General features: G+C 44.1%; 1 protein-coding gene across 5 annotated transcripts; it reads right to left on the reverse strand.

Moving 5' to 3' along the window:
• Nucleotides 1-213: 213 nt before the first annotated feature.
• Nucleotides 214-63,419, reverse strand: LOC141106381 (uncharacterized). 5 transcript variants are annotated; one of them, XM_073597118.1, is made up of 7 exons: nt 63,266-63,419; nt 57,195-57,393; nt 40,003-40,107; nt 21,846-21,902; nt 16,533-16,619; nt 3,387-3,506; nt 214-497 (listed from the first exon to the last, which is right to left on the reverse strand). In XM_073597118.1, coding segments are annotated over exons 1-7 (633 nt in total). In that variant the 5' UTR covers nt 63,268-63,419; the 3' UTR covers nt 214-434. The 5 variants fall into 5 exon arrangements, with proteins under 5 accessions (XP_073453219.1, XP_073453215.1, XP_073453217.1 ...); XM_073597114.1 differs by having other exon boundaries at nt 16,371-16,619; XM_073597116.1 differs by having other exon boundaries at nt 16,371-16,619; nt 57,195-57,400.
• Nucleotides 63,420-144,179: the final 80,760 nt, after the last annotated feature.

Consider the following 144,179-nt stretch of genomic DNA (forward strand, 5'->3'; position numbering starts at 1 on the left):
CAGGGACAGTAACCAGTTATGGTATATACATTGTCACATCTGTCCAAGCTTGACCAATGTACATTCTGCATGTATAAATATACTATGCCTAGAATGCATCTTAAAATATTACTTAAAAGGTCCTAACTGAATTAATTTGTATAGAATTACATAAACTGAATTTTAAAGTGGGACTATTCCGGTGTCACATTGATAACTAAAAAGCATAACATATCTAAACAATCTTTTCTTTTTATTGCATTTATTATCACATTAAAAAATGTATAAATGGTCCATAACAGAATACATATTAGATGTTTATACATTTTGCATATACATATGATTTATGGATTATTTGAAAGTGTTTGATTAATTTTATTAACTATTTAAATACTAAATAATATATGACAAAATCGGCAAAAGATACATGGATATTCAATTTTTGGTTATTTCCTTTACACAGTGATGGTATAAAGAGGAGTCTTCTCAAGAGGTTCCATGTCCTCTTCAGCAGGTCCCTAATAAACGAGGAAAGAAAACTGATTTATCAAGTTGTCATATAAAAAAAAAACAGCAAAAAAATAAATAAATAGACAGTAACAAATAGTGTGTGTTTATTGTTTAATGGGCAGTATGGCTGCCATCGGAAACCCGAGGACAAACCTCCATGTCACACATGTCATGTAGCTATAGCAAAAAAGAAAGAAAGAAAATAAACTCTTTGGTGAATGCCAGATTAACTGCTTTATAAATATGCCCCTAACATTCACTTCAGGTGAATCTTTCTGATGTATGTGCTTTAAATGACAATGATTGGTTTATCACCAGTGAATGTTTGGTGAACATGACCTTCACTACATTATAAATGTGCCCCTTGAAGAATATCTAAACACAAAACTATATATATATATATATATATATATATATATATATATATATATATATATATATATAATTTTTTTTCATTTCGCAAGTTTTTATTTTATTTGTACTGTGTAGCCTGTCTCAACCTTTTTACCACGGAGGAATCCTTGGCACAGTTTTTTTTTATTTCAGGAAACCCCTAATAAATATTTTAACTACAGCTCATGACTCATTAGCATGATCAATTAGTTATGTAAATTTTTAAATAAAAAAAATCAGGAATGGTGAATAGCAAAAGTATTTGACACACACAGTGGGACATTTTACAACTCCCCCTGCTCTATACCACAATATAAATCGTAATATAAAACAAATAATAAGAAGAACAATGGCCAAAAATAAAATGTAGACCTTCAAAAGTGTAGTGTCCTCTTACACTAGTTGTAAGTGGATAGGTGGATACAATGGTGGTGAGTAGAAAAGCCACTTTATGTTGGCGGTCAGCGTAGAGGCATTCCAACACATTGGATGTAATTGGGAAATTGCCCTCTTAAACCGATGGACATTGTAGAAAGGAGATGAATTTGCCACTACGTGACAAAACCCTAGCAACCTCTGGAGGAACTCTACGGTTTCCGCTGTACCCTGCTGAGAAAGCCTAACATAGGGAATAGTTAAAACCCTTTAGCTTTTTTGCCATCTATGTCATTTGGAAGATTTAATTTCACATCCTGTGGAAACCAAAGAAAATTAGAGGAAACCTCTCCAATGTGAGGGAAGTATTTATTCCAGGAACAAGTGTTCCTGTTGGAAAATCCTGTTCTGGTTGCAAGTTTTGAATTTTCTCTGTAAGTGGGACTGAAAGTAAGAGTGAAACTGCCTAAACACAAAACACAGACAGCAATTAAAAAGTTTCTAACACCTTTACCACTCTATCCAAAACTAGTATAAAAAGTTTGGCTTTAGATATATTTTAAAGTGACCTTGCCATCCTGTTAGTAATAGAAGAGCAAATAGAAGAGTATGTATCATTGTTCCCTACTGATCCATATTTGGAAGAACTGACCTCCTTAGCAACTAAATTGCTATACCCAATTGGTGTGTATTAGTGTGTGCACCCCAGAGCACAAACACACGTGTGTATTTCAGCAAAGCAGTGGACAGTGTCAGTAGTATTTTATTTGTATTATTTTTTACAATATTATTTTTTATTATTTTTTACAATATTATTTTTAATTATTTTTTTACAATTTTTTTAGGAGCCCCTTTGGGGGGCTTTGAGAGACATCAGGGGTCTGTTTAGACCCTTGATATTTCACCAAACATATTTCTCCTATGCTTCATAAAAGAAGGAACACAGGAGCGACCGGTACAGATCACTTACTGTGTTCATTCAGAAAAGGAAGGGGTAAATGAAATATTTACTGGCCGCTTGCGCTGCTCTCCATCCTAAAAACATCCCCCGCAGCTGCCAGCAGGAGAGGAGGGAAGCTGCCAGCACTGTAGGGGAGGACGGGGGGGGCAAGGAAGCAGGGGGATTGGGTAGCACACGGGGTGATTAGGGTGTACCCAGACATCCGGCACACACGTATGCTCTGCTCTTCCCTCTTTCATTATCATTTGTCCTCTTTTTGGTCTGATATGTGGACCTGTGAAAATGTACTCTTTAACTACTAAACGTGTACTACACTACTGTAAACATTTAATCTAAAATCTTAATAATTGCATTTTGAAAAGCGAGCATAAAGAAAAAGTGTGGTGAAAAAAGCACTTGTTGGATGCAACCAATCTTTTTATCACCTTAACCCTTTGTGGTCCTCATAACTAGAAGTGTGTCCTTTACCCACATACTTTGTACCAAAAGGTGTCCAGTTTTCTCATCTTTAGAGTGAGTATGGATGAAAACTTACTACAAAAATTCATATCACGTAACTTAGGTCTTCTATTGCAAACCATCATGATTCTAGTAACATCCATTGCTCCAGCCTTGAGGAAGGGGGAGGCATTTCCCTGAAACGGGTTGGTTGCATTTAATGCTTTTAATTAATAAAAATTTTAAAAAGAGCACTAATTTATATAAACTTTTGTACTATGTGCTCCTCAATACCCACCCCAGAGTTTATCATCTGCTAAGTCCTCTTTTTGTCATCATCAGGGAGGTAGCAGCCTAGGACCATAACATGGTCCAACCACACGATTCCTTCATTACTGATCAGCCCCTTTAAAGGAGGATGTACTCCACTGTATATCCATCAGGATGAAGCCTCCCTTCCAACAGCCCAGCACTATCATGCACACATCAGACTTTTTCTCATCTTAGAAAGTTCTGAAATATCTGCATACTTACCTTTCCGGTGTCCTATGTCTTAAACCTCTGCAGCTTTTCTGCTCCCCAAGCTGCTGCAGGTATTCAGCACTTAAAGGTGTGTCCAATACCATGGTTTCTACTGTTGGATCTCACATTCTGTAATGTTCTACAAGCCTGTGTGATTGCAGTATAAGGAGTGTTAACATTTTCCTGTATATAATGTTACAGCACCAACCTTTTCTGTATTGCAGAATTCACACTCTGTTTGTAGTCTGTAGATGATAGTAATGGTGGATGAGATCACTCCCCAGGAACCGATGATCAGCAGCATAATCAGGAGCCCATTTGAGAGACCCTGCCAACAAATATATTAGGAAGTAAAACTTAATGAAGTAAATAACGAGAGATGTCTTTTGTGTTAACCGGTGAGTTCACCCACTAACTGGATTTATAGAATGCCTAATGCCGCGTACACACGAGCGGACTTTACGGCAGACTTTGCCCGGCGGACTTTTCGACGTACTTTACGACTGACTTTCTGAATGAACGGACTTGCCTACACACAATCCACCAAAGTCCGTCGAATTCGTACATGATGACGTACGACTGGACTAAAACAAGGAAGTTCATAGCCAGTAGCCAATAGCTGCCTTAGCGTGGCTTTTTGTCCGTCGAACCAGCATACAGAGGGCGGACTGTTCGACCGGACTCGATTTCAACGGATTCATTTAAAACATGTTTCAAATCTAAGTCCGTCCAACTTTTGAGAAAACCAAGTCCGCTGGAGCCCACACACGATCGAATTGTCCAACCAAATCCCGTCCGCCTGGCAAAGTCTGCCATAAAGTCCGCTCGTGTGTACACGGCATAAGAACCTAACAGAGATTTTTCTCACCCAATTATGTCCTTCACTGTACCCACATAATTAAAATGAATTACTAAAAATCCAAATTTCTCATATTTACCCTATTAATCCTAATTTCCTGTTTCTCCTTGATACAGACTTTTCTTGCTGCATATCTAGTTCTGATTCATGGATTACTTCTGTGTATGGACCAATGTAAGGCTTGATTGCCTGCACAATTTAGTGCAGCACCTTAACTCCCATCCCTCTAGAAATTATATGAATACGTTTGCCAGTATCTACAGAAATCTTGAGCCCTCTGTTATCTGAGGATATGCCCAATGCCAGATTCATATACAGTATGTAACTGAGATCTTCATTCTCGGTATTTGCTCTACCATTATTCTTGCCAAAGATAATTCCAGAGTCAATAATGGTATTCTAATTGGTCAGATAAATGGAGAGAAGGGAAAGAGTGCAGCTCCTAGTTGAGATAGCTGGGGGCTTAACTACATGCTTGCCAGCCCATTAAAGTCAGTAGCCCGCTTTAATAAAAAAGCTAAATGCTTTCCTCTCTGGCAAGTGGTATATGAAATCTTTACACTACTGAAGAGCTAGGAGTTTCCCAAATTGTGTTTGGAAGATGCTGCAAAGTTAAACCTCCTGTTTTCTAGAAGTTTCTTCTATCTCTTGGAGACTCTACCATATTGGTGAGATCTCTGGGAACACCTGCTGTGCCCATTCTAAGAAACTCACAGGTTATAGAAACACCAAAAAACTCCCATATTGGAGAGGAGCTGGGTCAGCAATTATGGCAAGAAGATCTCACTATTGGAGTAACCAATGCAAATAGCATACCAATAGCTGAGTGAGGTCACCAGGCTCCGAACATAACTAAAATAACAGTAAATTGACCTGATTCCTCCATCCACTCATTCGATGTGGATTTGGGAATCCTCCCCACTGTGTCATTGTATTCTGAAAGCGGAACTTCCCCGCCATCAGAAAACACTGATCAGTGCTGTAGACGATTGGCTTCATGCACGGATCAAGTGAAAATTTACCAATAAGCTGATTCATGAGAAGTTGATGGATAGGATGACTTCCCATGAAGAGGAATGGCTATAGATATATCTAAATTTGTCAGGTTCCTGCTTTGATCCATGTATGGAAAGTTTAGCACTCTCTGTAGAAACTTGTAGTAGAATAGGGGTCAATTTACTAATCCCGCGTACACACGGTTGGAATTTCCGGCAACAAATGTTCGATGTGAGCTTGTTGTTGGAAATTCTGACCATGTGTAGGCTCCATCAGACATTTGTTGTCAGAATTTCCGACAACAAAAATTTGAGAGCTGGTTCTCAAATTTTCCCACAACAAAATCCATTGTCAGAAATTCAGATCGCGTGTATGCAATTCCGATGAACAAAATTCCACGCATGCTTGGAATCAAGCAGAAGAGCCGCACTGGCTATTGGACTTCATTTTTGTCGGCTCGTCGTACGTCTTGTACATCACCGCGTTCTTGACGTTCGGAATTTCCCACAACATTTGTGCGACCGTGTGTATGCAAGACAAGTTTGTGCCAACATCTGTCGGAAATAAATCCAGGATTTTGTTGTTGGAATGTCCGATCGTGTGTACGCGGAGTTAAAAAAAAAGCTGATATTATGCAGTAATGATTGTGCAAGTGTTCAATTCACTAAGAATTTGGAGTTAAACCCTGAATGCGGTATTTGTTTGGATTAGCGGTAATTACCGCATTAGTTAATGCGTAAATTTATTGCATTGAGCTGGCTGCTGAAGAGTGGGCCGGGAAGCCGGCCGTCATGTCCTTAACAACCGATTACTCATCAGCTGTCAGCGGGTTTCCCCATTGACAGTTGATTTAAATAAAAAGCCGACAATTAAAAAGTATGGGGTGCCCCCCAGTCCATACCAGGCCCTTATCCGGGCATGCTGCCCAGCAGGTCAGGAAAAGGGGGAGTGAGCGAGCGCCCCCCTCCAGAACCATACCAGGCCACATGCCCTCAACATGGGGGGATGTCTGGTTTCAGAAATGACTCATGCAGAAGGAGGTGGCTTACAGAAATCACATCAGGTGCTTTGAATCAAGGCTAGCACATACTATAGATAAATAAGCTTTGTTTCGTTTTTTATTACAGAGGTTTACAACTACTTTAAATTATTACACAGACCCAACTATAGATATATACTTTTGAACAAGCTGTCACCATTTTTTGCAGAGACGAGACCAACAGGGAAATAAGCGCATAATCAACTGAGGTTTTCATATATTGCAGCTTCAGACCAGAGGCTATGCTAATTTTGGAGGACTATGAAATCGTTTATCGCATAGTTTACTTTATGGTCCAATGATCCACAGAATGACTGATTGCAGAAGTTATACATTTACTGCCGCATGAAAGAGTAGACAGCTAAAAGGTTGTATTTGCAAAAAGGAAACCCTTAGATGATAATGGTGAATGTGAAGTCAGCAGTTGTTGTTGGAAGTATTTAACCACTTCAGCCCCGGAAGGATTTACCCCCTTCCTGACCAGAGCACTTTTTACAATTCGGCACTGCGTCGCTTTAACTGCTAATTGCGCGGTCATGCAATGCTGTACCCAAACAAAATTTGCGTCCTTTTCTTCCCACAAATAGAGCTTTCTTTTGATGGTATTTGATCACCTCTGCCGTTTTTATTTTTTGCGCTATAAACCGAAAAAGACTGAAAATTTTGAAAAAAAATGATATTTTCTACTTTTTGTTATAAAAAAAATCCAATAAACTAAATTTTAGTCATACATTTAGGCCAAAATGTAAAAAAAATGTCAATAAGCGTATATTTATTGGTTTGCGCAAAAGTTATAGCGTCTACAAACTAGGGTACATTTTCTGGAATTTACACAGCTTTTAGTTTATGACTGCCTATGTCATTTCTTGAGGTGCTAAAATGGCAGGGCAGTACAAACCCCCCCCCCCCCAAATGACCCCATTTTGGAAAGTAGACACCCCAAGGAAATTGCTGAGAGGCATGTTGAGCCCATTGAATATCTATTTTTTTTGTCCCAAGTGATTGAATAATGACAAAAAAAAAAAAAAAATTTACAAAAAGTTGTCACTAAATGATATATTGCTCACACAGGCCATGGGCATATGTGGAATTGCACCCCAAAATACATTCAGCTGCTTCTCCTGAGTACGGGGATACCACATGTGTGGCACTTTTTGGGAGCCTAGCCGCGTACGGGGCCCCGAAAACCAATCACTGCCTTCAGGATTTCTAAGGGCATACATTTTTTATTTCACTCCTCACTACCTATCACAGATTTGAAGGCCATAAAATGCCAAGATGGCACAAACCCCCCCCCAAATGACCCCATTTTGGAAAGTAGACACCCCAAGCTATTTGCTGAGAGGCATGGTGAGTATTTTGCAGCTCTCATTTGTTTTTGAAAATGAAGAAAGACCAGAAAAAAAAATTTTTTTTTTCTTTTTTCAATTTTCAAAACTTTGTGACAAAAAGTGAGGTCTGCAAAATACTCACCATACCTCTCAGCAAATAGCTTGGGGTGTCTACTTTCCAAAATTGGGTAATTTGGGGGGGTTTTGTGCCACCTGGGCATTCCATGGCCTCCGAAACTGTGATAGGCAGTGAAGAGTGAAATCAAAAATTTACGGCCTTAGAAAGCCTGAAGGCGGTGCTTGGTTTTCGGGGTCCCGTGCGCGGCTAGGCTCCCAAAAAGTCTCACACATGTGGTATCCCCATACTCAGGAGAAGCAACAGAATTTATTTTGGGGTGTAATTTCACAAATCCCCATGGCATGTTTGAGCAATATAACATTTAGTGACAACTTTGTGCAAAAAAAAAAAAAATGTGTCTCTTTCCCGCAACTTGTGTCACAATATAAAATATTCCATGGACTCGACATGACTCTCAGCAAATAGCTTGGGGTGTCTACTTTCCAAAATGGGGTCATTTGGGGGGGTTTGAACTGTCCTGGCATTTTATGCACAACATTTAGAATCTTATGTCACGCATCACCCACTCTTCTAACCACTTGAAGACAAAGCCCTTTCTGACACTTTTTGATTACATGAAAAAATTATTTTTTTTTGCAAGAAAATTACTTTGAACCCCCAAACATTATATATTATTTTAAAGCAAATGCCCTACAGATTAAAATGGTGGGTGTTTCATTTTTTTTTTTCACACAGTAATTGCGCAGCGATTTTTCAAACGCATTTTTTGTGGAAAAAACACACTTTTTTAAATTTTAATGCACTAAAACACACTATATTGCCCAAATGTTTGATGAAATAAAAAAGATGATCTTAGGCCGAGTACATGGATACCAAACATGACATGCTTTAAAATTGCGCACAGACGTGCAGTGGCAACAAAATTAATACATTTTTAAAAGCCTTTAAAAGCCTTTACAGGTTACCACTTTAGATTTACAGAGGAGGTCTACTGCAAAAATTACTGCCCTCAATCTGACCTTCGCGGTGATACCTCACATGCATGGTGCAATTGCTGTTTACATTTGACGCCAGACCGACGCTTGCGTTCGCCTTAGCGCGAGAGCAGGGGGGACAGGGGTGCTTTTTTTTTTTTTTTTAAATCATTTTTATTGTTATCTCAGGGAATGTAAATATCCCCTATGATAGCAATAGGTAGTGACAGGTACTCTTTTTTGAAAAAATTGGGGTCTATTAGACCCTAGATCTCTCCTCTGCCCTCAAAGCATCTGACCACACCAAGATCGGTGTGATAAAATGCTTCCCTAATTTCCCAATGGCGCTGTTTACATCCGGCGAAATCTAAGTCATAAAATGCTCGTAGCTTCCGGTTTCTTAGGCCATAGAGATGTTTGGAGCCACTCTGGTCTCTGATCAGCTCTATGGTCAGCTGGCTGAATCACCGGCTGCATTCTCAGGTTCCCTGTTGAGACAGGAGAGCCAGAGAAAAACACGGAAGACGGGGGGGGGCATTCCCTCCCACTGCTTGTAAAAGCAGTCTAGAGGCTAATTAGCCGCTAGGATTGCTTTTACATGAAAGCCGACCGCTGGCTAAAAAGAATGATACCAAGATGATACCTAAACCTGCAGGCATCATTCTGGTATAACCACTCAAAGTCGTGAAAGGCGTACCTGAAGACAAAAAAATGGTTAACAATAAAGCACAGTAAACGGTAAAGTATAAAAAAATTGCATACCTGAAAAGCAAACATGATAAAACATAACAACAATAAAACATTGCAGAATAGAATACAGTAAAAAAGAGCAGAACAATAGAGAGAGAGAATAGAGAGAGAGAACAATGAAACGACAACTATTTTTTTTTATTTTTGTTTGTGTTTTTTTTTTTTTTTACACTTTTTTTTGTAACTGTAACTTTTATAACGGTAACCGGTTCCAGGTTTGGGTCTCTCAAAATGCGATGGCATCTTGGGAGACCCTGTGAAAGTGTGCCTAGTCTGTGCAATGCTGTACCCTACACTAATACTCAACTAGTGAATGGTAGCGTTCAAAACATTCACCAATGCAAAAACCAGGATTGTCAGGACAGGAGGGACAATAATAGCGGGTGTCATGCCTATATCCGCGCTTGCTGCAGACACAACATCTTTTTTGGGGGGGGTTCGTTGGGTAGGGGTACTCGGGAAGACATAAAGAAAATGCCTCTCATGCAGCCGACTGCATTTGGTTGGGGATGGGAATGGGGGAAGTACGGGCGCTGCAGAAGTGGTGGGTTCCCAATTAGGATTGGCGAATGCAGCAGGAAGGGCACTATGGGCACGACGGGCCTGTGTTTGTCTTTTTGGTGGCAGCGGGACACTACTTGTGCTTGCCACCTCACCAGCTTGAACTGCACTTATGGGACTCGCCACGTCACCAAATGTTACTGCAGTGCTGGTTTGACTACGACCGGGGTGTACTAGGCCGCTGGTGCTTGCCAGTTCACCAAAACGCTACAAAAAAAAGTGACAGTGATCGATCGATACTGCACTTGGGTGGGCTGGGCTGGGCCGGGCGGAGGGGCAAAACGCAGGTGCTAGCAGGTATCTGGGCTGATCCCACTAACACTGCGTTTTTGGGAACCCTAAACTGCTGGGGACGCTAGTATAGATCTGATCGGATCAGATATTGATCCGATCAGATACTATACCACTAAGGGAGGTGTATGCTGCGTGCGTGGGTGTTAGCGGTACTGGCGCTAACCTGACGCTGCCTGGGGCTGGTGCTTGCCAGTTCACCAAAATGCTACCAAAAAAACTGTTAGCGATCGCAGGGATCAGGCCTGACTCTGCGAACGCTGCAGTTATGTGTTTAGTGTTTTGTAAGTGACAGTGATCGATCGATACTGCACTTGGGTGGGCCGGGCCGGGCGGAGGGGAAAAAACGCAGGTGCTAGCAGGTATCTGGGCTGATCCCGCTAACACTGCGTTTTTGGGAACCCTAAACTGCTGGGGACGCTAGTATAGATCTGATCGGATCAGATATTGATGCGTTCAGATACTATACCACTAAGGGAGGTGTACGGTGCGTGCGTGGGTGTTCGCGGTACTGGCGCTAATCTGACGCTGCCTGGGGCGACGCATATCACCGCCGGGCGATCAGGGGGCTAAACCTTTATTCGGTAATAAACGGCGGGTGCCCTGACACTATAAAAAATAAACGAACTAACGAGCGTCACCTGTAACACTTATACGGTGATCAGTGGTGAAAGGGTTAACTAGGGGGCCATCAAGGGGTTAAAACATTTATTAGGTAGTATATGGGGGTCCCTGTCGCTATAAAATGCTGACAGCGAACCTAAATATTTACGTTCCTAACTAGCGTCACCAGTGACACTAATACAGCGATCAGAAAAATGATCTCTTAGCGACAATGGTGACAGGGGGTGATCAAGGGGTTAAAACTTTATTAGGGGGGGTTAGGGGGGTACCCTAGACCTACAGGGGGCTAATACTCACTGTCCTACCACTGCTAACTGTCACAAACTGACACTATGCAGTAATCAGGAAAAAAAAAAAAAAAAAAAAACCTGCTTGGTGTCAGTTTGTGACAGGGGGGGGTGATTGGGGGGGGATCGGGGGGCAATCGGGGGGGGGGATCGGGGGTGTTTAGTGTGCCTGGCATGTTCTACTGTGTTGTGTGTGAGTGTTGGTGCACTTACATGTCTTCTCTTCTCGGCGTCGGAACGGAAACTGCCGAGCCGAGGAGAGATGACATCACATCCTCTGCCTCTGTGTACTATACAGAGGCAGGGGATGTTTCTCATTGGCTGGGAGCGATCGCGAGGGGGGGGCACGATCGGATGGTCTCCCCCTAGTCTCTCATCGCTCCCAACCAAATGCCGACCGCCGATGGCACTGGGGGGGGGTCCGATCGGACCCCCCGCCCGCGGGAAGGCAATCACGTACCAGGTACGTGATTTTGCCTGCCCGTGCCGCTCTGCTCACGTATATAGACGTGAGGCGGTCGGCAAGTGGTTAATGACTTCTTTGATGCTATAGATCGGGGTCCCCAACCCCCGGGCCGCGGATGGACCGGTGCTGGTCCACAACTTGTTGATGACCAGCCTGCACAACAGGAGATGAGCAGTGACCGTGGTCTGCATGGGGCTATCACAGACCGCAGTTGCCTCTCACCTTCTGTGTGGCCATGCATGTGTGTCCACTCCCAGGTCCTCCACCCACCCTGCCAGTTATGTCATCCTATCAGCAAGGCAGGGGGCGGTAGGAGCTGCAGATCTGATTGGAGAGCTCCTCCCATCCCCTGCCCTGCTGATAGGATGACATTGTCGGGTGGGCAGGGGGAGTCAGGAGAGGACACATGGACTGATCACAGATTCTGCACTGCCAAAGATAGGAGCCTTGTGCAGGGGAGGCAGAAATTAGAATAGAAAAGTGTGATGTTAGAGAGGAAAGGGGGGTGGTGGGCAGACTGGAAGGGCACTGTGATGGAGGAGGCTGTGATTTCTAGGGGCACTGTAATATAAAAGGGACTGCACTGTAAAGGGGCACTGTAATCAGTACAGTGCAGTCCCCTTTATATCAGGTATAGAAGGAAACATCCAACCACACCAATGGAAAATTGCCAACATCCCTTGTACTGTTAATTAGGAAAGGAACTAACTCCCCAAAAAAGCTGGGACTTTAACGGCAACGAAAATACAAAAGTATAAAACATCAAACCACTAGACATTAATAACAATGATGATGGAATTCCCATAGAGGTCTAGACAGCCCTTTATATCACAGTACCCCCTTTAGGCCCCTTTCACATCAGCGGACCGATTGGGTCTGCCTGTCCATTTTTTCAGGCAGATCCAATCAGACCACCCGCTGGCATCTGATCTGATCCAGTCCGCTAAAAACAGACAGCTGAGGATGCGTTCGCCATCTGTCCAGTGGATCGGATAACAATGGGATGGGAATGGACATGCAGTCTGTTTTCTTCTGATCGCCCCATAGAGGAGAGCAGGCTGTGTCCATGTCCACTCTGCATAGCGGAGCAGACATGGACCTGTCATCCACTTGCTCAGCAGGGATCAGCAGAGAGATCCCCGCTGAGCAGATGGATCCACTTGGACGGAACCACTCTGTCTGCAAGGGGCCTTACACTGCAGTCCCCTTTATATCTCAGCCCCCCTTTACATTACCATGCCCCATTTACAGAGCCATCCCTGTTACTTGTTATGAAGGGGAGCTGAGGACACTGGTATAAAGGGGGGATTGTGGGCTGGAGACAGACTCCATAAATATTACCCCCCCACCACACACACACACACACACACACACACACACACTAGTCCCTGAGAAAATTGGCTGCTGTGAAGCCCATCCCTGGTGCCTAAAAGGTTGAAGGTATAATTTGATCAGTATCTTCCTTACTAAAAGGATGAATAAGATACACCTTACCACTTACCAGTGGTCACTATTGATTTTTTTTGGACATAAACTGGACATAAGTTTAGATGAAGCTTGTTATGGTTTTGGATATGGGTACTCAAGCTTTTCAATACTATATTTAATCTTTTAAATATCTTATCTGAGGTTGGGTATACTATTTAACCACTTGCTACTTTCACCTCCTTCCTGCCCAGATCAATTTTCAGCTTTCAGCGGTGTTGCACTTTGAATGACAATTGCGCGGTCATGCAATGCTGTACGCAAACATTTTTATAATTTTTTTTTCACATAAACAAAGCTTTCATTTGATGATATTTATTCACCACTGTTTTTTTTTTTTTTTTTTTTTTTTTGCTAAAAACAAAAAAAGATGGAAAATTTTGAAAAAAAAAAAAAGGGTATCATAGTTTGTTATAAAATTTTGCAAACAGGTAATTTTTCTTCTTCACTGATGTGTGCTGATGGGGTGGCACTGATGAGGCAGCACTGGTGGGCTCTGATGAGACTTCACTGATAGACAGAACTGATCAGCGGTGCTGATGGGCACTGGTAGGCGACACTGATTGGCAGCACTGGTAGGCACCGATTTGCAGAACTGGTGGGCACAGATTGGCAGCACTGTAAATCAGGACACTGATAATCAGTGCCCTGATTATCAGTGTACATGTCCCTTTTTAGAAATGCAGGCAATCAGCTCTCTCTGATAGCATGAGGAAAGGAGTGCCGATCACCGGCATCTGTTTACTTCCATGATCAGCTGTGATTGAACACAGCTGATCAGGTGGTAAAGAGCTGCTAATTGGCTCTTTACCTCAATCTGTGATCAGCAGTGTCTGGAGGACACTGCCATCACAGAGAGCGCTGCCCGCAACCAGCTTCGGGTGATTTCACGGGACGGCATCACGGGACGGCATCACGTGACGGCATCCCAGAACTAGACGACCGCGCTGTAGCCATCATTCGGCTATAGCGTGGTCAACAAGCGGTTAACCCTTTCACTGGCAGAGCACTTTTTTTTTTATTTTTTTGCACACGTGTTTAAAGAATAATTTTTAGGCCTAAAGTTTAGGTAAATACAAGAATAAAATAGTGGTAGCTACTTTTTTTTACTAATTTTTATTTTTTTATTTTTTGTGAAATGACAACTTCAGTACCCTATATTTTATGTATGCAACACTTTAAAAACCCTGTTTTTGTGCGTAGGCTCCCCAATGTATGCATTTACATTACATTGTAACTTACATTTTGAAATCTTATTTTACGTTTTTGTTTACATTTTTTTTTCTACTAAATTCTCTTTTCTTTACATAGGAGATAGAAGGATAGATAGATTTTTTGGTGACAGGTTCTCTTGATGTAGTCTACAGGAGTGTGTATAACCCCCCCACTGCCAATGACGTATGGCATATGTCAGTGGCAGTAAAAAGGGTTAAACCATTTGATTCTATTCTCTTTTATATTTATAATTAAGGGCAATAGCTTCCACTAATTCATTCATTCATACACATACCGGTGTGTGTGTGTGTGTATATATGTATATGTGTATATATATATATATATATATATATATATATATATATATACAGTATCTCACAAAAGTGAGTACACCCCTCACATTTTTGTAAATATTTTATTCTATCTTTTCATGTTACAACACTGAAGAAATGACACTTTGCTACAGTGTAAAGTAGTGAGTGTACAGCTTGTATAACAGTGTAAATTTGCTGTCCCCTCAAAATAATTCAACACACAGCCATTAATGTCTAAACCGCTGGCAACGAAAGTGAGTACACCCCTAAGTGAAAATGTACAAATTGGGCTCAATTAGCCATTTTCCCTCCCCGGTGTCATGTGACTTGTTAGTGTTACAAGGCCTCAGGTGTGAATGGGGAGCAGGTGTGTTAAATTCGGTGTTATCGCTCTCACTTTCTCATACTGGTCACTGGAAGTTCAACATGGCACCTCATGGCAAAGAACTCTCTGAGGATCTGAAAAAAGAATTGTTGCTCTACATAAAGATGGCCTAGGCTTTAAGAAGTTTGCCAAAACCCTGAAACTGAGCTGCAGCATGGTGGCCAAGACCATACAGCGGTGTAACAGGACAGGATCCACTCAGAACAGGCCTCGCCATGGTTGACCAAAGAAGTTGAGTGCACGTGCTCAGCGTCATATCCAGAGGTTTTCTTAGGGAAATAGACGCATGAGTGCTGCCAGCATTACTGCAGAGGTTGAAGGGGTGGGGGGTCAGCCTGTCAGTGCTAAGACCATACACCGTACACTGAATCAAGTTGGTCTGCATGGCTGTCGCCCCAGAAGGAAGCCTCTTCTAAAGATGATGCACAAGGCAGCTGCAAACTGTTTGCTGAAGACAAGCAGACTAAGGACATTACTGGAACCATGTCCTGTGGTCCGATAACACCAAGATAAACATATTTTGTTCAGATGGTGTGTGTGGCGGCAACCAGGTGAGGAGTACAAAGACAAGTGTGACTTGCCTACAGTCAAGCATGGTGGTTGGAGTGTCATGGTCTGGGGCTGCATGAGTGCTGCAGGCACTGGGGAGCTACAGTTCATTGAGGGAACCGTGAATGCCAACATGTACTGTGACATAATGAAGCAGAGCATGGTCCCCTCCCTTCGGAGACTGGGCCGCAAGGCAGTATTCCAACACGATAACGACCCCAAACACACCTCCAAGACGACCACTGTCTTGCTAAAGAAGCTGAGGGTAAAGGTGATGGACTGGCCAAGCATGTCTCCAGACCTAAACCCTATTGAGCATCTGTGGGGCATCCTCAAACGGAAGGTAGAGGAGAGCAAAGCCTCTAACATCTACCAGCTCTGTGATGTCGTCATGCAGGAATGGAAGAGGACTCTGGTGGCAACCTGTGAAGCTCTGGTTAACTCCATGCCCAAGGGGGTTAAGGCAGTGCTGGAAAATAATGGTGGCCAAGCAAAATATTGACACTTGGAGCCCAATTTGGACATTTTCATTTAGGGGTGTACTCACTTTTGTTGCCAGTGGTTTAGACATTAATGGCTGTGTGTTGAGTTATTTTGAGGGGACAGCAAATTTACACTGTTATACAAACTGTACACTCACTACTTTACATTGTAGCAAAGTGTCATTTCTTCAGTGTTGTCACATGAAAAGATAGAATAAAATATTTACAAAAATGTGAGGGGTGTACTCACTTTTGTGAGATACTGTGTGTGTAGATAGATAGATAGATAGATAGATAGATAGATAGATAGATAGATAGATAGATAGATAGATAGATAGATAGATAGATAGATAGATAGATAGATAGATAGATAGATAGATAGATAGATAGATAGATAGATCTATTAACTCTTTCCCACAATACCCAAAAGTGAAAAGAAAATGTTTGCTGGAGTTTGAGTTTAAAAAGAATGTAAAGATGAAAGCCATTCATAAAATGTTGTCACCTTAGCCATATTGACAGCTTGTTGGCATTCCGTCAGAGCGTTGCTTTGGTAATAGCTTATATGCTGGTTGTAACTGTTTGATAAATCATATGATTGATAGCTGCTAGGCTGAGCATTATTTAGGAATCTTTCACATGTGTCATCCTTTAAATAGTACTTTACCCTATAATGCCCTGCATCCCAAGTAAATACAAGACCAACGACTGAGACAGAAAAAATCAGTGATTGGCTGATAACAGAGAGGACCACCTAAGGAAAAAATAATACAATTAAAATAATATAAGGCAAATAACATACAATAGCCTGCAGACATACACCGTACCAACCCTACTATGATGAAGAAAAGTTAAAATCCTTTTTCTAAACCCAAGAATTACAAATTCATTGTAGCACAGGCAGATTGTAAAGGAAATTAGGAATTTGCTAGATTTTTGGCAGGATCAAAAAATATTTTGCAATTATCAAACAGATATAACAAAGTGTTTTCTGTAGAATATTTAACAGACCAAGGGAAGCAAAGAAGACAAATTCATCCATTGTTAGCATTTATATAAAGTATCACACTCTATTTTCTGTTACCAAGGGCACCACTGCTGGTGAAATATGGTACTAAGACTCATCCCTTTAAATAAAATGGTGGTCTAGGTCAGGCAAGCTAGCCTGCAGAACAACATAGATGGGCACTGTGTGATTTTTTAATCATTACTTTGTTATGTTTTAAATTGTATTGTAACAAGTAATTATGTACAGCATTTCCTGTTCTGCTTTGTTTTTACCAAAAGGTATTTGTGGGACACCATAGAGTGGCGTTTATCCAATTATGCGTAATGGCATGGTATAAATATGGTGGAGAGCACCGGGCCACGCCTCCTGATGATGTCCTGGATGTGACGAAATGCGTAGGGGCAGGTGACTCCCGGTTGCCGCGCCACTTCCCCCTTGTGGAACGCACACCGCCTCCTATGCTGGTTGGAGTGGTGGCTATCAACTATGTTTTGGCAGATGATTCTGGGGTGCCAGGTTGGGCACCTATAATTGGGAGTTTGATTTTTTTTTTTCTTTTAATAAAGATTTGAATAAACAGTATTGTGCTATGAAGTTTTTTCCTGTTTGATTCCTCTCCTGTATGGGCGTGAGGTGTCTTGAATAGATTGACCTTGGGAAATTGCCACACACCGGGGGGTTTTGATTCAGTGCTTTTTTACCTACCTCAGTGTAAGCTCAGGTGGTCAACACCATCTGGTGAGTTCAGTCCTAGAAGGGCATGGAGCACCAATCACAGAGTGAAACAAGATTTGTGTTGGAGTGGCACGGATTTATAGATATAGATTTATAGCACTTTTACAGCGTTTGCACTTTGAGACTGTACAGCACTGTGTATGATTGTGATCTTTAGGTTACATGCCATAGGTGATTAAGACTGGATCAGTGCAGCTCTCATTTACCAACACTTGTGGGTCAGTGCCGAAGGCAAGATAAAGGGGGCAGTGCCAAGCTTTAAAATTTACACAATAGGATAATGCATTTTTGCTTATTTTTCTTCCTCCTTCTAAAACCATCTCTTTTTTTTCTTGGCAGTGGCCGACAAAGTCAGCAAGGGACTAAATCAACATTATTTATCTACCACTACCTCCTCTAATGTGGGACCACATCATATTTAGTCACCACCAACCTTGTTATATTCCACCATCAGTTCCCCAAAGGGAAGCTCCTTCTCCCTAAATTCATCCATCAAATTTAGATCCCTCCCCAAATAAGGTGCCCCCAAGCACTGGAATTCAGCAAAACCTTCCCTATCATAGAGGGTATTTACACATTACAGCAATGTAAAAACACTTTTACAGTGACCACCTATGTAAAAGGGCAATACATTAACCACCAATGTAACAGGGACATTTACAATGTTCACCAATGCCTCCAATATAACAATGGATACTTATAATAGTGGATTGAATGGTGTTGGGACCCTAGGTGGATTCTACTCAGTACCCGAGATTAGTATTGTCTCAAAACTCTACTACTATTAACCTAATGGAACATCTGAGTGCTTTGTAGGCTGCTTTTATGCACCGATGGACCTCCAAGGAAAACCTTGGGAAATCAGTATTATGTTTGAATTAAAGAATTGGAGCACCACACCGAATGTTGAAATCCAAATGGTAGGTTTTTTTCCAAAACATTTTGTGAACGCAATAGCAAATGCATTTTTGGGGTCTCACTTGGTTCCCTTTATCAGAGCTTAAGAAAATTGCTGTTGGAGGACTGGAGCAGGAGATAAAATTTAGAAGAATTGTATGGCAAAAATCTCATTTCCTTCAGCAGCTGGTGCATCCAATGTAATAGTGTAAATACCTCAGTTACAAAGCTGGCCATTGTAAATGAACCTGTTGTATTAGTGGTCAGTATACCCCCAAACACTGGTGACCAGTGTACATATCCCTGATACTTTTGTGGTCACTGTAAATGCATCTGATACTTTAGTCAGATTACTATGTCAACAAAAAGCCAATGAGTTTTGGGGGTTCAGAAGGTCCCCCTTAATTAGGGCTCAGTACTGTTGAAGAAAGAGTTGTGGACTGATAAAATTTGAGGGATCCTGAAGGGTAATTAGTGTGACTACTCCACATGGGGTTAACCTCTTACATTGATGGTCTATGTGGATTCCCCTGTTACGTTGATCCTCTGTGTAAATACATCTGCTGCATTTATACTCAGTGTACATTAGTGGTCAGTAGTGTTGGACGAACAGTTCGGCCTGAGAATGAGTTTGGGCCGAACATTGGCTGTTCGCCCCATTTTTGGAGGGTGGTCTGCGGGTGTTCGCTTTTAAATTTTGGCGTGACCCAAAGGGTCGGGAATGGACTGGGGGGGGGGACCCCACGCCTTTTCTTGCTTTCTTTTTTTAAATAGACAGGTGACAGCAATTGCAACCATGAGTCAATTTAAATGTGATTTTTTTTTCTTTAGAAAGGTCATTTTTGCTGCAGCATGTTCTATAAGTTACAGATGTGCTATTTAACAGGCAGCCTAAGAATTTTTCATTTTTATTGTTGTACTTTAAGCATCATAAAAACCACAGCTCCTGAAAAAACAATTGTTTTTTACAATTTTTTTTTTTTTGCATTGATACATGTCCCCCAGGGTAGTACCTGGACCCTCATACTACTTTTATGGCCAATTACTTGCATATAAGCCTTGGGGACTTTTGATTTCTCATGTTTGGCTCCCATAGACTTTAAAGGAGTCTGCTGTTCAGGGCAGAATCTTACCTCTGTTTGGAAGTTCTGCTGTGAAATCTAACAGGGGGGGTGTTCGGCCCATCTCTAGTGCTTAGTGTGAATACCCCTGTTACATTTGTGGTTAGAATCAATTTGCTTGCTACATTGGCAGTTAGGGCTATTGTCTTCATTGTACAGGTGGACAGCCACAGTAGGGCCCTGTTACATGGTGGTCAGTGAAGGCCCCGTTACATTGGTGTCCCCCCCAGAAAATATCAAAACAATATTTTTGCTAAAAATATACTAAAATAATTATTAGCTGACATAAACACGACATAACAGCATGAATCAGTGGTTTGTTTATGTGGTTAGAGCTGCCTGATGTTGTGTGCAGGAAGCCTAAGTTATGCAATGAGGATGTACCAGCCATACTAACATAGTCGCAGGTCCTAATCTGAACACACACCCCCGCATAGGTTGAACTGGATGGACTAGTGTTTGTCTTCAACCTTTCCAACTATGAAAGGAGTGTGAGAGCGCATGTGTACAGCCCCAAACACAGACAGTGTGTGTTCAGGGCCACTCACCCACACCTTAAATACCAGGCTGCTCCAGCTACATGACCAAACCACCCATTCACACGGCCAGAGTACCTGTGTCCATAAGCCATTAGGTGAGGTGGGGAGGCAGTTAAACCCAATTGTTGGACTGTACTGTTACCCCCCCCCCCCAATCAATACCCCCTTCGCTGCAAGCAGGGTCTGTTGAACTAATGTGGCCCAGTATGGGAAGGCTAGCTGTACTGCCTTTTTAGCAGCTATGTATGTATATATACACACTATATTGCCAAAAGTATTGGGAAGCCTGACTTTACATGCACATGAACTTTAATGGCATCCCAGTCTTGGTCCGTAGGGTTCAATATTGAGTTGGCCTACCATTTGCAGCTATAACAGCTTCATCTCTTCTGTGAAGGCTGTTCACAAGGTTTAGTGAGTGTGTCTATGGGAATGTTTGACTATTCTTCCAGAAGCGCATTTGTGAGGTCAGGCACTGATCTTGGATGAGAAGGCCTGGCTCGCAGTCTCCACTCTAATTCATCCCCAAGGTGTTCTATCATGTTGAGGTCAGGACTCTGCATGTTAGTCAAGTTCCTCCATCCCAAACTTGCCCATCAATGTCTTTATGGACCTTGCTTTGTGCACTGGTGCTCAGTCATGTTGGAACAAGAAGGGGCCATCCCCAAACTGTTCCCACAAAGTTGGGAGAATGAAATTGTCTTGGTATTCTGACGCCTTAAGAGTTCCCATCACTGGATCTAAGGGGCCAAGCCGAACCCCTGAAAAACAACCACACATCATAACACCCCCTCCACCAATTGATTTGGACCAGTGCACAAAGCAAGGCCCATAAAGCCATGGATGAGCGATTTTGGGGTGGAGGAACTTAACTGGCCTGACCTCATTTTTGTTGCAGAGGATGCTAAACATCTGACTTGTATCTTAATGCCGATTTCTGGGAAAATCAGTAAACAAATCACATATATAAAATGACATTTGTGGGAGGGAGGGGAAGGGCGTTCTGTACACCATCTGTGTACAGAACGCCTCCAGGTTTCCATATTGTATAGAATTTTGTGGAAAGGTACAGTGGCTGCAGATTGAATGTTAATTTAATAAATTACCTTTAATTTTCAATTACAATATGACTTGTGTTGAAAATGTATACACTATATTTTTTTTGTTTTATGCTATTTTTTTCTCATGAAAGTGGAGTTACACTTTAAGAACCTCCCACTGTTAGTGCAATTAGATCACATCCAGGATTCTCGTGAAATAATTACTTTCCTTGAGTGCCCCAGGTCCTTCACAATCCTAGTTACATACCTGCTGGCAACCAATGTCACTTGAATCAAAAGTGATGGAAAATGCTAAATTTTACTGCTGTCCTGGAACAGAAACTGAGAGAAAATGTCCCAATGGGAACCTCTGTTCTAACCATATCTGTCCGAGAGAGGATTTCCCTCCATTTTGTATAGATTTTCTCTCACTTCCTACTATGTCTCTCAGACAGGAAGTGAGGAGAAATCTCCCCCTGGAGAAACCGCAAAAAAACCTGGCAGAGGTTCTAACTGTTCCTTACTCTAGCCAAAACTGAAAAAAGTCCTGCCTTTAGAGATACACTTTAAGGTTTGCTGGCAATAGAACTGGTAAATTGCAAACACCGAACAGTTAATGGCAATATGAGGTCTACTTACCCAGAAGCCCTGCTTTTTTATGTAAGCCACAACTTCAAATGGTCCAGAGAGAATGAACTAGAAAATGAAAAAATAATTGGGTGTGATTTATTTTTTTTTCTTTTTACGTAAAATTCAGTATTAAAGGCAGCGATGTTCCTCCTTTGAAGCAACATTGTCTCTGCCTTCATTGGCTTCCACTAAACCAGCAAATAAAATTCAAAATACTAACAATAACTTACAAAGCCATTGACAACTCAGCCCCCAGCTACATCACTAACATAGTCTCAAAATACCAACCAAATCATTCTCTTTGTTCCTCCCTAGACCTCCTGCTGTCTAGCTCCCTTGTCATCGCCTCCCATACTTGCCTCCAGTACTTCTCCTGAGCCTCTACCATCCTCTGGAACCCCTTACCCCAATCTATCATACTATCTTTTTCTTTGTCCACTTTTAGAAGCCTGTGATATTGATAAAACTTAACTGTGGCAAAAATGAACTAGAACTAGATGGGGGGGGGGGGGGGGGGGGGCGCTTCCCTATACACCAAATGGCCACTTATGTAAAACGTAACCTTTATTATAAATCATCAAAGGTATGGAAATTACCATAGCAGGTATCCCTATAGGGTGAGGTCAATGCCATTATATATGGACCAAAGTATATGGTATAAAGAGATGGGGGTATATCTGTCTCTCCTCCCATCTATTAGCGACATATAAAAATGGGATGAACAAGAAAAAGAGAAAGTATACTAGTAAATTCTGTCTTACTGAAGACTGCTATGGGCTGTCTTCTGCACTATGAAAATATCTATCTCTCAAATATGTAATACAGGTACACTCATCCATGTGGACACAAACCACCACTAATGGATGAACCCCATATGTCACCATATCCACAAAAAAAAAAGCTTCTCTAATAATCAAGACTACATTGACACAAGGCATATCTCACCCCACAAAAATAAAAAGGGGGGGGAGACGTGTTGAGATAAAAATTAAATCATGTAAACCTAAACGAAAAAAAAATATTTCTTGTCTAATAGCCTTGTTAATTATGAATAGTTCTATGGATCATATTGGTATTTGGGAACGAAAAAGAATCTATACTCACTTTGATCCCTTTTTGCTCAATAGGAATTGTGTATATATACTATATTACTGAAATTATTGGGATGCCTGCCTTTACACGCACATGAACTTTAATGGCATCCCAGTCTTATGCACACGGTACACACGGTCGGATTTTCCAACTGGAAATGTTCTATGGGAGCTTGTTGTCGGAAATTCCGACCGTGTGTAGGCTCCATCAGAAATTTTCCATCGGAATTTCCGACCAAACAAAATTTGAGATCTGGATCTCAAATTTTCCGACAACAAAATCTGTTGTCGTAAATTCTGATCGTGTGTACACAATTCCGACGCACAAAGTTCTACGCATGCTCGGAATCAAGCAGAAGAGCCACACTCATTTTTCTCGGCTCGTCGTACGTGTTGTACATCATCGCGTTATTGTCGTTCGGAATTTCCGACAAGATTTGTGTTACCGTGTGTATGCAAGACAAGTTTGAGCCAACATCCATGGGAAAAAAAAACATGGATCTTGCTGTCGGCAAATCCGATCGTGTGTACGCGGCATAAGAGTTCCCTTACAATCAAGTTCCTTCACCCCAAACTCGGAGTCCTAACCTCAACCCGGTAGAACATCATTGGGATGAATTAGAGCGGAGACTGTGAGCCAGGCCTTCTCGTCAAACATCAGTGCCTAACCCCACAAATGCTCTTCTGGAAGATTGGTCAAACATTCCCATAGACACACCCCTAAACCTTGTGGACAGCCTTCCCAGAAGAGTTGAAGCTGTAATAGCTGCAAAGGGTGGGCCAACTCAATATTGAACCCTACGGACTAAAGCACATGACCAGTTTTTCGGATGACCGAACGTCTGTTTTTTGTTGCATGCTGGTTAGGGATGGGCCGAACACCCCCCTGGTTCGGTTTGCACCAGAACATACCGGACAGGCAAAAAATTTGGCAGAACACACGAACACCGTTAAAGTCTATGAGACATGAACATGAATAATCAAATGTGTTCATTTTAAAGGCTTATATGCAAGTTATTGTCATAAAAAGTGTTTGGGGACCTGGGTCCTGCCCCAGGGGACATGTATCAATGCAAAATTTTTTTTCTAAAAACGGCCGTTTTTTGGGGAACAGTGATTTTTTTTAATGCTTTTTAAATATTGTGCCTGGGTGTTGTCTATAGTATGCCTGTAAAGTGGCTCATTTTTCCCGTGTTTAGAACAGAAACACAGCAAAATGACATTTCTAAAGGAAAAATTGTCATTTAAAACTGATTGCGGCTGTAATGAATTGTCGGGTCTCGGCAATATAGATAAAACACATTGAGAAAAAGAGCATGGGATTCCCCCCAGTCCATTGCCAGGCCCTTTGGGTCTGGTATGAATATTAAGAGGAACCCCGAACCAAAGTGTAAAAAAAAAAAAAATTGCGTGGGGGTCCCCCTAAAATCCATACCAGGCCCTTCGGGTCTGATATGGAAATTACACAAAACGAGAAAAAGATTCGCCCATGGGACTTTAAATGAGGTGTCCATGATGATCACAGGTAAATGAATAGAATAGTGTAAAACAAAAAAAATATCAAATTTATTAGAATCATTGTCATACAATACAGGTCATGCATATAGATGGCTGTCACGGGCATGGCCAGAGCGGAGGCTGTTGGAGAGGACTGTGTGCAAGCCTGTTGCCCACCGATTATGGGCCCTAGCATTTGAGGTGAATGAGAAATCCAGTCTGAACTGTATTAATCGGACTCAGTCATGTATATATTGTATGGGGACTCCTTACTGTATATTTGTGTCCCTGAAGAGGGAGGGGGGATTCCTCCAGCAGCCCCCTGCTGATAAGACTGATTCATTCTGCTGGGACACATCCTGTGAGGAGATGCTGGTGTTATCAACATGTGTTTATGTTAATTGAGAGAGCTGATCACATTAGCCACCAGCCCTGGCTAATAGACGAATGGTCTAGGCTGAGGAGGGGGGAGATTGTTGTTTGTATTGTTAATTGTATTAATGTGTGAAGCTCGGTGCCCACAAGACTGTCATCTGGTCTGGGTACATTTTGTAGTAAATTAGGTCATGTTAATTAGGTTAGCTTTGAGTCATCCCTGCTGTATAAAGGTCTGTGAGATCTCAAAATAAAAGAAGTTCTGATGTACTCCAAGACTGGTGTTGTCTAGTTCTTGGGGTTCCTATAGCCAGATCCATTGGACTCGTGTTCCAGAACTTAGGAAGCGGTATATGACGGAAGCACTCAAGCGGAGTGTGGGGCGTTCCGTGACAATGGCAATTCATAAGAACAGCAACATAACATAATGGGCCTAAAAACATAGCCAAAATAACATTGATCAAAGTATAATGAGTACAGATACACATGATACATCATTAACACAACGCTTTTCGAGAGCTCTCCTCGCATCATCAGGGGCCGATGTGTATATCTGATGTCTGTAACAACAGATAAAAAAGTAGATTCAAGTATAGGTTATGATTGGACAAAAATGCGAAGCCAGAACTAATGATTCCATACTCACTTGTCAGGCAATTGGCTCCAGAGGCCGACCCCTGGCAGGGGCGGTCGGAAAGCATCTCCCACGGGAGCTGGAGGGACGAAGGTCAAAGCATGGAGGACCGAGGTCAGGCGTAGGGCAGGCACGGAAAAGAGAAAGGAAAAAGAGAGGGCTGGACCCAGATGTTACCCAGAATCATTGAAGAGCTTGCTCACTGGAATAAATTGAATGAGTATAAATATATATATATATATATATATATATATATATATATATATATATATATATGTGTAAATCTACAAAAATGAATATAGCAAAGAGTATCAAGTGGTATGCTCTGGTGTAAGGGGTGCAGAGGTGTCCAACAATGCTAAAAAAGAAAAACAGGAAAGAAGAGGAGAAGAAAGGAAAAAAAACAAAAGAAAAAGGGAAGAGGAAAAAGGAAAGAAGAGGAAAGAGGGCCAAAAATGTTGCTCCCAAGTCATGCAGGGTGTATTCATAATAAAAAGATGTATGAATGTGTGTATATAGGTAGTGGGTGTAACAATGGTTATCTTTATATAGTATATGAGATTGTAAAAGTAGCTATATATATAACTCAAGTAATTATAAAAGTATAGAGGTGTTGTACTGGAGTATATAGGATATAAGAATGTCCTGCAAGACATGAGGGAAAAACAGTGTGAGGTGAATTGGGAGAGTGTGATAGAGAGAGAGGGGTAAGGGGTGATGTGGAAAAGGACAGAGAAGGGGAGAGAAATGAATGTGAATAATCACAGAAGAAAAAATAGGACAGAAAGAAATGTGAGAGAAGTGAATTAGGTAAGGGAGTGAAAGTATATACAGATGACACTCCACATGTTAGGTGGCTGGTAAATGCGTTGAAAGAATGATATGTAATAAAAATGTAGTGGTGAACATAATGCTTACGAATGTGTTCTCTAGTGAATGTGTAGAAAGAACCCAGCTGAAGAGGAAGTATGCCATGCCAAAACCCCCGCCTAAATACCCGGACATCCGCCGTATCCCTCCGCCCCTAACATCATGCGACTGGCAAATAGGGGAGGGGACCCTCTGTGCGCTCGCCGGAATTACGGCAGAGCGCAACGGAGATCCCTGCCCATCGCCTAGAGTGACACACTGTGCGCCAGGAATAAGGACACCGCTGTGTGCGGAAGTCTATCACTGTGCACGGGGCATGGCGCCGATGCACGTGGTGGCTCCGCCCCTCCTGTTGTGGAGAAGCGGAGACAGCAGGGGAGTGATATCCCCATTTGGTGCATCGCAGCTCCCGGGGACATGAACCGCCACCCTCAACCGAGGGGCGGACCCCCGGAGACCAGGTCCGTAAGCAAAAAAGGGAGTCATCTAAGAATGACCAATATCCTGATGTATTGGGGAAAAAAAAAGTATATAACAGCAGGATCTGGGAGCAGCAACAGACTCGGGGTATTTGTGGGTGTCTTCCAGCCGAATTCAATAGAAAAAAGAAAAAGGCTGAAAACTGCTCCCTAACATGAGGCACCTCCATCCCTATAGTACTATATTCATTTTTGTAGATATATATATATATATATATATATATATATATATATATATATATATATATATATATATATATATTTATACCCATTCAATTTATTCCAGTGAGCAAGCTCTGCAATGATTCTGGGTGACATCTGGGTCCAGCCCTCTCTTTTTCCTTTCCATCTCTTTTCCGTGTCTGCCCTACGCCTGACCTCGGTCCTCAATGCTTTGACCTTCATCCCTCCAGCTCCCGTGGGAGATGCTTTCTGACCGCCCCTGCCGGGGGTCGGCCCCTGGAGCCAATTGCCTGACAAGTGAGTATGAAATCATTAGTTCTGGCTTCGCATTTTTGTCCAATCGTAACCTATACTTGAATCTACTTTTTTATCTGTTGTTACAGACATCAGATATACACATCAGCCCCTGATGATGCGAGGAGAGCTCGCGAAACGCGTCGGGTTAGAGATGTGTCATGTATATCTGTACTCATTATACTTTGATCAATGTTATTTTGGCTATGTTTTTAGGACCATTATGTTATGTTGCTGTTCTTATGAATTGCCATCTATATGCATGACCTATATTGTATGACAATGATTCTAATAAATTTGATATATATTTTTTTTACACTATTCTATTCATTTACCTGTGATCATCATGGACACCTCATTTAAAGTCCCATGAGCGAATCTTTTTCTCGTTTTGATATGGAAATTAAGGGGAATCCTGGGCCAAATAAAAAAAAAAAAATGGCGTAGGGGTCCTCCCCAAAATCCATACCAGACCCTTATCCGAGCACGCAACCTGGCAGGCCCGAGGAAAAGAGGGGGGGATGAGAGAGCGCCCCCCTCCTGAACTGCCCCCAAAGCACCTTCTCCATGTTGATTGGGAGAAGGGCCTCATCCCCACAACCCTTGCCTGGTTTATTGTGGGGGTCTGCGGGCAGGGCGCTTATCGGAATCTGGAAGCCCCCTTTAACAAGGGAACCCCCCAATCCTGGCCTCCCCCCATGTGAAATGGTAACGGGGTACAAGTGTCCCCAAGCTGTGTCTTGTTTTTTTTTAACATTTTGACACTTTTTTTGTGAAATGGTAGGGGTCCTTTATTAAAAAATAAATTAATAAAAATGTCCCACGATGTTCTGCCGACGGACCGATAAAGCAAAAAAAAAAAAAAAATCCGCCAATGATCTGCCGCCCATGGGAGGTTCCCACCGTGTGACGCTTCATCGCCTTTGACAGTTCTTATATAACTGAGGGCGGGGCCACCCGGTGACGTACCAAGGTGACCCTGGTACATCAACGGTGACCCTGCCCCCCTTTGAGGCCATGGGAAAATCCCCATGCATCAGAGGGGGGCATGGTCACCCGGGTACGTCACCGTGGTAGGGGTACATTTGTACCCTGTTACCATTTCACATAGGGGGGGAGGCCGGGATCTGGGGGTCCCCTTGTTAAACAGGGCTTCCAGATTCCGATAAGCCCCCTGCCCACAGACCCCCACAACCACCGGGCAAGGGTTGTGGGGATGAGGCCCTTGTCAACAAGGTGCTTTGGGGGGGCTACCCCAAAGCACCCTCCCCATGTTAAGGGCATGTGGCCTGGTACAGATCAGGAGGGGGCCCTCTCATCCCCCCCTCTTTTCCTGCAGCCTGCCAGGTTGTGTGCTCGGATAAGAGTCTGGTATGGATTTTGAGGGGGACCCCTACGCCATTTTTTAAAAATTTTGGCGCAGGGTTCCCCTTAATTCCTATATCAGACCCGAAGGGCCTGCATATAAGCATATAACTTGCATATAAGCCTTTAAAATGAGCACTTAATTTTTCATGTTCTTGTCCCATAGACTAACGGTGTTCTGGCGGCTTTTGAATTTTCCCCGAACACCGCATATTGTTCGGTGGTGTTCGGTGGTGGCCAGAACATCCGAACAACCAAAGTTCGGGCAGAACTTATGCTGAACTGTTCGCACATCCCTAATGCTGGTCTCATGTCGAAAGTGAAGAGTAGGGATGAGCCGAACACCCCCCTGTTCGGTTCGCACCAGAACATGCGAACAGGAAAAAAGTTTGTTCGAACATGCGAACACCGTTAAAGTCTATGGGACACGAACATGAATAATCAAAAGTGCTAATTTTAAAGGCTTATATGAAAGTTATTGTCATAAAAAGTGTTTGGGGACCTGGGTCCTGCCCCAGGGGACATGGATCAATGCAAAAAAAAGTTTTAAAAACGGCCGTTTTTTCAGGAGCAGTGATTTTAATAATGCTTAAAGTCAAACAATAAAAGTGTAATATCCCTTTAAATTTCGTAGCTGGGGGGTGTCTATAGTATGCCTGTAAAGGGGCGCATGTTTCCTGTGTTTAGAACAGTCTGACAGCAAAATGACATTTTGAAGGAAAAAACTCATTTAAAACTACTCGCGGCTATTGCATTGCCGACAATACACATAGAAGTTCATTGATAAAAACGGCATGGGAATTCCCCAAAGGGGAACCCCGAACCAAAATTAAAAAAAAAAAATGACGTGGGAGTCCTCCTAAATTCCATACCAGGCCCTTCAGGTCTGGTATGGATATTAAGGGGAACCCCGGCCAAAATTAAAAAAAAAAAATGACGTGGGGTTCCCCCTAAATTCCATACCAGACCCTTCAGGTCTGGTATGGATTTTAAGGGGAACCCCGCGCCAAAAAAAAAAAAAAAAAACGGCGTGGGGTCCCCCCAAAAATCCATACCAGACCCTTATCCGAGCACGCAACCTGGCAGGCCGCAGGAAAAGAGGGGGGGACGAGAGTGCGGCCCCCCTCCCTCCTGAACCGTACCAGGCCACATGCCCTCAACATTGGGAGGGTGCTTTGGGGTAGCCCCCCAAAACACCTTGTCCCCATGTTGATGAGGACAAGGGCCTCATCCCCACAACCCTGGCCGGTGGTTGTGGGGGTCTGCGGGCGGAGGGCTTATCGGAATCTGGAAGCCCCCTTTAACAAGGTGACCCCAGATCCCGGTCCCCCCCCCTGTGTGAAATGGTAAGGGGGTACATAAGTACCCCTACCATTTCACGAAAAAAGTGTCAAAAATGTTAAAAATGACAAGAGACAGTTTTTGACAATTCCTTTATTTAAATGCTTCTTCTTTCTTCTATCTTCCTTCATCTTCTGGTTCTTCTGGTTCTTCTGGCTCTTCTGGTTCTTCCTCCGGCGTTCTCGTCCAGCATCTCCTCCGCGGCATCTTCTGTCTTCTTCTCCTCGGGCCGCTCCGCACCCATGGCATGGGGGGGAGGCTCCCGCTCTTCTCTTCTTCTTTTCTTCTCTTCTTCTCTTCTTCATTTTCTTCTCCGGGCCGCTCCGCAATCCATGCTGGCATGGAGGGAGGCTCCCGCTGTGTGACGGCGCTCCTCGTCTGACAGTTCTTAAATAACGGGGGGGGCGGGGCCAAGGTTGTGGGGATGAGGCCCTTGTCCTCATCAACATGGGGACAAGGTGTTTTGGGGGGCTACCCCAAAGCACCCTCCCAATGTTGAGGGCATGTGGCCTGGTACGGTTCAGGAGGGAGGGGGGGCCGCACTCTCGTCCCCCCCTCTTTTCCTGCGGCCTGCCAGGTTGCGTGCTCGGATAAGGGTCTGGTATGGATTTTTGGGGGGACCCCACGCTGTTTTTTTTTTTTTTTTTGGCGCGGGGTTCCCCTTAAAATCCATACCAGACCTGAAGGGTCTGGTATGGAATTTAGGGGGAACCCCACGTCATTTTTTTTTTTAAATTTTGGCCGGGGTTCCCCTTAATATCCATACCAGACCTGAAGGGCCTGGTATGGAATTTAGGGGGACTCCCACGTCATTTTTTTTTTTAATTTTGGTTCGGGGTTCCCCTTTGGGGAATTCCCATGCCGTTTTTATCAATGAACTTCTATGTGTATTGTCGGCAATGCAATAGCCGCGAGTAGTTTTAAATGAGTTTTTTCCTTCAAAATGTCATTTTGCTGTCAGACTGTTCTAAACACAGGAAACATGCGCCCCTTTACAGGCACACTATAGACACCCCCCAGGTACGAAATTTAAAGGGATATTACACTTTTATTGATTGACTTTAAGCATTATTAAAATCACTGCTCCTGAAAAAACGGCCGTTTTTAAAACTTTTTTTTTGCATTGATCCATGTCCCCTGGGGCAGGACCCAGGTCCCCAAACACTTTTTATGACAATAACTTGCATATTAGCCTTTAAAATTAGCACTTTTGATTTCTCCCATAGACTTTTAAAGGGTGTTCCGCGGCATTCGAATTTGCCGCGAACACCCCAAATTGTTCGCTGTTCGGTGAACTTGCGAACAGCCAATGTTCGAGTCGAACATGAGTTCGACTCGAACTCGAAGCTCATCCCTAGTGAAGAGGTTACTCACCATACCAAAATTCTCATACGACAGAATACAACTTCAGAAGTAACGTCATGTGTTAACTAGTTTTGTATGTATTCTTTCGTTTCTGAACATGCGTAGTCTTTAGCTTACATTTTTTTTGTACGAAAACCGTACTAATTAAACGAAAATCGGACGTTGAGTTCACGTACGACAAACATTTTATAGTCTGCACATCCAGCTTTTGTCGGACGAAAAACAGGAATCGGCTGTCGAAAGCACCATACTAACTATCCAAAAATCGACAGATCGATCATTCGAACTAAATTTTTCGTCCAATTTTCGTATCATGTGTATGGGCCTTTAGACTGTCATTAAAGATTATGTGCGTGTAAAGGCAGGCGTCCCAATACTTTTTGTAATATAGAGTATGTACAGGGCAATGATATATGGGATAGGAGCAATCAATATTAAGTTATTGCCTTGTAGTTCTGTTTTTCATCCACAAGATGGTGATAGAATTCCCCTCAGTAATGAGCATGTGAGGCAGCCATCTTAGATGGTCAGGTTATAAATGGAGGGACTACAAACAAAAGATGCCATTTTCTTTTCACCATGTGAAAGTCATCTACTTTTATGTGCTTATTTTCTTCACTTTCTTTGACTTTCTTACCTCTAAAGAAGCTCTATTTGAAGAGTGAAACGTTAGGTTTGAGTGATTTGATCTTGGGAGCACTTTCTGACTTTACTTTCATTTAGGTTCACATGATTTAATTTTTGTCCTGACACATTCCCCCCCCTTTTACTTTTTGTGGGGTGGGACAAGCCTTGTGTCAATGCAGTCTTGATTACGAGAGAAGCTTTTTTTATAATTATGGTGATATATAAGGCTCGTCAATAAGTGTTAGTTTTTATCCACATGGATGAGTGTACCCGTATTACATATCTGAGAGAGAGATATTTTCATAGGGCAGAAGACAGATATCATATCTTCAGTAAGACAGTATTTACTAGTATACTTTCTCTTTTTCTTGTTCATCCTATTTTTATATGTGGCTAAAAGATATGAGGAGAAACAGATGTACCCCCATCTCTTTATATGGTTTGGTATTTGTGAGTAGACTTGGACTTTATATTCTCATCCCTCAGTTATTACATTTTTGTATTGCTTGAGATTGTAAGCTCTCAGGAGCAGGGGCCTCTGATTCCTCTTTTATTGACTTGTATTGTAACTGTACTGTGTGGCCCCACATTGTATAGTGCTGTGCAAACTGTTGGCGCTATATAATTCCTGTCAATAAAAAAAAATTGTCCCATTTTGCTATCACCGGTCGCAGTTTAGACTATCTGACCTCCTCTCTTGGCCTTCGGCTGTCCCCTGCCCTTTAGATATTTCAGAAGCAGTGTGGCAAGGTAGACTACTTTCCTCAGAACAGACAGAAATTCACAAAGTTTTGGTGATCCATGTCAAAATATTTCCCCTAAACGTCTTTCAGGACAGCCACCTGAGAGACCTTGGCTCCTCCCCTCTGTAGGAAACACCACGCTAGCCTTTTTTTAATTTCCTCCTCCCCTGCTGGCTCCTCAGTTAAAACGGGCCAGGTAAAACGTACCTGGTGAAGATCGCCACCCCCGCATCCCTGAGAGCAGATAGAGGTCAGGGGGGCTCTGGTTTTCACTACCGAGTGCGGTAGATGGAAGTGCAGGCCCAGTCATCGGTTCCCAACCTGCTGCAGCACACAGCAGTGCAGAGACTACGCCGGGCTCTGGGACCGCACGGAAGCTAGGTGGCGGGTGACGTCACGTCCGGCGGAAGGGGCGGGCACTTCCGATTGACCTGAGGCTTCTGGTTCCGGCTGCAGGATATTGAAAAGGAGCCAGGCATGGGCTGGAGAGGGGCTGCGATTGCTATTGAGACAGCACAAGCTCCGGTGGCGGCACCAGTATGTCGGAAGTGGAAGGAAGGGACCAGACTGCTCCAGCCAAGGCCAGCTCCAGCCACGCTAAGGTAAGGGGAACCTAGGGTGAAGCTCCCCTTGCCAGAACCCACCCCCCCTCCATGGGACTGGGGGGGGTAGGGAACGAGTCCCTCCGGTGTAAGAGGGAAGTTCATGGGGCACCTGGTGAGGCAAGCCCAGTTTGGGGCAAAACACAGGCATTAATGTCTTTCAGAACAAAACAGACAAACCCAGTGCCCCTCATAGTTCTAATAGGAGGTGCCCCTCCTGTAAGGCTACAATTAGGGACTCCTGGGGAAAACCACTCTGTAGAGAATGTATTAACAAATTAGTACAGGAACATACCACTGAGCAGGGCAGTGAACTAGCGGCATCAGTAAAATAACTTTCTAGTATCGTTTAAAACCTTTTTTGTGGGGTTTCAGATCCCACAGCTTCAGACTGCTCCTCCTTCAACACAGCAGGTAGCGTTACCAAAAATGGAAGTATTACCATCCACTAGTGCAGGTACCATCCACCTCCAGTCATCTCCAGGGAAGAGGCTGAGGAGGAGCCAGACAGTGCAGCCTCCGGCTCCCAAGAATCAGGAGGAGAAGCTCTGCAAGGGGATTCCAGAAAGCCATCCTGGTACAAACTGTCACTGGAAGAGGTGGATAATCTCTACATGACCAAATGTACAGTGGGGACGGAAAGTATTCAGACCCCCTTAAATTTTTCACTCTTTGTTATATTGCAGCCATTTGCTAAAATCATTCAAGTTCATTTTTTTCCTCATTAATGTACACACAGCACCCCCTATTGACAGAAATAACAGAATTGTTGACATTTTTGCAGATTTATTAAAAAAAAAAAAAAAAAAAACTGAAATATCACATGGTCCTAAGTATTCAGACCCTTTGCTCAGTATTTAGTAGAAGCACCCTTTTAATCTAATTTAGCCATGAGTCTTTTTGGGAAAGATGCAACAAGTTTTTCACACCGGGATTTGGGGATCCTCTGCCTTTCCTCCTTGCAGATCCTCTCCAGTTCTGTCAGGTTGGATGGTAAACGTTGGTGGACAGCCATTTTTAGGTCTCTCTAGAGATGCTCAATTGGGTTTAAGTCAGGGCTCTGGCTGGGCCATTTAAGAACAGTCACGGAGTTGTTGTGAAGCCACACCTTCGTTATTTTAGCTGTGTGTCTAGGGTCATTGTCTTGTTGGAAGGTAAACCTTACGCCCAGTCTGAGGTCCTGAGCACTCTGGAGAAGGTTTTCGTCCAGGATATCCCTGTACTTGGCTGCATTCATTTTTCCCTCGATTGCAACCAGTCGTCTTGTCCCTGCAGCTGAAAAACACCCCACAGCATGATGCTTCCACCACCATGCTTCCCTGTTGGGACTGTATTGGACAGGTGATGAGCAGTGCCTGGTTTTCTCCACACATACCACTTAGAATTAAGGCCAAAAAGTTCTATCTTGGTCTCATCAGACCAGAGAATCTTATTTCTCACCATCTTGAAGCCCTTCAGGTGTTTTTTAGCAGACTCCATGCAGGCTTTCATGTGTCTTGCACCGAGGAGAGGCTTCCGTCTGGCCACTCTGCCATAAAGCCCCGACTGGTGGAGGGCTGCAGTGATAGTTGACTTTCTACAACTTTCTCCCATCTCCCGACTGCATCTCTGGAGCTCAGCCACAGTGATCTTTGGGTTCTTCTTTACCTCTCTCACCAAGGCTCTTCTCCTCCAATAGCTCAGTTTGGGATGACCAGAACCCTTCCTAGAGCTGGCCGTCCAGCCAAACATCTTCCATTTAAGGATTATAGAGGCCACTGTGCTCTTAGGAACCTTAAGTACAGCAGAAATTTTTTTGTAACCTTGGCCAGATCTGTGCCTTGCCACAATTCTGTCTCTGAGCTCTTCAGGCAGTTCCTTTGACCTCATGATTCTCATTTGCTCTGACATGCACTGTGAGCTGTAAGGTCTTATATAGACGGGTGTGTGGCTTTCCTAATGAAGTCCAATCAGTATAATGAAACACAGCTGGACTCAAATGAAGGTGTAGAACCATCTCAAGGATGATCAGAAGAAATGGACAGCACCTGAGTTAAATATATGAGTGTCACAGCAAAGGGTCTGAATACTTAGGACCATGTGATATTTCAGTTTTTCTTTTTTAATAAATCTGCAAAAATGTCAACAATTCTGTGTTTTTCTGTCAATATGGGATGCTGTGTGCACATTAATGAGGAAAAAAATTAACTTAAATGATTTTAGCAAATGGCTGCAATATAACAAAGAGTGGAAAATTTAAGGGGGTCTGAATACTTTCCATCCCCACTGTATGAGGGCCTAGGGGGAACAGGAAAAGAAGAATTTTCCAGTACATGAGGTTTTAGTAGAGGCAATAAAGGAGGAATGGCAGGATCCAGAAAGGAAACTATTTTTTTCAAAAGCATTAAAAAGGTTGTTACCATTTACAGATGATCCGACGTCAGTTTGGAATAAGACCCAAAAACTAAACGCAGCTTTCTCCCAAGTCTAGAGGCACACAGACTTGGCCTTCGAGGACATGGAGGTGCTGTCCGACTCAATGGACAAAAGGATGTACTCCCTCTTAAAGAAGTCGTGGGACTCCACGGTGGGAAGCCTAAAACCAGCTATGGCAGTAACTGTAGTAGCTTGAAACGTAGAGTTTTGTCTGACTCAGATACAGGCCCACATTGAGGAAGGAACTGCAAAAGAGCAGATTCTATCCTCTTTCCCCAAGAAAGAAGAGCCCTGTGGTTAAAGACATGGCAGGGGGACTGCGCATCTAAAGCCAAACTTTGTGGGATCCCATTCACAGGGGACTTGCTGTTTGGACCAGGGTTGGAGAAAGTGCTGGATCGCACAGCAGACAAGAAAAAAACATTTCCGCTGAAGCATAAACCAGCCTGGGGACAGCCACAGCAAAATAAAAAGAGGCAAAAAGGGGACACAAGGTCCCGCTTCAAAGCACCCAAGGCCGAAAAGAATAAAGACCTTGGGTACAGAGAGGAAAGGGCAAAGGAGGGGCAATTTTGCATCCTCCTGAACAAGCCCGCAACCAACAATGACAAACCAGTCATGGTGGGGGGGGGGGGGGGGGGACTGGGGGCCTTCCTCTCACAATGGAAAAAGATATCCTCCAATCAGTTCATATTGAGAATGATAGGAAATGGGTATCACTTGGTGTTCTCAAGATCACCCCCAACGAGTAATGTCAACATTAGGCTTACTAACCTCAGCAATCTCGGCAGTACAATGGGCAGGTTTACATTTTCGGCCCCTACAGATGTTTATATTAAAAGTATGGGACCGCAAACAAGAGTCCTTAGACACACAGGTTCTGATACCAACACAGGTAAAAAGATCCCTGTGGTGGTGGAGAAGATCAGAAAATGTAAGCAGAGAGAGGATGTGGGCCCTACCAATCACCCGAATAATAACTACTGACACAAGCGGCGTAGGGTGGGGAGCACATTTAGGCTCCAGGTAACACAAGGCACTTGGAAAGAGATGACGAGATCATTCAGTTGGAAGGAATTGAAGGCGGTACTTCTAGCACTTCAATCCTTCCAGAAAGAACTAAGCGGTCATCACGTACAGGTCAGATCCGACAATTCATCAGTAATCGCTTACATCAACAAGCGGGGAGGAAAAAGGAGCGGAACCCTGTGGACCTTAGCAGAGTAAATCCTAAATTGGGGAGAGATAAACGTACTCTCCTTGTCAGCAGTGCATTTAAAAGGGTAATTAAACAAAGTGGCAGATTTCCTCAGCAGAAAGAAATTGAGAGAAGGCGACTAGGTATTAAATCAGAAAGTGTACAAACGGATCACGCAAAAGTGGGGAACACCTGGACTTATTTGCCTTAAAAGAAAGCAGAAAGGTTCAGGTTTTCTTCTCCCTGAAAAGGGAAGATGGTGCACTCGGAGTAGACTCACTAGCACAGAAGTGGGCATTCAACAAATGCTATGCCTTTCCCCCACCAGTGCTCCTACCAGCAGTACTAAGAATATTTTCTACAGAGAACACGTCACTGATTCTCATTGCACCACACTGGCCAAGGAGACCATGGTTCTCTATGCTCAAAGAACTTGCTGTAGAACCCCCTTGGTTACTATCAATCCAGAGGGATCTCCTCTCCCAGGGCCCAGTGTGTTGCCCCCAAGTGGAAAGGTGAAACCTGGCCACTTGGTTTCTGAGGAGCAGCTGCTGAAATCAAAAGGATTCTCAAACCGCTTAATTGATACACTGCTGAAAAGCAGGAAAATGGAGACTCGCACCATTTACCAGAGGGTATGAAAATGTTTTAACAAATGGCGTACAGAGAACTCCTTTAAAACACAAAGTTCAGTGGTGGTTTTAGAGTTCCTGCAGAGTGGAGCAGATAAAGGTCTAAGCCTCAGCACATTGAAAAGTCAGGTTTCAGCACTGTCCGTATATCAGGAAAGAAAATTATCTTCCAATCCATGGATAATTAGACTCTTTAAATCCTTGAGTAGGCAGAGACAGATACAAAGTCCGGCCTTCGCAAAATGGGACCTGTCATTAGTGCTACAAACTATGACAGCAGATCCTTTTGAGCCACAGGTCTGTGAGATAGAGGCCCTATCAATCAGACCCCCCTTTTTTCATATTTTCTCGGATTGCATAGTTTTCAAGATGGATCCAGCTGTTTTGCCTAAAGTAGCTTCAAAATTTCAGAGGCCTTCATTTTGTACAAATTCTTCCAAGGAACAAGAAATTAAGTTCCATATGTTAGACGTCAGGAGATGCGTCCTACATTATTTGAATGAAACAAAAACCCTTAGAAAGACAGATTCCTTATTTATTCTAATTTCAGGGGCCAGGAAAGGGCACAAGGCCTCAAAACGCACCATAGCCAGGTGGCTAAGAGATGCTATTGGCCAGGTTTATACTTTAGGAGGCATGCAGACCCCAAAGGGTATCAGGGCACACTCCACAAGATTAGTGACAGAGTCACAAGCAGAGAGAGCTAGAGCATCGCCGGAACAGATTTGTAAAGCGGCAACATGGTCCAGCTTCGCCGCTTTTGTAAGACACTATAGGGTGGATCTTTGGTCTGCAAAGGATCAAACATTTGGACTTAAGGTCTTACAAGCCGTAGTCCCACCCTAAGGGTAAGTGCTCGATTATCCTCTCAGGTGGCTGTCCTGAAAGACGATTAGGGGAAAAACAAAATTACTTACTGGTAACATTCTTTCCCGGAGTCTTTCAGGACAGCACAGTTACCCACCCAAATGTATAAAATACTTGAGACTTCCTTACAGAAAATGTGATATACTCGTTTTAGCGGCGCATTTTCGTTGTTTAGGTGTCACTTTTCAGTCCGTAGCGGGGCGATTTTAACCCCAAACGAGGGGTTCAAAACTCCCATGTTGTGGAGCTTCTGAAGTGCTTTTAAGGCGCTTTGGAAGCGCTACCCATTCTATCCAATGGGTAGGGCGTTTTGGGAGCCCTAAATACAGCACTCCCAAACCGCCCAAAGATGCTGCTTGCAGGACTTTTCAGAACTTCCGGCAAGCGCACCGCCCCAGTGTGAAAAGTCACGAATGAATGGGAGGCGGTTTTCAGGAGATTAGCAGAGGCTATTTCCAGTGTAAAAGTGCCTGAAAACCGCCCCAGTGTTAAAAGGGTCTAATAGAATGGGAGAAGAGTTAAACAAATAATACAGTCTTCCATCTTTTCTGAAAAAAAAAAGATCAAGGCATTGTATATGTTTTTATTCTCCTTTTTAAAAGAATCTATCAGAGCAACATGACAGGTTCTCTTGGTAAGCCACTCCTCACCCACTGATACTTTTGCCAGGCCTCTACTGCCATTAAAGTGATTGTAAAGTCTCGTTTAAAAAACAAAACAAAATGTTATACTTACCTCCTCTGTGCAGTTGGTTTTGCACAGAGCAGCCCGGATCCTCCTCTTCTCAGGTCCCTCTTCTATGCTCAGTGCCCCCACAGTCAGAAGGTTCCTATGGGGGCACTGTAGCAGAGTCACAGCTTTGTATGGCCATTAGGACACAGAGCCCCGACCCAACCCCCACCCCCTCTCTTCCCTGACTGACTGACTTTGACAGCCGTGGGAGCCAATGGCGCCATTGCTGTGTCTCAGCCAATCAGGAGGGGTGTCCCGGACAGCTTGGACATTTGTGGACATCGCTGAAGAGAGACTGGGCTCCGGTAAGTAATTAGGGGGTGCTGGGGGGGCTGCTACACACAAGTTTTTTTTATCTTAATGCATAGAATGCATTAAAATAAAAAAAATGTCTGCCTTTACAACTCCTTTAATCAATGAAAAACAGTGTGTTGGGGGTTAACTAGAAAAATAATTTGTCATTTTGTCCTGATCCTGAATGATCAAAAACCTGTCACTTAGTTTCTTTGTTCTGATCTTCAGTGGTCAAAGTGATTGTCCTGATTCTGAGTGGTCAAAGTACCTGTCACTTTGTCCTGATCAAGAAAGGTCAAAGAACATTTTACTTTGTCTGGATCCTAAATGGTCAAAGAACATGTCACTTTGTCTGGAAATTAAATAGTCAAACTACCTGTCACTTTGTCTAAATCCTAATTGGTCAAAGTACCTGTCCCTTTGTCTGGATCCTAAATGGTCAAAGAACATGTTCTTTGACCATTTAGGATCCAGACAAAGTGACATGTCAATTTGTCCTGATCCTGAATGGCTAAAGTGACAGTCACTTTTACATAGCGAAACTCACACAGGTTTTACTCACCGGAATTCCCATCCAGAGAGGAGCACCACGAAATATTTCTAAATCTGTAACCAAGACAATGGCATAGAATGCAACACTGATGATACCCATGGGGAACTGCGAGACCTGCAGGAATAAAGAAGACAGTGTTATGGTAAGACATTTTAAGCAGTTGTAATAGCCACTGACTGGAGTATTTTCTCTTTTGGTGTAGCAAATCATTGCCTATATCAATTACCCCCATCTAGAGTTTGACCACATTTTCTCTATTGAAAGAATTTTTTTTCTTTAACATTCTGCCATTTGCCTGGATAATTTCTGTACTTACTACCTCTTCCAAGCAGTATACCGACAGGCTCATTCCTCTACTCCTTCCTTGTTGTTTGTCAGCACATGTACATATGGCTCACCTGATTGGCCCCTTGCTAACCTTCCTTCTCACAGTCTGATACTGCATAGATAATTTAAAGGATGATACCAAGCATTATAGAAGAAATATAAAATTGTCCAATGTGGTGCTTTGTGGCATGTGAAATGCTCAGCAGATTCTATGGAGCGGAGTGGTGCAGGAGACTAGTGTACAGAGTGGTGAGGTATGAAGTTTGTGAGACTTAGGGGTTGATTTACTAAAGGCAAATAGACTGTGTGCTTTGCAAAGTGCAGTTGCATTCTGCAAGAGCAGTTGCTCCAGAACTTAGTAAATGGGCAGAAGCTCTGCTGACTTCTATAACCCAATCATGTGCAAGCAAAAATGCTGTTTTTTTTTTTTTTTTTTTTTCTTGCATGCAACGTTTTTTTTTTTTTTTTTTTGCAAACTGAATCTTTACATCATTTACTAAGCTCTGGAGCAACTACACTTTGAAAAGTGCACAGCCTATTTGGCTTTAGTAAATCAATCCCAGAGTGTGCAGAGAGAACAGGGTCAGCGCTACCACTAGACAAACTAGACAGCCACCTAGGGCACAGCCATGACCTCTGGTTTTCCTACCCACAGCCTGGGAGCTTGCCAGTGCCTCGTTCTCCCTAGTCTGGGGTGAGGAGGGCGTTCATAACACACGACCACTGCCGGCCGCCTCAGCTACGCTCACACACACACAGAGCGATGTGTTTGTGGGCGCTCCGCTCTGCCTCCTGTCTGCCTTGATTTCCCATGCTGTTTTTCAGTGTTTATTGAAGGGGAGGAATGAGGGAAGCTTGGGAATCCCTTCCTAATAATGGGGGAGGCCACTCTGCTCACTCCCCCCAGCCCTGGGGTGGGGAACACTTGACAGGTGACCACACTCCTTATACACAAACACAGGTATGCCGTCGTCCTGCTACCTTTACTCGGCACTCGCTGAGCCCCAGGACAGCACAACACACAGGCAGCCATTGGCCACCCCCTACCTGTCACACTCCCCCCCACCTGTCACACTCCCCCCACCACCTGTCACACTGGCCCCCACTTGTCACACTTCCCCACCACCTGTCACCCCCCCACCTATCACACTTTGCTATATAGGGATGTCCCTTTGCTGGATTGGGCTTTCTCTTTGCTGGATTTGGCTGCCCCTTTGCTATATGGGGATGTCGCTTTGCTGGATTGGGCTGTCTCTTTGCTGGATTGGGCTGTCTCTTTGCTGGATTGGTCTGTCTCTTTGGCATCTCATGGCACATATTTTTTGCAATTTAAAAGAAATTTAGTAGTTTTCATGTTTAGATGTTTTAATAGTTTCTACACATGTACAGACTACAGCACAGTGGCATCTGGGACATTTTACACAAAGTAGAATGGAGTGATGTGTGTGGAGTGATGCAAGAAACATGGGAAAAGAAAGCCCTGATCCTTCTTTAAAAAAGTGCCACAAGGAACCACCATGCGTCTGCTAAAGAGCAGCGCATTTTGCTTGCAGGTCGGAAATGCGTGTGAATATGTACGCATTTTTGACCTACACATATGTCAACCCAGCCTTCGTGTTCTACTTTGCAAATAAATAAGACCTTTGCTTTTTTGAGCATTGTGTGTATTATTATAACTATTACTAATCATATTATTACAATTATTATTAGAATTATACATACAGTATATACTTACCAGGAATGGCGGCGGCTGCTGACATCGCAGGCTCCCTGGACAGGGTAAGTGTCCATATATTAACAAAATCTACAAAGCTACAAAATCCTGCAGCTGCTAACTTTTAATTTCTAATGGGGGGGGGGGGGGGCTGGACCTCTTCTTTAAGAATGCACACCATTTATACTGGATTGTAGAAGAGATACAGATTAATAATAGTGATGCAGGATATAGATCTAGACAGAATTGGAATGGTGCAGTGGTCTAGAGGAGGCTCACTGATCAAGGTTCTGAGGGTACAATACTGCTATGGAGCCTCAACAGAGAGTCAGGTATGCACTGCTATGTCCAAACATGTCTCCATTCCTTGAATTCCTCCCTCGCACTGTAAAGTTGGCAACACTGCGAGATCACAGTGCATTGACGGCTGCTGATTAGCCAAAGCATGCACCTGATCTGCATGCTTTGGCCAATCACAGCGCGCTTCATAGTGTAATGAATGAGAGCAGAAAAATTACATTTCTAAAGGAAAAAATGTCATTAAAAACTGCTTGCGGCTATAATGTATTTCCAGATCTCTGCAATATGCATACAAATAATTGAAAAAAATGGTGCGAGTTCCCCTCCCCCCAGTCCATTACCAGGCCCTTTGGGTCTGGTATGAATATTAAAGGGAACCCTGCACCAAATTTTTTTTTAAAAATGGCACGGGGGTCCCCCCCAAAATCCATACCAAGCCCTTACCTGAGCACAAAACCTGGCAGGCCGCAGGAAAAGGAGTGGGGACGAGAGAGTGCCCCCCCTCTTGAACTGTACCAGGCCACATGCCCTCAACATGGGGAGGGTGCTTTGGGGTCCCTCCCAAAACACCTTGTCCTCATATTGATGGGGACAAGGGCCTCCTCCTATCAACCCTTGCATGGTGGTTGTGGGGGTCTGCGGGTGGAGGGTTTAGTGGAATCTGGAAGCCCCCTTTAACAAGGAGGCCCTCAGATCCAGGCATCACCCTATGTGAATGGGTATCGGGTATATTGTACCCCTACACATTCACCAAAAAAAGTGTCAAAGTACAAATTACAGGAGACGGTTTTAGACAATTCCTTTATTACCAAAAAAGTGTACCGCGATGTTCATTCATCTTCATTCACAGGCCTGATAACCCGAGAGAAAAAAAAAGAAAAACTCTGCCTCCATGCGTCCTGTCAACTACAGCTTTTTCACTATGACAGCTGTTGTATAGCAGGCCACCCAGTGACGTAAACGTGTGACTCCCCCCTCTGACATCATGTGACGTCACATAAAGGGGGTGGGGGTCACCCAGTTGGCCCTGCCCTCAGCTATATAACAGCTGTCATCGTGAAGAGGCACAGTCGGCGGGACGCCTCCCATGGCACAGTTTTTCCGTTACCCGATACCCATTCACATAGTGGGGGTGGGATCTGGGGGCCCTCTTCTGCCTGCCAGGTTGCGTGCTCGTATAAGGGTATGGTGTGGATTTTGTGGGGGACCCCCATGCCATTTTTTTTATTTTGGCAAGGGGTTCCTCTTAAAATCCATAACAGACCTGAAGGCCCTGGTATGGATTTTGGGGGAACCCCCACACCATTTTTTTTTAAATTTTGGTGCAGGGTTCCCCATAATAATCATACCAGACCCAAAGGACCTGGTAATGGACTGAGGGTAAACCCATGCCGTTTTTTCAATGATTTTTATCTATATTGCCGGGATCCGACAATATATTACAGCTGCGAGCAGTTTTAAATGATGTTTTTTCCTTTAGAAATGTCATTTTGTTGTGGTACTGTTATAAATATGGGAAAGATGCACTACTTTACAGGCAGACTAAGGAGACCCCACAGGCACAATATTTAAAAGAATATGTAATTTAATTTAATTTTTATTGTTTATTGTTTTTATTGTTTCACTTTAAGCATTATTAAAATCACTGCTCCTGGAAAAACGTCAGTTTTTAAAACTTTTTGTTTGCATTGATACATGTCCCCTGGGGCATGACCTGGGTCCCCAAACACTTTTTATGGCAATAACTTGCATATAAGCCTTTAAAATTAGCACTTTTGATTTTTCACGTTCGTGTCCCATAGACTTTAATGGTGATCACACAAATGTTTGGCCTGTTCGCATGTTCTGCTGCGAACCGAACCGGGGGGTGTTTGGCTCATCCCTAGTTGCCAGTTTTCCCTGAAGACAGCGGTGTGCCAAGTTTTCATCCTTTCCCTGAGAGATCTCCTGCAGAGTCAGCCGGGTGGGCTGGTGTGAGTCAGTCTGGAGGACTGTGGAGGAAAGTTAGCCTTGAGGGCTAGAGAAAGGGGCAGCTGCAGTCAGGTGGGTTGGCAGTGCCTGAAGAGGTGGTACTGGGATCGGTAGCCACAGAAGAGCTACTGATCCTGCCTGCTAAGGGCCATTGCTAAATCTGACTGTGCCTGTCCGATCCATTTAGAGTGACTCAGCTGGAGTCTGCAAACAAGTAAAGTGCAGGAGGCATATCAAGGAGACTGTATACAGACTAAGGAATATGTCCCTGAAGTTGTTGCCAAAGTTGTTGCTGATGTCACAGGGGACTCCCAGAACCTCCCATCCCTATCCAAGTTATTAACCCTCAATAAACCACAAAAACAAAGTCACGGACTGTTCTCTGTCTCTGGAGTGCCTGTGAAAATTTGGTGTCCCTGGCTGTGCAGGGTGGGGGATCCCAGTTCATCGGTGAACCTTAAGGGGGTACGCTAAACTTTAATAAAGGGCTTCTATGGCCATTAAACTCCAATTTGGGGTTTTGGGGTTACTTAGGTAAAAGTAAGTAGTGGAGTGGTGGTCGAGCAGTATTGGAGACATATAATCTTTAATACCATAGTCATGACAACATGTAACCAGTCTAACCAAGAAAATCACCAGCAGTCCAAGAATATTTTTTTTACTTATTTATTATAATAAATTACAATCATGTGATGTTTCTGCCTCACAGGTTCACTTTTCTCAAGGCAACATAGTGGCACATTTTTTCTTAATATATCACTGAAAAAGAATACTCTTGGAGTGCTGATGACTTTATATGTTCAGTGGCAGAGGACTACATGGAGAAGACCACACCTGAGCTTAGAGGGGGTGAACCATGAGGTTTAAGTGAAGGAATGATGAGTCAAGTCCAAAAGGCAGTACTGAGATTTAATTTGAAGAGACAATTTGTATTGTCATTGATCAGCGATGAGGTCAGTGTGTGCATTATCAAATGTAGAAATAGGGACTGAATACTGAACCTTGTGCCAGCACTGCATTTACCATAATGGGCTTTAAATCGAAATCTGCAAGTCTGTATGTATTTTACTAGCAGAAGAAAGGTAGCTGCATCCCCCTCAATCTGCTGTTGCTACTCTGTGTGTTTGCACACTGAACCTATATACTGATTCAACTAGTGTTGTTCCACTTCCATGCACCAGAGAGAGCCTATGAATCATGGAATACAGGCTCTCCTCACTTAACGACCAGGTTCCGTTCCAGCGACCAGGTTGTTAAACGAATTGGTCGTTAAACGAGGAGCCACAAGTAATCAATATTTTAAGCATTCTTAACTACTGTACTGTACTGTATTATGCAAATTAAAACAATGTTATTCAGTTGGAGTTTTGTGTTTAGACCTTTTTTTCAGAAGTACAGAACACAAAAATATAATCAACAAAAATTCTGTACTATACTGTACAATACAATGACGTTACAGTGCATCGCTTGGTTTGGGAGAGCTGGTCGTAAGTCCGAGTGTTCGTTAAACAGGTAAGTCGTTAAAGGAGGAGTATCTGTACTGGAAGGACCCTGATGCAAGATTGTTATGGATTGTGGGAAGTTTAGTTCACTGGATGGACTCACCTATTACTGGAGGTAGGCAGAAAAACTGATTCCCGATAGAGGGACATAAAAGGGGAGGAGCAAATGTAATGTAGCACCCTCCTATATATAAGTGCTAGGATTAGTTTTATTTAGTGCTGGCTCACTGTGTTCAGTGGAGTTGTATTTTTGTTGTTGGGAAAATGTAGCTTGTCTTACTGAAATCAGTGTGGCTTAGTGGCAGTCCGTGCATTAAGGCTGCATGGGCGCCCCCTCTCTCCTGCCACCCCCTCTCTCCTGCCACCCCCTCTAGCACCAATAGATAGATTCATGCATTGCATGAATCTATCTATGGCCAACTTCGTTTATATGGGGCTCTTCTAAACCACGTATACCTATACACACACTACATCTTCCCAAAAATAAAGGAGGCCTGGGATACCCTAATTTTACTAACTACTACAGAGCAGCACATTTGGCCAGTCTGTCCAAATACCATGCAAAACAGGAAATCCCATTATGGGTATTTATAGAGGCTTCAGAAAATGACCCTCTATTAATATCAAATTTATTATGGCTTGATCCTAAAGACCGCTTTAAAATTCATAATCCCATAACTAAACACTTCTTATCTCTCTGGGATAAACTAAAAACCAAATATCAGTTACAATCTCCACACAATCCTCTCCTTTCTTTTATCAGAAATCCGGCCTTTTATCCGGCATGGATCTACCCAAATTCTTTTAAAGCTTGGACAACATCAGGCATTCAGACACTAAATGACTTCATAGCATCTAAATCATTCCTTTCATTCCCATCGCTTAGAGAAAAATATGATCTACCAAACTCTGAGATATTTAGATATCTCCAAATCAAAAATTTCTATACACCATTCCTAAAGGGGGATACACCATTATCCCAATTATCCATTTTTGAATCAATCTGTACAAAAGATCCATTTGCTAAAGGTACAATTTCATCACTTTATAATCAATTATATGGAGTAGCAAATCTTAATAGACCCTCTTACGTTCAGAGGTGGGAGGAGGACCTGGGACGAACTTTAGAAGACACGGACTGGTCTAACATATGGCTCACATCTAAGTCATCTTCACCCAACATCTTAGCACTGGAGACAAATTATAAAGTCCTAACTCGCTGGTACCTTGTACCTGCTAGAGTGGCAAAATATTCACCTAATACCTCAGCTCTTTGTTTTCGAGGATGCCCAGAAATAGGCACATATTTACACATATGGTGGACGTGCCCAGTAATCCAAACCTTCTGGAAGGAAGTCTTCGTGATTGCATCTAAAATATTTAAAAAAATAATACAACCAGATCCATATTTAACTTTACTTAATCTAAAACCGGAATGGTTAACACTCTCTCAATTCAAACTTATGATCCAACTAATAACGGCTGCAAAACAAACAGTGGCCAAGGCATGGAAATCTCCTACATTGGTACTAGCAGAAACAATTCACAGAATGAATAATACAATGTCCCATGCTAAGATGGTAGCCATCGATCAAAATCAAATTCCAAAATTTGAAAAACTTTGGCATCCTTGGATAAAACAACAGTTCCTGTCAAACTTCAATGACTCTGTCCTGTTGCCATGGTAACAGATTAAATGACTTACAGAGACACCCATTCTAAGGCTTCAAAGAGAACTAAAAAGAATAATAAACTGACGAGTGGGACAACCTTGTGGACCATACCTCTACCTTTCAACCCTTTTTCTTCTTTCTCTTTCCTTTTCTCCACCTTACGATTAAAGCTCATTATCAGAATTTATTTGACCTATATACACTCTACTTGTAAACAATATGTATAGTAGGTATAAATCATTTAAATACCTACAAAAGTAACTAAGGAAATGATATATATATCTTTAATTTAGGTTTACGTGAACCCAATGTTTAATATTTGAAATTTCATGATATTTACCTATATAAACCCTACTGTAAAACAATGAGCTTACTTTATAGATCCTTGTAAACTTACTTTATGTATCTTTATAACATTGTATACTCAATAAACTTCTTTTGACAAGGAATCTATCTATGGCCGCCGCTGCCACCCCCTATTCAGGCGCCCGGCCCCTTTTCGGGCGCAGGGCGCCTGAATTACAGTGGCGGGGGGTGGTTTTGAAGCACCTGATTAGAGCCATAGGCTCTAATAGGCATCAAAAAAGGTGACCTGCAAGCGTCATGCTTGAATATTCGCTTTCTTAACACTAAACCGCCTCTCCTCCAATCAGGTGCTCGGATCTGTTACCCGTCACCTGATTGGCTGAAAAGACAGGCGCTGTGATTGGATGCCAGGCGTCCAATCATAGCAGAGGATGGGAAGAGAAGATGTTGAGGAGCTGTCCCACCGAGACAGGTAAGTGCAGACGGCAGGTTTGCGGGGGGCACACTGGCAGCATTTGATATGGCACAGTGGGAGCAATTGATGGGCATAGTGGTGGCAATTGATGGGCACAGTGGCTGCGTTTAGCACAGTGGCGGCAATTGATGGGCACAGTGGCTACATTTTATGGGGCACAGTGGCTACATTTTATGGGGCACAGTGGCTGCATTTGATGGCACAGTGGCAGCCATTGATGGGCACAGTGGCTGCATTTTATGGGGCACAGTGGCTGCATTTTATGGGGCACAGTGGCTGCATTTTATGGGGCACAGTGGCGGCAATTGATGGGCACAGTTGCTGCATTTGGTGGCACAGTGGCGGCATTTCATGGCACAGTGGCGGCGTTTCATGGCACAGTGGCGGCGTTTGATGGCACAGTGGCGGCAATTGATGGCACAGTGGCAGTGTTTGATAAGCACAGAGGCTGCAATTGATGGCACAGAGGCTGCGATTGATGGCACAGTGGCTGTGATTGATGGGCACAGTGGCTGCGATTGATAGGCACAGTGGCTGCGATTGATGGTACAGTGAGGCTGCAAATGATGGGGTTTTTTTCAGAATTTTCAGTTTGTTTGCGCCCCCCCAAAAAATTTTGAGCACCAGCCGCCACTGGTGTGGCTGTAATTGTTGTGTTAGGTAAATTTAGTTGTGCTCACTGTTATCAGTGCAGCTGCATGTGTTTCGTAAGGTCTGCTCAGTGTTTCCGCTGCTTCTGGTTTTGACTTTCCTCTGTTTTCCAGAGAATTTAGATATAGAAGTACAAGAATGGCAGGATCAAAATGGCAATGTGACCTCGTATGAGGGATATAATGATAGTGAGAAAAAACTGAAAGAACACTTAACAAAATATGCCACAAACTTATTTATTTAATGAAACAAAATTCTCTAGAGACAAGAAAGCATACGATAATGGCAAAGCCTATAAATGGCTACAACAAGGACCACAGCGTAAAAAAACTTTTCCAAATAGTGACTTCCCATTAATCAATCTCGATCGATTAGAATCCGATTCTTCCTCTGTCTTTTCAGCATTGCATGTTCCCATAGGCCTTCGACAGGAGGAAATGATGGATACATCCAAAAGAAGGAAAAATGAAGGTGACAGCAGCCTACAAGGACTATCAAGGTCACATTTTCCACTAAAAGACAAAAGATTGCGTTCCCAGCGTTCACAGCAGCGTTCAACACTGGCTGTGAATGCGGGGAAACGTTCTCAACAATACCACAGTGTCATTACTGTCACTGGTCGCAGATGTAAGCTCTGTCTCTACACCAGCAGGCCCACTAAATCATCAAGAGGCCGACCCCGTAAATCCAAGTCAAAGTAATACACTGGACATACGCACTGCACTCATTTTTAATACAGAAACTATACAGGATTCTAGGAAAGCATCAGGAGTCACAACAGCTATACACACTACAAGTCAAGTGCCAAAGTAGTAGGTCCCGACCCCTGTGACAGTGGAGGCTGGGATATCTATGATATCATCAATTTATCATCTCATTCTCTGTCTGAGGACCAATAGACAGTATTACATCTAGGTCTCACCTTCTGTCCTGACGGTGAGGCAGACAAATTTGAACTAGTAAAAGATTTGCATTTGTTCGCAAGGCGACTAATGTACAATGTCCTATATGATAAAGAACAGAATACAAACAAACATCCAGAATTTGACAACTCTGTTTTAAAAGACGTGACCATTGAGGAATCAAAAGCACTTCAAGATCTAATGGAACTTTGGGATGAAAGCAACCCAGAGGAGGAAGGTTGGAGTTAATCCAGGCAAGTCAGTTCACTCCAGACTTTGTAAACCTATCTTTGTACCACCAAAAACATATAAACCCAAATCTAGATAACTTCCCGTCCTGCAGGGCAACCCAAACATTTGGGCATTTGTCCTGCAGGTTACAAAAGAAATCGAAGCTACTAACTGGAAGTCCGGTCCCCTCCCTAATTTGCCCCCAAATTTAAAATGAGCGCTTAACTCTCTCCGTAATAATGACAACATAGTGGTAAAACCCTCTGTTCATAATGATGGTATTCCGCCCTTTGTCAGAGAGGGTTATGAAAAAATGTGTTATGACATAATAAACAACAAAGAGTAGTACAAACCTGTACCATTAGCATTTGTGTCAACCAGCATTAAGCAATATATGAACATTCTCAACCGAGGCTATACGACAGGAACCATAGATGATAACGCCTTTAAATTTTTGAATGTTTCGAACCAGTGTACACCCACCTTTTATGCACTGCCCAAGGTGCATAAGGGAATATTACCACCCCCAGTACGCTCAATCATATCAAGCTGTGGTTCTCTAACTGAGAATGCCAGCAGAATCATTGATGAATACCTATACCCACATGTTTAGAGTTTGTCGTCACATGTGAAAGATACCATTGATTTATTGAAAATAATAGATGAAGTACAGATACAGAAAGGGGCGTGGCTAGTTGCGATAGATATCGAAGCACTATATAACTCTATTCCACATACTGTATTCTAGGAACACAAGTAGTACGTAGCTTTCTTGAGGAAAGGGACACTGATTCACGTAAATACAATTTCATTATTGAAATGTTGGATTTTATCCTCTCAAATAATGTTTTTGTCTTCAAGTGGTCCCACTACCTTCGGATACAGGGAGTGGCTATGGGGGTGGGATGCGCCCCCTCATATGCCAACTTGTATCTGGGGGTGTGGGAGCATAATCTGTTGTCACAGGAAAAAATCAATGTTGATTTAAATAATGTAATGACCCGGCATCGCTATATAGACGATGTTCTGATGGTTTGGGCAGGATCAAAAGATGAACTAAAACAATATTTGGAAAATTTGCAGCACAATAGCTATAATCTCAAATTCACATATAACTACAGCCAGGAAAGGATCACTTTCCTGGACATAGAGATCTATGTGAATGAAGTTGGCAATTTGTGCTCAACTATATATAGAAAACCAACCGCTGGAAATACTTTGTTACATGCTACTGGTTCACACCCCAAGCCCCTGGTTAATAGCATTCCATATAGCCAGTACCATAGATTAAAGCGCAATTGCACTCAAGAGGAAGATTTAAGAGAGAGGCATATCAACTATATCAACGTTTACTGGTAAGGGGATATTCCAAAACTTGTTTAAAAAGGGCATTATTGGATAGGAACAAACTGATTTACAAATTAGGAAGGAAAATAAAGACAACTCAACTAGGATTGTAACTAGATATAATAGACAACATGGAAAGATTTAAAAGATCTATAAAACATTTTGGTACCTCCTTACAGCAGATGAAAAAATCAACAAATATGTCAAAACCTTCCCCGAGATCACCTTTAAGAGATCACGGTCTATCAAGGACACCATGGTTTCAAGTCATTACACAGTTACTGGGTCAAAGCAGAAAGACAGATCAGGCACAATACCCTTGTGGTGGTTGCAACTATTGTCGCTATATCCTGCAAGGTGAAAATATTGATCTCCCAAACTGTGCTATTTTTTGCACCAAAACGGAGAGTTACATGTCAATCTATTGGAGTCATTTACCTCATGAAATGTCGCTGTCGCGCATTCTATGTAGGGAAAACTAAACATAATTTCTTTTGCAGGATTAGAGACCATGTGTCAGCAATATCAAAACTCAAAATGGAAACCCCACACATGGGTCTATACCACAATCACAATCTTAAGATGATTGGATTTTATGCCCTGGAACACATTCCCCACACATGATAGAGGTGGAGATGTTGATAAACAACTCCTTCAGTTAGAAGCCAAATGGATCTATCTTTTGCAGGTCACAAGGTATCCAGGTCTAAATGAAGGTATAAGTTACAAGCCATTTTTGTGACTACTTTGCTCAGTGTATAGCGATTAGCAAGTTGCATTGCCAGGTTTCATTTGCACCCTTCTTGCCGACTCTATTTAGGACCCTGTTCCTCATGAATCCCCTGTGCCGGTGTGGCTGCTAGAGCGCCACTAATTTTAAGTGGGATGCAACATTGTTTTCTGTTGCCATACATCCCTCTTTTCTGCTCTCCAAATTTACAGGTACAGGATTAATCACTACCCCATTTGTACTATGCGTTTTCTCCTTTTTTCATATGACTGTACTGAAAATGAATTGCGTGCAGTCCCTATATATTGACAAAACCTTGTAGCATGCGATTATAATCACATACAGCAACATTTTTATCATTACTCCCAGGTTTCTTCCCCTTTTTATTTTTATTTATATACTTCATTGTAAATTTTCATTTTTTCTCTTGCTGAGGATGAGTGTGTTCATTCCCCGACGCTGCGTGCATCCATCAGTCCCAGGTCAATGTGTGGAGGAGACCTCCACCCCTTCACATGAGACTCCACCCACACACGTCTGGTGCAGCGTCAGCAGCTGCGTGACGTCATGCGTCGCGCCCCCAATGACGCACATATAGGGAATATAAATAGACCTACGCGGCAACACACAGTCCGCAGGGCCTTCCAGGAGCCACATCACCTTCTGAAACTGCAGCCAGGTAAATAAACAACCAAGAGGGAGCATTAGTAAATTTTACAAATATACAGTATTGAGGGATGTTCTATATAGTACTTCTTATCCTAAACTCCTTTATTTTCCAACTAAACTGGAAAATATGAATGCCAATTTCTACAAATATAGATCAAAACTGTGCAGCATCCACCATCTTGGAATGTGGCTCCTAGGTAGATGATGTCATTCAAACACTTTAAGTAAGCATATCTTTCCTTTCTCTTTGCTCTATAATAAATGTTTTGATATAAAGCAGCAAACTTTTGATGATCAAAAAAGTATATGATGTTGTTATTATCTACAGGTAATTAGATTTTAGGCAAGAAAATACAATAGCGAGACCAATATTCCCCACATTGGAGACCATAGCTATTTTGGATGTGATTTTTTTCGCCTTTTTTCTCTCTTTTGGGGTTCAGCGTTTCTGTGCCCGACAAACTGCTCTGACGTCAATTTTCTTCCAGAACATACTCTGATCATTCCACAAGTGAACTTTATTTCCAAAGGTTTTTTTCAAATATTCAAGTATTGTCAATTTGTGCTCAACTATATATAGAAAACCAACCGCTGGAAATACTTTGTTACATGCTACTGGTTCACACCCCAAGCCCCTGGTTAATAGCATTCCATATAGCCAGTACCATAGATTAAAGCGCAATTGCACTCAAGAGGAAGATTTAAGAGAGAGGCATATCAACTATATCAACGTTTACTGGTAAGGGGATATTCCAAAACTTGTTTAAAAAGGGCATTATTGGATAGGAACAAACTGATTTACAAATTAGGAAGGAAAATAAAGACAACTCAACTAGGATTGTAACTAGATATAATAGACAACATGGAAAGATTTAAAAGATCTATAAAACATTTTGGTACCTCCTTACAGCAGATGAAAAAATCAACAAATATGTCAAAACCTTCCCCGAGATCACCTTTAAGAGATCACGGTCTATCAAGGACACCATGGTTTCAAGTCATTACACAGTTACTGGGTCAAAGCAGAAAGACAGATCAGGCACAATACCCTTGTGGTGGTTGCAACTATTGTCGCTATATCCTGCAAGGTGAAAATATTGATCTCCCAAACTGTGCTATTTTTTGCACCAAAACGGAGAGTTACATGTCAATCTATTGGAGTCATTTACCTCATGAAATGTCGCTGTCGCGCATTCTATGTAGGGAAAACTAAACATAACTAAACATAATTTCTTTTGCAGGATTAGAGACCATGTGTCAGCAATATCAAAACTCAAAATGGAAACCCCACACATGGGTCTATACCACAATCACAATCTTAAGATGATTGGATTTTATGCCCTGGAACACATTCCCCACACATGATAGAGGTGGAGATGTTGATAAACAACTCCTTCAGTTAGAAGCCAAATGGATCTATCTTTTGCAGGTCACAAGGTATCCAGGTCTAAATGAAGGTATAAGTTACAAGCCATTTTTGTGACTACTTTGCTCAGTGTATAGCGATTAGCAAGTTGCATTGCCAGGTTTCATTTGCACCCTTCTTGCCGACTCTATTTAGGACCCTGTTCCTCATGAATCCCCTGTGCCGGTGTGGCTGCTAGAGCGCCACTAATTTTAAGTGGGATGCAACATTGTTTTCTGTTGCCATACATCCCTCTTTTCTGCTCTCCAAATTTACAGGTACAGGATTAATCACTACCCCATTTGTACTATGCGTTTTCTCCTTTTTTCATATGACTGTACTGAAAATGAATTGCGTGCAGTCCCTATATATTGACAAAACCTTGTAGCATGCGATTATAATCACATACAGCAACATTTTTATCATTACTCCCAGGTTTCTTCCCCTTTTTATTTTTATTTATATACTTCATTGTAAATTTTCATTTTTTCTCTTGCTGAGGATGAGTGTGTTCATTCCCCGACGCTGCGTGCATCCATCAGTCCCAGGTCAATGTGTGGAGGAGACCTCCACCCCTTCACATGAGACTCCACCCACACACGTCTGGTGCAGCGTCAGCAGCTGCGTGACGTCATGCGTCGCGCCCCCAATGACGCACATATAGGGAATATAAATAGACCTACGCGGCAACACACAGTCCGCAGGGCCTTCCAGGAGCCACATCACCTTCTGAAACTGCAGCCAGGTAAATAAACAACCAAGAGGGAGCATTAGTAAATTTTACAAATATACAGTATTGAGGGATGTTCTATTTAGTACTTCTTATCCTAAACTCCTTTATTTTCCAACTAAACTGGAAAATATGAATGCCAATTTCTACAAATATAGATCAAAACTGTGCAGCATCCACCATCTTGGAATGTGGCTCCTAGGTAGATGATGTCATTCAAACACTTTAAGTAAGCATATCTTTCCTTTCTCTTTGCTCTATAATAAATGTTTTGATATAAAGCAGCAAACTTTTGATGATCAAAAAAGTATATGATGTTGTTATTATCTACAGGTAATTAGATTTTAGGCAAGAAAATACAATAGCGAGACCAATATTCCCCACATTGGAGACCATAGCTATTTTGGATGTGATTTTTTTCGCCTTTTTTCTCTCTTTTGGGGTTCAGCGTTTCTGTGCCCGACAAACTGCTCTGACCTCAATTTTCTTCCAGAACATACTCTGATCATTCCACAAGTGAACTTTATTTCCAAAGGTTTTTTTCAAATATTCAAGTATTGTCATATGATTAATTAAATTTGTAAAAAAATCTTGTTGAAAATGTCTTGCTGTGAAAGCATTAAAATTTGTAAAACTTGTATTTATAACTTTTTATTCTTACTTATGAAACATGAATATCCACGCATGTTCCTGAAGAAGCCATAAGGCGAAACATGTAGAACTAAAAGTGTGTATGGAAGAAATGTATTAATATATACCTTTTTTTCTTTCATGTATTTGTGTCCAAATAAAATATTCTTTTTAATTATAAATTGTTGTTGATGATTATATGAATAGAACCCAGAAAGTCCCAGCCATTCCCTGTCAAGGGGCTCTCCTTTTTTCAATGCAAAGGGACGTTGGTGTTAATTGAACAATTTTGGGAATCGATCACTTCAAATACTCTATTCTCTGGAACATAGGTGTGAAGCAATGCAAATAGCAACATGAATATTTATACAGCCCTGGCCAATCCCACAAAGGATGGCCCTGAAGGCCGCTTAGGGGTCTATATAAATACTCTGAGACACAGAGCAGTTTGGTCTTTGCCTGCAGAGGGAAGGTCCAGCCTCCCTCAGGGCAGTGCTGCCATGTGCTTGCTGTTCTTGAGGCCTCATGTGTGTGACCTGAAAGCCTGGATGCTGAAGCTGAAGAGAGAAGACTGAGGTGCTGTCTTCTGAAGATCTACTGTGGTATCATAGGAAAAAGGTGTTGCATGAATGTTGGAAGTTGGCAACGAACTTTTCCTGGACATTTGTGAATACAGACTGCTGAGACATCCTAGAGACTTAGGCTGCTACCACCCCTCTTGTGCTAGCAAGTCAGATGTGTGTTTGACCAAAGGAGACATTGACTGGTGTCCTGCAGAGCTTAGTCCATCTAATTCCTTGTGAAAGGGCTCTGCTCCTATTGCTCTAATGGAAGAAGCTTGTGCGCTTTAACTGCTTCTTCTACAGAAGAGCTAAGTCTATCTAGAGCAACAAGAGCAGAGTCCCTTCACATGGAACTAAAGAAAAAAAACTTGCTTTTAAATGCTTCTACAAGTCCACAGTTTGCTTTTATAAGGACTTTTGCTTTAGTTTTTTAGAAAGGCATTTTTGAAGTATCCCACTCAATTCCCTCAACCCTATTCCAGTTACTCCAAAAATAAAAACAACAAAAAGTACACCCCTAGACTGGTTATTGAGGAAAAGAGTGCCTGTGGTCCTGTGCCTGGCTGAGGGACAATCTACAAGGAAAGGAACCTAGGCAATTTCCAGCAGCTCCTTTGAGGGTAGCACTACGATAGTTTTGATATAAGAAGAACTCTCTCTTTCTGCGGAGAGACCAGGACAGTGCACAGCATAACCCACCTGTATGCAGTGTGAGCAGACAGCGGGACATCTTTACCTGGGGGCACAAGGATGCTACCTTGTGCCTTGTGCCTTGGACTGCAACTCATTTGGTGGGGAGCCTTCTGTGCAGCAAGGCACATGCTGAGGATACCACCAATGAAGCCCCTTTTGCCAAGCACATGGACTGAAAAGCAGCTGTGTACACAGGACTGGTGAGCGGCCCTTGGCCAACCATACTGTCTATTTAAATCTTTGAAGTCAGGAAATTAAGCTCATCTAGTAATTAGCCAGTAACACAAACAAAAAGCTGGCATTGCTGGCCAAAATTCAGAAAGTTCCTAGGGATGCTCATTATTTGTGATTTTCCGGTATTTACTTCCATTGGTTGTCTTACCCCAAGTGTTAAAGGTAGTGCAGCAATCTTCTCATTGAATGTAGGTGGTGCATCACTCCAAATCTTCCTCAAGCCATTGACACCATCATTCAGATAGTCCCAGTAGGATGGTTGTGATATGTTAATATTGATCACTGATCCCTCTGCAGTTTTGTAACAAACTTTTCCATCCTCTGTTGTGACTGCACCGACTGACATCCTAGAAACTTAGAAATAAATGTTGTGAGTAAAGTGAGCTTGCAAGCTAAGAGTTCATACATACCACTGATATATAGTGTTTACATTTTTCACTTTGTCACCAGGCAGCCAGTGAATTTAAATTTTTAATCTCTGCTATAGAGATTGGCAAGGTTGAGAGTTTTTTGGAAATTTCAGGAAGAATCTTGAGAGTTTGGCAAAACATGTTGTGAGGCAACATGAAGGTGGTTGTTTTAGAGTGCAATGTGCTTTGAATGGCCTCTGAGGATTACAGAAGCTCTTTTAACTGCCCTGGACCTGTTCTTCAGTCAAAAACACCCTCTAATTAGCCTCATTATTTGACTTCTTTAGGGTAATTTTTAAAAAGTCAGTGGAAAACAGTGAACTAAAAATAAGTAAGCTACAGTACACAAACAATAATCAGATGCATAACGATTGAAAAAACACAAACATAAAGATCACTAAATGAAATAAAATAAACACACCCCCACCAACATCACCACCACCAGAAAAAAATTTTGTTTTTTAAAGCAAACTTCATCTAATCGGTTTAGTTAATATAATTTTAGAGTTTCAGTAAAATTTTTGCCACAAAATCAATTTCACACAAAACACTCCACTCATTCCTAATCTTTTGCTTATCAATTAGGCCTGGTTTACACCTATGCATTTTTTAGTGCGTTTTCAGTTTTGCCGAAACACACTACAGTCCATTAATCATGGTTTCCTATGGGTGCAGTTCACATCTATGCATTTTATGGAAAGGGCCAGGGACTTTTTTCTGGTTTTTGGTTCTATAGAAAAGCGTGTATAGAAAAATGCACCTGCAATATGCAAACTGCAACCTGCATAGGTGTGAATCAGGCCTTAGAATCCATTCACACTAGTGCGTTTTTTTATGCATTTTGCATTTTGTAGAAATGTAGGGAATTTTTTTTAACACAGGTTCCTATGGAACACATTCAATTCAATGCATTTTTGTGCCTCTGCATTTTTGCAAAGGTTCAGGGACTTCTTTGCCAGCAAAATGCAGCGTTTTGCATGTAATAGACTTCAATGGACCCGCATCCAAAATGCATCCAAGTACTGCGTTTTACCGCGATTTGCGTTTGGGGTTTTTATTTTTTACATGGTATATAGCTGATTGCTAAGGAGAGGGCCAGGAAGCCAGCTGCTGTGTCCTTAACAATCGATAAGTCATCAGCTGTCAGTGGGCTTCCCCGCTGACAGCTGAATGTAAAAAAAAAAATTGCCGGCTAAAAAAATAATTGTGAAAAAAAGAAGAGCGTGGGGTCTCCCCCCAGGTCCATACCAGGCCCTCGGGTCTAATATGGATTCGGAGGGAACCCCCCCATGCCAAAATTGAAAAAAAAATTGCGTGGGGTCCCCCCAAAATCCATACCAGACCCTTATCTGAGCATGCAGGTCAGGAAATGGAGGGGATGAGCGAGTGCCCCCCCCGCTCCTGACCCATACCAGGCCACATGCCCTCAACATGGGGGGGTGGGTGCTTTGGGGCAGGGGGGCTTATCAGAATCTGGAGGCCCCCTTTAACAAGGGGGCCCCTGGATCCCGGCCCCCCATATGTGAATGGGTATTGGTTACATCGTACCCCTACCCATTCACAAAAAAAAAAAGTAGTGTAGTGTGACAAAAGACAATAGACAGCTTTTGAAAGGCCCTTTATTAAAAATGTCTTCTTCTTCTCCCGTTCTTCCTCCTCCTCCGGGTTTCTCCTGCTTCTTCCTCCAGTCTTCTCCTTCTTTCTCCGATCTTCTTCTTCTCCCGCTTCTTCTTCTGGTCTTCTTCTTCTTTCTCCTGTCTTCTTTGTCCAGTGTTCTTCTTACTCCGCCGCCGCTCCCGCCAATGACCCTCCTCCAATGCTGCGTCCCGCTGATCTGTCTATGCCGATGTCAAGCATTTCTTAGATAACTATGGGGCGTGGCCATTGGATAACGACACCCGGAGGCCCCTCCCCCTCATGGTGCCACAAGGGGACGGGCCTTAGGATGATGTCATCTGATGGCCACGCCCCATAGTTATCTAAGAAATGCTTGACAAATGATGCGGACAGATCAGCGGGATGCAGCATCGGAGGAGGGTCAGCGGCGGAATCGGCGGCTGAGGAAGAAGAACACCGGACGAAGAAGATCACAGGAAGAAGCAGGAGAAGCCCGGAGGAGGAAGAAGAGGGGAAGAAGACAATTTTAATAAAGGACTTGTCAAAAACTGTCTATTGTCTTTTGTCACACTACACTACTTTTTTTGGTGAATGGGCAGGGGATTACGATGTACCCGATATCCATTCACATATGGGGGGGCCTGGGACAACCACTGGGCAAGGGTTTTCGGGAAGAGGCCCTTGTCCCCATCAACATGGGGGCAATGTGCTTTGGGGTGGAGGGGTGCAGAGTCCCCCTGCCCCAAAGCACCCACCCCCTCATGTTGAGGGCATGTGGCCTGGTATGGTTCAGGAGGGGGGGCGCTCGCTCGTCTCCACCCTATCCTGACCTGCTGGGCTGCATGCTCTAATAAGGGTGTGGTATGGAATCTGGGGTGGACCCCACGCCATTTTTTTCCTAACTTTTTTATAGCCTGCGTTTTTTTTTTTACATTCAGCTGTCAGCGGGGAAGCCTGCTGACAGCTGATGACTAATAGGTTGTTAAGGATGCAGCAGCCGGCTTCCTGGCTCCTTCCTTAGCAACCAGCTATATACAGTAAAAAAACAAAATGAAAATTGCTGTAAAATCTCTGTAAAAACACATGTGCCAAAACGCGGCAAGCATCGCAAAAAGAAGTACAGAAATGCTCAAAAGCAACATGCATAGATGTGAATCGAGCCTTAGGCCCGTTGTATACCCACTGTATGCATTTTTTTGTGCGTTTTCAGTTTTGCAGAGACACACTACAGTCCATTAAACATGGTTTCCTATGGAGGTAGTTCACATCTCTGTGCATTTTATAGAAAGGGCCAGGGATTTTTTTCTGGTTTTTAGTTCCATAGACTTCAATGAATCGAAAACGTGTATTGAAAAAAGCAAAATGCACCTTCAATATGCAAACTGCAATTTGCGTAGGTGTGAATCAGGCCTTAGTGTTCAATCATTGCTAGTTTTCAGCTCTGCAAAGTCAGCAATTTTCTTCTAATTAGAAAATGTACAAAAAAATACCTTACTACTACATGGCAGCTTCGAGGTACCAGTACAGGATAAAAGTCACCAAATAAATGAAGGAAATCACTAAATACATGAAAACTCTTATCTTTAGGGAGCTGCACCATATGAATCTCTTGGCACAGAAATACCAGAATCTTGAAAGATGGAGGGAGGGGAATGCCTTGAAGAGTGCATGCTAAAGAAGAGTATTATAATTTACTTTACTTTTTTTAGCTACTCCTAGATGTGTTCCCGTTCTGATATCTTTTAGAGCATTTTTTTTCTATCACATGGGAGTGTTAGATTAACCTCTAATTACAGACGCCTTAGGCATCTGAATCCTCTGTTTTGACATCTATTTCCAATGAAGGATTAAGGCTGGGGTTGAGGATTTGGAAGGGTTAGTATGTGATAGGCCTCTCTGGCCCTAGGTTTCCATTGTCAGTAGTTACCAGAAGGTACTGTATATAACCTACATGACCACCTTCAATTTATCTCAAGGGCTGTGATACACCATACAATAAAAGTTTAAATCATCTTTACTAAGACCTATAAACTTACAATGAAGTGCTTTTTAAACCTTTATGTTAGGTACTTAATGCTCCAAATACTTGCATTTTCTAGGCATTTTTCCAAGCATTTGGTAACCAGCTAAGTAGCATTCAGAGAATGTCTAAAAACATTTTGAAAAACATCCTAATATGAACCCTTCCTGCAACGTTCCCACTAACCCTCCCTGTAATCCTAACACTAACCCTTCCCTGTAACGTTCCCACGAATCCTCCTTGTAAAACCTCAAACTGGCCATACAGTACATGGTTAGATTTCTGTTCCAATATTCTTATGAAAATTATGAAAAATAATTTTTTAGAGCATTCTTTGTTGCCATTGTTGAGTCAACTGATTTTGTTTGAAAATCCTTAAAGTAAATACGCAAACTTACTGTTTGAATGGAATCCCAGAGGCAAAAAACTGGCTTCATTACAATATATACAATTTTCTCTAAATGCAGATTTTACCCCACTAACCTAACCTAACCATTAGAAAGTCAAACGAACTTTCTGAAAACCAAGATTTTAACAGATATTCTACTGGTGTATGGCCAGCTTAATATTAATCCTCGCTATACCTCTCCATCTAATCCTTCTTATATTCATATTACTAACTCTCTAATCCAAATACTAAAGCTTGGCCATACATGAGTCAATTTCTTTTCATTCATTGGGTTGAACAAACGAAAATGACTTGATTCCCTCCTCCACACACACTCGATGTAGATAAGGGAATCCCTTCCACTGAGCTATTGTATTCTGACATCAGGGAGATATCCCCGCTGTCAGAATACACTGATCAGCACCGCCAGTTATAGCAAGGAAAACATTTTCCAACAGGCTGGTTGTACACGTCCCCGCGGAACTGGCTGAATTTCTTAAGATGTATGGTCAGCTTACACCTCTGGGTCAAAGATGAAGAAGAAGGCATTTAGAGGGAATTTGATCACCTTTTATAAATACATAAATGTTCTATATAGTAAATTTGGTACAAAGTTGTTTACTTGAAGGTCATTGTTAATGCATTCTATGCAACTGGAGGAAAAGTGGTTGAACCTTCTTCTTGACAGTTGTGTAGAGGGTTTGAAAAAGAAACACACTGGACATGTATCTAAATGTAAAGAATATAACTAAACTAAAGTATTCTAAAGTTTTGAAAGAATGGGAGCACCACACCATCTTGTATAGTACTTTAAAAGATTTTAATTTGCAACAGCCAATGTGTTTCAGGGGATCAGCAGTCCCCTTTTATTAGGGTAAAAACTAGACAATAGAGAAAATACAAAAATCGTTAAAATGTGTTAAAATATATATATTAAAAAATGTGTTCTTAAAGCAAAATAATATATATATACTGTATATTTATATAAAAAGAGATAAACAAGGAAAAAATGATATATAAAACTAAATGTGTTCTTATTAAGGCAACAAAAACTAAAAACAAAATAAAATAAAAAAAATGTTTTTGTGCCCGTTTCTTGCCTTAAAAGGAGTTTAGTTTTTTCTTGTTTTTTAAACAAATATACAAGCTGGCGTGGTGCTCCCATTTTTTAAACCTTTAGCAAACTCCTTTGGGGTCAAGCAAGACCACAGCTGCTGGCGAGCTGCTAGGACACCAAACCACCCATTATGTTTTAACGCACCTCCATAAGGTTCAGTATTCCTACATCACAAAGATCAATATTCCCAAATAATATCACTGCAGATTGTTGACTTAGGTAGTATTTAATTGCTTTCGGGGATTAGAATTTTTTTTTCTTTGCCTAAGCAAAAATGCTCTATAAGGGTTTTGCCTCCCCTTTAATCAGTTGCAGGTTTAGGGTTTTGTGGATGCAGGCTTTCATTTAATTTTGTCTATTGGTTGAACTCAGTGGACATACGTATTAGGAAAGGCTGAAAAAAGTCATAATGTAACTATAAAGCTCAACCCTTTCTGCACCAAAATATACCACCACCATCATTTTTGTTTTGTTATGTAAAAAGCATGCAGTTACAGGGAAAAACATAGCATTTAATAAATGCTTAAGTGAATGAGACAATTTAGGTTTAAGTCCTATAACTCACATCAATTAAATCACTTGTTGTCTCTCAAAATTGTAATACGCTCCCTAAAACATGTTCTGTATATCTGGTGACACCCTTAAATTCTATAATAAATATACTCACATTTGAAAGAGTCTTGGTTGTCGCTATGTTCTTTCAGGAAACATATGGTGGCTTAGATGAACTTGTGTTGGTGCCTTGTCTGTCTTGAATAAAATATACAGAGATTGCCGCGGAAGTAAGAAAACCACCAATATTTTCTCAGGTGTCAAAAATCTGAACTATTTATCCAAAATCTTTTAGTTCCTCTTTTGTGGGGATTTCCCACCTAGTATAATTTTGATAGATTTTTGAATAATATTTAAAAGGCACTGTACTTTCTGCAATAAAAGGGTGCAAATGTCAAACACCACACCAAATGTCATATGAAAAAATTCTGATTACATTAACTGCATGCCATCTGGAGCAATTTTGACATTTTTTTTTCATATACAACATACATGTTAAAATCTGCTATTGTTTACTTTCATGTATAATGTTTTGGGGTTCTAAGTAATTTTCTAGCATGGGCCCTGTAGAATAAAATGGTGGATTTTGCATTTTTTTATGTCACGCATACATGATATTACATGGTCAGACCACACTGCTATGACAGTGGAGGAAAAGGGCTCCTGCGTATCTGTGGCGATGTAACAACCCTGTCTTGCAAAGGCCCTGCTCTCAGGTGTCACTCCCCCAGCATATCCGAGAATTTTTCTAAAATTACCACCTTCCTGATTTAATGTATGGAACACTCATACATAACAGGCATGCTGATCCAACTTGGTTCTAGAGCTAAGAAACAACATTTTGCTAGGCTCATTGCTCTTTTTTCAGAAATCCATGCTCTGGACCTTCAAAACAAGACCTTGTCTTTTAATTTGGCTGCCATATTACTAGCAAAATTGAAAAATGAGCTTAGAGGGTTGTTGTGCGAACAGCAGGAAAAATATTTACTCCATCCCTCATAAACTCAACTTCCACGTGAACAACAATAAAGTGGGCAAATTCTTAGTAAATAGAAGTAAAGCTCAGAAAGCAAAAGCTAGAATCCCGTATATTTTCCACTGTTTTACAAAATAGAAACTTATGAACCCACAAGCTGTGGCAGACGCTATGGCTCGCTTTACAATTTCAAGGATTATGCTTCCATGCCTCAATCGTCTGAGAGCGACATCCAGTAAGTTCTGGCTTAATTAAAATTCCCCTCCCTAACTGACTCACCACTTATGGATTTGAATTATCCATTCACTATAACTGAAATAAGCAAACTCATTGACTCCCTACCTAACAGTAAATCACTTGGCCCTAATGGGCTTACCAATGAATACTTTAAAACTTTGAAACAAATCCTAAAGCCCCATCTAAAACCGTGTTCCAAGCAGGTGCATCATCAGCTTCCTTTCCTTCAGTGATGCTGAAAGCACACATTGTCACCCAAAACCTGGCAAGGTACCCGAATACTCCGGCTAATTTTCGCACCATATCCTTACTCAACTCCGATGTTAAAATCTATGCCAGACTTAAAAGGTGCAAATAATCAATAGACAGTGCTGAGCTATAAAAAAAAAACATTAATAATAATAAAAGTGTAAAAATGGTAATCAATAAACATATATTGCTGAAAGTTCATATATAGTATCTGTGACTGACCGACCCTAGGGGACAGAGCCTGCGTATTGATGTTACATCGCGGCCATCTTGAGGCCCATTGTGTCTAAAATGTGTTATTTAGCTTGCACGTCTTAGGCCCTGTACACATGAGCAGAATGTCCGAAAGAAAAGTCAGACGGAAGCTTTTCATTGTCTTTTCCGATCGTGTGTAGGCCTCATCGAACTCCTTTTTTCGAAAAACCTGACGGACCTAGAAATAGAACATGCTCTAAATATTTCAGACGGAACCAATTCCTATCGGGAAAACCGCTCGTCTGTATGCTGTTCCAACGGACCAAAAACGACACATGCTCTGAAGCAAGTACGAGACGGAAGCTATTGGCTACTGGCTATACTGGAACTTCCTTTTTCTAGTCCCGTCGTATGTGCTGTACATCACCGCGTTCTGGACGGTCGGACTTTGGTCGGTCTTTGGATTGACCGTGTGTAGCCAAGACCGCTTGAATGGAATTCAGTCAGAGAAACCTTCAGAGTTTATTCCGACGGTTAACCGGCCGTGTGTACGCGGCATTACAGTGCCATCTTTGTGAGTTTTATACCTTACCTTTTTTATATATTATTAAACATTTTAAACGGAGAGCACTAGATTCTGCCTTCCTCCTTTTGCATATCCATCAAATTTGATGAGATGATCAGGGATTTTATCCCATGTGAATAAGCGATTTAGAGGAGGAAAGTGATTACCAGCACCATGCCAGCCCTCTCTATTATCCCCAGAGAGGAACACTGCTGATTTGACTCAGATGTGAGGTGAGCAGCCTGTGATAATGGTGGAGGAAAGCACAAGCATTTTGGATTTGTGCACCGTTGATGTATTGATTTTTTGAATTCACTACGATCAGTCTCAGATGCTATATATGAACTTTCAGCAATATGTTTATTGATTACCATTTTTACACTTTTATTATTATTGATTTTTTTTTAGCACAGCACTGTCTATTTATTATTGGCACCTTTTAAGTGAAGTGAGAACACTTGTTAGTGATAGCAGCTTTTATTAATTCTTCAAAATTTGTTTACACCACTTTATTTCACGCAGATTGATATTCAATTTATGCCAGACTTCTGACCAGACGCTTACTGAATATCATCCCCACTCTGATCAAACCTGACCAATTGGGTTTTACCCAAGGTCGACAAGCATCTGACACTACCAGATGTATCGCTAATGTCTTCTGCAGAGTTTTCTTCTCTGCTTCTTTCCATCGATGCAAAGCGCTCGACAGGATATATTGGGATACATGACTGGTTCTATCAAAATTTTGTTTCCAAGGTATGTTTTTTTTCTGCTTTTTTTTGACACTGTACTCTGAACCATACGCTCATGTCTACACATAAGGCCTCCTGTCCAAACCCTTAAGGTTTTCCATTGGTACTGGCCAAGGCTGCCTCCTCTATATTTAATTTAGTGATCGAACCCCTTGCATAAGCCATTCATTCCCATCCTCCTATATCCGCTTTAGCTCAATATCGTATTATAAAGTTAATTTTACTAAATCACTAATCCTAGACCTGGGTGTGCACAAGGACACATGAAAACACAGACACAGCTACCTAACATGTGGGCAGATCACGGCATACCATACTTGGGTATAAGGGTGACCCCCACCACAGCTGCTTTGGCAAAAGCTAACTATAAACCCCTTATTGCAGACATCTTGCAGAAATTACAAAGTCTTTCACAGTTTGAGTTGTCATAGGCGGTGAGGCTTGCAGCCTTCAAAATTATGATGCTGCTTAAGGTCCTTTACTTATTTTGCATCTTACCTATTCCAATAAACTCCTCCTATCTTTTTGCCCAAACAACCAATCTTAAACATTTTTTTTGGTGAGGAAAGAGGGCATGTTGCTCCTATAAGCATCTCATAAGACACAGGAAAGCTGGAGGCGTGGACATGCCAGATTTTAAAGACTACTATGTAGCCACTCAACTAGCCCCGCGTAAAAACTGGTTTCTTACTCCAGCAGAGGGTCAACATACTCACGCATACTCCCAGTTTGCATTTAATCTTGCTGGCTGATGTTTGGAAACCACTTGAATTGAACTATGTACCTCTGATGACGCGCTCTTCCATGCTAGCTTGGAGGTCACTTATCTATCAGTCAGACAAGGGTCCCCAGATTCACTCTATTTGCTTTCCTATTGAGACACTGGAGATTCTTCTACTATATATGTCTGTTAGGGACTGGGTTGACTTAGGGTTATTTTGGTTGGGGACCTTTTTACTAGTGAGGTCCCTAAGACTATGGATGCCCTGGAGAGACTGCAAGCTAGGCCTTCTCGTCCACATGACATACTTAAAGCCTCTTACTTTACCTGTACCTGCATTCAGAGACTCCTATTCAAACACCCTCTCCCTAGAATCTCTATCTCTTCGAAGGCCTGGCGATTTTTGATCCCCCCCCATGACTTTCAGCAGGGTTTATCCCTTTTGTACATTGTACTCCAACAAAAACACAGTTCCCTAAAACTACCCCATGTTGAAATGGAAATCAGACCTCCGACGTCCCTTTACTCCTTCACAATTTTTTCTTTGGTCTTCCCCTATAACTACACTGTATATCACTATGTTAATTATTGGGAAGTGACTGAAAAACTGGTGAGATGCGGGTGCCTGACTCCATACCAATTCTCTAAATTCTCCGCCTCCATTTCCCACCTTTTGCTGGAGAGGTTGTGCGCAAGTATCATGTAGCACATATTTTGAGCTTGCAAAAACCTCACAAACTTCTGGAAGATGTTCAGTATAATTTTTGAGATCTCTGGTAATTTACCACAGCTGGACCCTGTTCCTGTGATTTTGCATTTAGGAAAAATGACATTCCTCTAGCATATAGAGTGGTTATAGTACATGTAGCAGGTGCCAGCTGTGTACCACAGGTAGACCTGCAGCAGCTGCAGGCTCTCTCTCCCCCCCCCCCCTCCTCACGCCACTGTACTGGAGAGCAGCGCTTGTCAGCACAGCCACCTGCTCTTTGTCCGGTCTCATTGGTCACAGGAGGGACCAGTCAGGAGAGACCAGAGGAGGATCTTGGGACTTGTTCCAACATGACTATGCACCAGTGCACAAACAAGGTCCATAAAGACGTGGATGAGAGATTTTGGAGAGGAGGAACTTGGCTGGCCTGCACAGAGTTCTGACATCAACCCGATTGAACACCTTTGGGATCAATTAGAGCAGAGACTGCAAGCTAGGCCTTCTCGTCCACATCAGTGCCTAACCTCACCAATGTGCTTCTGGAAGAATGGTCAAACATTCCCAAAGACACACTCCTAAACATTGTGGACAGCCTTCCCAGAAGAGTTGAAGCTGTTATAGCTGCAAAGGGTGGGCCAGCTCAATATTGAGCCCTACGGACTGAGACTGGGATGCCATTAAAGTTTATGCGTGTAAAGGCAGGTGTTCCAATACTTTTGGTATTATAGTGTATTCGTAAAGGGTCAGTGAGTAACATAGGACTGAAGCCAGGTCTGTGGTCAGGCAAGCAATTTAAATCAGTTATGACAATTTAGACCACATACTTTTGACTAGGTTAATTTATTAGCACGAGATAAAGTGGATATTTGTTATGCTTATTTGAAGTTTATGGAACCAATGGGAGATGAGTACAGCGCTGCACCAATAATAATAGAAAATGGTTACACAGTAAGCAGCTGACACTCCTCTTAGACAAAGGAAAAATAGAATTAGGAAGTGTATAAAGTGTAGCGCTATATGTGTATAAATGAAAAAACGTAGTGATCTAAGCCCAAACCATTCCTGGAGGGCCCACGAAAGAAAAAAATAATATGATTCAAAGTTACATATAAATGACTAAACACACTCAGAAATGTACTGAGTGCCACACACTGTCATATAAATTGATACTAATAGACCAGTGAAAAAACAACGTGAAAAATAATATAAAAGTGAAGAAATAACAAAATGTCCATAAATGTTAAAAATTATGAAATGAAATTCAACACCCGCCACCAAAAGTCTCTGAGGGTTGGATAATGAAAACAAGGATGGAAAGCTTCTGCCAAGTGGATAGATAAAACACCAGATAAATAAGACGTCTCAATGAGTGTCGGGACCACCACCAGAGCATCAGAGGAGGCTTACCGGAACCAGGTGACTTGAGAAGACATACGTCTTACAAGTCTCAGAAAGCTTATTTAGCCACCAAGGCTGGCAAGATGGATCCTCAGGTGTCCTCAACTTCAAATGGGGGGGAGGAGAGATAGAGATCCCGTCCCCAGATGAAGGCTCGTTAGTCGAAACATGTTGGGTGGACTCCCTACGATCACCGCGATTGATATACAGTTTTGAGCTTATTCTGATCTTCTAACATGTGAGTGTTCCTTTTTATTGTTTTAATAAATTCATGTTTTTAAACGATATCATGCCACGTGAGCTTTATTTCTCCCATGGCATGTAAATATATCCGGTTGGCCTGTTGATAAGTCTGGACGGCTGAAGCTGTGACGGGATCTCTATCTCTCCCCCCCCATTTGAAGTTGAGGACACCTGAGGATCCATCTTGCCAGCCTTGGTGGCTAAATAAGCTTTCTGAGACTTGTAAGACGTATGTCTTCTCAAGTCACCTGGTTCCGGTAAGCCTCCTCTGATGCTCTGGTGGTGGTCCCGACACTCATTGAGACGTCTTATTTATCTGATGTTTTATCTATCCACTTGGCAGAAGCTTTCCATCGTTGTTTTCATTATCCAACCCTCAGAGACTTTTGGTGGCGGGTGTTGAATTTCATTTCATAATTTTTAACATTTATGGACATTTTGTTATTTCTTCACTTTTATATTATTTTTCATGTTGTTTTTTCACTGGTCTATTAGTATCAATTTATATGACAGTGTGTGGCACTCAGTACATTTCTGACTGTGTTTAGTCATTTATATGTAACTTTGAATCATTATTTTTTTCTTTCGTGGGCCCTCCAGGAATGGTTTGGGCTTAGATCACTACGTTTTTTCATTTATACACATATAGCGCTACACTTTATACATTTCCTTATTTGTAATTTATAACAGGTACTCTTGCAGGCCAAGAACCCTAAAAAATGAAGTACTACAGCTTATATGAATGAAACCGGATGAATGGAGCATAGTCAAATGAGCGAAAGGTCTGCCTCCTCCATTCATAGATCGTGTTTCATCCATAGAAGCTTTAGTTTGACTTCTGTGAATGGGGTAGCTGAACGGAAAAGGATGGGCAGCATAATCGGGCACTCTTGATGAGAGCCTGTGGCAGCTCCTCATTTCTTTTAACCCCCGCTGCACCGAAAGATTACTGCAGCAGGGATGGGGGTGAGCATCAGAGCAACAAAATTACTACTGAACTAAAAGACAGAAGTTCAAAAGACATATCACCATACCTCCCAACTTTTTGAGAAGGGAACGAGGGACACCCATCAGCAAAAGTATACAGGCATAGGACACACCCATTGCCACGCCCCCTCAAAGGAGACTTGTACAGACAAACAAGTTCAGTTAAACCCACAAGTGCTCATTTTACCACTACTATTCCTTTACAGTATATTGGCTTTTGGAATTTACATTTGCAGCAATTTAGAAATCAGATGAAAGGTTTAGCGCTGGAAAACACCTTTGATAGATACAAAGTGCATTTTCTATACATCTATATAGATCAGACCAAACTGATGGACAAATGAGAAGAAATGAGGGACAGAGGGACATTGCTCCAAATTCGGGACAGTCCCTCCAAATCAGGGACAGTTGGGAGCTATGCATCACACTGAAGGTAAGTAAAGCCCCATTTGCTTATTTTATCATTTCATTTTTGATAACCTTAGGCTTTACGTTCAATAGTTTTTAGAGCACTGAAATGCCAAGAATGTTTTGTGGTACTAAATTAAAAGAATGAAGTCACTAGCCCTCAAAGTAAATGTGTATCCCATATTTATTGTGAAGACATCACATATGGCAAGGAATACCAATGCGGGGGCCCTGCAGGATCCCTCCCTCTACTCATGTAACAAACACGCATATACACCTGGATAAAACCTTAAGCAAACTGAGTGACCCTCACCCATGATGTCATAATCTCATCAAAAAACAGTGGTTAACACAGTAAAATACATACTAGAATAAACCATGCTAGTGAGCAAGTAGAAATAAATACCTCCCATAAAAAATGTGCTAAAGCATACTCTACAGAATGCAGATATAAAAAAATAAGCATGAGTAGAAGATGAGGCCTATAGAGAAATGAACATTTGAATAAATAAACCAGTAAATACATGGGTCTTCCCCACGTGCACAGAGAAGATAACAATCTCAGAAGCTAAAATTCAATTCCCACAGGGTGTTGGTCTTCTGAAAAACATATATATGTAAAGGATGTATTTACATCTCTGGGGATTACTGTATCAAGGTTGTATATCCTGATTACCGAATATAACCAGAATGTCTCCCTCCGCAATAAATTATCCCAGTTACCACCCATGTATGGTTTTGGGACCTGTTCAATGAATATGGCAAGCAACTCATGAACTTGATGGTTAAATGTGGCAAAGTATATCATAGCTGGTTTATTGGGATCCAGTTCTTAACCTGTTTCTTGTGCTCTATGGCTAGTTTTACGCTGTTAAAATGTTTTTTAAACCTTTTTTAAGGCTTTATCATTTTACCTGTGTACATACTGTATGTGAACAGGAAAATGTAAGCATATAGAAACAGTAATCAGTGATGTAGTTGTAATATCCTTAGATGTGGTATTACTTTTTAGTGTGTGGGTGATAAAAACATTTCCTTGACAAGTACAGCGTTATACAGTATATGCCACAACTGTATTATCAAAAACATTTTTTTTTTCTGTGAATCAGAAGCCATGTGTATTCTTAGGGATCGCCTGTAAGAGGATGTTTCTATGAGCTATGTTTTTTGAATATACCACCAACAGTGGTTGTTTAACAACTGGCATTAGCTCCTCCACTTATAGGATGCCCCTGTTGTTTTTAAAGCGGGGTTCCACCCAAAAAAAAAAAAAAAAAAACTACATGAAAAATCCTAAAAAAAAAATAAAAAAAAAACATTTGGATATTTTTTTTTTTTTTTACTCGCTTCTAAATGCCTGTTGCTAGGGGGTCCCTCGTAGTCTGCCTCTTCCAGTGCCTGGGCTGGTGACATCACTTCTGTCTCGGCACAGGAAGGGCTCAGCTCTGCTCCCTCCCTCCTGTCAATCATCTGGGACCCATTACAGGTCCCCAGGTGACTGAGCAGCCAATCACGGAGCGCAGCGCCGCATGCGCAGTGGGTGCCAGGCTGTGAAGCTACAGCCCGGTGACCACAGTTGCAATGCCGGCGCCGCTGAACGGAGGGGGAGACGAGCGGGGCTTCGATCCCCCGCATTGCTGGACCCTGGGACAGGTAAGTGTCCAATTAAAAGTCAGCAGCTGCAGTATTTGTAGCTGCTGACTTTTAATTTTTTTTTTTTTTTTTTACTGGCCCTCCCCTTTAATGGCCTTTTCTAATGTAGCCTGTCTGCGTGAATGGAATTCTGTTAGTGTACTTATTAACCGCTGTTGAAACATGAGTGTGGGGCTTTTCTGGGACTGCATTTGAGGCCAGAAGACCAGGGGATGTGCCTCTGACAACTTGGCCACTGAGGAACGCATTGCATGACACTAGCCAAGCCTGGGTGTGTTTTGATCTGGGTTGGGAGTGACTCAGTCAGAGCTGGGGGACTCACAGGCAGCATCACTAAGACCTCCCACTTCTTCCCAGAACATTCTGGTATCTTCTGGAAAGGAAGAAGACAAGAGGAGAGGTGAGGCAGAGCTGCCTAGGGTGTTCTGAGGAGCCCTGACCAATCCCCAACTTGGATTTGCAGGGGGCAAGCCTCCTTCAATACCCAGGGTCAGCCCAGCTGGGGAGGAGTTGTTCAGGTTGGAAGCTGGAGATGGAGTGCTATGCTGTTGTGGCCTTGGAGGGAGCCCCCCAGTCTGGGGGGTGGCCTTGGGCCTGGGCACGGGTGCGGACAGGACCTTCTAAGAAAACGTGGAGGTGTCCTGGACAGGAGGCACAGGAGGAGCAAGAGAGGACAGCAGGAGAGAGCACTGCCAGGAAAGTCTCCAGGGAGGAACAACAGGTCGCATCCAGGAGGGCTGGTGAGTGACACACAGTCAGGAAAGGGACTGGGAGGCACGCCTAAGAGGACTGAGAGATTACAGTGTGGGATGGGTGCAGAGTCAGTGGAGTGGACTGTGGTGGCACGGGCAGTGGAGAGAGGCAGCTGCAGCCAGGAGGGCTGGCAGGGCCTGAAGATGTGGTACTGGGCTCAGTAGCCATGTGGACAGCTAGCACTGGGACTACCTACATTTTGCTACACCAAAAGGGCCCGCGGTCCCTGCCTACAAAAGGCATTCACCTTAGGCCTGGCTGAGTCAGTGTCAGGCCTACAGATCAGTTCTAGCTGTTCTGGGAAGTCTGCAAGCAAGTGATGGGCTGGAGTTGAAGATTGGAGTTGTATATACCGGTGGTGTATATAGTTGGTCCCATGTATTTTTATGCATTCAGTTGGGCATCTCATGAATATCCCATCCCCATCCAAGTTTATTCCCCTTAATAAAAATACAAACAGAGCTCAAGGACTGGTTTTCAGCCTGAGGGTGAATGAGAACTGTGTGCCTGGCTAGGCAGGGTGACAGAGGAACCACAACACTCAGCAGCCCTTACGAGGGTACCGCTACACTTTGTTAGCTACATCTTGGCATTGCATGCAATTGCGAAGTCTGTGATCTTCAAGCATCCTCAGATCTTTTTACATCACTGATTCTCCCAGGGGAGCCCCTGCTAATGTATATTTTGCATTAATATTTTTGCACTTAAATACATACAGTGGGGATGGAAAGTATTCAGACCCCCTTACATTTTTCACTTTTTGTTATATTGCAGCCATTTTCTAAAATCATTTAAGTTCATTTTTTTCCTCATTAATGTACACACAGCACCCCATATTTTCACACCTGGATTTGGGGATCCTCTGCCTTTCCTCCTTGCAGATCCTCTCCAGTTCTGTCAGGTTGGATGGTAAACGTTGGTGGACAGCCATTTTTAGGTCTCTCCAGAGATGCTCAATTGGTTTTAAGTCAGGGCTCTGGCTGGGTCATTCAAGAACAGTCACAGAGTTGTTGTGAAGCCACTCCTTCGTTATATTAGCTGTGTGCTTAGGGTCATTGTCTTGTTGGAAGGTAAACCTTCGGCCCAGTCTGAGGTCCTGAGCACTCTGGAGAAAGTTTTCGTCCAGGGTATCCCTGTACTTGGCCACATTCATCTTTCCCTCAATTGCAACCAGTCGTCCTGTCCCTGCAGCTGAAAAACACCCCCACAGCATGATGCTGCCACCACCATGCTTCACTGTTGGGACTGTATTGGACAGGTGATGAGCGGTGCCTGGTTTTCTCCACACATACCGCTTAGAATTAAGGCTCATCAGACCAAAGAATCTTATTTCTCACCATCTTGGAGTCCTTCAGGTGTTTTTTTTAGCAAACTCCATGCGGGCTTTTATGTGTCTTGCACTGAGGAAAGGCTTCCGTTGGGCCACTCAACCATAAAGCCCCAACTAGTGGAGGGCTGCAGTGATGGTTGACTTTCTACAACTTCCTCCCATCTCCCGACTGCATCTCTGAAGCTCAGACACAGTGATCTTTGGGTTGTTCTTTACCTCTCTCACTAAGCTCTTCTCCCCCGATATCTCAGTTTGGCCGGAACATCTCCCAAACATCTTCCATTTAAGGATTATGGAGGCCACTGTGCTCTTAGGAACCTTAAGTGCAGCAGAAATGTGTTTGTAACCTTGGCCAGATCTGTGCCTTGTCACAATTCTGTCTCTGAGCTCTTCAGGCAGTTCCTTTTTGACCTCATGATTCTCATTTGCTCTGACATGCACTGTAAGCTGTAAGGTTTTATATAGACAGGTGTGTGGCTTTCCTAATCAAGTCCAATCAGCATAATCAAACACAGCTGGACTCAAATGAAGGTGTAGAACCATCTCAAGGATGATTAGAAGAAATGGACAGCACCTGAGTTAAATATATGAGTGTCACAGCAAAGGGTCTGAATACTTAGGACCATGTGATATTTCAGTTTTTGTTTTTAATAAATCTGCAAAAATGTCAACAATTCTGTGTTTCTCTGTCAATATGGGGTGCTGTGTGTACATTAATGAGGGAAAAAAATGAACGTAAATGATTTTAGCAAATGGCTACAATATAACAAAGAGTGAAAAATTTAAGGGGGTCTCAATACTTTCCATCCCCACTGTATATTTACATTTCTCAATATTGAACCTCATCTACCATGCAGTTGCCCCATTTTATCAAGGTCTTCTTGTAATGATGCCACATCCTGTGATGAAGTTATTTCCCGGCATATTTTGGTATTATCAGCAAACACTGAAACTGAGCTCTTGTTTCCGACAGCTATGTCATTATTAATAAACAAATTAAAAGCATTGGTCCCCAGACAGAACCCTAGGGCACACCACTCACAACCTTAGACCATTCAGGAAATTAGTCATTTATCACAACTGTCTAGACACGCTCATGTAACCAGTTTCATTTCCATGTACAGCACATACAATTTTATCAACTCCAACAGACCTTATTTCATAGATGAAAAGTTTAAGGTACAATATCAAATGCTTTAGCAAAATCTAGATAAACATTGCCCACTGGACTTCCACCATTCGATTTTTCACCTAGTTCCTTATAGAACGATAACAGGTTAGTCAGACAAGAAGGTCTTTCATTACTCCAACCAGCAATTAATTCTGGCTGCATAGGCGTGCGCAGTCTATTGCATTAGGGTGTGCACCCCAGAGGTAAAACACACATGCGCGCATGTGAGTGTGTGTATATATATATATATATATATATATATATATTTATTTATTGAGATTTCCATACATTAGAGGATTCCACCATTATTGTTAAGTTATTGATCAGTAAGTTAGCGCTGTACTTTTTTTTTGTGGTGTAGGAACACATAACAGTGCTTAGTGGCAGGCCTTTAACTGACACTTATTTATTTTACCTCCAGTAGTTTATTGTAAATAGTATTTTGGTGATTACCTATTATACTAAAGATCAGCATGTGGCATTAATAAACATCAACACATTTCAGTTGTGCCCCCCCCCCCCCCATAAACAATGTGCCTGGCTGCAGAGTTCATCTCCCCATCCCTGCACTCTTTGCACTGATGGGCACTGATGGGCACTGATAGGCAGGACTGGCATTGATAGGCTGCACTGATTGACAGCATTGATGGGCAGTAATTGGTAGCACTGATGTCCCACCGAATCCACCCACTGGCCATGCACCCACTGGCCATCCCCCGAGTCCTTCACTGCACCCACTTTTATTTTAACACTCTTACAACTTAATATATGAAAATGAAATATGTATTCCAAGTCATCAGTGCTTTCAAGATTTAACAGTAAGGAGTTATATTTTGGGGAAAAATATGAAGCCTTCCACCACGACCAGGACTCTACACTAACGCACCTGTTCTGTCAGAATAGTGAACTTATCAGATTATGTAACGGAAGTGATGTTCCCTCAGCTGTGCATACATTCCACCGCTACCAGGTCTGCTAATCTGACAGAACACCTCAGAAGGCGGCAGTCAGAAGGCGGCAGTTGGCATCTTACTACACCCAGCTACGTCTTGAATTGAGTAATTTTAGCAATAAACTGAGTGTATATAAATAAATATAGTATATTGACATCTGTGATGCTGTTTGGATGTTACATTTTGAAAGAAGCTGGACACCAGCAGTAGAAAGGTGTCGGAGGCCATGTTGGTACTATATTTATTTCTATACGCTCAGTTTATTGCTAAAATTACTCTCAAGATGTAGCTGGGTGTAGTAAGATGTCTGCTGCTGGTGGATCGCATGCGCAGTTGACAGAACTTCACTTCCGTTACCTAATCTGATGTGTTCGGTATTCAGACAAACACCCCTCCCCCAATCTATTCTTCCCTAGCAGATCTAAAAAAGCAAAAAAACTCTAAACTAAAGTATTTTTGTTTTGAAGTATTAGTATTTAGTTTAACCGGTTCAGCCCCAGAAGATTTTACCCCCTTCCTGACCAGAGCACTTTTTACAATTTGGCACTGCGTCGCTTTAACTGACAATTGTGCGGTCGTTCGACGTTGTACCAAACAAAATTTGCATCCTTTTTTTTCCACAAATATCTTTTGGTGGTATTTGATCACTACGTTTTTTTATTTTTTGTGCTATAAACAAAAATAGAGCGACAATTTTGAAAAAAAACTATATTTTTTACTTTTTGCTATAGTAAATATACCCAATTTTTATTTCTTCATCAGCTTAGGCCAATATATATTCTTCTACATATTTTTGGTAAAATAAATAGCAATTAGCGTATATTGATTGGTTTGTGCAAAAGTTATAGCATCTACAAACTATGGGAAAGATTTGTGGCATTTTTATTGTTCTTATTTTTTTTAATAGTGGTACTGCGACATTGCGATGGACAGATCGGAGACTTTTGACACATTTTTGGGACCATTGACAATTATGCAGCGATCAGTGCTATAAAAATGCACTGATTTACTGTGTAAATGTCCCTGGCAGAGAAGGGGTTAACACTAGGGGGCGATCAAGGGGTTAAATATGGGTTCCCTCACTGTGTTCTAACTGTGTAGGGATGTGAGTGACTAGGAGAGGAGACATATCATTTTTCCTACTTAGTAGGAACAAACGATATAGCTCCTCTCCTCAGACAGCACAGGGATCTGTGTGTTTACACACACAAATCCCTGTGCTGGCACACGTGCACGCGATCATGGTGGCGGTAATCATGCCCGCCAGCCACGCGCATCGGGTCCCCCGACCTCTGGTGGCCAAAAAGCAGAAGGACGTAACCGTACAGGTTTTCACCCAGGGGAGCCATTCTGCCGCAGTATATTGGTCGGGAACCGGTTAATCCTTTGGTCAAAATATAAGGCCTGTTACCAAAATAGAGAACTTACCATAAACAACTGAAGTTGACATATCAGTTATGCATTTGTCTAATGAATTGGGAAAATACTTTCTTGAAGTGAACTGACCATCTCCTTATTTTAGGGCTTGCAACCTCTTCAATCAGATCCTTAAAATTTAGTTTCCGTTTAAGCTCATGTTCAATGGAGAGAATTGCAAGGCTATTCAGTCGTTGCTCACTCATAGTTGACTGCAGATAGTTTGTAATTAAAGATAACTTGTTAAAAGCTCCCCATATTGAGCAGAGAGACAGCCCCATATATTCAGCAAAATGACATCCCCATTTGAATTCAGCAAAGAGATGGCCCAATCCAGCAGAGACATCCCCATATATTCAACAGAGAGGGTCTGCAACCTGTCGATCGCAGACAGGTAGACCAGATCTCTGCCTTCCCAACCTCTGGTCTGCACTGCTCCTCCGCCTCCTGTGAAATTCTTGACCCTCTGCGCATGCGCCCAACCTCTTCTCTGTCTTCTCAAGAGCCAGTGCATGCGCAGAGGGTGATGAATTTCACAGGAGGCAGAGGAGCAGAAAGTAACTATGCTGGGCAAGAACAGAGGCATCGGAATACACAGTGTCATGGGCGGGATTGAGAGCCGCGTCCAGTGTAACAGGCGAGCAGAGACACAGACATGTGAGTAGTTATACCAGAGGCAATCTCCCAGGTATACACAGAACTTCAAGGGAAGTCTGTATGAGGAAAGGTGGGCTGAGTGACCACACACAGATTTAACCCCGGAGCTGGCAGGCAGAGAGCCAAGTGGGTGGCTCACAATTAACCCCTGAATTGCCAGGCACCCCAGTCCTACTGTCACCATCCACTGCCCACTGTCACCATCCACTGCCACCATCCACTACCCCACTGTCACCATCCTCTGCTCCACTGATACCTTCCTCTGCTCCACTGACACCATCCACTGCCCTACTGTCACTCTTCCACTGCCTTACTGACCAGGAGGAAAAAACACCGGTAACTGCAAAAAAAAAAGCTCCAAATCCCGGTGATCTCCGATCTCTTCCATGTTGTTCAGGTAGATCTCCACCTCTCAAAGGTTGCCTACCCCTGACATAGAGACAGCCCAATCCAGCAAAGAGACATCCCTATTTAGCAAGGAGATAGCTCAATTCAATATAGAGATAGTCACAGTAAAGGCCCACATCCAGCAACATTGTCAATCAATTCACAAAAAATATGTCTAATAACTTGTCTGCAGTCCACAGTGAGCAGGTGGTCAGGCAGGGTACACACAGCGCAGCTCTTCCCCATGGTTGATCTGCGACTGACACCCAAACCAGCATCCGTTCTGCAGGGAGAGGCAGAGTGCAGATGATATATCACTCCATCTTCTCATCTCTTAGGTTGAAGCCGGATCTAAGTGAGCTGCATTGGCTCACTCTGTGGCTGGCCTACTAAAGCATTAGTGTACAGCAATAGTATACAGGGAGTGCTTCTCCCTCACTGTCGCTAGTAGATGTACATTCCGCCAGAAAAAATCCCTGGCAGTTACTATGCAGTAAGTTAACAACTCATTAGTTTGGTGGCCCTGGACCATACCAAGGAGTTGTACTTGCTACTAAACAGCAGCAACAACTTATTGGTTGGGGCCCGGGGCCCCCTACATGTGTATGGACTTTCTCGCCCTGATTGCAGCCCTGCTGTTATGACTATCAAACCCGTCTTTTTCATCTGTAAAACTGAAGAGAAGAAATCATTTAATACATCTGCCTTTTGCCTGTCATTTGTGACCAACTTCCCATGGTCATCAGTTTTGGGGCATATCTGTTCTTTCATAACCTTTTCACTACTGACCCATTTGTATTTAAGAACCAAAGAGACTTTTCAGCTAGCAGATAGAAAATGTAATGACTTGCAAACCCAATTATTAAAATAAAACCTTGATTTTATTATGGCATCATTTTCATTAAGAGTCTTTCTTTGTTACAAAAGAGGTCAACATGTTTGGAAGAAAGAATGATTTATTATCTGGGGACATCTCATGGCTGTTTATGTGGGTCTCAATAAAAGTGCTTGTAAGGGACATGTATTGATTACATCAGTCAGATTGTCAGCCTTAAGTTTTTCCTTTATCCCCAATTCCCCTTCCACTTACCTCAGTGGATTGTGTTTGTAGACCAATATACAGTAGGTTCCCTACTTACGTTCGAGGTCCACTCTGGGAGCTTGTTTGTAAGTTCAACAAAGATCAGTGCTTGCAGACAATGGCTTTGAGGGCTGATCAGTGTGTTCTTGGGGGAGGGTCCTCCTGTCAGAACACAAAGGCACAGCAGGAGGGGAGATCGCCGCACCAACATCGCGCAGTGATCTGTCAAGTCTTTTCTGTTTTGCCCACTGGGTTGAACAAAAGAAACTGAGTGTGTGTACCCAGCTTTACATGATTGGACATGAGAACAATATTTCAGTATTGATATATTTGAAAACATTGTTTAAAAAAAAAAAATGTTTTATGTGCTGTAGCAATGTGTTTCTCATATTCAGTTTTAGTGGCCCTAATTGCTCTGTTGCTTTTATTGTATTCCTTGTAAATCTAGAATGATGAGTGGCACATTGGGTTATTCATATGGGCTATATGGGCACCTCTGTCAAATGGATCTTATACTTTGAGGTAATTGTTTACATGATTGAGCCTGCCAGGCCCGTGTATTTGTTTTTCGTTTTACCTGTCAGTAGTTATAATGAGGAAAATTAGATGAATGGTGCACCATCAGACGGGACCACTTGTTCTCAGCTTAAAGCATCTGACATTGGTGGTTCAGCCAACACATTCAGCTGGCTGATGCTATGCACAATTCTAATGATGTGCTGCTTTCCATTCTCCGCAGAATGGGGGTGCTCAGCACTTTAATAGGCTCTTTTCTTCTTTTATGTTTGAACGTGCACCATCAGACGGGACCACTTGTTCTCAGCTTAAAGCCTCTGACATTGGTGGTTCAGTCAACACATTAAGCTGGCTGATGCTATGCACAATTCTAATGATGTGCTGCTTTCCATTCTCCGCAGAATGGGGGTGCTCAGCACTTAAATAGGCTCTTTTCTTCTTTTATGTTTGAACGTGCACCATCAGACGGGACCACTTGTTCTCAGCTTAAAGCCTCTGACATTGGTGGTTCAGCCAAGACATTCAGCTGGCTGATGCTATGCACAGTTCTAATGAAGTGCTAGTTTACATTCTCCGCAGAATGGGGGTGCTCAGCACTTTAATAGGCTCTTTTCTTCTTTTATGTTTGAACGTGCACCATCAGACGGGACCACTTGTTCTCAGCTTAAAGCCTCTGACATTGGTGGTTCAGCCAACACATTCAGCTGGCTGATGCTATGCACAATTCTAATGATGTGCTGCTTTCCATTCTCCGCAGAATGGGGGTGCTCAGCACTTTAACAGGCTCTTTTCTTCTTTTATGATGGAGCGTGCACCATCAGACGGGACCACTTGTTCTCAGCTTAAAGCCTCTGACATTGGTGGTTCAGCCAAGACATTCAGCTGGCTGATGCTATGCACAGTTCTAATGAAGTGCTAGTTTACATTCTCCGCAGAATGGGGGTGCTCAGCACTTTAATAGGCTCTTTTCTTCTTTTATGATGGAGCGTGCACCATCAGACGGGACCACTTGTTCTCAGCTTAAAGCATCTGACATTGGTGGTTCAGCCAACACATTCAGCTGGCTGATGCTATGCACAATTCTAATGATGTGCTGCTTTCCATTCTCCGCAGAATGGGGGTGCTCAGCACTTTAATAGGCTCTTTTCTTCTTTTATGTTTGAACATGCACCATCAGACGGGACCACTTGTTCTCAGCTTAAAGCCTCTGACATTGGTGGTTCAGCCAAGACATTCAGCTGGCTGATGCTATGCACAGTTCTAATGAAGTGCTAGTTTACATTCTCCGCAGAATGGGGGTGCTCAGCACTTTAATAGGCTCTTTTCTTCTTTTATGATGGAGCGTGCACCATCAGACGGGACCACTTGTTCTCAGCTTAAAGCATCTGACATTGGTGGTTCAGCCAACACATTCAGCTGGCTGATGCTATGCACAATTCTAATGATGTGCTGCTTTCCATTCTCCGCAGAATGGGGGTGCTCAGCACTTTAATAGGCTCTTTTCTTCTTTTATGTTTGAACGTGCACCATCAGACCGGACCACTTGTTCTCAGCTTAAAGCCTCTGACATTGGTGGTTCAGCCAACACATTCAGCTGGCTGATGCTATGCACAATTCTAATGATGTGCTGCTTTCCATTCTCCGCAGAATGGGGGTGCTCAGCACTTTAATAGGCTCTTTTCTTCTTTTATGTTTGAACGTGCACCATCAGACGGGACCACTTGTTCTCAGCTTAAAGCCTCTGACATTGGTGGTTCAGCCAAGACATTCAGCTGGCTGATGCTATGCACAGTTCTAATGAAGTGCTAGTTTACATTCTCCGCAGAATGGGGGTGCTCAGCACTTTAATAGGCTCTTTTCTTCTTTTATGTTTGAACGTGCACCATCAGACGGGACCACTTGTTCTCAGCTTAAAGCCTCTGACATTGGTGGTTCAGCCAACACATTCAGCTGGCTGATGCTATGCACAATTCTAATGATGTGCTGCTTTCCATTCTCCGCAGAATGGGGGTGCTCAGCACTTTAATAGGCTCTTTTCTTCTTTTATGATGGAGCGTGCACCGTCAGACGGGACCACTTGTTCTCAGCTTAAAGCCTCTGACATTGGTGGTTCAGCCAAGACATTCAGCTGGCTGATGCTATGCACAGTTCTAATGAAGTGCTAGTTTACATTCTCCGCAGAATGGGGGTGCTCAGCACTTTAATAGGCTCTTTTCTTCTTTTATGATGGAGCGTGCACCATCAGACGGGACCACTTGTTCTCAGCTTAAAGCATCTGACATTGGTGGTTCAGCCAACACATTCAGCTGGCTGATGCTATGCACAATTCTAATGATGTGCTGCTTTCCATTCTCCGCAGAATGGGGGTGCTCAGCACTTTAATAGGCTCTTTTCTTCTTTTATGCTCGAGCGTGCACCATCAGACGGGACCACTTGTTCTCAGCTTAAAGCATCTGACATTGGTGGTTCAGCCAAGACATTCAGCTGGCTGATGCTATGCACAATTCTAATAATGTGCTGCTTTCCATTCTCCGCAGAATGGGGGTGCTCAGCACTTTAATAGGCTCTTTTCTTCTTTTATGTTTGAACGTGCACCATCAGACGGGACCACTTGTTCTCAGCTTAAAGCCTCTGACATTGGTGGTTCAGCCAACACATTCAGCTGGCTGATGCTATGCACAGTTCTAATGAAGTGCTAGTTGACATTCTCCGCAGAATGGGGGTGCTCAGCACTTTAATAGGCTCTTTTCTTCTTTTATGATGGAGCGTGCACCATCAGACGGGACCACTTGTTCTCAGCTTAAAGCCTCTGACATTGGTGGTTCAGCCAAGACATTCAGCTGGCTGATGCTATGCACAGTTCTAATGAAGTGCTAGTTTACATTCTCCGCAGAATGGGGGTGCTCAGCACTTTAATAGGCTCTTTTCTTCTTTTATGATGGAGCGTGCACCATCAGACGGGACCACTTGTTCTCAGCTTAAAGCATCTGACATTGGTGGTTCAGCCAACACATTCAGCTGGCTGATGCTATGCACAATTCTAATGATGTGCTGCTTTCCATTCTCCGCAGAATGGGGGTGCTCAGCACTTTAATAGGCTCTTTTCTTCTTTTATGTTTGAACGTGCACCATCAGACGGGACCACTTGTTCTCAGCTTAAAGCCTCTGACATTGGTGGTTCAGCCAAGACATTCAGCTGGCTGATGCTATGCACAGTTCTAATGAAGTGCTAGTTTACATTCTCCGCAGAATGGGGGTGCTCAGCACTTTAATAGGCTCTTTTCTTCTTTTATGTTTGAACGTGCACCATCAGACGGGACCACTTGTTCTCAGCTTAAAGCATCTGACATTGGTGGTTCAGCCAACACATTCAGCTGGCTGATGCTATGCACAATTCTAATGATGTGCTGCTTTCCATTCTCCGCAGAATGGGGGTGCTCAGCACTTTAATAGGCTCTTTTCTTCTTTTATGTTTGAACGTGCACCATCAGACGGGACCACTTGTTCTCAGCTTAAAGCCTCTGACATTGGTGGTTCAGCCAACACATTCAGCTGGCTGATGCTATGCACAATTCTAATGATGTGCTGCTTTCCATTCTCCGCAGAATGGGGGTGCTCAGCACTTTAATAGGCTCTTTTCTTCTTTTATGCTCGAGCGTGCACCATCAGACGGGACCACTTGTTCTCAGCTTAAAGCCTCTGACATTGGTGGTTCAGCCAACACATTCAGCTGGCTGATGCTATGCACAATTCTAATAATGTGCTGCTTTCCATTCTCCGCAGAATGGGGGTGCTCAGCACTTTAATAGGCTCTTTTCTTCTTTTATGTTTGAACGTGCACCATCAGACGGGACCACTTGTTCTCAGCTTAAAGCCTCTGACATTGGTGTTTCAGCCAACACATTCAGCTGGCTGATGCTATGCACAGTTCTAATGAAGTGCTAGTTGACATTCTCCGCAGAATGGGGGTGCTCAGCACTTTAATTGGCTCTTTTCTTCTTTTATGTTTGAACGTGCACCATCAGACGGGACCACTTGTTCTCAGCTTAAAGCCTCTGACATTGGTGGTTCAGCCAACACATTCAGCTGGCTGATGCTATGCACAATTCTAATGATGTGCTGCTTTCCATTCTCCGCAGAATGGGGGTGCTCAGCACTTTAATAGGCTCTTTTCTTCTTTTATGTTTGAACATGCACCATCAGACGGGACCACTTGTTCTCAGCTTAAAGCCTCTGACATTGGTGGTTCAGCCAAGACATTCAGCTGGCTGATGCTATGCACAATTCTAATAATGTGCTGCTTTCCATTCTCCGCAGAATGGGGGTGCTCAGCACTTTAATAGGCTCTTTTCTTCTTTTATGTTTGAACGTGCACCATCAGACGGGACCACTTGTTCTCAGCTTAAAGCCTCTGACATTGGTGGTTCAGCCAACACATTCAGCTGGCTGATGCTATGCACAATTCTAATGATGTGCTGCTTTCCATTCTCCGCAGAATGGGGGTGCTCAGCACTTTAATAGGCTCTTTTCTTCTTTTATGATGGAGCGTGCACCATCAGACGGGACCACTTGTTCTCAGCTTAAAGCCTCTGACATTGGTGGTTCAGCCAAGACATTCAGCTGGCTGATGCTATGCACAGTTCTAATGAAGTGCTAGTTTACATTCTCCGCAGAATGGGGGTGCTCAGCACTTTAATAGGCTCTTTTCTTCTTTTATGATGGAGCGTGCACCATCAGACGGGACCACTTGTTCTCAGCTTAAAGCATCTGACATTGGTGGTTCAGCCAACACATTCAGCTGGCTGATGCTATGCACAATTCTAATGATGTGCTGCTTTCCATTCTCCGCAGAATGGGGGTGCTCAGCACTTTAATAGGCTCTTTTCTTCTTTTATGTTTGAACATGCACCATCAGACGGGACCACTTGTTCTCAGCTTAAAGCCTCTGACATTGGTGGTTCAGCCAAGACATTCAGCTGGCTGATGCTATGCACAGTTCTAATGAAGTGCTAGTTTACATTCTCCGCAGAATGGGGGTGCTCAGCACTTTAATAGGCTCTTTTCTTCTTTTATGATGGAGCGTGCACCATCAGACGGGACCACTTGTTCTCAGCTTAAAGCATCTGACATTGGTGGTTCAGCCAACACATTCAGCTGGCTGATGCTATGCACAATTCTAATGATGTGCTGCTTTCCATTCTCCGCAGAATGGGGGTGCTCAGCACTTTAATAGGCTCTTTTCTTCTTTTATGTTTGAACGTGCACCATCAGACGGGACCACTTGTTCTCAGCTTAAAGCCTCTGACATTGGTGGTTCAGCCAACACATTCAGCTGGCTGATGCTATGCACAATTCTAATGATGTGCTGCTTTCCATTCTCCGCAGAATGGGGGTGCTCAGCACTTTAATAGGCTCTTTTCTTCTTTTATGTTTGAACGTGCACCATCAGACGGGACCACTTGTTCTCAGCTTAAAGCCTCTGACATTGGTGGTTCAGCCAAGACATTCAGCTGGCTGATGCTATGCACAGTTCTAATGAAGTGCTAGTTTACATTCTCCGCAGAATGGGGGTGCTCAGCACTTTAATAGGCTCTTTTCTTCTTTTATGTTTGAACGTGCACCATCAGACGGGACCACTTGTTCTCAGCTTAAAGCCTCTGACATTGGTGGTTCAGCCAACACATTCAGCTGGCTGATGCTATGCACAATTCTAATGATGTGCTGCTTTCCATTCTCCGCAGAATGGGGGTGCTCAGCACTTTAATAGGCTCTTTTCTTCTTTTATGATGGAGCGTGCACCATCAGACGGGACCACTTGTTCTCAGCTTAAAGCCTCTGACATTGGTGGTTCAGCCAAGACATTCAGCTGGCTGATGCTATGCACAGTTCTAATGAAGTGCTAGTTTACATTCTCCGCAGAATGGGGGTGCTCAGCACTTTAATAGGCTCTTTTCTTCTTTTATGATGGAGCGTGCACCATCAGACGGGACCACTTGTTCTCAGCTTAAAGCATCTGACATTGGTGGTTCAGCCAACACATTCAGCTGGCTGATGCTATGCACAATTCTAATGATGTGCTGCTTTCCATTCTCCGCAGAATGGGGGTGCTCAGCACTTTAATAGGCTCTTTTCTTCTTTTATGCTCGAGCGTGCACCATCAGACGGGACCACTTGTTCTCAGCTTAAAGCATCTGACATTGGTGGTTCAGCCAAGACATTCAGCTGGCTGATGCTATGCACAATTCTAATAATGTGCTGCTTTCCATTCTCCGCAGAATGGGGGTGCTCAGCACTTTAATAGGCTCTTTTCTTCTTTTATGTTTGAACGTGCACCATCAGACGGGACCACTTGTTCTCAGCTTAAAGCCTCTGACATTGGTGGTTCAGCCAACACATTCAGCTGGCTGATGCTATGCACAGTTCTAATGAAGTGCTAGTTGACATTCTCCGCAGAATGGGGGTGCTCAGCACTTTAATAGGCTCTTTTCTTCTTTTATGATGGAACGTGCACCATCAGACGGGACCACTTGTTCTCAGCTTAAAGCATCTGACATTGGTGGTTCAGCCAACACATTCAGCTGGCTGATGCTATGCACAATTCTAATGATGTGCTGCTTTCCATTCTCCGCAGAATGGGGGTGCTCAGCACTTTAATAGGCTCTTTTCTTCTTTTATGTTTGAACGTGCACCATCAGACGGGACCACTTGTTCTCAGCTTAAAGCCTCTGACATTGGTGGTTCAGCCAACACATTCAGCTGGCTGATGCTATGCACAATTCTAATGATGTGCTGCTTTCCATTCTCCGCAGAATGGGGGTGCTCAGCACTTTAATAGGCTCTTTTCTTCTTTTATGTTTGAACGTGCACCATCAGACGGGACCACTTGTTCTCAGCTTAAAGCCTCTGACATTGGTGGTTCAGCCAAGACATTCAGCTGGCTGATGCTATGCACAGTTCTAATGAAGTGCTAGTTTACATTCTCCGCAGAATGGGGGTGCTCAGCACTTTAATAGGCTCTTTTCTTCTTTTATGATGGAGCGTGCACCATCAGACGGGACCACTTGTTCTCAGCTTAAAGCCTCTGACATTGGTGGTTCAGCCAACACATTCAGCTGGCTGATGCTATGCACAATTCTAATGATGTGCTGCTTTCCATTCTCCGCAGAATGGGGGTGCTCAGCACTTTAATAGGCTCTTTTCTTCTTTTATGTTTGAACGTGCACCATCAGACGGGACCACTTGTTCTCAGCTTAAAGCCTCTGACATTGGTGTTTCAGCCAACACATTCAGCTGGCTGATGCTATGCACAGTTCTAATGAAGTGCTAGTTGACATTCTCCGCAGAATGGGGGTGCTCAGCACTTTAATAGGCTCTTTTCTTCTTTTATGTTTGAACGTGCACCATCAGACGGGACCACTTGTTCTCAGCTTAAAGCATCTGACATTAGTGGTTCAGCCAAGACATTCAGCTGGCTGATGCTATGCACAGTTCTAATGAAATGCTAGTTTACATTCTCCGCAGAATGGGGGTGCTCAGCACTTTAATAGGCTCTTTTCTTCTTTTATGCTCGAGCGTGCACCATCAGACGGGACCACTTGTTCTCAGCTTAAAGCATCTGACATTGGTGGTTCAGCCAACACATTCAGCTGGCTGATGCTATGCACAATTCTAATGATGTGCTGCTTTCCATTCTCCGCAGAATGGGGGTGCTCAGCACTTTAATAGGCTCTTTTCTTCTTTTATGTTTGAACGTGCACCATCAGACGGGACCACTTGTTCTCAGCTTAAAGCCTCTGACATTGGTGGTTCAGCCAACACATTCAGCTGGCTGATGCTATGCACAATTCTAATGATGTGCTGCTTTCCATTCTCCGCAGAATGGGGGTGCTCAGCACTTTAATAGGCTCTTTTCTTCTTTTATGTTTGAACGTGCACCATCAGACGGGACCACTTGTTCTCAGCTTAAAGCCTCTGACATTGGTGGTTCAGCCAACACATTCAGCTGGCTGATGCTATGCACAATTCTAATGATGTGCTGCTTTCCATTCTCCGCAGAATGGGGGTGCTCAGCACTTTAATAGGCTCTTTTCTTCTTTTATGTTTGAACATGCACCATCAGACGGGACCACTTGTTCTCAGCTTAAAGCCTCTGACATTGGTGGTTCAGCCAAGACATTCAGCTGGCTGATGCTATGCACAGTTCTAATGAAGTGCTAGTTGACATTCTCCGCAGAATGGGGGTGCTCAGCACTTTAATAGGCTCTTTTCTTCTTTTATGTTTGAACGTGCACCATCAGACGGGACCACTTGTTCTCAGCTTAAAGTCTCTGACATTGGTGGTTCAGCCAACACATTCAGCTGGCTGATGCTATGCACAATTCTAATGATGTGCTGCTTTCCATTCTCCGCAGAATGGGGGTGCTCAGCACTTTAATAGGCTCTTTTCTTCTTTTATGATGGAGCGTGCACCATCAGACGGGACCACTTGTTCTCAGCTTAAAGCCTCTGACATTGGTGGTTCAGCCAAGACATTCAGCTGGCTGATGCTATGCACAGTTCTAATGAAGTGCTAGTTTACATTCTCCGCAGAATGGGGGTGCTCAGCACTTTAATAGGCTCTTTTCTTCTTTTATGATGGAGCGTGCACCATCAGACGGGACCACTTGTTCTCAGCTTAAAGCCTCTGACATTGGTGTTTCAGCCAACACATTCAGCTGGCTGATGCTATGCACAGTTCTAATGAAGTGCTAGTTGACATTCTCCGCAGAATGGGGGTGCTCAGCACTTTAATAGGCTCTTTTCTTCTTTTATGTTTGAACGTGCACCATCAGACGGGACCACTTGTTCTCAGCTTAAAGCCTCTGACATTGGTGTTTCAGCCAACATATTCAGCTAGCTGATGCTATGCACAGTTCTAATGAAGTGCTAGTTTACATTCTCCGCAGAATGGGGGTGCTCAGCACTTTAATAGGCTCTTTTCTTCTTTTATGCTCGAGCGTGCACCATCAGACGGGACCACTTGTTCTCAGCTTAAAGCCTCTGACATTGGTGGTTCAGCCAAGACATTCAGCTGGCTGATGCTATGCACAGTTCTAATGAAGTGCTAGTTTACATTCTCCGCAGAATGGGGGTGCTCAGCACTTTAATAGGCTCTTTTCTTCTTTTATGTTTGAACGTGCACCATCAGACGGGACCACTTGTTCTCAGCTTAAAGCCTCTGACATTGGTGTTTCAGCCAACACATTCAGCTGGCTGATGCTATGCACAGTTCTAATGAAGTGCTAGTTGACATTCTCCGCAGAATGGGGGTGCTCAGCACTTTAATAGGCTCTTTTCTTCTTTTATGTTTGAACGTGCACCATCAGACGGGACCACTTGTTCTCAGCTTAAAGCATCTGACATTGGTGGTTCAGCCAAGACATTCAGCTGGCTGATGCTATGCACAGTTCTAATGAAGTGCTAGTTTACATTCTCCGCAGAATGGGGGTGCTCAGCACTTTAATAGGCTCTTTTCTTCTTTTATGCTCGAGCGTGCACCATCAGACGGGACCACTTGTTCTCAGCTTAAAGCCTCTGACATTGGTGGTTCAGCCAAGACATTCAGCTGGCTGATGCTATGCACAGTTCTAATGAAGTGCTAGTTTACATTCTCCGCAGAATGGGGGTGCTCAGCACTTTAATAGGCTCTTTTCTTCTTTTATGTTTGAACGTGCACCATCAGACGGGACAACTTGTTCTCAGCTTAAAGCCTCTGACATTGGTGTTTCAGCCAACACATTCAGCTGGCTGATGCTATGCACAGTTCTAATGAAGTGCTAGTTGACATTCTCCGCAGAATGGGGGTGCTCAGCACTTTAATAGGCTCTTTTCTTCTTTTATGTTTGAACGTGCACCATCAGACGGGACCACTTGTTCTCAGCTTAAAGCATCTGACATTGGTGGTTCAGCCAAGACATTCAGCTGGCTGATGCTATGCACAGTTCTAATGAAGAGCTAGTTTACATTCTCCGCAGAATGGTGGTGCTCAGCACTTTAATAGGCTCTTTTCTTCTTTTATGTTTGAACGTGCACCATCAGACGGGACCACTTGTTCTCAGCTTAAAGCCTCTGACATTGGTGGTTCAGCCAACACATTCAGCTGGCTGATGCTATGCACAATTCTAATGATGTGCTGCTTTCCATTCTCCGCAGAATGGGGGTGCTCAGCACTTTAATAGGCTCTTTTCTTCTTTTATGTTTGAACATGCACCATCAGACGGGACCACTTGTTCTCAGCTTAAAGCCTCTGACATTGGTGGTTCAGCCAAGACATTCAGCTGGCTGATGCTATGCACAGTTCTAATGAAGTGCTAGTTTACATTCTCCACAGAATGGGGGTGCTCAGCACTTTAATAGGCTCTTTTCTTCTTTTATGTTTGAACGTGCACCATCAGACGGGACCACTTGTTCTCAGCTTAAAGCCTCTGACATTGGTGGTTCAGCCAAGACATTCAGCTGGCTGATGCTATGCACAGTTCTAATGAAGTGCTAGTTTACATTCTCCGCAGAATGGGGGTGCTCAGCACTTTAATAGGCTCTTTTCTTCTTTTATGATGGAGCGTGCACCATCAGACGGGACCACTTGTTCTCAGCTTAAAGCATCTGACATTGGTGGTTCAGCCAACACATTCAGCTGGCTGATGCTATGCACAATTCTAATGATGTGCTGCTTTCCATTCTCCGCAGAATGGGGGTGCTCAGCACTTTAATAGGCTCTTTTCTTCTTTTATGTTTGAACATGCACCATCAGACGGGACCACTTGTTCTCAGCTTAAAGCCTCTGACATTGGTGGTTCAGCCAACACATTCAGCTGGCTGATGCTATGCACAATTCTAATGATGTGCTGCTTTCCATTCTCCGCAGAATGGGGGTGCTCAGCACTTTAATAGGCTCTTTTCTTCTTTTATGTTTGAACATGCACCATCAGACGGGACCACTTGTTCTCAGCTTAAAGCCTCTGACATTGGTGTTTCAGCCAACACATTCAGCTGGCTGATGCTATGCACAGTTCTAATGAAGTGCTAGTTTACATTCTCCGCAGAATGGGGGTGCTCAGCACTTTAATAGGCTCTTTTCTTCTTTTATGATGGAGCGTGCACCATCAGACGGGACCACTTGTTCTCAGCTTAAAGCATCTGACATTGGTGGTTCAGCCAACACATTCAGCTGGCTGATGCTATGCACAATTCTAATGATGTGCTGCTTTCCATTCTCCGCAGAATGGGGGTGCTCAGCACTTTAATAGGCTCTTTTCTTCTTTTATGTTTGAACGTGCACCATCAGACGGGACCACTTGTTCTCAGCTTAAAGCCTCTGACATTGGTGGTTCAGCCAACACATTCAGCTGGCTGATGCTATGCACAGTTCTAATGAAGTGCTAGTTGACATTCTCCGCAGAATGGGGGTGCTCAGCACTTTAATAGGCTCTTTTCTTCTTTTATGATGGAACGTGCACCATCAGACGGGACCACTTGTTCTCAGCTTAAAGCATCTGACATTGGTGGTTCAGCCAACACATTCAGCTGGCTGATGCTATGCACAATTCTAATGATGTGCTGCTTTCCATTCTCCGCAGAATGGGGGTGCTCAGCACTTTAATAGGCTCTTTTCTTCTTTTATGTTTGAACGTGCACCATCAGACGGGACCACTTGTTCTCAGCTTAAAGCCTCTGACATTGGTGGTTCAGCCAACACATTCAGCTGGCTGATGCTATGCACAATTCTAATGATGTGCTGCTTTCCATTCTCCGCAGAATGGGGGTGCTCAGCACTTTAATAGGCTCTTTTCTTCTTTTATGTTTGAACGTGCACCATCAGACGGGACCACTTGTTCTCAGCTTAAAGCCTCTGACATTGGTGGTTCAGCCAAGACATTCAGCTGGCTGATGCTATGCACAGTTCTAATGAAGTGCTAGTTTACATTCTCCGCAGAATGGGGGTGCTCAGCACTTTAATAGGCTCTTTTCTTCTTTTATGATGGAGCGTGCACCATCAGACGGGACCACTTGTTCTCAGCTTAAAGCCTCTGACATTGGTGGTTCAGCCAACACATTCAGCTGGCTGATGCTATGCACAATTCTAATGATGTGCTGCTTTCCATTCTCCGCAGAATGGGGGTGCTCAGCACTTTAATAGGCTCTTTTCTTCTTTTATGTTTGAACGTGCACCATCAGACGGGACCACTTGTTCTCAGCTTAAAGCCTCTGACATTGGTGTTTCAGCCAACACATTCAGCTGGCTGATGCTATGCACAGTTCTAATGAAGTGCTAGTTGACATTCTCCGCAGAATGGGGGTGCTCAGCACTTTAATAGGCTCTTTTCTTCTTTTATGTTTGAACGTGCACCATCAGACGGGACCACTTGTTCTCAGCTTAAAGCATCTGACATTAGTGGTTCAGCCAAGACATTCAGCTGGCTGATGCTATGCACAGTTCTAATGAAATGCTAGTTTACATTCTCCGCAGAATGGGGGTGCTCAGCACTTTAATAGGCTCTTTTCTTCTTTTATGCTCGAGCGTGCACCATCAGACGGGACCACTTGTTCTCAGCTTAAAGCATCTGACATTGGTGGTTCAGCCAACACATTCAGCTGGCTGATGCTATGCACAATTCTAATGATGTGCTGCTTTCCATTCTCCGCAGAATGGGGGTGCTCAGCACTTTAATAGGCTCTTTTCTTCTTTTATGTTTGAACGTGCACCATCAGACGGGACCACTTGTTCTCAGCTTAAAGCCTCTGACATTGGTGGTTCAGCCAACACATTCAGCTGGCTGATGCTATGCACAATTCTAATGATGTGCTGCTTTCCATTCTCCGCAGAATGGGGGTGCTCAGCACTTTAATAGGCTCTTTTCTTCTTTTATGTTTGAACATGCACCATCAGACGGGACCACTTGTTCTCAGCTTAAAGCCTCTGACATTGGTGGTTCAGCCAAGACATTCAGCTGGCTGATGCTATGCACAGTTCTAATGAAGTGCTAGTTGACATTCTCCGCAGAATGGGGGTGCTCAGCACTTTAATAGGCTCTTTTCTTCTTTTATGTTTGAACGTGCACCATCAGACGGGACCACTTGTTCTCAGCTTAAAGTCTCTGACATTGGTGGTTCAGCCAACACATTCAGCTGGCTGATGCTATGCACAATTCTAATGATGTGCTGCTTTCCATTCTCCGCAGAATGGGGGTGCTCAGCACTTTAATAGGCTCTTTTCTTCTTTTATGATGGAGCGTGCACCATCAGACGGGACCACTTGTTCTCAGCTTAAAGCCTCTGACATTGGTGGTTCAGCCAAGACATTCAGCTGGCTGATGCTATGCACAGTTCTAATGAAGTGCTAGTTTACATTCTCCGCAGAATGGGGGTGCTCAGCACTTTAATAGGCTCTTTTCTTCTTTTATGATGGAGCGTGCACCATCAGACGGGACCACTTGTTCTCAGCTTAAAGCCTCTGACATTGGTGTTTCAGCCAACACATTCAGCTGGCTGATGCTATGCACAGTTCTAATGAAGTGCTAGTTGACATTCTCCGCAGAATGGGGGTGCTCAGCACTTTAATAGGCTCTTTTCTTCTTTTATGTTTGAACGTGCACCATCAGACGGGACCACTTGTTCTCAGCTTAAAGCCTCTGACATTGGTGTTTCAGCCAACATATTCAGCTAGCTGATGCTATGCACAGTTCTAATGAAGTGCTAGTTTACATTCTCCGCAGAATGGGGGTGCTCAGCACTTTAATAGGCTCTTTTCTTCTTTTATGCTCGAGCGTGCACCATCAGACGGGACCACTTGTTCTCAGCTTAAAGCCTCTGACATTGGTGGTTCAGCCAAGACATTCAGCTGGCTGATGCTATGCACAGTTCTAATAAAGTGCTAGTTTACATTCTCCGCAGAATGGGGGTGCTCAGCACTTTAATAGGCTCTTTTCTTCTTTTATGTTTGAACGTGCACCATCAGACGGGACCACTTGTTCTCAGCTTAAAGCCTCTGACATTGGTGTTTCAGCCAACACATTCAGCTGGCTGATGCTATGCACAGTTCTAATGAAGTGCTAGTTGACATTCTCCGCAGAATGGGGGTGCTCAGCACTTTAATAGGCTCTTTTCTTCTTTTATGTTTGAACGTGCACCATCAGACGGGACCACTTGTTCTCAGCTTAAAGCATCTGACATTGGTGGTTCAGCCAAGACATTCAGCTGGCTGATGCTATGCACAGTTCTAATGAAGTGCTAGTTTACATTCTCCGCAGAATGGGGGTGCTCAGCACTTTAATAGGCTCTTTTCTTCTTTTATGCTCGAGCGTGCACCATCAGACGGGACCACTTGTTCTCAGCTTAAAGCCTCTGACATTGGTGGTTCAGCCAAGACATTCAGCTGGCTGATGCTATGCACAGTTCTAATGAAGTGCTAGTTTACATTCTCCGCAGAATGGGGGTGCTCAGCACTTTAATAGGCTCTTTTCTTCTTTTATGTTTGAACGTGCACCATCAGACGGGACAACTTGTTCTCAGCTTAAAGCCTCTGACATTGGTGTTTCAGCCAACACATTCAGCTGGCTGATGCTATGCACAGTTCTAATGAAGTGCTAGTTGACATTCTCCGCAGAATGGGGGTGCTCAGCACTTTAATAGGCTCTTTTCTTCTTTTATGTTTGAACGTGCACCATCAGACGGGACCACTTGTTCTCAGCTTAAAGCATCTGACATTGGTGGTTCAGCCAAGACATTCAGCTGGCTGATGCTATGCACAGTTCTAATGAAGAGCTAGTTTACATTCTCCGCAGAATGGTGGTGCTCAGCACTTTAATAGGCTCTTTTCTTCTTTTATGTTTGAACGTGCACCATCAGACGGGACCACTTGTTCTCAGCTTAAAGCCTCTGACATTGGTGTTTCAGCCAACACATTCAGCTGGCTGATGCTATGCACAGTTCTAATGAAGTGCTAGTTGACATTCTCCGCAGAATGGGGGTGCTCAGCACTTTAATAGGCTCTTTTCTTCTTTTATGTTTGAACGTGCACCATCAGACGGGACCACTTGTTCTCAGCTTAAAGCCTCTGACATTGGTGGTTCAGCCAACACATTCAGCTGGCTGATGCTATGCACAATTCTAATGATGTGCTGCTTTCCATTCTCCGCAGAATGGGGGTGCTCAGCACTTTAATAGGCTCTTTTCTTCTTTTATGTTTGAACATGCACCATCAGACGGGACCACTTGTTCTCAGCTTAAAGCCTCTGACATTGGTGGTTCAGCCAAGACATTCAGCTGGCTGATGCTATGCACAGTTCTAATGAAGTGCTAGTTTACATTCTCCACAGAATGGGGGTGCTCAGCACTTTAATAGGCTCTTTTCTTCTTTTATGTTTGAACGTGCACCATCAGACGGGACCACTTGTTCTCAGCTTAAAGCCTCTGACATTGGTGGTTCAGCCAAGACATTCAGCTGGCTGATGCTATGCACAGTTCTAATGAAGTGCTAGTTTACATTCTCCGCAGAATGGGGGTGCTCAGCACTTTAATAGGCTCTTTTCTTCTTTTATGATGGAGCGTGCACCATCAGACGGGACCACTTGTTCTCAGCTTAAAGCATCTGACATTGGTGGTTCAGCCAACACATTCAGCTGGCTGATGCTATGCACAATTCTAATGATGTGCTGCTTTCCATTCTCCGCAGAATGGGGGTGCTCAGCACTTTAATAGGCTCTTTTCTTCTTTTATGTTTGAACATGCACCATCAGACGGGACCACTTGTTCTCAGCTTAAAGCCTCTGACATTGGTGGTTCAGCCAACACATTCAGCTGGCTGATGCTATGCACAATTCTAATGATGTGCTGCTTTCCATTCTCCGCAGAATGGGGGTGCTCAGCACTTTAATAGGCTCTTTTCTTCTTTTATGTTTGAACATGCACCATCAGACGGGACCACTTGTTCTCAGCTTAAAGCCTCTGACATTGGTGTTTCAGCCAACACATTCAGCTGGCTGATGCTATGCACAGTTCTAATGAAGTGCTAGTTGACATTCTCCGCAGAATGGGGGTGCTCAGCACTTTAATAGGCTCTTTTCTTCTTTTATGATGGAGCGTGCACCATCAGACGGGACCACTTGTTCTCAGCTTAAAGCATCTGACATTGGTGGTTCAGCCAACACATTCAGCTGGCTGATGCTATGCACAATTCTAATAATGTGCTGCTTTCCATTCTCCGCAGAATGGGGGTGCTCAGCACTTTAATAGGCTCTTTTCTTCTTTTATGTTTGAACGTGCACCATCAGACGGGACCACTTGTTCTCAGCTTAAAGCCTCTGACATTGGTGTTTCAGCCAACATATTCAGCTGGCTGATGCTATGCACAGTTCTAATGAAGTGCTAGTTGACATTCTCCGCAGAATGGGGGTGCTCAGCACTTTAATAGGCTCTTTTCTTCTTTTATGATGGAGCGTGCACCATCAGACGGGACCACTTGTTCTCAGCTTAAAGCCTCTGACATTGGTGTTTCAGCCAACACATTCAGCTGGCTGATGCTATGCACAGTTCTAATGAAGTGCTAGTTGACATTCTCCGCAGAATGGGGGTGCTCAGCACTTTAATAGGCTCTTTTCTTCTTTTATGTTTGAACGTGCACCATCAGACGGGACCACTTGTTCTCAGTTTAAAGCCTCTGACATTGGTGGTTCAGCCAACACATTCAGCTGGCTGATGCTATGCACAATTCTAATGATGTGCTGCTTTCCATTCTCCGCAGAATGGGGGTGCTCAGCACTTTAATAGGCTCTTTTCTTCTTTTATGTTTGAACGTGCACCATCAGACGGGACCACTTGTTCTCAGCTTAAAGCCTCTGACATTGGTGGTTCAGCCAACACATTCAGCTGGCTGATGCTATGCACAATTCTAATAATGTGCTGCTTTCCATTCTCCGCAGAATGGGGGTGCTCAGCACTTTAATAGGCTCTTTTCTTCTTTTATGTTTGAACGTGCACCATCAGACGGGACCACTTGTTCTCAGCTTAAAGCCTCTGACATTGGTGTTTCAGCCAACACATTCATCTGGCTGATGCTATGCACAGTTCTAATGAAGTGCTAGTTGACATTCTCCGCAGAATGGGGGTGCTCAGCACTTTAATAGGCTCTTTTCTTCTTTTATGCTCGAGCGTGCACCATCAGACGGGACCACTTGTTCTCAGCTTAAAGCCTCTGACATTGGTGGTTCAGCCAACACATTCAGCTGGCTGATGCTATGCACAATTCTAATAATGTGCTGCTTTCCATTCTCCGCAGAATGGGGGTGCTCAGCACTTTAATAGGCTCTTTTCTTCTTTTATGTTTGAACGTGCACCATCAGACGGGACCACTTGTTCTCAGCTTAAAGCCTCTGACATTGGTGTTTCAGCCAACACATTCAGCTGGCTGATGCTATGCACAGTTCTAATGAAGTGCTAGTTGACATTCTCCGCAGAATGGGGGTGCTCAGCACTTTAATAGGCTCTTTTCTTCTTTTATGTTTGAACATGCACCATCAGACGGGACCACTTGTTCTCAGCTTAAAGCCTCTGACATTGGTGGTTCAGCCAACACATTCAGCTGGCTGATGCTATGCACAATTCTAATGATGTGCTGCTTTCCATTCTCCGCAGAATGGGGGTGCTCAGCACTTTAATAGGCTCTTTTCTTCTTTTATGTTTGAACATGCACCATCAGACGGGACCACTTGTTCTCAGCTTAAAGCCTCTGACATTGGTGGTTCAGCCAAGACATTCAGCTGGCTGATGCTATGCACAGTTCTAATGAAGTGCTAGTTTACATTCTCCGCAGAATGGGGGTGCTCAGCACTTTAATAGGCTCTTTTCTTCTTTTATGTTTGAACGTGCACCATCAGACGGGACCACTTGTTCTCAGCTTAAAGCCTCTGACATTGGTGGTTCAGCCAACACATTCAGCTGGCTGATGCTATGCACAATTCTAATGATGTGCTGCTTTCCATTCTCCGCAGAATGGGGGTGCTCAGCACTTTAATAGGCTCTTTTCTTCTTTTATGATGGAGCGTGCACCATCAGACGGGACCACTTGTTCTCAGCTTAAAGCCTCTGACATTGGTGGTTCAGCCAAGACATTCAGCTGGCTGATGCTATGCACAGTTCTAATGAAGTGCTAGTTTACATTCTCCGCAGAATGGGGGTGCTCAGCACTTTAATAGGCTCTTTTCTTCTTTTATGATGGAGCGTGCACCATCAGACGGGACCACTTGTTCTCAGCTTAAAGCCTCTGACATTGGTGGTTCAGCCAACACATTCAGCTGGCTGATGCTATGCACAATTCTAATAATGTGCTGCTTTCCATTCTCCGCAGAATGGGGGTGCTCAGCACTTTAATAGGCTCTTTTCTTCTTTTATGTTTGAACGTGCACCATCAGACGGGACCACTTGTTCTCAGCTTAAAGCCTCTGACATTGGAGTTTCAGCCAACACATTCAGCTGGCTGATGCTATGCACAGTTCTAATGAAGTGCTAGTTGACATTCTCCGCAGAATGGGGGTGCTCAGCACTTTAATAGGCTCTTTTCTTCTTTTATGTTTGAACGTGCACCATCAGACGGGACCACTTGTTCTCAGCTTAAAGCATCTGACATTGGTGGTTCAGCCAAGACATTCAGCTGGCTGATGCTATGCACAGTTCTAATGAAGTGCTAGTTTACATTCTCCGCAGAATGGGGGTGCTCAGCACTTTAATAGGCTCTTTTCTTCTTTTATGTTTGAACGTGCACCATCAGACGGGACCACTTGTTCTCAGCTTAAAGCCTCTGACATTGATGTTTCAGCCAACACATTCAGCTGGCTGATGCTATGCACAGTTCTAATGAAGGGCTAGTTGACATTCTCCGCAGAATGGGGGTGCTCAGCACTTTAATAGGCTCTTTTCTTCTTTTATGATGGAGCGTGCACCATCAGACGGGACCACTTGTTCTCAGCTTAAAGCCTCTGACATTGGTGGTTCAGCCAAGACATTCAGCTGGCTGATGCTATGCACAGTTCTAATGAAGTGCTAGTTTACATTCTCCGCAGAATGGGGGTGCTCAGCACTTTAATAGGCTCTTTTCTTCTTTTATGATGGAGCGTGCACCATCAGACGGGACCACTTGTTCTCAGCTTAAAGCATCTGACATTGGTGGTTCAGCCAACACATTCAGCTGGCTGATGCTATGCACAATTCTAATGATGTGCTGCTTTCCATTCTCCGCAGAATGGGGGTGCTCAGCACTTTAATAGGCTCTTTTCTTCTTTTATGTTTGAACGTGCACCATCAGACGGGACCACTTGTTCTCAGCTTAAAGCCTCTGACATTGGTGGTTCAGCCAACACATTCAGCTGGCTGATGCTATGCACAATTCTAATGATGTGCTGCTTTCCATTCTCCGCAGAATGGGGGTGCTCAGCACTTTAATAGGCTCTTTTCTTCTTTTATGTTTGAACGTGCACCATCAGACGGGACCACTTGTTCTCAGCTTAAAGCCTCTGACATTGGTGTTTCAGCCAACACATTCAGCTGGCTGATGCTATGCACAGTTCTAATGAAGTGCTAGTTGACATTCTCCGCAGAATGGGGGTGCTCAGCACTTTAATAGGCTCTTTTCTTCTTTTATGTTTGAACGTGCACCATCAGACGGGACCACTTGTTCTCAGCTTAAAGCATCTGACATTGGTGGTTCAGCCAAGACATTCAGCTGGCTGATGCTATGCACAGTTCTAATGATGTGCTGCTTTCCATTCTCCGCAGAATGGGGGTGCTCAGCACTTTAATAGGCTCTTTTCTTCTTTTATGTTTGAACGTGCACCATCAGACGGGACCACTTGTTCTCAGCTTAAAGCCTCTGACATTGGTGTTTCAGCCAACACATTCAGCTGGCTGATGCTATGCACAGTTCTAATGAAGTGCTAGTTGACATTCTCCGCAGAATGGGGGTGCTCAGCACTTTAATAGGCTCTTTTCTTCTTTTATGTTTGAACGTGCACCATCAGACGGGACCACTTGTTCTCAGCTTAAAGCATCTGACATTGGTGGTTCAGCCAACACATTCAGCTGGCTGATGCTATGCACAATTCTAATGATGTGCTGCTTTCCATTCTCCGCAGAATGGGGGTGCTCAGCACTTTAATAGGCTCTTTTCTTCTTTTATGTTTGAACGTGCACCATCAGACGGGACCACATGTTCTCAGCTTAAAGCCTCTGACATTGGTGGTTCAGCCAACACATTCAGCTGGCTGATGCTATGCACAATTCTAATGATGTGCTGCTTTCCATTCTCCGCAGAATGGGGGTGCTCAGCACTTTAATAGGCTCTTTTCTTCTTTTATGATGGAGCGTGCACCATCAGACGGGACCACTTGTTCTCAGCTTAAAGCATCTGACATTGGTGGTTCAGCCAACACATTCAGCTGGCTGATGTTATGAACAATTCTAATGATGTGCTGCTTTCCATTCTCCGCAGAATGGGGGTGCTCAGCACTTTAATAGGCTCTTTTCTTCTTTTATGCTCGAGCGTGCACCATCAGACGGGACCACTTGTTCTCAGCTTAAAGCCTCTGACATTGATGGTTCAGCCAACACATTCAGCTGGCTGATGCTATGCACAATTCTAATAATGTGCTGCTTTCCATTCTCCGCAGAATGGGGGTGCTCAGCACTTTAATAGGCTCTTTTCTTCTTTTATGTTTAAACGTGCACCATCAGACGGGACCACTTGTTCTCAGCTTAAAGCCTCTGACATTGGTGTTTCAGCCAACACATTCAGCTGGCTGATGCTATGCACAGTTCTAATGAAGTGCTAGTTGACATTCTCCGCAGAATGGGGGTGCTCAGCACTTTAATAGGCTCTTTTCTTCTTTTATGTTTGAACGTGCACCATCAGACGGGACCACTTGTTCTCAGCTTAAAGCATCTGACATTGGTGGTTCAGCCAAGACATTCAGCTGGCTGATGCTATGCACAGTTCTAATGAAGTGCTAGTTTACATTCTCCGCAGAATGGGGGTGATCAGCACTTTAATAGGCTCTTTTCTTCTTTTATGCTCGAGCGTGCACCATCAGACGGGACCACTTGTTCTCAGCTTAAAGCCTCTGACATTGGTGTTTCAGCCAACACATTCAGCTGGCTGATGCTATGCACAGTTCTAATGAAGTGCTAGTTGACATTCTCCGCAGAATGGGGGTGCTCAGCACTTTAATAGGCTCTTTTCTTCTTTTATGTTTGAACGTGCACCATCAGATGGGACCACTTGTTCTCAGCTTAAAGCCTCTGACATTGGTGGTTCAGCCAACACATTCAGCTGGCTGATGCTATGCACAATTCTAATGATGTGCTGCTTTCCATTCTCCACAGAATGGGGGTGCTCAGCACTTTAATAGGCTCTTTTCTTCTTTTATGTTTGAACGTGCACCATCAGACGGGACCACTTGTTCTCAGCTTAAAGCCTCTGACATTGGTGGTTCAGCCAACACATTCAGCTGGCTGATGCTATGCACAATTCTAATGATGTGCTGCTTTCCATTCTCCGCAGAATGGGGGTGCTCAGCACTTTAATAGGCTCTTTTCTTCTTTTATGTTTGAACATGCACCATCAGACGGGACCACTTGTTCTCAGCTTAAAGCCTCTGACATTGGTGGTTCAGCCAAGACATTCAGCTGGCTGATGCTATGCACAGTTCTAATGAAGTGCTAGTTTACATTCTCCGCAGAATGGGGGTGCTCAGCACTTTAATAGGCTCTTTTCTTCTTTTATGTTTGAACGTGCACCATCAGACGGGACCACTTGTTCTCAGCTTAAAGCCTCTGACATTGGTGGTTCAGCCAAGACATTCAGCTGGCTGATGCTATGCACAGTTCTAATGAAGTGCTAGTTTACATTCTCCGCAGAATGGGGGTGCTCAGCACTTTAATAGGCTCTTTTCTTCTTTTATGATGGAGCGTGCACCATCAGACGGGACCACTTGTTCTCAGCTTAAAGCCTCTGACATTGGTGGTTCAGCCAACACATTCAGCTGGCTGATGCTATGCACAGTTCTAATGAAGTGCTAGTTGACATTCTCCGCAGAATGGGGGTGCTCAGCACTTTAATAGGCTCTTTTCTTCTTTTATGTTTGAACATGCACCATCAGACGGGACCACTTGTTCTCAGCTTAAAGCCTCTGACATTGGTGTTTCAGCCAAGACATTCAGCTGGCTGATGCTATGCACAGTTCTAATGAAGTGCTAGTTGACATTCTCCGCAGAATGGGGTTGCTCAGCACTTTAATAGGCTCTTTTCTTCTTTTATGTTTGAACGTGCACCATCAGACGGGACCACTTGTTCTCAGCTTAAAGCCTCTGACATTGGTGGTTCAGCCAACACATTCAGCTGGCTGATGCTATGCACAATTCTAATGATGTGCTGCTTTCCATTCTCCGCAGAATGGGGGTGCTCAGCACTTTAATAGGCTCTTTTCTTCTTTTATGATGGAGCGTGCACCATCAGACGGGACCACTTGTTCTCAGCTTAAAGCCTCTGACATTGGTGGTTCAGCCAAGACATTCAGCTGGCTGATGCTATGCACAGTTCTAATGAAGTGCTAGTTTACATTCTCCGCAGAATGGGGGTGCTCAGCACTTTAATAGGCTCTTTTCTTCTTTTATGATGGAGGGTGCACCATCAGACGGGACCACTTGTTCTCAGCTTAAAGCATCTGACATTGGTGGTTCAGCCAACACATTCAGCTGGCTGATGCTATGCACAATTCTAATGATGTGCTGCTTTCCATTCTCCGCAGAATGGGGGTGCTCAGCACTTTAATAGGCTCTTTTCTTCTTTTATGATGGAGCGTGCACCATCAGACGGGACCACTTGTTCTCAGCTTAAAGCCTCTGACATTGGTGGTTCAGCCAAGACATTCAGCTGGCTGATGCTATGCACAGTTCTAATGAAGTGCTAGTTTACATTCTCCGCAGAATGGGGGTGCTCAGCACTTTAATAGGCTCTTTTCTTCTTTTATGATGGAGCGTGCACCATCAGACGGGACCACTTGTTCTCAGCTTAAAGCATCTGACATTGGTGGTTCAGCCAACACATTCAGCTGGCTGATGCTATGCACAATTCTAATGATGTGCTGCTTTCCATTCTCCGCAGAATGGGGGTGCTCAGCACTTTAATAGGCTCTTTTCTTCTTTTATGTTTGAACATGCACCATCAGACGGGACCACTTGTTCTCAGCTTAAAGCCTCTGACATTGGTGTTTCAGCCAACACATTCAGCTGGCTGATGCTATGCACAGTTCTAATGAAGTGCTAGTTGACATTCTCCGCAGAATGGGGGTGCTCAGCACTTTAATAGGCTCTTTTCTTCTTTTATGTTTGAACGTGCACCATCAGACGGGACCACTTGTTCTCAGCTTAAAGCATCTGACATTGGTGGTTCAGCCAAGACATTCAGCTGGCTGATGCTATGCACAGTTCTAATGAAGTGCTAGTTTACATTCTCCGCAGAATGGGGGTGCTCAGCACTTTAATAGGCTCTTTTCTTCTTTTATGCTCGAGCGTGCACCATCAGACGGGACCACTTGTTCTCAGCTTAAAGCCTCTGACATTGGTGGTTCAGCCAACACATTCAGCTGGCTGATGCTATGCACAATTCTAATAACGTGCTGCTTTCCATTCTCCGCAGAATGGGGGTGCTCAGCACTTTAATAGGCTCTTTTCTTCTTTTATGTTTGAACGTGCACCATCAGACGGGACCACTTGTTCTCAGCTTAAAGCCTCTGACATTGGTGTTTCAGCCAACACATTCAGCTGGCTGATGCTATGCACAGTTCTAATGAAGTGCTAGTTGACATTCTCCGCAGAATGGGGGTGCTCAGCTCTTTAATAGGCTCTTTTCTTCTTTTATGTTTGAACGTGCACCATCAGACGGGACCACTTGTTCTCAGCTTAAAGCATCTGACATTGGTGGTTAAGCCAAGACATTCAGCTGGCTGATGCTATGCACAGTTCTAATGAAGTGCTAGTTTACATTCTCCGCAGAATGGGGGTGCTCAGCACTTTAATAGGCTCTTTTCTTCTTTTATGCTCGAGCGTGCACCATCAGACGGGCCACTTGTTCTCAGCTTAAAGCCTCTGACATTGGTGTTTCAGCCAACACATTCAGCTGGCTGATGCTATGCACAGTTCTAATGAAGTGCTAGTTGACATTCTCCGCAGAATGGGGGTGCTCAGCACTTTAATAGGCTCTTTTCTTCTTTTATGATGGAGCGTGCACCATCAGACGGGACCACTTGTTCTCAGCTTAAAGCATCTGACATTGGTGGTTCAGCCAACACATTCAGCTGGCTGATGCTATGCACAGTTCTAATAATGTGCTGCTTTCCATTCTCCGCAGAATGGGGGTGCTCAGCACTTTAATAGGCTCTTTTCTTCTTTTATGCTCGAGCGTGCACCATCAGACGGGACCACTTGTTCTCAGCTTAAAGCCTCTGACATTGGTGGTTCAGCCAACACATTCAGCTGGCTGATGCTGTGCACAATTCTAATAATGTGCTGCTTTCCATTCTCCGCAGAATGGGGGTGCTCAGCACTTTAATAGGCTCTTTTCTTCTTTTATGTTTGAACGTGCACCATCAGACGGGACCACTTGTTCTCAGCTTAAAGCCTCTGACATTGGTGTTTCAGCCAAGACATTCAGCTGGCTGATGCTATGCACAGTTCTAATGAAGTGCTAGTTGACATTCTCCGCAGAATGGGGGTGCTCAGCACTTTAATAGGCTCTTTTCTTCTTTTATGTTTGAACGTGCACCATCAGACGGGACCACTTGTTCTCAGCTTAAAGCCTCTGACATTGGTGGTTCAGCCAACACATTCAGCTGGCTGATGCTATGCACAATTCTAATGATGTGCTGCTTTCCATTCTCCGCAGAATGGGGGTGCTCAGCACTTTAACAGGCTCTTTTCTTCTTTTATGATGGAGCGTGCACCATCAGACGGGACCACTTGTTCTCAGCTTAAAGCCTCTGACATTGGTGGTTCAGCCAAGACATTCAGCTGGCTGATGCTATGCACAGTTCTAATGAAGTGCTAGTTTACATTCTCCGCAGAATGGGGGTGCTCAGCACTTTAATAGGCTCTTTTCTTCTTTTATGATGGAGCGTGCACCATCAGACGGGACCACTTGTTCTCAGCTTAAAGCATCTGACATTGGTGGTTCAGCCAACACATTCAGCTGGCTGATGCTATGCACAATTCTAATGATGTGCTGCTTTCCATTCTCCGCAGAATGGGGGTGCTCAGCACTTTAATAGGCTCTTTTCTTCTTTTATGTTTGAACATGCACCATCAGACGGGACCACTTGTTCTCAGCTTAAAGCCTCTGACATTGGTGGTTCAGCCAAGACATTCAGCTGGCTGATGCTATGCACAGTTCTAATGAAGTGCTAGTTTACATTCTCCGCAGAATGGGGGTGCTCAGCACTTTAATAGGCTCTTTTCTTCTTTTATGTTTGAACGTGCACCATCAGACGGGACCACTTGTTCTCAGCTTAAAGCCTCTGACATTGGTGGTTCAGCCAACACATTCAGCTGGCTGATGCTATGCACAATTCTAATGATGTGCTGCTTTCCATTCTCCGCAGAATGGGGGTGCTCAGCACTTTAATAGGCTCTTTTCTTCTTTTATGATGGAGCGTGCACCGTCAGACGGGACCACTTGTTCTCAGCTTAAAGCCTCTGACATTGGTGGTTCAGCCAAGACATTCAGCTGGCTGATGCTATGCACAGTTCTAATGAAGTGCTAGTTTACATTCTCCGCAGAATGGGGGTGCTCAGCACTTTAATAGGCTCTTTTCTTCTTTTATGATGGAGCGTGCACCATCAGACGGGACCACTTGTTCTCAGCTTAAAGCATCTGACATTGGTGGTTCAGCCAACACATTCAGCTGGCTGATGCTATGCACAATTCTAATGATGTGCTGCTTTCCATTCTCCGCAGAATGGGGGTGCTCAGCACTTTAATAGGCTCTTTTCTTCTTTTATGCTCGAGCGTGCACCATCAGACGGGACCACTTGTTCTCAGCTTAAAGCCTCTGACATTGGTGTTTCAGCCAACACATTCAGCTGGCTGATGCTATGCACAGTTCTAATGAAGTGCTAGTTGACATTCTCCGCAGAATGGGGGTGCTCAGCACTTTAATAGGCTCTTTTCTTCTTTTATGTTTGAACATGCACCATCAGACGGGACCACTTGTTCTCAGCTTAAAGCCTCTGACATTGGTGGTTCAGCCAAGACATTCAGCTGGCTGATGCTATGCACAATTCTAATAATGTGCTGCTTTCCATTCTCCGCAGAATGGGGGTGCTCAGCACTTTAATAGGCTCTTTTCTTCTTTTATGTTTGAACGTGCACCATCAGACGGGACCACTTGTTCTCAGCTTAAAGCCTCTGACATTGGTGGTTCAGCCAACACATTCAGCTGGCTGATGCTATGCACAGTTCTAATGAAGTGCTAGTTGACATTCTCCGCAGAATGGGGGTGCTCAGCACTTTAATAGGCTCTTTTCTTCTTTTATGATGGAGCGTGCACCATCAGACGGGACCACTTGTTCTCAGCTTAAAGCATCTGACATTGGTGGTTCAGCCAACACATTCAGCTGGCTGATGCTATGCACAATTCTAATGATGTGCTGCTTTCCATTCTCCGCAGAATGGGGGTGCTCAGCACTTTAATAGGCTCTTTTCTTCTTTTATGTTTGAACGTGCACCATCAGACGGGACCACTTGTTCTCAGCTTAAAGCCTCTGACATTGGTGGTTCAGCCAACACATTCAGCTGGCTGATGCTATGCACAATTCTAATGATGTGCTGCTTTCCATTCTCCGCAGAATGGGGGTGCTCAGCACTTTAATAGGCTCTTTTCTTCTTTTATGTTTGAACGTGCACCATCAGACGGGACCACTTGTTCTCAGCTTAAAGCCTCTGACATTGGTGGTTCAGTCAACACATTAAGCTGGCTGATGCTATGCACAATTCTAATGATGTGCTGCTTTCCATTCTCCGCAGAATGGGGGTGCTCAGCACTTAAATAGGCTCTTTTCTTCTTTTATGTTTGAACGTGCACCATCAGACGGGACCACTTGTTCTCAGCTTAAAGCCTCTGACATTGGTGGTTCAGCCAAGACATTCAGCTGGCTGGTGCTATGCACAGTTCTAATAAAGTGCTAGTTTACATTCTCCGCAGAATGGGGGTGCTCAGCACTTTAATAGGCTCTTTTCTTCTTTTATGTTTGAACGTGCACCATCAGACGGGACCACTTGTTCTCAGCTTAAAGCCTCTGACATTGGTGGTTCAGCCAACACATTCAGCTGGCTGATGCTATGCACAATTCTAATGATGTGCTGCTTTCCATTCTCCGCAGAATGGGGGTGCTCAGCACTTTAATAGGCTCTTTTCTTCTTTTATGATGGAGCGTGCACCATCAGACGGGACCACTTGTTCTCAGCTTAAAGCCTCTGACATTGGTGGTTCAGCCAAGACATTCAGCTGGCTGATGCTATGCACAGTTCTAATGAAGTGCTAGTTTACATTCTCCGCAGAATGGGGGTGCTCAGCACTTTAATAGGCTCTTTTCTTCTTTTATGATGGAGCGTGCACCATCAGACGGGACCACTTGTTCTCAGCTTAAAGCATCTGACATTGGTGGTTCAGCCAACACATTCAGCTGGCTGATGCTATGCACAATTCTAATGATGTGCTGCTTTCCATTCTCCGCAGAATGGGGGTGCTCAGCACTTTAATAGGCTCTTTTCTTCTTTTATGTTTGAACGTGCACCATCAGACGGGACCACTTGTTCTCAGCTTAAAGCCTCTGACATTGGTGGTTCAGCCAACACATTCAGCTGGCTGATGCTATGCACAATTCTAATGATGTGCTGCTTTCCATTCTCCGCAGAATGGGGGTGCTCAGCACTTTAATAGGCTCTTTTCTTCTTTTATGTTTGAACGTGCACCATCAGACGGGACCACTTGTTCTCAGCTTAAAGCCTCTGACATTGGTGGTTCAGCCAAGACATTCAGCTGGCTGATGCTATGCACAGTTCTAATGAAGTGCTAGTTTACATTCTCCGCAGAATGGGGGTGCTCAGCACTTTAATAGGCTCTTTTCTTCTTTTATGTTTGAACGTGCACCATCAGACGGGACCACTTGTTCTCAGCTTAAAGCATCTGACATTGGTGGTTCAGCCAACACATTCAGCTGGCTGATGCTATGCACAATTCTAATGATGTGCTGCTTTCCATTCTCCGCAGAATGGGGGTGCTCAGCACTTTAATAGGCTCTTTTCTTCTTTTATGTTTGAACGTGCACCATCAGACGGGACCACTTGTTCTCAGCTTAAAGCCTCTGACATTGGTGGTTCAGCCAACACATTCAGCTGGCTGATGCTATGCACAATTCTAATGATGTGCTGCTTTCCATTCTCCGCAGAATGGGGGTGCTCAGCACTTTAATAGGCTCTTTTCTTCTTTTATGCTCGAGCGTGCACCATCAGACGGGACCACTTGTTCTCAGCTTAAAGCCTCTGACATTGGTGGTTCAGCCAACACATTCAGCTGGCTGATGCTATGCACAATTCTAATAATGTGCTGCTTTCCATTCTCCGCAGAATGGGGGTGCTCAGCACTTTAATAGGCTCTTTTCTTCTTTTATGTTTGAACGTGCACCATCAGACGGGACCACTTGTTCTCAGCTTAAAGCCTCTGACATTGGTGTTTCAGCCAACACATTCAGCTGGCTGATGCTATGCACAGTTCTAATGAAGTGCTAGTTGACATTCTCCGCAGAATGGGGGTGCTCAGCACTTTAATAGGCTCTTTTCTTCTTTTATGTTTGAACATGCACCATCAGACGGGACCACTTGTTCTCAGCTTAAAGCCTCTGACATTGGTGGTTCAGCCAAGACATTCAGCTGGCTGATGCTATGCACAATTCTAATAATGTGCTGCTTTCCATTCTCCGCAGAATGGGGGTGCTCAGCACTTTAATAGGCTCTTTTCTTCTTTTATGTTTGAACGTGCACCATCAGACGGGACCACTTGTTCTCAGCTTAAAGCCTCTGACATTGGTGGTTCAGCCAACACATTCAGCTGGCTGATGCTATGCACAATTCTAATGATGTGCTGCTTTCCATTCTCCGCAGAATGGGGGTGCTCAGCACTTTATTGGCTCTTTTCTTCTTTTATGATGGAGCGTGCACCATCAGACGGGACCACTTGTTCTCAGCTTAAAGCCTCTGACATTGGTGGTTCAGCCAAGACATTCAGCTGGCTGATGCTATGCACAGTTCTAATGAAGTGCTAGTTTACATTCTCCGCAGAATGGGGGTGCTCAGCACTTTAATAGGCTCTTTTCTTCTTTTATGATGGAGCGTGCACCATCAGACGGGACCACTTGTTCTCAGCTTAAAGCATCTGACATTGGTGGTTCAGCCAACACATTCAGCTGGCTGATGCTATGCACAATTCTAATGATGTGCTGCTTTCCATTCTCCGCAGAATGGGGGTGCTGAGCACTTTAATAGGCTCTTTTCTTCTTTTATGTTTGAACATGCACCATCAGACGGGACCACTTGTTCTCAGCTTAAAGCCTCTGACATTGGTGGTTCAGCCAAGACATTCAGCTGGCTGATGCTATGCACAGTTCTAATGAAGTGCTAGTTTACATTCTCCGCAGAATGGGGGTGCTCAGCACTTTAATAGGCTCTTTTCTTCTTTTATGATGGAGCGTGCACCATCAGACGGGACCACTTGTTCTCAGCTTAAAGCATCTGACATTGGTGGTTCAGCCAACACATTCAGCTGGCTGATGCTATGCACAATTCTAATGATGTGCTGCTTTCCATTCTCCGCAGAATGGGGGTGCTCAGCACTTTAATAGGCTCTTTTCTTCTTTTATGTTTGAACGTGCACCATCAGACGGGACCACTTGTTCTCAGCTTAAAGCCTCTGACATTGGTGGTTCAGCCAACACATTCAGCTGGCTGATGCTATGCACAATTCTAATGATGTGCTGCTTTCCATTCTCCGCAGAATGGGGGTGCTCAGCACTTTAATAGGCTCTTTTCTTCTTTTATGTTTGAACGTGCACCATCAGACGGGACCACTTGTTCTCAGCTTAAAGCCTCTGACATTGGTGGTTCAGCCAAGACATTCAGCTGGCTGATGCTATGCACAGTTCTAATGAAGTGCTAGTTTACATTCTCCGCAGAATGGGGGTGCTCAGCACTTTAATAGGCTCTTTTCTTCTTTTATGTTTGAACGTGCACCATCAGACGGGACCACTTGTTCTCAGCTTAAAGCCTCTGACATTGGTGGTTCAGCCAACACATTCAGCTGGCTGATGCTATGCACAATTCTAATGATGTGCTGCTTTCCATTCTCCGCAGAATGGGGGTGCTCAGCACTTTAATAGGCTCTTTTCTTCTTTTATGATGGAGCGTGCACCATCAGACGGGACCACTTGTTCTCAGCTTAAAGCCTCTGACATTGGTGGTTCAGCCAAGACATTCAGCTGGCTGATGCTATGCACAGTTCTAATGAAGTGCTAGTTTACATTCTCCGCAGAATGGGGGTGCTCAGCACTTTAATAGGCTCTTTTCTTCTTTTATGATGGAGCGTGCACCATCAGACGGGACCACTTGTTCTCAGCTTAAAGCATCTGACATTGGTGGTTCAGCCAACACATTCAGCTGGCTGATGCTATGCACAATTCTAATGATGTGCTGCTTTCCATTCTCCGCAGAATGGGGGTGCTCAGCACTTTAATAGGCTCTTTTCTTCTTTTATGTTTGAACGTGCACCATCAGACGGGACCACTTGTTCTCAGCTTAAAGCCTCTGACATTGGTGGTTCAGCCAAGACATTTAGCTGGCTGATGCTATGCACAGTTCTAATGAAGTGCTAGTTTACATTCTCCGCAGAATGGGGGTGCTCAGCACTTTAATAGGCTCTTTTCTTCTTTTATGATGGAGCGTGCACCATCAGACGGGACCACTTGTTCTCAGCTTAAAGCATCTGACATTGGTGGTTCAGCCAACACATTCAGCTGGCTGATGCTATGCACAATTCTAATGATGTGCTGCTTTCCATTCTCCGCAGAATGGGGGTGCTCAGCACTTTAATAGGCTCTTTTCTTCTTTTATGCTCGAGCGTGCACCATCAGACGGGACCACTTGTTCTCAGCTTAAAGCATCTGACATTGGTGGTTCAGCCAAGACATTCAGCTGGCTGATGCTATGCACAATTCTAATAATGTGCTGCTTTCCATTCTCCGCAGAATGGGGGTGCTCAGCACTTTAATAGGCTCTTTTCTTCTTTTATGTTTGAACGTGCACCATCAGACGGGACCACTTGTTCTCAGCTTAAAGCCTCTGACATTGGTGGTTCAGCCAACACATTCAGCTGGCTGATGCTATGCACAGTTCTAATGAAGTGCTAGTTGACATTCTCCGCAGAATGGGGGTGCTCAGCACTTTAATAGGCTCTTTTCTTCTTTTATGATGGAACGTGCACCATCAGACGGGACCACTTGTTCTCAGCTTAAAGCATCTGACATTGGTGGTTCAGCCAACACATTCAGCTGGCTGATGCTATGCACAATTCTAATGATGTGCTGCTTTCCATTCTCCGCAGAATGGGGGTGCTCAGCACTTTAATAGGCTCTTTTCTTCTTTTATGTTTGAACGTGCACCATCAGACGGGACCACTTGTTCTCAGCTTAAAGCCTCTGACATTGGTGGTTCAGCCAACACATTCAGCTGGCTGATGCTATGCACAATTCTAATGATGTGCTGCTTTCCATTCTCCGCAGAATGGGGGTGCTCAGCACTTTAATAGGCTCTTTTCTTCTTTTATGTTTGAACGTGCACCATCAGACGGGACCACTTGTTCTCAGCTTAAAGCCTCTGACATTGGTGGTTCAGCCAAGACATTCAGCTGGCTGATGCTATGCACAGTTCTAATGAAGTGCTAGTTTACATTCTCCGCAGAATGGGGGTGCTCAGCACTTTAATAGGCTCTTTTCTTCTTTTATGATGGAGCGTGCACCATCAGACGGGACCACTTGTTCTCAGCTTAAAGCCTCTGACATTGGTGGTTCAGCCAACACATTCAGCTGGCTGATGCTATGCACAATTCTAATGATGTGCTGCTTTCCATTCTCCGCAGAATGGGGGTGCTCAGCACTTTAATAGGCTCTTTTCTTCTTTTATGCTCGAGCGTGCACCATCAGACGGGACCACTTGTTCTCAGCTTAAAGCATCTGACATTGGTGGTTCAGCCAACACATTCAGCTGGCTGATGCTATGCACAATTCTAATGATGTGCTGCTTTCCATTCTCCGCAGAATGGGGGTGCTCAGCACTTTAATAGGCTCTTTTCTTCTTTTATGTTTGAACGTGCACCATCAGACGGGACCACTTGTTCTCAGCTTAAAGCCTCTGACATTGGTGGTTCAGCCAACACATTCAGCTGGCTGATGCTATGCACAATTCTAATGATGTGCTGCTTTCCATTCTCCGCAGAATGGGGGTGCTCAGCACTTTAATAGGCTCTTTTCTTCTTTTATGTTTGAACATGCACCATCAGACGGGACCACTTGTTCTCAGCTTAAAGCCTCTGACATTGGTGGTTCAGCCAAGACATTCAGCTGGCTGATGCTATGCACAGTTCTAATGAAGTGCTAGTTGACATTCTCCGCAGAATGGGGGTGCTCAGCACTTTAATAGGCTCTTTTCTTCTTTTATGTTTGAACGTGCACCATCAGACGGGACCACTTGTTCTCAGCTTAAAGTCTCTGACATTGGTGGTTCAGCCAACACATTCAGCTGGCTGATGCTATGCACAATTCTAATGATGTGCTGCTTTCCATTCTCCGCAGAATGGGGGTGCTCAGCACTTTAATAGGCTCTTTTCTTCTTTTATGATGGAGCGTGCACCATCAGACGGGACCACTTGTTCTCAGCTTAAAGCCTCTGACATTGGTGGTTCAGCCAAGACATTCAGCTGGCTGATGCTATGCACAGTTCTAATGAAGTGCTAGTTTACATTCTCCGCAGAATGGGGGTGCTCAGCACTTTAATAGGCTCTTTTCTTCTTTTATGATGGAGCGTGCACCATCAGACGGGACCACTTGTTCTCAGCTTAAAGCCTCTGACATTGGTGTTTCAGCCAACACATTCAGCTGGCTGATGCTATGCACAGTTCTAATGAAGTGCTAGTTGACATTCTCCGCAGAATGGGGGTGCTCAGCACTTTAATAGGCTCTTTTCTTCTTTTATGTTTGAACGTGCACCATCAGACGGGACCACTTGTTCTCAGCTTAAAGCCTCTGACATTGGTGTTTCAGCCAACATATTCAGCTAGCTGATGCTATGCACAGTTCTAATGAAGTGCTAGTTTACATTCTCCGCAGAATGGGGGTGCTCAGCACTTTAATAGGCTCTTTTCTTCTTTTATGCTCGAGCGTGCACCATCAGACGGGACCACTTGTTCTCAGCTTAAAGCCTCTGACATTGGTGGTTCAGCCAAGACATTCAGCTGGCTGATGCTATGCACAGTTCTAATGAAGTGCTAGTTTACATTCTCCGCAGAATGGGGGTGCTCAGCACTTTAATAGGCTCTTTTCTTCTTTTATGTTTGAACGTGCACCATCAGACGGGACCACTTGTTCTCAGCTTAAAGCCTCTGACATTGGTGTTTCAGCCAACACATTCAGCTGGCTGATGCTATGCACAGTTCTAATGAAGTGCTAGTTGACATTCTCCGCAGAATGGGGGTGCTCAGCACTTTAATAGGCTCTTTTCTTCTTTTATGTTTGAACGTGCACCATCAGACGGGACCACTTGTTCTCAGCTTAAAGCATCTGACATTGGTGGTTCAGCCAAGACATTCAGCTGGCTGATGCTATGCACAGTTCTAATGAAGTGCTAGTTTACATTCTCCGCAGAATGGGGGTGCTCAGCACTTTAATAGGCTCTTTTCTTCTTTTATGCTCGAGCGTGCACCATCAGACGGGACCACTTGTTCTCAGCTTAAAGCCTCTGACATTGGTGGTTCAGCCAAGACATTCAGCTGGCTGATGCTATGCACAGTTCTAATGAAGTGCTAGTTTACATTCTCCGCAGAATGGGGGTGCTCAGCACTTTAATAGGCTCTTTTCTTCTTTTATGTTTGAACGTGCACCATCAGACGGGACAACTTGTTCTCAGCTTAAAGCCTCTGACATTGGTGTTTCAGCCAACACATTCAGCTGGCTGATGCTATGCACAGTTCTAATGAAGTGCTAGTTGACATTCTCCGCAGAATGGGGGTGCTCAGCACTTTAATAGGCTCTTTTCTTCTTTTATGTTTGAACGTGCACCATCAGACGGGACCACTTGTTCTCAGCTTAAAGCATCTGACATTGGTGGTTCAGCCAAGACATTCAGCTGGCTGATGCTATGCACAGTTCTAATGAAGAGCTAGTTTACATTCTCCGCAGAATGGTGGTGCTCAGCACTTTAATAGGCTCTTTTCTTCTTTTATGTTTGAACGTGCACCATCAGACGGGACCACTTGTTCTCAGCTTAAAGCCTCTGACATTGGTGTTTCAGCCAACACATTCAGCTGGCTGATGCTATGCACAGTTCTAATGAAGTGCTAGTTGACATTCTCCGCAGAATGGGGGTGCTCAGCACTTTAATAGGCTCTTTTCTTCTTTTATGTTTGAACGTGCACCATCAGACGGGACCACTTGTTCTCAGCTTAAAGCCTCTGACATTGATGGTTCAGCCAACACATTCAGCTGGCTGATGCTATGCACAATTCTAATGATGTGCTGCTTTCCATTCTCCGCAGAATGGGGGTGCTCAGCACTTTAATAGGCTCTTTTCTTCTTTTATGTTTGAACATGCACCATCAGACGGGACCACTTGTTCTCAGCTTAAAGCCTCTGACATTGGTGGTTCAGCCAAGACATTCAGCTGGCTGATGCTATGCACAGTTCTAATGAAGTGCTAGTTTACATTCTCCACAGAATGGGGGTGCTCAGCACTTTAATAGGCTCTTTTCTTCTTTTATGTTTGAACGTGCACCATCAGACGGGACCACTTGTTCTCAGCTTAAAGCCTCTGACATTGGTGGTTCAGCCAAGACATTCAGCTGGCTGATGCTATGCACAGTTCTAATGAAGTGCTAGTTTACATTCTCCGCAGAATGGGGGTGCTCAGCACTTTAATAGGCTCTTTTCTTCTTTTATGATGGAGCGTGCACCATCAGACGGGACCACTTGTTCTCAGCTTAAAGCATCTGACATTGGTGGTTCAGCCAACACATTCAGCTGGCTGATGCTATGCACAATTCTAATGATGTGCTGCTTTCCATTCTCCGCAGAATGGGGGTGCTCAGCACTTTAATAGGCTCTTTTCTTCTTTTATGTTTGAACATGCACCATCAGACGGGACCACTTGTTCTCAGCTTAAAGCCTCTGACATTGGTGGTTCAGCCAACACATTCAGCTGGCTGATGCTATGCACAATTCTAATGATGTGCTGCTTTCCATTCTCCGCAGAATGGGGGTGCTCAGCACTTTAATAGGCTCTTTTCTTCTTTTATGTTTGAACATGCACCATCAGACGGGACCACTTGTTCTCAGCTTAAAGCCTCTGACATTGGTGTTTCAGCCAACACATTCAGCTGGCTGATGCTATGCACAGTTCTAATGAAGTGCTAGTTGACATTCTCCGCAGAATGGGGGTGCTCAGCACTTTAATAGGCTCTTTTCTTCTTTTATGATGGAGCGTGCACCATCAGACGGGACCACTTGTTCTCAGCTTAAAGCATCTGACATTGGTGGTTCAGCCAACACATTCAGCTGGCTGATGCTATGCACAATTCTAATAATGTGCTGCTTTCCATTCTCCGCAGAATGGGGGTGCTCAGCACTTTAATAGGCTCTTTTCTTCTTTTATGTTTGAACGTGCACCATCAGACGGGACCACTTGTTCTCAGCTTAAAGCCTCTGACATTGGTGTTTCAGCCAACATATTCAGCTGGCTGATGCTATGCACAGTTCTAATGAAGTGCTAGTTGACATTCTCCGCAGAATGGGGGTGCTCAGCACTTTAATAGGCTCTTTTCTTCTTTTATGATGGAGCGTGCACCATCAGACGGGACCACTTGTTCTCAGCTTAAAGCCTCTGACATTGGTGTTTCAGCCAACACATTCAGCTGGCTGATGCTATGCACAGTTCTAATGAAGTGCTAGTTGACATTCTCCGCAGAATGGGGGTGCTCAGCACTTTAATAGGCTCTTTTCTTCTTTTATGTTTGAACGTGCACCATCAGACGGGACCACTTGTTCTCAGTTTAAAGCCTCTGACATTGGTGGTTCAGCCAACACATTCAGCTGGCTGATGCTATGCACAATTCTAATGATGTGCTGCTTTCCATTCTCCGCAGAATGGGGGTGCTCAGCACTTTAATAGGCTCTTTTCTTCTTTTATGTTTGAACGTGCACCATCAGACGGGACCACTTGTTCTCAGCTTAAAGCCTCTGACATTGGTGGTTCAGCCAACACATTCAGCTGGCTGATGCTATGCACAATTCTAATAATGTGCTGCTTTCCATTCTCCGCAGAATGGGGGTGCTCAGCACTTTAATAGGCTCTTTTCTTCTTTTATGTTTGAACGTGCACCATCAGACGGGACCACTTGTTCTCAGCTTAAAGCCTCTGACATTGGTGTTTCAGCCAACACATTCATCTGGCTGATGCTATGCACAGTTCTAATGAAGTGCTAGTTGACATTCTCCGCAGAATGGGGGTGCTCAGCACTTTAATAGGCTCTTTTCTTCTTTTATGCTCGAGCGTGCACCATCAGACGGGACCACTTGTTCTCAGCTTAAAGCCTCTGACATTGGTGGTTCAGCCAACACATTCAGCTGGCTGATGCTATGCACAATTCTAATAATGTGCTGCTTTCCATTCTCCGCAGAATGGGGGTGCTCAGCACTTTAATAGGCTCTTTTCTTCTTTTATGTTTGAACGTGCACCATCAGACGGGACCACTTGTTCTCAGCTTAAAGCCTCTGACATTGGTGTTTCAGCCAACACATTCAGCTGGCTGATGCTATGCACAGTTCTAATGAAGTGCTAGTTGACATTCTCCGCAGAATGGGGGTGCTCAGCACTTTAATAGGCTCTTTTCTTCTTTTATGTTTGAACGTGCACCATCAGACGGGACCACTTGTTCTCAGCTTAAAGCCTCTGACATTGGTGGTTCAGCCAACACATTCAGCTGGCTGATGCTATGCACAATTCTAATGATGTGCTGCTTTCCATTCTCCGCAGAATGGGGGTGCTCAGCACTTTAATAGGCTCTTTTCTTCTTTTATGTTTGAACATGCACCATCAGACGGGACCACTTGTTCTCAGCTTAAAGCCTCTGACATTGGTGGTTCAGCCAAGACATTCAGCTGGCTGATGCTATGCACAGTTCTAATGAAGTGCTAGTTTACATTCTCCGCAGAATGGGGGTGCTCAGCACTTTAATAGGCTCTTTTCTTCTTTTATGTTTGAACGTGCACCATCAGACGGGACCACTTGTTCTCAGCTTAAAGCCTCTGACATTGGTGGTTCAGCCAACACATTCAGCTGGCTGATGCTATGCACAATTCTAATGATGTGCTGCTTTCCATTCTCCGCAGAATGGGGGTGCTCAGCACTTTAATAGGCTCTTTTCTTCTTTTATGATGGAGCGTGCACCATCAGACGGGACCACTTGTTCTCAGCTTAAAGCCTCTGACATTGGTGGTTCAGCCAAGACATTCAGCTGGCTGATGCTATGCACAGTTCTAATGAAGTGCTAGTTTACATTCTCCGCAGAATGGGGGTGCTCAGCACTTTAATAGGCTCTTTTCTTCTTTTATGATGGAGCGTGCACCATCAGACGCGACCACTTGTTCTCAGCTTAAAGCCTCTGACATTGGTGGTTCAGCCAACACATTCAGCTGGCTGATGCTATGCACAATTCTAATAATGTGCTGCTTTCCATTCTCCGCAGAATGGGGGTGCTCAGCACTTTAATAGGCTCTTTTCTTCTTTTATGTTTGAACGTGCACCATCAGACGGGACCACTTGTTCTCAGCTTAAAGCCTCTGACATTGGAGTTTCAGCCAACACATTCAGCTGGCTGATGCTATGCACAGTTCTAATGAAGTGCTAGTTGACATTCTCCGCAGAATGGGGGTGCTCAGCACTTTAATAGGCTCTTTTCTTCTTTTATGTTTGAACGTGCACCATCAGACGGGACCACTTGTTCTCAGCTTAAAGCATCTGACATTGGTGGTTCAGCCAAGACATTCAGCTGGCTGATGCTATGCACAGTTCTAATGAAGTGCTAGTTTACATTCTCCGCAGAATGGGGGTGCTCAGCACTTTAATAGGCTCTTTTCTTCTTTTATGTTTGAACGTGCACCATCAGACGGGACCACTTGTTCTCAGCTTAAAGCCTCTGACATTGATGTTTCAGCCAACACATTCAGCTGGCTGATGCTATGCACAGTTCTAATGAAGGGCTAGTTGACATTCTCCGCAGAATGGGGGTGCTCAGCACTTTAATAGGCTCTTTTCTTCTTTTATGATGGAGCGTGCACCATCAGACGGGACCACTTGTTCTCAGCTTAAAGCCTCTGACATTGGTGGTTCAGCCAAGACATTCAGCTGGCTGATGCTATGCACAGTTCTAATGAAGTGCTAGTTTACATTCTCCGCAGAATGGAGGTGCTCAGCACTTTAATAGGCTCTTTTCTTCTTTTATGATGGAGCGTGCACCATCAGACGGGACCACTTGTTCTCAGCTTAAAGCATCTGACATTGGTGGTTCAGCCAACACATTCAGCTGGCTGATGCTATGCACAATTCTAATGATGTGCTGCTTTCCATTCTCCGCAGAATGGGGGTGCTCAGCACTTTAATAGGCTCTTTTCTTCTTTTATGTTTGAACGTGCACCATCAGACGGGACCACTTGTTCTCAGCTTAAAGCCTCTGACATTGGTGGTTCAGCCAACACATTCAGCTGGCTGATGCTATGCACAATTCTAATGATGTGCTGCTTTCCATTCTCCGCAGAATGGGGGTGCTCAGCACTTTAATAGGCTCTTTTCTTCTTTTATGTTTGAACGTGCACCATCAGACGGGACCACTTGTTCTCAGCTTAAAGCCTCTGACATTGGTGTTTCAGCCAACACATTCAGCTGGCTGATGCTATGCACAGTTCTAATGAAGTGCTAGTTGACATTCTCCGCAGAATGGGGGTGCTCAGCACTTTAATAGGCTCTTTTCTTCTTTTATGTTTGAACGTGCACCATCAGACGGGACCACTTGTTCTCAGCTTAAAGCCTCTGACATTGGTGTTTCAGCCAACACATTCAGCTGGCTGATGCTATGCACAGTTCTAATGAAGTGCTAGTTGACATTCTCCGCAGAATGGGGGTGCTCAGCACTTTAATAGGCTCTTTTCTTCTTTTATGTTTGAACGTGCACCATCAGACGGGACCACTTGTTCTCAGCTTAAAGCCTCTGACATTGGTGGTTCAGCCAACACATTCAGCTGGCTGATGCTATGCACAATTCTAATGATGTGCTGCTTTCCATTCTCCGCAGAATTGGGGTGCTCAGCACTTAAAAGAAGAAAAGAGCCTATTAAAGTGCTGAGCAACCCCATTCTGCGGAGAATGGAAAGCAGCACATCATTAGAATTGTGCATAGCATCAGCCAGCTGAATGTGTTGGCTGAACCACCAATGTCAGAGGCTTTAAGCTGAGAACAAGTGGTCCCGTCTGATGGTGCATGTTCAAACATAAAAGAAGAAAAGAGCCTATTAATGTTTGAACATGCACCATCAGACGGGACCACTTGTTCTCAGCTTAAAGCCTCTGACATTGGTGGTTCAGCCAACACATTCAGCTGGCTGATGCTATGCACAATTCTAATGATGTGCTGCTTTCCATTCTCCGCAGAATGGGGGTGCTCAGCACTTTAATAGGCTCTTTTCTTCTTTTATGTTTGAACATGCACCATCAGACGGGACCGCTTGTTCTTAGCTTAAAGCCTCTGACATTGGTGGTTCAGCCAACACATTCAGCTGGCTGATGCTATGCACAATTCTAATGATGTGCTGCTTTCCATTCTCCGCAGAATGGGGGTGCTCAGCACTTTAATAGGCTCTTTTCTTCTTTTATGTTTGAACATGCACCATCAGACGGGACCACTTGTTCTCAGCTTAAAGCCTCTGACATTGGTGTTTCAGCCAACACATTCAGCTGGCTGATGCTATGCACAGTTCTAATGAAGTGCTAGTTGACATTCTCTGCAGAATGGGGGTGCTCAGCACTTTAATAGGCTCTTTTCTTCTTTTATGTTTGAACGTGCACCATCAGACGGGACCACTTGTTCTCAGCTTAAAGCATCTGACATTGGTGGTTCAGCCAAGACATTCAGCTGGCTGATGCTATGCACAGTTCTAATGATGTGCTGCTTTCCATTCTCCGCAGAATGGGGGTGCTCAGCACTTTAATAGGCTCTTTTCTTCTTTTATGTTTGAACGTGCACCATCAGACGGGACCACTTGTTCTCAGCTTAAAGCCTCTGACATTGGTGTTTCAGCCAACACATTCAGCTGGCTGATGCTATGCACAGTTCTAATGAAGTGCTAGTTGACATTCTCCGCAGAATGGGGGTGCTCAGCACTTTAATAGGCTCTTTTCTTCTTTTATGTTTGAACGTGCACCATCAGACGGGACCACTTGTTCTCAGCTTAAAGCATCTGACATTGGTGGTTCAGCCAACACATTCAGCTGGCTGATGCTATGCACAATTCTAATGATGTGCTGCTTTCCATTCTCCGCAGAATGGGGGTGCTCAGCACTTTAATAGGCTCTTTTCTTCTTTTATGTTTGAACGTGCACCATCAGACGGGACCACTTGTTCTCAGCTTAAAGCCTCTGACATTGGTGGTTCAGCCAACACATTCAGCTGGCTGATGCTATGCACAATTCTAATGATGTGCTGCTTTCCATTCTCCGCAGAATGGGGGTGCTCAGCACTTTAATAGGCTCTTTTCTTCTTTTATGTTTGAACGTGCACCATCAGACGGGACCACTTGTTCTCAGCTTAAAGCCTCTGACATTGGTGGTTCAGCCAAGACATTCAGCTGGCTGATGCTATGCACAGTTCTAATGAAGTGCTAGTTTACATTCTCCGCAGAATGGGGGTGCTCAGCACTTTAATAGGCTCTTTTCTTCTTTTATGATGGAGCGTGCACCATCAGACGGGACCACTTGTTCTCAGCTTAAAGCATCTGACATTGGTGGTTCAGCCAACACATTCAGCTGGCTGATGTTATGCACAATTCTAATGATGTGCTGCTTTCCATTCTCCGCAGAATGGGGGTGCTCAGCACTTTAATAGGCTCTTTTCTTCTTTTATGCTCGAGCGTGCACCATCAGACGGGACCACTTGTTCTCAGCTTAAAGCCTCTGACATTGATGGTTCAGCCAACACATTCAGCTGGCTGATGCTATGCACAATTCTAATAATGTGCTGCTTTCCATTCTCCGCAGAATGGGGGTGCTCAGCACTTTAATAGGCTCTTTTCTTCTTTTATGTTTGAACGTGCACCATCAGACGGGACCACTTGTTCTCAGCTTAAAGCCTCTGACATTGGTGTTTCAGCCAACACATTCAGCTGGCTGATGCTATGCACAGTTCTAATGAAGTGCTAGTTGACATTCTCCGCAGAATGGGGGTGCTCAGCACTTTAATAGGCTCTTTTCTTCTTTTATGTTTGAACGTGCACCATCAGACGGGACCACTTGTTCTCAGCTTAAAGCATCTGACATTGGTGGTTCAGCCAAGACATTCAGCTGGCTGATGCTATGCACAGTTCTAATGAAGTGCTAGTTTACATTCTCCGCAGAATGGGGGTGCTCAGCACTTTAATAGGCTCTTTTCTTCTTTTATGCTCGAGCGTGCACCATCAGACGGGACCACTTGTTCTCAGCTTAAAGCCTCTGACATTGGTGTTTCAGCCAACACATTCAGCTGGCTGATGCTATGCACAGTTCTAATGAAGTGCTAGTTGACATTCTCCGCAGAATGGGGGTGCTCAGCACTTTAATAGGCTCTTTTCTTCTTTTATGTTTGAACGTGCACCATCAGATGGGACCACTTGTTCTCAGCTTAAAGCCTCTGACATTGGTGGTTCAGCCAACACATTCAGCTGGCTGATGCTATGCACAATTCTAATGATGTGCTGCTTTCCATTCTCCACAGAATGGGGGTGCTCAGCACTTTAATAGGCTCTTTTCTTCTTTTATGTTTGAACGTGCACCATCAGACGGGACCACTTGTTCTCAGCTTAAAGCCTCTGACATTGGTGGTTCAGCCAACACGTTCAGCTGGCTGATGCTATGCACAATTCTAATGATGTGCTGCTTTCCATTCTCCGCAGAATGGGGGTGCTCAGCACTTTAATAGGCTCTTTTCTTCTTTTATGTTTGAACATGCACCATCAGACGGGACCACTTGTTCTCAGCTTAAAGCCTCTGACATTGGTGGTTCAGCCAAGACATTCAGCTGGCTGATGCTATGCACAGTTCTAATGAAGTGCTAGTTTACATTCTCCGCAGAATGGGGGTGCTCAGCACTTTAATAGGCTCTTTTCTTCTTTTATGATGGAGCGTGCACCATCAGACGGGACCACTTGTTCTCAGCTTAAAGCCTCTGACATTGGTGGTTCAGCCAACACATTCAGCTGGCTGATGCTATGCACAGTTCTAATGAAGTGCTAGTTGACATTCTCCGCAGAATGGGGGTGCTCAGCACTTTAATAGGCTCTTTTCTTCTTTTATGTTTGAACATGCACCATCAGACGGGACCACTTGTTCTCAGCTTAAAGCCTCTGACATTGGTGTTTCAGCCAAGACATTCAGCTGGCTGATGCTATGCACAGTTCTAATGAAGTGCTAGTTGACATTCTCCGCAGAATGGGGTTGCTCAGCACTTTAATAGGCTCTTTTCTTCTTTTATGTTTGAACGTGCACCATCAGACGGGACCACTTGTTCTCAGCTTAAAGCCTCTGACATTGGTGGTTCAGCCAACACATTCAGCTGGCTGATGCTATGCACAATTCTAATGATGTGCTGCTTTCCATTCTCCGCAGAATGGGGGTGCTCAGCACTTTAATAGGCTCTTTTCTTCTTTTATGATGGAGCGTGCACCATCAGACGGGACCACTTGTTCTCAGCTTAAAGCCTCTGACATTGGTGGTTCAGCCAAGACATTCAGCTGGCTGATGCTATGCACAGTTCTAATGAAGTGCTAGTTTACATTCTCCGCAGAATGGGGGTGCTCAGCACTTTAATAGGCTCTTTTCTTCTTTTATGATGGAGGGTGCACCATCAGACGGGACCACTTGTTCTCAGCTTAAAGCATCTGACATTGGTGGTTCAGCCAACACATTCAGCTGGCTGATGCTATGCACAATTCTAATGATGTGCTGCTTTCCATTCTCCGCAGAATGGGGGTGCTCAGCACTTTAATAGGCTCTTTTCTTCTTTTATGATGGAGCGTGCACCATCAGACGGGACCACTTGTTCTCAGCTTAAAGCCTCTGACATTGGTGGTTCAGCCAAGACATTCAGCTGGCTGATGCTATGCACAGTTCTAATGAAGTGCTAGTTTACATTCTCCGCAGAATGGGGGTGCTCAGCACTTTAATAGGCTCTTTTCTTCTTTTATGATGGAGCGTGCACCATCAGACGGGACCACTTGTTCTCAGCTTAAAGCATCTGACATTGGTGGTTCAGCCAACACATTCAGCTGGCTGATGCTATGCACAATTCTAATGATGTGCTGCTTTCCATTCTCCGCAGAATGGGGGTGCTCAGCACTTTAATAGGCTCTTTTCTTCTTTTATGTTTGAACATGCACCATCAGACGGGACCACTTGTTCTCAGCTTAAAGCCTCTGACATTGGTGTTTCAGCCAACACATTCAGCTGGCTGATGCTATGCACAGTTCTAATGAAGTGCTAGTTGACATTCTCCGCAGAATGGGGGTGCTCAGCACTTTAATAGGCTCTTTTCTTCTTTTATGTTTGAACGTGCACCATCAGACGGGACCACTTGTTCTCAGCTTAAAGCATCTGACATTGGTGGTTCAGCCAAGACATTCAGCTGGCTGATGCTATGCACAGTTCTAATGAAGTGCTAGTTTACATTCTCCGCAGAATGGGGGTGCTCAGCACTTTAATAGGCTCTTTTCTTCTTTTATGCTCGAGCGTGCACCATCAGACGGGACCACTTGTTCTCAGCTTAAAGCCTCTGACATTGGTGGTTCAGCCAACACATTCAGCTGGCTGATGCTATGCACAATTCTAATAACGTGCTGCTTTCCATTCTCCGCAGAATGGGGGTGCTCAGCACTTTAATAGGCTCTTTTCTTCTTTTATGTTTGAACGTGCACCATCAGACGGGACCACTTGTTCTCAGCTTAAAGCCTCTGACATTGGTGTTTCAGCCAACACATTCAGCTGGCTGATGCTATGCACAGTTCTAATGAAGTGCTAGTTGACATTCTCCGCAGAATGGGGGTGCTCAGCTCTTTAATAGGCTCTTTTCTTCTTTTATGTTTGAACGTGCACCATCAGACGGGACCACTTGTTCTCAGCTTAAAGCATCTGACATTGGTGGTTAAGCCAAGACATTCAGCTGGCTGATGCTATGCACAGTTCTAATGAAGTGCTAGTTTACATTCTCCGCAGAATGGGGGTGCTCAGCACTTTAATAGGCTCTTTTCTTCTTTTATGCTCGAGCGTGCACCATCAGACGGGCCACTTGTTCTCAGCTTAAAGCCTCTGACATTGGTGTTTCAGCCAACACATTCAGCTGGCTGATGCTATGCACAGTTCTAATGAAGTGCTAGTTGACATTCTCCGCAGAATGGGGGTGCTCAGCACTTTAATAGGCTCTTTTCTTCTTTTATGATGGAGCGTGCACCATCAGACGGGACCACTTGTTCTCAGCTTAAAGCATCTGACATTGGTGGTTCAGCCAACACATTCAGCTGGCTGATGCTATGCACAGTTCTAATAATGTGCTGCTTTCCATTCTCCGCAGAATGGGGGTGCTCAGCACTTTAATAGGCTCTTTTCTTCTTTTATGCTCGAGCGTGCACCATCAGACGGGACCACTTGTTCTCAGCTTAAAGCCTCTGACATTGGTGGTTCAGCCAACACATTCAGCTGGCTGATGCTGTGCACAATTCTAATAATGTGCTGCTTTCCATTCTCCGCAGAATGGGGGTGCTCAGCACTTTAATAGGCTCTTTTCTTCTTTTATGTTTGAACGTGCACCATCAGACGGGACCACTTGTTCTCAGCTTAAAGCCTCTGACATTGGTGTTTCAGCCAAGACATTCAGCTGGCTGATGCTATGCACAGTTCTAATGAAGTGCTAGTTGACATTCTCCGCAGAATGGGGGTGCTCAGCACTTTAATAGGCTCTTTTCTTCTTTTATGTTTGAACGTGCACCATCAGACGGGACCACTTGTTCTCAGCTTAAAGCCTCTGACATTGGTGTTTCAGCCAACACATTCAGCTGGCTGATGCTATGCACAGTTCTAATGAAGTGCTAGTTGACATTCTCCGCAGAATGGGGGTGCTCAGCACTTTAATAGGCTCTTTTCTTCTTTTATGTTTGAACGTGCACCATCAGACGGGACCACTTGTTCTCAGCTTAAAGCCTCTGACATTGGTGGTTCAGCCAACACATTCAGCTGGCTGATGCTATGCACAATTCTAATGATGTGCTGCTTTCCATTCTCCGCAGAATGGGGGTGCTCAGCACTTTAATAGGCTCTTTTCTTCTTTTATGATGGAGCGTGCACCATCAGACGGGACCACTTGTTCTCAGCTTAAAGCCTCTGACATTGGTGGTTCAGCCAAGACATTCAGCTGGCTGATGCTATGCACAGTTCTAATGAAGTGCTAGTTTACATTCTCCGCAGAATGGGGGTGCTCAGCACTTTAATAGGCTCTTTTCTTCTTTTATGATGGAGCGAGCACCATCAGACGGGACCACTTGTTCTCAGCTTAAAGCATCTGACATTGGTGGTTCAGCCAACACATTCAGCTGGCTGATGCTATGCACAATTCTAATGATGTGCTGCTTTCCATTCTCCGCAGAATGGGGGTGCTCAGCACTTTAATAGGCTCTTTTCTTCTTTTATGTTTGAACGTGCACCATCAGACGGGACCACTTGTTCTCAGCTTAAAGCCTCTGACATTGGTGTTTCAGCCAACACATTCAGCTGGCTGATGCTATGCACAGTTCTAATGAAGTGCTAGTTGACATTCTCCGCAGAATGGGGGTGCTCAGCACTTTAATAGGCTCTTTTCTTCTTTTATGTTTGAACGTGCACCATCAGACGGGACCACTTGTTCTCAGCTTAAAGCATCTGACATTGGTGGTTCAGCCAAGACATTCAGCTGGCTGATGCTATGCACAGTTCTAATGAAGTGCTAGTTTACATTCTCCGCAGAATGGGGGTGCTCAGCACTTTAATAGGCTCTTTTCTTCTTTTATGCTCGAGCGTGCACCATCAGACGGGACCACTTGTTCTCAGCTTAAAGCCTCTGACATTGGTGTTTCAGCCAACACATTCAGCTGGCTGATGCTATGCACAGTTCTAATGAAGTGCTAGTTGACATTCTCCGCAGAATGGGGGTGCTCAGCACTTTAATAGGCTCTTTTCTTCTTTTATGATGGAGCGTGCACCATCAGACGGGACCACTTGTTCTCAGCTTAAAGCATCTGACATTGGTGGTTCAGCCAACACATTCAGCTGGCTGATGCTATGCACAATTCTAATGATGTGCTGCTTTCCATTCTCCGCAGAATGGGGGTGCTCAGCACTTTAATAGGCTCTTTTCTTCTTTTATGCTCGAGCGTGCACCATCAGACGGGACCACTTGTTCTCAGCTTAAAGCCTCTGACATTGGTGGTTCAGCCAACACATTCAGCTGGCTGATGCTATGCACAATTCTAATAATGTGCTGCTTTCCATTCTCCGCAGAATGGGGGTGCTCAGCACTTTAATAGGCTCTTTTCTTCTTTTATGTTTGAACGTGCACCATCAGACGGGACCACTTGTTCTCAGCTTAAAGCCTCTGACATTGGTGTTTCAGCCAACACATTCAGCTGGCTGATGCTATGCACAGTTCTAATGAAGTGCTAGTTGACATTCTCCGCAGAATGGGGGTGCTCAGCACTTTAATAGGCTCTTTTCTTCTTTTATGCTCGAGCGTGCACCATCAGACGGGACCACTTGTTCTCAGCTTAAAGCCTCTGACATTGGTGGTTCAGCCAACACATTCAGCTGGCTGATGCTATGCACAGTTCTAATGAAGTGCTAGTTGACATTCTCCGCAGAATGGGGGTGCTCAGCACTTTAATAGGCTCTTTTCTTCTTTTATGCTCGAGCGTGCACCATCAGACGGGACCACTTGTTCTCAGCTTAAAGCCTCTGACATTGGTGGTTCAGCCAACACATTCAGCTGGCTGATGCTATGCACAATTCTAATAATGTGCTGCTTTCCATTCTCCGCAGAATGGGGGTGCTCAGCACTTTAATAGGCTCTTTTCTTCTTTTATGTTTGAACGTGCACCATCAGACGGGACCACTTGTTCTCAGCTTAAAGCCTCTGACATTGGTGTTTCAGCCAACACATTCAGCTGGCTGATGCTATGCACAGTTCTAATGAAGTGCTAGTTGACATTCTCCGCAGAATGGGGGTGCTCAGCACTTTAATAGGCTCTTTTCTTCTTTTATGTTTGAACGTGCACCATCAGACGGGACCACTTGTTCTCAGCTTAAAGCATCTGACATTGGTGGTTCAGCCAACACATTCAGCTGGCTGATGCTATGCACAATTCTAATGATGTGCTGCTTTCCATTCTCCGCAGAATGGGGGTGCTCAGCACTTTAATAGGCTCTTTTCTTCTTTTATGTTTGAACGTGCACCATCAGACGGGACCACTTGTTCTCAGCTTAAAGCCTCTGACATTGGTGGTTCAGCTAACACATTCAGCTGGCTGATGCTATGCACAATTCTAATGATGTGCTGCTTTCCATTCTCCGCAGAATGGGGGTGCTCAGCACTTTAATAGGCTCTTTTCTTCTTTTATGATGGAGCGTGCACCATCAGACGGGACCACTTGTTCTCAGCTTAAAGCCTCTGACATTGGTGGTTCAGCCAAGACATTCAGCTGGCTGATGCTATGCACAGTTCTAATGAAGTGCTAGTTTACATTCTCCGCAGAATGGGGGTGCTCAGCACTTTAATAGGCTCTTTTCTTCTTTTATGTTTGAACGTGCACCATCAGACGGGACCACTTGTTCTCAGCTTAAAGCATCTGACATTGGTGGTTCAGCCAACACATTCAGCTGGCTGATGCTATGCACAATTCTAATGATGTGCTGCTTTCCATTCTCCGCAGAATGGGGGTGCTCAGCACTTTAATAGGCTCTTTTCTTCTTTTATGCTCGAGCGTGCACCATCAGACGGGACCACTTGTTCTCAGCTTAAAGCCTCTGACATTGGTGGTTCAGCCAACACATTCAGCTGGCTGATGCTATGCACAATTCTAATAATGTGCTGCTTTCCATTCTCCGCAGAATGGGGGTGCTCAGCACTTTAATAGGCTCTTTTCTTCTTTTATGTTTGAATGTGCACCATCAGACGGGACCATTTGTTCTCAGCTTAAAGCCTCTGACATTAGTGTTTCAGCCAACACATTCAGCTGGCTGATGCTATGCACAGTTCTAATGAAGTGCTAGTTGACATTCTCCGCAGAATGGGGGTGCTCAGCACTTTAATAGGCTCTTTTCTTCTTTTATGTTTGAACGTGCACCATCAGACGGGACCACTTGTTCTCAGCTTAAAGCATCTGACATTGGTGGTTCAGCCAAGACATTCAGCTGGCTGATGCTATGCACAGTTCTAATGAAGAGCTAGTTTACATTCTCCGCAGAATGGGGGTGCTCAGCACTTTAATAGGCTCTTTTCTTCTTTTATGCTCGAGCGTGCACCATCAGACGGGACCACTTGTTCTCAGCTTAAAGCCTCTGACATTGGTGTTTCAGCCAACACATTCAGCTGGCTGATGCTATGCACAGTTCTAATGAAGTGCTAGTTGACATTCTCCGCAGAATGGGGGTGCTCAGCACTTTAATAGGCTCTTTTCTTCTTTTATGTTTGAACGTGCACCATCAGACGGGACCACTTGTTCTCAGCTTAAAGCCTCTGACATTGGTGTTTCAGCCAACAAATTCAGCTGGCTGATGCTATGCACAGTTCTAATGAAGTGCTAGTTGACATTCTCCGCAGAATGGGGGTGCTCAGCACTTTAATAGGCTCTTTTCTTCTTTTATGTTTGAACGTGCACCATCAGACGGGACCACTTGTTCTCAGCTTAAAGCCTCTGACATTGGTGGTTCAGCCAACACATTCAGCTGGCTGATGCTATGCACAATTCTAATGATGTGCTGCTTTCCATTCTCCGCAGAATGGGGGTGCTCAGCACTTTAATAGGCTCTTTTCTTCTTTTATGTTTGAACATGCACCATCAGACGGGACCACTTGTTCTCAGCTTAAAGCCTCTGACATTGGTGGTTCAGCCAAGACATTCAGCTGGCTGATGCTATGCACAGTTCTAATGAAGTGCTAGTTTACATTCTCCGCAGAATGGGGGTGCTCAGCACTTTAATAGGCTCTTTTCTTCTTTTATGATGGAGCGTGCACCATCAGACGGGACCACTTGTTCTCAGCTTAAAGCCTCTGACATTGGTGGTTCAGCCAACACATTCAGCTGGCTGATGCTATGCACAGTTCTAATGAAGTGCTAGTTGACATTCTCCGCAGAATGGGGTTGCTCAGCACTTTAATAGGCTCTTTTCTTCTTTTATGTTTAAACGTGCACCATCAGACGGGACCACTTGTTCTCAGCTTAAAGCCTCTGACATTGGTGGTTCAGCCAACACATTCAGCTGGCTGATGCTATGCACAATTCTAATGATGTGCTGCTTTCCATTCTCCGCAGAATGGGGGTGCTCAGCACTTTAATAGGCTCTTTTCTTCTTTTATGATGGAGCGTGCACCATCAGACGGGACCACTTGTTCTCAGCTTAAAGCCTCTGACATTGGTGGTTCAGCCAAGACATTCAGCTGGCTGATGCTATGCACAGTTCTAATGAAGTGCTAGTTTACATTCTCCGCAGAATGGGGGTGCTCAGCACTTTAATAGGCTCTTTTCTTCTTTTATGATGGAGCGTGCACCATCAGACGGGACCACTTGTTCTCAGCTTAAAGCATCTGACATTGGTGGTTCAGCCAACACATTCAGCTGGCTGATGCTATGCACAATTCTAATGATGTGCTGCTTTCCATTCTCCGCAGAATGGGGGTGCTCAGCACTTTAATAGGCTCTTTTCTTCTTTTATGATGGAGCGTGCACCATCAGACGGGACCACTTGTTCTCAGCTTAAAGCCTCTGACATTGGTGGTTCAGCCAACACATTCAGCTGGCTGATGCTGTGCACAATTCTAATAATGTGCTGCTTTCCATTCTCCGCAGAATGGGGGTGCTCAGCACTTTAATAGGCTCTTTTCTTCTTTTATGTTTGAACGTGCACCATCAGACGGGACCACTTGTTCTCAGCTTAAAGCCTCTGACATTGGTGTTTCAGCCAAGACATTCAGCTGGCTGATGCTATGCACAGTTCTAATGAAGTGCTAGTTGACATTCTCCGCAGAATGGGGGTGCTCAGCACTTTAATAGGCTCTTTTCTTCTTTTATGTTTGAACGTGCACCATCAGACGGGACCACTTGTTCTCAGCTTAAAGCCTCTGACATTGGTGTTTCAGCCAACACATTCAGCTGGCTGATGCTATGCACAGTTCTAATGAAGTGCTAGTTGACATTCTCCGCAGAATGGGGGTGCTCAGCACTTTAATAGGCTCTTTTCTTCTTTTATGTTTGAACGTGCACCATCAGACGGGACCACTTGTTCTCAGCTTAAAGCCTCTGACATTGGTGGTTCAGCCAACACATTCAGCTGGCTGATGCTATGCACAATTCTAATGATGTGCTGCTTTCCATTCTCCGCAGAATGGGGGTGCTCAGCACTTTAATAGGCTCTTTTCTTCTTTTATGATGGAGCGTGCACCATCAGACGGGACCACTTGTTCTCAGCTTAAAGCCTCTGACATTGGTGGTTCAGCCAAGACATTCAGCTGGCTGATGCTATGCACAGTTCTAATGAAGTGCTAGTTTACATTCTCCGCAGAATGGGGGTGCTCAGCACTTTAATAGGCTCTTTTCTTCTTTTATGATGGAGCGAGCACCATCAGACGGGACCACTTGTTCTCAGCTTAAAGCATCTGACATTGGTGGTTCAGCCAACACATTCAGCTGGCTGATGCTATGCACAATTCTAATGATGTGCTGCTTTCCATTCTCCGCAGAATGGGGGTGCTCAGCACTTTAATAGGCTCTTTTCTTCTTTTATGTTTGAACATGCACCATCAGACGGGACCACTTGTTCTCAGCTTAAAGCCTCTGACATTGGTGGTTCAGCCAACACATTCAGCTGGCTGATGCTATGCACAATTCTAATGATGTGCTGCTTTCCATTCTCCGCAGAATGGGGGTGCTCAGCACTTTAATAGGCTCTTTTCTTCTTTTATGATGGAGCGTGCACCATCAGACGGGACCACTTGTTCTCAGCTTAAAGCCTCTGACATTGGTGGTTCAGCCAAGACATTCAGCTGGCTGATGCTATGCACAGTTCTAATGAAGTGCTAGTTGACATTCTCCGCAGAATGGGGGTGCTCAGCACTTTAATAGGCTCTTTTCTTCTTTTATGATGGAGCGCGCACCATCAGACGGGACCACTTGTTCTCAGCTTAAAGCATCTGACATTGGTGGTTCAGCCAACACATTCAGCTGGCTGATGCTATGCACAATTCTAATGATGTGCTGCTTTCCATTCTCCGCAGAATGGGGGTGCTCAGCACTTTAATAGGCTCTTTTCTTCTTTTATGCTCGAGCGTGCACCATCAGACGGGACCACTTGTTCTCAGCTTAAAGCCTCTGACATTGGTGGTTCAGCCAACACATTCAGCTGGCTGATGCTATGCACAATTCTAATAATGTGCTGCTTTCCATTCTCCGCAGAATGGGGGTGCTCAGCACTTTAATAGGCTCTTTTCTTCTTTTATGATGGAGCGTGCACCATCAGACGGGACCACTTGTTCTCAGCTTAAAGCATCTGACATTGGTGGTTCAGCCAAGACATTCAGCTGACTGATGCTATGCACAGTTCTAATGAAGTGCTAGTTTACATTCTCCGCAGAATGGGGGTGCTCAGCACTTTAATAGGCTCTTTTCTTCTTTTATGCTCGAGCGTGCACCATCAGACGGGACCACTTGTTCTCAGCTTAAAGCCTCTGACATTGGTGTTTCAGCCAACACATTCAGCTGGCTGATGCTATGCACAGTTCTAATGAAGTGCTAGTTGACATTCTCCGCAGAATGGGGGTGCTCAGCACTTTAATAGGCTCTTTTCTTCTTTTATGTTTGAACGTGCACCATCAGACGGGACCACTTGTTCTCAGCTTAAAGCCTCTGACATTGGTGGTTCAGCCAAGACATTCAGCTGGCTGATGCTATGCACAGTTCTAATGAAGTGCTAGTTTACATTCTCCGCAGAATGGGGGTGCTCAGCACTTTAATAGGCTCTTTTCTTCTTTTATGCTCGAGCGTGCACCATCAGACGGGACCACTTGTTCTCAGCTTAAAGCCTCTGACATTGGTGGTTCAGCCAACACATTCAGCTGGCTGATGCTATGCACAATTCTAATAATGTGCTGCTTTCCATTCTCCGCAGAATGGGGGTGCTCAGCACTTTAATAGGCTCTTTTCTTCTTTTATGTTTGAACGTGCACCATCAGACGGGACCACTTGTTCTCAGCTTAAAGCCTCTGACATTGGTGTTTCAGCCAACACATTCAGCTGGCTGATGCTATGCACAGTTCTAATGAAGTGCTAGTTGACATTCTCCGCAGAATGGGGGTGCTCAGCACTTTAATAGGCTCTTTTCTTCTTTTATGTTTGAACGTGCACCATCAGACGGGACCACTTGTTCTCAGCTTAAAGCATCTGACATTGGTGGTTCAGCCAAGACATTCAGCTGGCTGATGCTATGCACAGTTCTAATGAAGTGCTAGTTTACATTCTCCGCAGAATGGGGGTGCTCAGCACTTTAATAGGCTCTTTTCTTCTTTTATGCTCGAGCGTGCACCATCAGACGGGACCACTTGTTCTCAGCTTAAAGCCTCTGACATTGGTGTTTCAGCCAACACATTCAGCTGGCTGATGCTATGCACAGTTCTAATGAAGTGCTAGTTGACATTCTCCGCAGAATGGGGGTGCTCAGCACTTTAATAGGCTCTTTTCTTCTTTTATGATGGAGCGTGCACCATCAGACGGGACCACTTGTTCTCAGCTTAAAGCATCTGACATTGGTGGTTCAGCCAACACATTCAGCTGGCTGATGCTATGCACAATTCTAATGATGTGCTGCTTTCCATTCTCCGCAGAATGGGGGTGCTCAGCACTTTAATAGGCTCTTTTCTTCTTTTATGCTCGAGCGTGCACCATCAGACGGGACCACTTGTTCTCAGCTTAAAGCCTCTGACATTGGTGGTTCAGCCAACACATTCAGCTGGCTGATGCTATGCACAATTCTAATAATGTGCTGCTTTCCATTCTCCGCAGAATGGGGGTGCTCAGCACTTTAATAGGCTCTTTTCTTCTTTTATGTTTGAACGTGCACCATCAGACGGGACCACTTGTTCTCAGCTTAAAGCCTCTGACATTGGTGTTTCAGCCAACACATTCAGCTGGCTGATGCTATGCACAGTTCTAATGAAGTGCTAGTTGACATTCTCCGCAGAATGGGGGTGCTCAGCACTTTAATAGGCTCTTTTCTTCTTTTATGCTCGAGCGTGCACCATCAGACGGGACCACTTGTTCTCAGCTTAAAGCCTCTGACATTGGTGTTTCAGCCAACACATTCAGCTGGCTGATGCTATGCACAGTTCTAATGAAGTGCTAGTTGACATTCTCCGCAGAATGGGGGTGCTCAGCACTTTAATAGGCTCTTTTCTTCTTTTATGTTTGAACGTGCACCATCAGACGGGACCACTTGTTCTCAGCTTAAAGCCTCTGACATTGGTGGTTCAGCCAACACATTCAGCTGGCTGATGCTATGCACAATTCTAATGATGTGCTGCTTTCCATTCTCCGCAGAATGGGGGTGCTCAGCACTTTAATAGGCTCTTTTCTTCTTTTATGTTTGAACGTGCACCATCAGACGGGACCACTTGTTCTCAGCTTAAAGCCTCTGACATTGGTGGTTCAGCCAACACATTCAGCTGGCTGATGCTATGCACAATTCTAATAATGTGCTGCTTTCCATTCTCCGCAGAATGGGGGTGCTCAGCACTTTAATAGGCTCTTTTCTTCTTTTATGATGGAGCGTGCACCATCAGACGGGACCACTTGTTCTCAGCTTAAAGCATCTGACATTGGTGGTTCAGCCAACACATTCAGCTGGCTGATGCTATGCACAATTCTAATGATGTGCTGCTTTCCATTGTCCGCAGAATGGGGGTGCTCAGCACTTTAATAGGCTCTTTTCTTCTTTTATGTTTGAACATGCACCATCAGACGGGACCACTTGTTCTCAGCTTAAAGCCTCTGACATTGGTGGTTCAGCCAACACATTCAGCTGGCTGATGCTATGCACAATTCTAATGATGTGCTGCTTTCCATTCTCCGCAGAATGGGGGTGCTCAGCACTTTAATAGGCTCTTTTCTTCTTTTATGTTTGAACATGCACCATCAGACGGGACCACTTGTTCTCAGCTTAAAGCCTCTGACATTGGTGTTTCAGCCAACACATTCAGCTGGCTGATGCTATGCACAGTTCTAATGAAGTGCTAGTTGACATTCTCCGCAGAATGGGGGTGCTCAGCACTTTAATAGGCTCTTTTCTTCTTTTATGTTTGAACGTGCACCATCAGACGGGACCACTTGTTCTCAGCTTAAAGCATCTGACATTGGTGGTTCAGCCAAGACATTCAGCTGGCTGATGCTATGCACAGTTCTAATGAAGTGCTAGTTTACATTCTCCGCAGAATGGGGGTGCTCAGCACTTTAATAGGCTCTTTTCTTCTTTTATGCTCGAGCGTGCACCATCAGACGGGACCACTTGTTCTCAGCTTAAAGCCTCTGACATTGGTGGTTCAGCCAACACATTCAGCTGGCTGATGCTATGCACAATTCTAATGATGTGCTGCTTTCCATTCTCCGCAGAATGGGGGTGCTCAGCACTTTAATAGGCTCTTTTCTTCTTTTATGTTTGAACGTGCACCATCAGACGGGACCACTTGTTCTCAGCTTAAAGCATCTGACATTGGTGGTTCAGCCAACACATTCAGCTGGCTGATGCTATGCACAATTCTAATGATGTGCTGCTTTCCATTCTCCGCAGAATGGGGGTGCTCAGCACTTTAATAGGCTCTTTTCTTCTTTTATGTTTGAACGTGCACCATCAGACGGGACCACTTGTTCTCAGCTTAAAGCCTCTGACATTGGTGGTTCAGCTAACACATTCAGCTGGCTGATGCTATGCACAGTTCTAATGAAGTGCTGCTTTCCATTCTCCGCAGAATGGGGGTGCTCAGCACTTTAATAGGCTCTTTTCTTCTTTTATGCTCGAGCGTGCACCATCAGACGGGACCACTTGTTCTCAGCTTAAAGCCTCTGACATTGGTGGTTCAGCCAACACATTCAGCTGGCTGATGCTATGCACAATTCTAATGATGTGCTGCTTTCCATTCTCCGCAGAATGGGGGTGCTCAGCACTTTAATAGGCTCTTTTCTTCTTTTATGTTTGAACGTGCACCATCAGACGGGACCACTTGTTCTCAGCTTAAAGCCTCTGACATTGGTGGTTCAGCCAACACATTCAGCTGGCTGATGCTATGCACAGTTCTAATGAAGTGCTAGTTGACATTCTCCGCAGAATGGGGGTGCTCAGCACTTTAATAGGCTCTTTTCTTCTTTTATGATGGAGCGTGCACCATCAGACGGGACCACTTGTTCTCAGCTTAAAGCATCTGACATTGGTGGTTCAGTCAACACATTAAGCTGGCTGATGCTATGCACAATTCTAATGATGTGCTGCTTTCCATTCTCCGCAGAATGGGGTGCTCAGCACTTTAATAGGCTCTTTTCTTCTTTTATGTTTGAACGTGCACCATCAGACGGGACCACTTGTTCTCAGCTTAAAGCCTCTGACATTGGTGTTTCAGCCAACACATTCAGCTGGCTGATGCTATGCACAGTTCTAATGAAGTGCTAGTTGACATTCTCCGCAGAATGGGGGTGCTCAGCACTTTAATAGGCTCTTTTCTTCTTTTATGTTTGAACGTGCACCATCAGACGGGACCACTTGTTCTCAGCTTAAAGCATCTGACATTGGTGGTTCAGCCAACACATTCAGCTGGCTGATGCTATGCACAATTCTAATGATGTGCTGCTTTCCATTCTCCGCAGAATGGGGGTGCTCAGCACTTTAATAGGCTCTTTTCTTCTTTTATGTTTGAACGTGCACCATCAGACGGGACCACTTGTTCTCAGCTTAAAGCCTCTGACATTGGTGGTTCAGCCAACACATTCAGCTGGCTGATGCTATGCACAATTCTAATGATGTGCTGCTTTCCATTCTCCGCAGAATGGGGGTGCTCAGCACTTTAATAGGCTCTTTTCTTCTTTTATGTTTGAACGTGCACCATCAGACGGGACCACTTGTTCTCAGCTTAAAGCCTCTGACATTGGTGTTTCAGCCAACACATTCAGCTGGCTGATGCTATGCACAGTTCTAATGAAGTGCTAGTTGACATTCTCCGCAGAATGGGGGTGCTCAGCACTTTAATAGGCTCTTTTCTTCTTTTATGTTTGAACGTGCACCATCAGACGGGACCACTTGTTCTCAGCTTAAAGCCTCTGACATTGGTGGTTCAGCCAACACATTCAGCTGGCTGATGCTATGCACAATTCTAATGATGTGCTGCTTTCCATTCTCCGCAGAATGGGGGTGCTCAGCACTTTAATAGGCTCTTTTCTTCTTTTATGATGGAGCGTGCACCATCAGACGGGACCACTTGTTCTCAGCTTAAAGCCTCTGACATTGGTGGTTCAGCCAAGACATTCAGCTGGCTGATGCTATGCACAGTTCTAATGAAGTGCTAGTTTACATTCTCCGCAGAATGGGGGTGCTCAGCACTTTAATAGGCTCTTTTCTTCTTTTATGATGGAGCGTGCACCATCAGACGGGACCACTTGTTCTCAGCTTAAAGCATCTGACATTGGTGGTTCAGCCAACACATTCAGCTGGCTGATGCTATGCACAATTCTAATGATGTGCTGCTTTCCATTCTCCGCAGAATGGGGGTGCTCAGCACTTTAATAGGCTCTTTTCTTCTTTTATGCTCGAGCGTGCACCATCAGACGGGACCACTTGTTCTCAGCTTAAAGCCTCTGACATTGGTGGTTCAGCCAACACATTCAGCTGGCTGATGCTATGCACAATTCTAATAATGTGCTGCTTTCCATTCTCCGCAGAATGGGGGTGCTCAGCACTTTAATAGGCTCTTTTCTTCTTTTATGTTTGAACGTGCACCATCAGACGGGACCACTTGTTCTCAGCTTAAAGCCTCTGACATTGGTGTTTCAGCCAACACATTCAGCTGGCTGATGCTATGCACAGTTCTAATGAAGTGCTAGTTGACATTCTCCGCAGAATGGGGGTGCTCAGCACTTTAATAGGCTCTTTTCTTCTTTTATGTTTGAACGTGCACCATCAGACGGGACCACTTGTTCTCAGCTTAAAGCATCTGACATTGGTGGTTCAGCCAAGACATTCAGCTGGCTGATGCTATGCACAGTTCTAATGAAGTGCTAGTTTACATTCTCCGCAGAATGGGGGTGCTCAGCACTTTAATAGGCTCTTTTCTTCTTTTATGCTCGAGCGTGCACCATCAGACGGGACCACTTGTTCTCAGCTTAAAGCCTCTGACATTGGTTTTTCAGCCAACACATTCAGCTGGCTGATGCTATGCACAGTTCTAATGAAGTGCTAGTTGACATTCTCCGCAGAATGGGGGTGCTCAGCACTTTAATAGGCTCTTTTCTTCTTTTATGTTTGAACGTGCACCATCAGACGGGACCACTTGTTCTCAGCTTAAAGCCTCTGACATTGGTGGTTCAGCCAACACATTCAGCTGGCTGATGCTATGCACAATTCTAATGATGTGCTGCTTTCCATTCTCCGCAGAATGGGGGTGCTCAGCACTTTAATAGGCTCTTTTCTTCTTTTATGTTTGAACATGCACCATCAGACGGGACCACTTGTTCTCAGCTTAAAGCCTCTGACATTGGTGGTTCAGCCAACACATTCAGCTGGCTGATGCTGTGCACAGTTCTAATGAAGTGCTAGTTGACATTCTCCGCAGAATGGGGGTGCTCAGCACTTTAATAGGCTCTTTTCTTCTTTTATGATGGAGCGTGCACCATCAGACGGGACCACTTGTTCTCAGCTTAAAGCATCTGACATTGGTGGTTCAGCCAACACATTCAGCTGGCTGATGCTATGCACAATTCTAATGATGTGCTGCTTTCCATTCTACGCAGAATGGGTGTGCTCAGCACTTTAATAGGCTCTTTTCTTCTTTTATGCTCGAGCGTGCACCATCAGACGGGACCACTTGTTCTCAGCTTAAAGCCTCTGACATTGGTGGTTCAGCCAACACATTCAGCTGGCTGATGCTATGCACAATTCTAATAATGTGCTGCTTTCCATTCTCCGCAGAATGGGGGTGCTCAGCACTTTAATAGGCTCTTTTCTTCTTTTATGTTTGAACGTGCACCATCAGACGGGACCACTTGTTCTCAGCTTAAAGCCTCTGACATTGGTGTTTCAGCCAACACATTCAGCTGGCTGATGCTATGCACAGTTCTAATGAAGTGCTAGTTGACATTCTCCGCAGAATGGGGGTGCTCAGCACTTTAATAGGCTCTTTTCTTCTTTTATGCTCGAGCGTGCACCATCAGACGGGACCACTTGTTCTCAGCTTAAAGCCTCTGACATTGGTGTTTCAGCCAACACATTCAGCTGGCTGATGCTATGCACAGTTCTAATGAAGTGCTAGTTGACATTCTCCGCAGAATGGGGGTGCTCAGCACTTTAATAGGCTCTTTTCTTCTTTTATGTTTGAACGTGCACCATCAGACGGGACCACTTGTTCTCAGCTTAAAGCCTCTGACATTGGTGGTTCAGCCAACACATTCAGCTGGCTGATGCTATGCACAATTCTAATGATGTGCTGCTTTCCATTCTCCGCAGAATGGGGGTGCTCAGCACTTTAATAGGCTCTTTTCTTCTTTTATGATGGAGCGTGCACCATCAGACGGGACCACTTGTTCTCAGCTTAAAGCCTCTGACATTGGTGGTTCAGCCAAGACATTCAGCTGGCTGATGCTATGCACAGTTCTAATGAAGTGCTAGTTTACATTCTCCGCAGAATGGGGGTGCTCAGCACTTTAATAGGCTCTTTTCTTCTTTTATGTTTGAACGTGCACCATCAGACGGGACCACTTGTTCTCAGCTTAAAGCCTCTGACATTGGTGTTTCAGCCAACACTAGGGATGAGCCGAACACCCCCCGGTTCGGTTCGCACCAGAACCCGCGAACGGACCGAAAGTTCGCACGAACGTTAGAACCCCATTGACGTCTATGGGACTCGAACGTTCGAAATCAAAAGTGCTCATTTTAAAGGCTAATTTGCATGGTATTGTCCTAAAAAGGGTTTGGGGACCCGGGTCCTACCCCAGGGGACATGTATCAATGCAAAAAAAACTTTTAAAAACGGCCGTTTTTTCGGGAGCAGTGATTTTAATGATGCTTAAAGTAAAAAAAAAAAAGTGAAATATTCCTTTAAATATCGTACCTGGGGGGTGTCTATAGTATGCCTGTAAAGTGACGCGTGTTTCCCATGTTTAGAACAGTCCCTGCACCAAATGTCATTTTTAAAGGAAAAAATCTCATTTAAAACTGCTTGCGGGTTTAATGTCATGTCGGGTCATGGCAATATGGATGAAAATCAGTGAGACAAACGGCATGGGTACCCCCCAGTCCATTACCAGGCCCTTTGGGTCTTGTATGGATATTAAGGGGAACCCCGCACCCAAATTAAAATAAGGAAAGGTGTGGGGCCACCAGGCCCTATATACTCTGAACAGCAGTATACAGGCGGTGCAAACAAGACAGGGACTGTAGGTTTGTTGTTAAGTAGAATCTGTTTGTAATTTTGAACATTTTTAACGTGTTTAGCTCCAGCCAAAAAATCTTTTCTAAGCTTTTTGGAAAACATAGGGAAGGGTTATCACCCCTGTGACATTTGTTTTGCTGTCTTTCCTCCTCTTCAGAAGATTTCACCTCACTTTTTTGTCCCAATGAAAAATGTTTTTTGAAAATTTGGGTTTTTTTGTGGAACAAGGATTGGAAAGCATCAGTGGAAAGGAGAAATTGTTTTCCCATATTAACTCTTACAGGAGAGAATTTCCCTTCCTAGGGGTAGATTTCATCTCACTTCCTGTTGTCTCCTTCCGTTTGCAAGTAGGAGTCGTTTGTAAGTTAGATGTTTGAAAGTAGGGTCCTGCCCTATATACTCAGCAGAAATTTGGGCCTTAGGTGTTGCTGTGGCCACAACACTGTAAGCCCTCACAGGGCCCTGCTGTGAAATATTAGATCAAGAATTGTAATTACATGCCCCTGTTGAACAGGAGCTGAAAAATTAGGCCTTAGGCACTGGTGCTGGTGCCACAACACTGCAACCCCTCACAGACACTCTAGTTGGAACGCAGGAACGAGCCCTGCTGCAAATTATTGCTTCAAAAATTGTAATTACACGCCCCTGTTAGACAGGGGCAGAAAAATTGGGCCTTAGGCACTGGTGCTGGTGCCACAACACTGCAACCCCTCACAGACACTCTAGTTGGAACGCAGGAACGAGCCCTGCTGCAAAGTATTGCATCAAAAATTGTAATTACACGCCCCTGTTAGACAGGGGCAGAAAAATTGGGCCTTAGGCACTGGTGCTGGTGCCACAACACTGCAACCCCTCACAGACACTCTAGTTGGAACGCAGGAACGAGCCCTGCTGCAAAGTATTGCATCAAAAATTGTAATTACACGCCCCTGTTAGACAGGGGCAGAAAAATTGGGCCCTAGGCACTGGTGCTGGTGCCACAACACTGCAACCCCTCACAGACACTCTAGTTGGAATGCAGGAACGAGCCCTGCTGCAAAGTATTACATCAAAAATTGTAATTACACGCCCCTGTTAAACAGGGGCTGAAAAATTGTGCCTTAGGCACTGGTGGTGGCGCCCAGAACCAAAAATGTTCTTACAAGCTATCAGCGTGATGATTGAGGAGGAAGAGGATAATTACTCAGGGATAGTCACTCAGCATCAGCATAGGCAGTCTTTGAAGGGATCTGAGATTTCAAAAAAAATTATTCGGTTACATCAGCATCAGGTGCTTGGTAGCTGGTGGTGATCCAAGACTCATTCATTTTTATGAAGGTCAGCCGATCGACCGAGTCGGTGGACAGACGCACCCTGTGATCGGTTACCACGCCTCCAGCAGCACTGAATGTGCGTTCCGAAAGAACGCTGGATGCAGGACAGGCCAGTAGCTCAATTGCATACTGTGCAAGCTCTGGCCAGTGATCCATCCTCAAGACCCAGTAACCCAGAGGATTTTCGGTGGGAAAGGTGTCCAAGTCTGATCTTGCCCCTAGGTATTCCTGCACCATGTAAAACAGACGCTGGCGATGGTTGCTGGAACCGATCATACCTTGGGGCTGCGGACCAAAAAATTGTCTGAACGCATCGGTCAGACGGCCACCTTCTCCACCGCTCCTTCTTTGACTGACCGAAGCCTCAGCAACACGTTGTCCAGAAACAGGAGTTTGTAACCTCCCAGTCTCTGGGAACGCGTTGCACAGACCTTTCTGCAAGGCCTCCCGAAGATGTTTCATCCTCTGCTCCCTCTGCGATGGCAAGATAAGGTCCGCAACCTTACCCTTGTAACGTGGATCAAGGAGGGTTGCCAGCCAGTATTGGTCCTTCTCCTTGATACCACGAATACGAGGATCCTTACGCAGGCTTTGCAGGATCAGGGAGGCCATGCAGCGTAGGTTTGCTGAGGCATTCGGTCCGGAGTCCTCTGGGTCACTAAGAACGACATGGTCCGCAGCCACCTCCTCCCAGCCACGTACAAGTCCATGTGTTTCTTGGGACTGATCCCTTAAAGACTGCTGCTGATGCTGAGTGCCAGGCTCCACCTCCATACTGACACAATCTTCCTCCTCCTCCTCTTCCTCCTCGTCCTCTTCCTGTGTGATCGGCGGGCACGCAGGAACACTGTCTGGATAAAGGGGGCCTTGAGAGCTAAGGAAGTCCTCCTCTTCCTGCCTCTGTTCTGCCTCAAGTGCCCTGTCCATTATTCCACGCAGCGTGTGCTCCAACAGGTGGACAAGGGGGACAGTGTCACTGATGCATGCACTGTCACTGCTCACCATCCTCGTGGCCTCCTCGAATGGTGACAGGACAGTGCATGCATCCCTGATCATGGCCCACTGGCGTGGGGAAAAAAAACCAAGCTCCCCTGACCCTGTCCTGGTGCCATAGTCGCACAGGTACTCATTGATGGCCCTCTGCTGCGTGTGCAGCCGCTGCAGCATGGCCAACGTTGAGTTCCACCTGGTGGGCATGTCACAGATTAGGCGGTTCTTGGGCAGGTTAAACTCCTTTTGGAGGTCCGTCAGCCGAGCACTGGCATTATATGACCGGCGGAAATGCACACAGACTTTCCTGGCCTGCCTCAGGACATCCTGTAAGCCCGGGTACCTGCCCAAGAACCGCTGCACCACCAAGTTAAGGACGTGAGCCAAACAGGGCACATGGGTCATTTGTCCCTGTCGGAGGGCAGAGAGGAGGTTGGTGCCATTGTCGCAAACCACCATTCCTGCCTTAAGTTGGCGTGGCGTCAACCACCTCTGAACCTGCCCCTGCAGAGCTGACAGAACCTCTGCCCCAGTGTGGCTCCTGTCCCCCAAGCACACCAGCTCAAGCACCGCATGGCATCTTTTGGCCTGCGTACTTGCGTAGCCCCTTGAACGCCTACGGAGCACCGCTGGTTCCGAGGAAGAGGCCATGGAGGAAGAAGAAGAGGAGGGGGTGGAGGAGAGAGGTGTGTCACAATCAGCATTTTGGAGGCGTGGTGGCAGAACAACCTCCAACACTACTGCACCTTGTCCTGCATCCTTCCCAGCTGCCA

This window comes from Aquarana catesbeiana, linkage group LG08 (genome assembly GCF_042186555.1).
Source record: "Aquarana catesbeiana isolate 2022-GZ linkage group LG08, ASM4218655v1, whole genome shotgun sequence".
Taxonomy (NCBI): Eukaryota; Metazoa; Chordata; class Amphibia; order Anura; family Ranidae; genus Aquarana; species Aquarana catesbeiana.

Coding starts and splice junctions, on each gene's coding strand:
- LOC141106381 (XM_073597114.1), bottom strand. Junction 40,108..57,194: donor CACTACCTTTAACACTTGGG/GTAAGACAACCA, acceptor TTATTCCTGCAG/GTCTCGCAGTTCCCCATGGG. Junction 21,903..40,002: donor CTCTCTGGATGGGAATTCCG/GTGAGTAAAACC, acceptor TTCATTTTCTAG/TTCATTCTCTCTGGACCATT.